Source organism: Arachis stenosperma, unplaced genomic scaffold (assembly GCF_014773155.1).
Source record: "Arachis stenosperma cultivar V10309 unplaced genomic scaffold, arast.V10309.gnm1.PFL2 arast.V10309.gnm1.Scaffold_100028, whole genome shotgun sequence".
Classification (NCBI taxonomy): domain Eukaryota; kingdom Viridiplantae; phylum Streptophyta; class Magnoliopsida; order Fabales; family Fabaceae; genus Arachis; species Arachis stenosperma.
In genome coordinates, this window is record NW_026651370.1 from 1,808,163 (window position 1) to 1,952,341 (window position 144,179).

At 39.8% G+C, this 144,179-nt stretch overlaps 1 non-coding gene across 1 annotated transcript; it reads right to left on the bottom strand.

The window, feature by feature from the left end:
- Positions 1-121,708: 121,708 nt before the first annotated feature.
- On the bottom strand, positions 121,709-121,816 carry LOC130959979 (small nucleolar RNA R71). The gene has a single exon (XR_009078951.1). It is a non-coding gene; the product is annotated as a small nucleolar RNA R71 (small nucleolar RNA).
- Positions 121,817-144,179: the final 22,363 nt, after the last annotated feature.

Consider the following 144,179-nt stretch of genomic DNA (forward strand, 5'->3'; position numbering starts at 1 on the left):
CAGAAAAACACACAAACTCATAGTAAAGTCCAGAAAAGTGAATTTTAATTAAAAACTAATAAAAATATACTAAAAACTAACTAAAAGATACTAAAAACATACTAAAAACAATGCCAAAAGCGTACAAATTATCCGCTCATCACAACACCAAACTTAAATTGTTGCTTGTCCCCAAGCAACTGAAAATCAAAATAGGATAAAAAGAAGAGAATATACTATAGATTCCAAAATATCAAAGAAACATAGCTCCAATCAGATGAGCGGGACTAGTAGCTTTTTGCCTCCGAACAGTTTTGGCATCTCACTCTATCCTTTGAAGTTCAGAATGATTGGCATCTATAAGAACTCAGAACTCAGATATTGTTATTAATTCTCCTAGTTAAGTATATTGATTCTTGAACATAGCTAGTGTATGAGTCTTGGCTGTGGCCCAAAGCACTCTGTCTTCCAGTATTACCACCGGATACATACATGCCACAGACACATAATTGGGTGAACCTTTTTAGATTGTGACTCAGCTTTGCTAAAGTCCCCAATTAGAGGTGTCCAGGGTTCTTAAGCACACTCTTTTTGCTTTGGATCACCACTTTATTTCTTTCCTTTTTTTTTTCGAAAAAAAATTTTTTTTTTTTGGATTCACTGCTTTTTCTTGCTTCAAGAATCATTTTGATGATTTTTCAGATCCTCAATAACAGTTCTCCTTTTCCATCATTCTTTCAAGAGCCAACAAATTTAACATTCTTAAAAACAACAAATTCAAAAGACATATGCACTGTTCAAACATTCATTCAGAAAACAAAAAGTATTGTCACCACATCAAACTAATTCAACTAGTTTCAGAGATAAATTTCGAAATCCTGTACTTCTTGTTCTTTTGTGATTAAAGCATTTTTCATTTAAGAGAGGTGATGGATTCATAGGACATTCATAACTTTAAGGCATAAATTTTATTAATTATGAACTAAGAACAAGACTCAAATATAGATATAAGATGAAACTAAAAATAAAAATAGAAAATAAGACAAGAAAACGAAAAAATAGGCTCCTAATGATAGAGGTTTTCACAGAGTTAGAACTCAACAACCTTGATTTTGAGAAGTGGATGCTCCCTCAGCTTGAGAGGAGAGCTTTTGGCGTTTCAACTCTTGGAGTTCACGCCCCTGCTTCTCTTGTTCCTTCAGCAATTTGCAGAGCATGCAGTTCTGATTCTGCTGTTCTTCCTTCAGTTGATCCATAGTCTCTTGCAACTTGGTGATAGATGCTTCTAGGCTGGACCAGTAGTCAATTCTTGGGAATTCAGGGAGGAATTCCTGCGCCCTCCTCTTGATGGAGTTGTCTTGCACTTGTCCTTCCATTGACTTCTTGGTGATTGGGTGTTCAATGGGTATGAACTCATCTACTCCCATCTTCACCCCAGCCTCTTTACAGAGCAAGGAAATCAAGCTTGGATAAGCCAATTTGGCTTCAGTGGAATTCTTATTTGCAATTGTGTAGATCTCACAAGCAATCACTTGATGGACCTCCACCTCTTTTCCAAGCATAATGCAATGAATCATCACTGCTCTCTTAATGGTGACCTTAGAACGGTTGCTAGTGGGCAATATGGAACGCCCAATAAAGTCTAGCCAACCTCTTGCAATTGGCTTGAGGTCTCCCCTCTTGAGTTGGTTTGGGACACCCTTTGAATTGGTTATCCACTTAGTCCCAGGGAGGCATATGTCCTCTAGAACTTGATCCAACCCTTTATCTACTCTCACCATCCTCCTATTGAAGGAGTCAGGATCATCTTGTAGTTGGGGCAACTTGAAGATTTCTCTTATTTTGTCCAGATGGAAGTACATAACTTTCCCTCTGACCATGGTTCTGTAGGTATGGTAAGCGGTTCCAGTCATTCTCTGTTTATCTGTTAGCCACAGATTTGAGTAGAATTCCTGAACCATGTTCCTTCCAACCTTTGTCTCAGGATTGGTTAGAACTTCCCATCCTCTGTTTCGAATTTGCTCTTGGATCCCCGGATATTCATCTTCTTTCAGATCAAATTTAACTTCCGGGATCACTGACCTCAGACCCATTATTTTGTGATAATGGTCTTCATGTTCTTTAGTTAAGAACTTCTCTTGATTCCAAAGATTCTTTGGATTATTCTCTTTCTTGCCTCTTAAATTGGTTTGTTTTCCCTTAGGAGCCATGATATTGATGAATCTTGGCTTAGTGATCACGGAAAAGCACACCAAACTTAGAGGTTTGCTTGTCCTCAAGCAAAAGAAAAGAAAGAAGAGAGAGAGAGAAAGAGGAAATTCGAATGGTGTGGGTAAAGGGGGTTCCAAACGTGAATTTATAAGGGAGGGGAGAAGAGATTTCGAAAAAAAAATAAAAATTTGAAAGGAGATTTGAGAAGATATGAAAAGAAATTGAGAAAAGGGTGAGTTTTGAAGAAGATTTGTGGTTAATTTGAAATAGATTTGAAGAATGGTTTTGATTTGTGAAGATTTGAAAGTGAATGATGAAAGTTTGAAGTGCATTTATGTAGAAGAGTATGGTTAAAAAGAGGAAAGTTTGAAAAAAAATTGAGTTGAAAACAAAAATGTGGTCCCCCCACCTTGCTGGCGTTAAACGCCCAGAATGGCACCCATTCTGGCGTTTAACGCCCATTTGCTACCCCTTTTGGGCGTTTAACGCCCAGCCAGGTGCCCTGGCTGGCGTTAAACGCCAGAAATCCTTTGTCACTGGGCGTTTTACAAAACGCCCAGGATGCTGCACACCTGGCGTTAAACGCCCAGAATGGTGCCCATTCTGGCGTTTAACGCCCAAAATGGTACCATTACTGGCGTTAAACGCCCAGAATGGTGCCCATTCTGGCGTTTAACGCCCAAAATGCCTCTTACTGGCGTTTTTTCGCCAGTAAGCTCATTTTCTCTGCTTCTTGAGCTGAATCCTTCTGTAACTCTGTGAATTCCTTCATTTTGATTCTTGCCTCTGTAAGAACTAATCATACAACTTCCTAATGACTGGGTTGCCTCCCAGCAAGCGCTTCTTTACTGTCTTTAGCTGGACTTCTGCTAGGAATCACTCAAGCCTCAGTTTTGAGCATTCCTGCTCAAAATTTCCTTCAAGATAGTGCTTGATTCTCTGTCCATTTACAATGAACTTTCTGTCAGAATCAGTATCCTGAAGCTCAACATATCCATATGGTGAGACTCCTGTAATCACATACGGACCCCTCCACCGGGATTTGAGTTTTCCTGGGAACAATTTGAGCCTGAAGTTGAAGAGCAGAACTTTTTGTCCTGGCTCAAAGACTCTGGTTGACAATCTCTTGTCATGCCACTTCTTTGCCTTTTCCTTATAAATTTTTGCATTTTCAAAGGCATTGAGTCTGAACTCCTCTAGCTCATTTAGCTGGAGCAGTCTTTTCTCACCAGCTAACTGTGCATCCATGTTTAGGAATCTGGTTGCCCAGTAGGCTTTATGTTCCAGTTCCACAGGCAAATGACAGGTCTTCCCATACACCAGTTGGTATGGAGAGGTTCCTATAGGAGTCTTGAATGCTGTTCTGTATGCCCACAGAGCATCATCCAAGCTCTTTGCCCAATCCTTTCTCCGGGCTATCACAGTCCGTTCTAGGATTCTTTTTAGCTCTCTGTTAGAGACTTCAGCTTGCCCATTTGTCTGTGGATGATATGCAGTTGCCACTTTATGGCTAATTCCATATCTAACCATAGCAGAGTATAGCTGTTTGTTGCAGAAATGAGTGCCCCCATCACTGATTAGCACTCTGGGGACGCCAAACCTGCTGAAAATGTTTTTCTGGAGGAACTTCAGTACGGTTTTGGTATCATTAGTGGGTGTAGCAATTGCTTCTACCCACTTAGATACATAGTCCACTGCCACCAGAATATAAGTGTTTGAGTATGATGGTGGGAATGGTCCCATGAAATCAATTCCCCATACATCAAACAATTCTATCTCTAATATCCCTTGTTGAGGCATGGCATATCCGTGAGGCAGGTTACCAGCTCTTTGGCAACTGTCACAGTTACGCACAAACTCTCGGGAATCTTTATAGAGAGTAGGCCAGTAGAATCCACACTGGAGGACTTTAGTGGCTGTTCGCTCACTTCCAAAATGTCCTCCATACTGCGATCCATGGCAGTGCCATAGGATCCTTTGTGCTTCTTCTCTGGGTACACATCTGCGGATCACTCCGTCAGCACATCTCTTAAAGAGATATGGTTCATCCCAAAGGTAATACTTGGCATCTGAAATTAATTTCTTTCTTTGCACACTACTATACTCCTTGGGTATGAACCTTACAGCTTTATAATTTGCAATGTCTGCAAACCATGGAGCTTCCTGGATGGCAAAGAGTTGCTCATCTGGGAAAGTCTCAGAGATCTCAGTAGAAGGGAGGGACGCCCCAGCTACTGGTTCTATTCTGGACAGATGATCAGCTACTTGATTCTCTGTCCCTTTTCTGTCTCTTATTTCTATATCAAACTCTTGCAGAAGCAACACCCATCTTATAAGCCTGGGTTTTGAATCCTGCTTTGTGAGTAAGTATTTAAGAGCAGCATGGTCAGTGTACACAATCACCTTTGATCCCACTAAGTAGGATCTAAACTTGTCAATGGCATAGACCACTGCAAGTAATTCTTTTTCTGTGGTTGTGTAATTCTTCTGTGCATCATTTAGAACACGGCTAGCATAATAAATGACATGCAGAAGTTTGTTATGCCTCTGTCCCAACACTGCACCAATGGCATGATCACTGGCATCACACATTAATTCAAATGGTAATGCCCAATCTGGTGCAGAGATGACTGGTGCTGTGACCAGTTTAGCTTTCAGGGTCTCAAATGCCTGCAAACACTGTGTGTCAAACACAAATGGCGTGTCAGCAGCTAGCAGGTTACTTAAAGGTTTTGCAATTTTCGAAAAATCCTTGATAAACCTTCTATAGAATCCTGCATGCCCCAGAAAGCTTCTGATTGCCTTAACATTGGTAGGTGGTGGTAATTTTTCAATTACCTCTACCTTTGCCTTATCCACCTCTATTCCCCTGCTTGAAATTTTGTGCCCAAGGACAATTCCTTCAGTCACCATAAAGTGACATTTCTCCCAGTTTAAAACCAGGTTAGTCTCTTGGCATCTTTTCAGGACAAGTGATAGGTGGTTAAGACAGGAGCTAAATGAGTCTCCATATACTGAAAAGTCGTCCATGAAGACTTCCAGAAATTTCTCTACCATATCTGAGAAGATAGAGAGCATGCACCTCTGAAAGGTTGCAGGTGCATTGCACAGACCAAAAGGCATCCTTCTGTAGGCAAACACGCCAGAAGGGCAAGTAAATGCTGTCTTCTCTTGGTCCTGAGGATCTACTGCAATTTGGTTGTAGCCTGAATAGCCATCCAAAAAGCAGTAATAATCATGACCAGCTAGTCTTTCTAGCATTTGGTCTATGAATGGTAAAGGAAAATGATCCTTTCTGGTGGCTGTATTGAGCCTTCTGTAGTCAATACATATGCGCCACCCTGTGACTGTTCTTGTAGGAACCAGTTCATTTTTTTCATTATGAACCACTGTCATGCCTCCCTTTTTGGGGACAACTTGGACAGGGCTCACCCAGGGGCTATCAGAAATAGGATAAATAATCCCAGCCTCCAGTAGTTTAGTGACCTCTTTCTGCACCACCTCCTTCATGGCAGGATTTAGCCTCCTCTGTGGTTGAACCACTGGTTTGGCATTATCCTCCAACAGGATTTTATGCATGCATCTAGCTGGGCTAATGCCCTTAAGATCACTTATGGACCACCCAAGAGCTGTCTTGTGTGTCCTTAGCACTTTAATCAGTGCTTCCTCTTCCTGTGAGTTTAAAGTAGAGCTTATGATCACTGGAAAAGTGTCACCCTCTCCCAGAAATGCATATTTCAGGGATGATGGTAGTGGTTTGAGTTCAGGCTTAGGAGGCTTATCCTCTTCCTGAGGAATTTTCGAAATTCCTTTGCCTCCTCTAGTTCTTCTTGATCAGGTTGAGCATCTTTGAAGATGTTCTCAAGCTCTGATTCTAGGCTTTCAGCCATATTGATCTCTTCTACTAGAGAATCAATAATGTCAACGCCTATGCAGTCATCTGGTGTGTCTGGATGTTGCATAGCTTTCACAGCATTCAACTTGAACTCCTCCTCATTGACTCTCAAGGTTACTTCCCCCTTTTGTACATCAATGAGAGTTCGTCCAGTTGCTAGGAAAGGTCTTCCTAGAATGAGAGTTGCACTTTTGTGCTCCTCCATTTCCTGCACCACAAAGTCAGTTGGAAAGGCAAATGGCCCAACCTTGACAATCATGTCCTCTATTATGCCTGATGGGTGTTTAATGGAGCCATCAGCAAGTTGGAGGCATATCCTGGTTGGTTTGACTTCTCCAATCAACCCAAGCTTTCTGATAGTGGATGCAGGTATTAGATTGATGCTTGCTCCAAGATCACATAAAGCTGTCTTGGTGCAAGTGCCTTCCAATGTGCATGGTATCAGAAAGCTTCCAGGATCTTGAAGCTTTTCTGGTAAGCTTTTTAGAATGACTGCACTGCATTCTTCAGTGAGAAACACTTTTTCAGTTTCTCTCCAATCCTTCTTATGACTTAAGATTTCCTTCATGAACTTAGCATAAGAAGGTATTTGCTCAAGTGCCTCTGCAAACGGAATCTTTATTTCAAGAGTCCTTAAATAGTCTGCAAAGCGGGCAAATTGCTTATCCTGTTCCGCTTTGCGGAGTTTCTGAGGATAAGGCATCTTGGCTTGATATTCTTCAACCTTAGATGCTGCAGGTTTATTCCTTACAGAAGTGGTTGAAGAAGCCTTTTTAGAGGGATTACTGTCAGCACTCTCAGGTGTCTGATCCTCCCTTGGCGTTTGGACGCCAGAATTGGGTGGAAAATGGGCGTTTAATGCCAACTTTTCCCCCTTTTCTGGCGTTTGAACGCCAGAACTGGGCAAGGAATGGGCGTTTAACGCCAGTTTTCCTTCCCTTTCTGGCGTTTGAACGCCAATATTCCTCTCTGGGCTCTTACTGTCCTCAGAGGGATTTTGAACAGAGGTTTGGTTGTCCTCTGTCACTTGTTCCTTGTTTGGCTTTTTACTCTTTTGAACAGTGTTATTCAAAGTCTTTCCACTCCTCAATTGAACTGCTTGACACTCCTCTGTTATTTGTTTAGATATTTGCTGTTTTGCTTGATTCAACTGTAGTTCTATGCTCTTATTGGCAACTTTAGTTTCATGGAGCATCTCTTTAAATTCTGCTAACTGTTCTGTCATCAGGAGCAATTGTTGATTAAGCTCATTCATCTGTTCTTGAGGATTAGGATCAGTGACTAATGCCATGACTTCCTCCTTTGGAACAAACTCATTGCTAGAATACAAGTATTGGTTTCTAGCAACAGTGTCTATAAGCTCTTGAGCTTCTTCAATTGTCTTCCTCATGTGTATAGATCCACCAGCTGAGTGGTCTAAAGACATCTGAGCTTTTTCTGTAAGCCCATAGTAGAAAATGTCTAACTGGACCCACTCTGAAAACATTTCAGAGGGACATTTCCTTAGCATACCTCTATACCTCTCCCAGGCATTATAAAGGGATTCATTATCCTCTTGTTTAAAGCCTTGGATGTCCAGCCTTAGCTGTGTCATCCTCTTTGGAGGGTAAAAATGATTCAGGAATTTGTCTGACAACTGTTTCCATGTCTTTATGCTTGCTGTAGGTTGGTTATTTAACCACCTTTTAGCTTGATCTTTTACAGCAAATGGAAACAGTAACAGTCTGTAGACATCCTGATCTACCTCTTTATCATGTACTGTGTCAGCAATTTGTAAGAACTGTGCCAGAAACTCAGTAGGTTCTTCCTGTGGAAGACCAGAATACTGGCAATTTTGCTGCACTATGATAATGAGTTGAGGGTTTAGCTCAAAGCTGCTTGCTTTGATGGGAGGTATACAGATGCTACTCCCATATGCAGCTGTAATGGGGTTAGCATAAGACCCCAGAGTCCTCTTGGACTGAGTAATTCCACTTGAGTCCATAATGGACAAAAGGGAAATGAGAATGATTGCAAAGAGATAAATTTTACTTATTATTATTTTTTTTTGAATAACCGAAAAAAAATTAAAATAAAAGGAAATTAAGAAAAATTTCGAAAATAGAAAAGAAAATAAGATCAAAGCAAATTGAGAACTGAATCAATTAAGTAATTAAAAAGGTTTTCAAAATAGCAATAAAAAAGATATGATTGAAAAATTTTTATGAAAGAGATTTGATTTTTTTTTAAAAGGAGGAAAGAGAAAAACACAAAAAGACACCAAACTTAAAATTTTTAGAAATCAAACACTAATTTTTCGAAAATTTTTAAGGGCAAAACACAAAGAGGACACCAAACTTAGAATTTTTTTGAATCAAAAAGGGACTAAGAACATGCAAATTCGAAAATTAAAAGAAGAAAAACAAAAAGCATGCAATTGACACCAAACTTAAAATATGAAACTAGACTCAACTAAAAGACTCTAAACCAACAAAAATAAAACAGTCCTAATCTAAGCAACAAGATAAGCCGTCAGTTGTCCAAACTCGAACAATCCCCGGCAACGGCGCCAAAAACTTGGTGCACGAAATTGCAATAACACTTTTGCAATCCCGCACAACTAACCAGCAAGTGCACTGGGTCGTCCAAGTAATACCTTGCGTGAGCAAGGGTCGATCCCACGGAGATTGTCGGCTTGAAGCAAGCTATGGTTATCTTGTAACTCTTAGTCAGGATATCAGAAATTATCAGGATTGATTGTAAAAAGCAAAAGAACATGAAATGGTTACTTGTATTGCAGTAATGGAGAACAGGTTGGGGTTTGGAGATGCTCCATCTTCTGAATCTCTGCTTTCCTACTGTCTTCTTCATCAAACACGCAAGGCTCCTTCCATGGCAAGCTGTACGTAGGGTTTCACCATTGTCAGTGGCTACCTCCCATCCTCTCAGTGAAAATACGTCCCTGATGCTCTGTCACAGCATAGGCTAATCATCTGTCGGTTCTCAATCAGGCCGGAATAGAATCCAGTGATTCTTTTGCGTCTGTCACTAACGCCCCGCTCTCAGGAGTTTGAAGCACGTCACAGTCATCCAGTCATTGAATCCTACTCAGAATACCACAGACAAGGTTTAGACCTTCCGGATTCTCTGAATTCCGCCATCAGTTCTAGCTTATACCACGAAGATTCCGATTAAAGAACCCAAGAGATAACTACTCAATCTAAGATAGAACAGAGGTGGTTGTCAGGCACATGTTCATAGTTGAGAATGATGATGATTGTCACGGATCATCACATTCATCCGGATTAAGAACAAGTGTTATCTTAGAATCGAAGCAAGCATGATTGAATAAGAAACAGTAGTAATTGCATTAATCCATCAAGACACAGCAGAGCTCCTCACCCCCAACCATGGGGTTTAGAGGCTCATACTGTGGAAAGAAACGTGTAAAAATGTTATGAGGTCATAAGGTACGGATACAATGTCAAAAGATCCTATAAGTAGTAAACTAGTGTCCTAAGGTTTACAGAAATGAGTAAATGACAGAAAAATCCACTTCCGGGCCCACTTGGTGTGTGTTTGGGCTGAGCAATGAAGGAATTTCGTGTAGAGACCTTTTCTGGAGTTAAACGCCAGCTTTCATGCCAGTTTGGGCGTTTAACTCCAATTTTTATGCCAGTTCCGGCGTTTAACGCTGGAATTTCTGTAGGTGACTTTGAGCGCCGGTTTGGGCCATCAAATCTTGGGCAAAGTATGGACTATTATATTGCTGGAAAGCCCAGGATGTCTACTTTCTAATGCCGTTGAGAGCGCGCCAATTGGGCTTCTGTAGCTCCCGAAAATCCACTTCGAGTGCAGGGAGGTCAGAATCCAACAGCATCTGCAGTCCTTTTCAGTCTCTGGATCAGATTTTTGCTCAGAACCCTCAATTTCAGTCAGAAAATACCTGAAATCACAGAAAAACACACAAACTCATAGTAAAGTCCAGAAAAATGAATTTTAATTAAAAACTAATAAAAATATACTAAAAACTAACTAAAAGATACTAAAAACATACTAAAAACAATGCCAAAAAGCGTACAAATTATCCGCTCATCACTAGGCACACAAATTCTGTTCTTGTATCTCCAGAGACTACTACGATCTAGTCTTACAGCTTCTGGTTCTTCTACTTTCATCCGTCTCAGCGTCGTCATCATTTCTGAGTCCTGTGCTTGTGCTTGCTGAATCCTAATCTTAAAATCTGGTGTTATATGCAATTGGGCCAAACAGACTCCACTTAACGTCTCAGTCATAGCCAACTTAAGGTCCTCAAATTCCGCAAGTAACTTCTCTTCCTTTATCATCATCCAAGAGATACTCAAATTCTTCCTGCTCAAGGCGTCTGCCACCACGTTTGCTTTTCCTGGGTGATAACTTAACTTAAAATCATAATCCTTCAGGAACTCCATCCACCTCCGCTGTCGCATATTAAGATCCTTCTGGTCAAAGATATAGTTTAAACTTTTGTGGTCAGAGAAAACTTCTAGTTGAGCACCATACAAATAGTGCCTCCAAATCTTCAGAGCAAACACCACTGCAGCCAACTCCCAGTATGCCATGGTCATACAAGAAGCTAAGTGTTACCAACTTGCTTTTCCTAATTATTAACTATTACTTAATATATGAGCCTGTTCCTTGTTAGAAAGTTGCCAATTTTTACGAGTAACTTTTTTTTTAATCACTGCGGATGTTAATGTAAAATAAGCAAGCATACATTGAGAGCAATAAAAGCAAGCATAGAGAAATATAGAAATATAACAGATAATATACATCATGTACACTATAACAAAACATGTAGCGTTTACACAAAATCAAGTCAGTTTACATCCTCGTCATCCTACGTAGCTAATATTTACACGACACTCCCAGGGCCTGACCCATACAAAAAGCCGCTAAACTGGCACCCAGGCTAGCCTAACCACTATATAGCTCCTAGCTCTCGGGTGTACTAACACAAGTGAGAGACTTTCTATCCGATAATGTTAGACTAGAGTGTCATCAAAAGAATGCCCCTTCCGCAGTCAAACTATATCTACTCGTGGCCGTTCGGAGAATCGCCGTGAGGCTCGTCCATCTCCTCATCCTGCTCTATCTCTATCTCAGGATCCTCCTCCTCCACCTCATCATCCGCAGCTACAACTATACCCTCAGATCCACCAGAAACACTGCTGTCACTATGTACAAAACCATTCGCGAGCACAGGTCCGTTCGCGTATATAGGAGCTACCCCATCATCCGGTAGTGCCGGCTCATCAGGCTGTGGAAAGTCAGGGATCGGCTCAGGGGGAAAGTCCCACTCTGGTGGTATCACAGGTACGTAGTCACCAACTAACTCGGGCTCATCAGAAATGATAGGCTCAGGTTCCACCTCATTCAAAGGTTGAGCTGGTATAGGGTGCTCGGGGTCATCAGGAAAAGGATGTACAGGTGCGTCAGGATGTAACCAGGATAAGGGAAAGTCGTAAGGAGCATCAGGGTCAAAATGCGGGCTAGACAGAGGATGTTGAAAGGCTCGATCAGGTAACGCGTATCGTCTAATACGAGGCTCCAATCCCATGATGAAATAACTGTGATGTACCGGATCCTCGTAGACGTAAGGGTCCTCGAACTCATAGAAGATCACGCCCGTCTCCATCTGGGGGAGGAAGGGAGAGAGAAGGGGTAAGAACTGGGGAGTTCTTAGTAGGGTCGGGGTTATTAGTTACGTTCATTTATTTGGGGTCGATTAACAGACGAATAACATAAGATAGCGAAGCAGTAAACAAAAGATAAAGACAGAAAGAGAAGGTAGAGACAAAAGAAAGCAGAACACAAACAAAAGAATACAGGAAAATAAAACATAGAAATAGCATACAAGCTGACAAACACAAAGAAATAGATCACACAAAGAAAGGAATGCAACAGAGAATGATGCGCAGACAAGAATGATGCATGTCTAGTCCTAGCACAGGCCATGAGCTCATGTGTCGGTTGGCTGCCCGCAATCCCGACATTTATCCGGTCACGAGTAATCCCGATTTCCCGGATACGATTTTCCGTTCCTAAATAAATGCGCATATAATAATAGCCGCTCATTCGAGACAGCCTCTGCTTACTGCAGAAAAATATATATACTCTGCTCTGCTCTGGGGAAGCGGAAAATAGCTGTAGGTAACTTAGTTTCCCTACAGAAGCTCTGGGTTGCATTAAGCAACTATATATATTAAATATAGCTCTGGGTTGCATTAAGCAACTAATATATTAAATATAGCTCTGGGTTGCATCAATCAACTATATATAGATATATATATATATATATATATATATATATATATATATATATTATATATATAATATCTCCTGGGTTGCATTACGCAACATATAGATATATAATATCTCTTTACTCTGTTCTGGTTGCCCTTTTCTCTGTATCTCTTTACTCTGTTTCAATTACTCTATTCTCTGTATCTCTTTTCTCTTCTCTGATTACTCTTTTCATATATATATCTATTACTCCTTTTCTCTTTATCTCTTTACTTTACTCTGGTTACTCTGTTTTCTGTGTTTCTCTACTCTGCTCTGATTACTCTGTTCTCTGTGTTTCTCTGCTTAACATATGTATTTAAAGCTTATGTAAACTTCGGTATGAATAGTTAGCCTGTCCCAAGTATAGGTTCATTAAGTCTATACTGAAACATTTTAACTTTTCATATAATACCTAATCCTAGTCGGAATTCAAGGTCTAACTATGTTGCCCTAATTCGTTCACTAGTCTCTGTCTGTTTTTCTGTCGTTAAAACTTTACAGACTTTTTCTCCGATTTTTATCTTTTCTTTAACTTTTATCTTTTCTTTATCTTTTCCTCTCTAACATGTTATTACTACTCCCTAAGTGTTTTATGAAGGTAATTATGAGATTCTGCACTTAAAGTTGTCTTTCTAAAGCTTTTACAGAAAACTGCCTTTTCTGCATTATTTTATTATTTTTATTAAAATATTATTTTTAATTAAATATTATTATTTAATATTTTATTATTATTTATTATTTATTATTAAATTTTCGAAAATTAACTTTACTTTAACCTTTAACCTTTAAAATTCACTTTTTACCCCGGTAACTTTTAATATTTCTACTTTAACCACCCTAACTTTCAGAAATTACCAAATAACCCCTTAAACACCAAAATAATTACTTCCTTGCCCTTTCTAAGATCTAAAGCCTGTTCTTCATTGTTCTTCATCACACTCAAAGTGTTCTTCATGTTCTTCATAAATTCTTCAAATTCTTTCTCTGTTTTACCCGTTTTTCAATCTTTTCAACAACCGATTTTTACTACAATTCATAATAAATTAGCAGCCACTAAAACCCCATCTTTCTACATGATTTCATCACTAATTGAACCTCAATTTAAGCCTAGGGTTTCGTTTTTCCAGCTGCTCCAAGAACATGAACATAAAGCTTGAATTTCATCAAATTTCATCAAAATTTCACCAAATTTTCACCCAGAATCAATCATATATGCAACCAATTTTTAGCACAGCCAAATAATACAACATTCACACATCTCAAACACAAACAATCAAGATTAATTTCGTGACACCCTACCTGGTTTTGCTGCTCCTAATTCAATCAAACTTTCAGGTGGTCCTTAAGCACTTTTTCCTCCTAAATCACACCAAGAAACACATATTTAACCATGTTTCCTTGAAACCGAATCAAAAGAGAGATGGTGCAGCCAACTCACCTTGATCCCAGCCTTGATAAATCATATGATCATGTAGAGAAAGAAGAGAGGATCATTTTGGTCGGATTGGAATTTTGATTTGAGTTTTAGTTCAGCAGAAATCAAGCTTTGAAGATTTGGAACTAAGAACTTTTCTCTCTTTTTCTCTCTACCTATTTTCGGCCACAAAGTGAAAATGAGCCAGCCTTGGGGGGTTTGGAGGGTGTAGGGTGAGTTGTGATTGGTTGGCTTGGAGGTAGATTAAAATAATATTAAAATATCTCAGGTGTATAACTACTAAAACTAGGTGTATCGGAACACTTGCAAAAACATCTCTAAAAATTATTTTCTGAGCTACTAGCATAAATGACACTAGTAACATATTTATTATAAGAATAAAACATGAATAATGAGGCCTTAGCATTGCTAAAGTCATCAGAGAGTGCTGGTGCTAAGCTGCACCAGTAAACTGTGAACCCGGTTAAACCGATTTTCTGTTTTTAACTAAAACTGACCAGGTAACCTTATAATATCATTCAAGAAGCTTCTAATACTCATATAATGATGATATTACCCTATTATCTCTCTTCTCTCATGAATCGAGTCCGGTTCGTCAAACTGAGACTATTTACGAAAAACCGGATCAAAACTCCTAACCGATACGGTTCAAAAACTATGTTCTTCGTAACTGCATTATCAAGCTTGCCTCATAAAAGGTTCTAGCTTAAAGATGACATAATGACAATTAGAATTGAGATGCTTGATAATATCAGAGCTTCTCCCCTTACTGACCCTCCGGAGTTCTCCGTACTTTCAGAAAAGATCTCGCGTACTCGAAAACCGGGGTTGTTACATTCTACCCTCCTAAAAGAAAATTTGCCCTCAAAATTTCAGTTACCTGAGAATAGATGCGGGTAATCAGCTTTCATCTTATCCTCCAGTTCCCAAGTGTGTTCTTCTTCTCCTCTTTGTCCCCAAGCTACTTTGACTAAGCGAACAGTCTTGCCTCTCAGCTGCTTATCACTTCTTTCTACGATCTGAATTGGTGATGCTTGATATGTCAAATCGTTTCGTAACTGTACTGTCTCTGGTTTTAAAATGTGACTCTCGTCGGGAATATATTTCTTAAGTTGTGAGACATGGAAAACATCATGAAGGTTTGACAGATGAATAACAGAATATAGATGAGCAGTAAACAAAAGATAGATAAATTAAAAAAATAGAAAGACAATTTTAAGTGCAGAATCTCATAATTACCTTCATAAAACACTTAGGGAGTGGTAAGAACATATTAGTTTCGCTTCAAAATTCAATTCAGAACATTCACAGCAGAACCAACAAGTTACTGCTGTTCCAAAATTCTGCAGTAAAAATCAGAACCCGCAACCATTACTCAAAAATTCACCATAAATCTTATATTTAATGAAAAGGTCTCAAACTCTCCAATTCAGTCCCAATTATTCCCAAATTTAACCAGGACTTGGTTCCACGCAATTCCGTTCATCACAGAATTAGTTACAGTCTTTCAAAGTTACAGTCTTCACTTAAAGGTAATGCAGAAATTCAGATTTTAAAGCTTAACTTTGAAAAATCATAACTAAATCTTCAGTTAATACGAAACCTTCAAATTTAAATCCTAACAACTACACTTATTGAAGTTTACTCAGATTTTACTCTCATACCACTTCGATCACTAGCAAATTACTAGGCCGTCATCAAAGTAACCTTTCTATTTGAAAACCAGATTCTTAATAATAGTTCAGTCTTTTAGGCCCTAATTCTTCAACAATTCTCAATCCAGTATCAAATATATCAAATGATTATCTTAGTCTCAACCATTTATACATAATCAGTCAAAACCACAATCCTCTACTAATCTCAAGTCACTTTCACAGCCATAGCAATATACCAAACAACCAAACAATTCACTTTACTCTTTTCAACCTTTCCAGCATCACATCAACTCAGAATCAAGCAAAATTCCACATTGAATCAGCCATATAGCACTAAGGTTCATCGTTAGTTTTATAAACTCATAACTGTCACTAGGACATCCTCAACACTCTTCTTTTCTGTTGTTAATATAGCAAATAAACTCGGAATTACGCAAACTTTATGTCCAGGCGTTCGTCTTGAAATAAGCTTTCTAACAAACCAAAGATCATAATTTTCTGGTTTCTCTAGCCTTAGGAATAAAGGAAAAACCGAGACTGCTCTGCAGTGCGTAAAACCAGAAAAACAGCAGTAGCATGTGACATTCAAAATTCAATACAAAAACCAAGTTAAATCCAATGACTTTGAAAATTAATACAGTTCAACTACACTCATCCAAGTTTCTTTTCCAATTGGTTTCAGGTCAATATCATTTTTGATGAAGAAGTTATATAACCTAGAAGTTGACTAACATTTTAAAACCAGAGACAGTACAGTTACGAAACGATTTGACATATAAAGCATCACCAGTTCGGATTGTAGAAAGAAGCGATAAGTAGCTAAGAGACAAAACTCTTCGCTTGGTCAAAATAGCTTGGGGACAAAGAGGAGAAGAAGAGCACACTTGGGAACTGGAGGATAAGATGAAAGTTGATTACCCGCATCTAGTCTCAGGTAACTGAAATTTTGAGGGCAAAATTTTCTTTTAGGAGGGTAGAATGTAACAACCCTAATTTTCGAGTACGCGAAATCTTTTCTAAAGGCACGGAATTCTCCGGAAGATCAGTAAAGGGAACACCTCTGTTATATCATCAAGCATCTCAATCCTCATTATCATTATGTCATCCTTAAGCTAGAACCTCCTTTGGGGCAAGCTTGATAATGCAATCGCGAAGAACCTAGTTTTTGAACCGTATCGGTTGGCAGTTTTGATTCTGATTTTCGTAAATAGTCTCTATTTGACGAACCGGACTCGATTCATGAGAGGAGAGAGATAATAGTATAATATTATCATTATATTAGTATTAGAAGATGATTGAATGATATTATAAGGTTACCTGGTCTGTTTTAGTTAAAAACAGAAAATCGGTTTAACCGGGTTTACGGTTTACTGGTGCAGCTTAGCACCAGCACTCTCTGATGACTTTAGCAATGCTAAGGCCTCATTATATATGTTCTATTATCATAATAAATATGTTACTAGTGTCATTTATGCTAGTAGCTCAGAAAATAATTTTTAGAGATATTTTTACGAGTGTTCCGATACACCTTGTTTTAGTAGTTGTACACCAGAGATATTTTAATATTATTTTAATCCACCTCCAAGCCAACCAATCACAGCTCACCCTACACCCCCAAAACCCCCAAGGCTGCCTCATTTGCTCATTGTGGCCGAAAATCACCAAGAAAAAGGAGAGAAAGTTCTTGGTTCATAAATCTTCAAAGCTTGATTTCTTCTGAACTAAAACTCAAATCAAAACTCCGATTTCACCAAAATGATCCTCTCTTCTTCCTCTACATAACCATATAACATATCAAGGCTGGAAATAAGGTGAGATGGCTGTCTCCCTCCCTTTTCAATTCGGTTTTCAAGGAAAACCATGTAAACATGTGTTTTCTTGATGTTTTTCCTTAGGAATCATGCTTAACTTGACTTGAGGGCCAAGAAACGTGAATTTCCAGCAACTCTAAGGTGATATATCTCTTCCTAACATGCTGAGTGAGATTTTGTCAGTTGAGAGTTTTTGAATTTAAAGTTGTTCTTGATGTGATTTAGGAGGAAAAAGTGCTAAAGGACCACCTGAAAGTCTAACTGAATTAGGAGCAGCAAAACCAGGTAGGGTTTGACGAATTTAATCTTGATTGATTGTGTTTGAGTTGTGTGATTATGATATGGTTTGGCTGTGCTTGAAATTGATTGTTTGTATGAGTAATTCTTGTTGAAATTTTGGTGAAAAATTGATGAAATTTGATGAAATTCAAGCTATGAATGTGTGTTCTTATGGCTGCTGGAAAACGAAACCCTAGAGCTTAAATTGGGGTTCAATTTGTGTTGTAATCATGTAGAAAGATGGGGTTTTAGTGGCTGCAATTTTATTTTGAATTATGGTAAAAATCGGTTGCTGAAAAGACTGAAAAACGGGTAAAAACAGAGAAAGAATCTGAAGAATTTATGAAGAACACGAAGAACACTTTGAGTGTGGTGAAGAACAATGAAGAACACCTTTTAGATCTTAGAAAGGGCAAGGAAGTAAATTTTTGGTGTTTGAGGGGTTATTTGGTAATTTTTAAAAGTTAGGGTGGTAAAAGTAGAAATATTAAAAGTTACCGGGGTAAAAAGTTAATTTTGAAAGTGAAAAGGTAAAGGCAAGGTAAATTTCGAAAATTTAATGATAAAATAATAAATAATAATAAATATTAAATAATAATATTTAATTAAAAATAATATTTTAATAAAATAATAAAATAATGCAGAAAAGGCAGTTTTTGTAAAAGCTTTAGAAAGACAACTTTAAGTGCAGAATCTCATAATTACCTTCATAAAACACTTAGGGAGTGGTAATAACATGTTAGAGAGGAAAAGATAAAGAAAAGATAAAAGTTAAAGAAAAGATAAAAATCGGAGAAAAAGTCTGTAACGTTTTAACGACAGAAAAACAGACAGAGACTAGAGAACGAACTAGGGCAACATAGTTAGACCTTGAGTTCCGACTAGGATTAGGTATTATATGAAAAGTTAAAATGTTTCAGTATAGACTTAATGAACCTATACTTGGGACAGGCTAACTATTCATACCGAAGTTTACATAAGCTTTAAATACATATGTTAAGCAGAGAAACACAGAGAACAGAGTAATCAGAGCAGAGTAGAGAAACACAGAAAGCAGAGTAACCAGAGTAAAGTAAAGAGATAAGAGAAAAGGAGTAATATAGATACATATGAAAAGAGTAATCAGAGAAGAGAAAAGAGATACAGAGAACAGAGTAATTAAAATAGAGTAAAGAGATACAGAGAAAAGGGCAACCAGAACAGAGTAAAGAGATTTAATATATATTAGTTGCTTGATGCAACCCAGAGCTATATTTAATATATTAGTTGCTTGATGCAACCCAGAGCTATATTTAATATATTAGTTGCTTGATGCAACCCAGAGCTATACTTGATATATATTAGTTGCTTGATGCAACCCAGAGCTATATTTAATATATATTAGTTGCTTAATGCAACCCAGAGCTTCTGTAGGGAAACTAAGTTACCTACAGCTATTTTCCGCTTCCCCAGAGCAGAGCAGAGTATATATATTTTCCTGCAGTAAGCAGAGGCTGTCTCAAATGAGCGGCTATTATTATATGCGCATTTATTTAGGAACGGAAAATCGTATCCGGGAAATCGAGATTACTCGTGACCGGATAAATGTCGGGATTGCGGGCAGCCAACCGACACATGAGCTCATGGCCTGTACTAGGGCTAGACATGCATCATTCCTGTTTGCGCATCACTCTCTGTTGCTTTTCTTCTTGTGTGTGACTATTTCTTTATGTTTGTCTGCTTGAGTGCTAGGTGTGTGCTTTATTTCCTTGTGTTCTTCTGTTTGTGTTCTGTTGTCTCTACTTTTTATTTCTATCTTTATCTTCTGTTTACTGCTTCGCTATATTATGTTATTCGTCTGCTAATCGACCCCAAATAAATGAACGTAACTAATAACCCCGACCCTACTAAGAACTCCCCAGTTCTTACCCCTTCTCTCTCCCTTCCCCCTTCAGATGGAAGCAAGAGTTTCTTTCCGTAGTTCGCTGACGACCGTTTGCAAAAAGGATTCCGCTCTAGGTAGTCTTCTGAGTCTAGGGTGAATCCCACTCTCTGTTTATATGTATATACTGTGAGACCAGCCAATGTCCGCACCCTGTTTGTACGTGAACTTTAACCTAAATCCTGTGTACGAGACTCCTATTGTGTGGCTACTTGATGAGGTACCAGAGGGACATCCTATGGCAATGTCTGATCGTGTAGAGGAATAGCAGATGATGTCCTACCTTTGGTGATGTTCCACCTGACTTGAGTTTTGAAGACCTAGAACGTACTTTCCCTCGCTTTAGTAGTTTAGAGGGACTAGGTGAGTATAGAGTCTAGGCTAGCCTGGGTGCCAGCTTAGGGACCTCTTGAACAGGTCAGGACCTGGGATGTTGTATGTATATATATGTATATAGTTATTATCTAGCTATATCTAGGGGTGTTCTAACTAACAGTCTATATTCTAATAAAGGCTGAATCACCGAATGTTGTCAACTACTTGTGATGTGTTTATGTGTGGTTGTTTGTAACTGTTTTATATTATTAGTTGTGAATTGATTATGAATGATACTGTTTGTTAATCCAAATGTTTTAAAAAAAAAGTACCTCGTAAAATAACTACGTTTTTAACAACGAATCAGGCTCATATGATAAATAATAGATAATAATTAGGAAGACAAGTTGGTAGCGCTCAGTTTCTAGTATGATCATGACGTACAAGAAATTGGGTCGTTACAATTTGGTATCAGAGCAGTTCGTTCCCAGTAGAGCCTGGGGAGTGGACTGACTATGCTTCATTGCATACTCTGTTGTGTGTCTCATGCGTATAGGATATCCCAGTGATATATGTTGCATGATTGTCTCTGTGTTTTCATTTTGGGAATGTTTACACTTGACTTGAAGTGTTAAGACTGATCACCTTAACAATGATTGTTTGGTGTGAACAAGACTATAATGGGTTCACGGAGACAAGGCGTACGGGAAGGAATTCCTAATGTTAACTACGAGAGGGAACATGAAACGTTTATGGCTACCATGAACGACGTGGCTGAAGTAGTGCGTGAAGCTGCTGTAGGAGCGGCTAGGGCTGTTGAACGTCTTGGAGTGAGAAATGGGGACGAGAATGGATACGGAGAAGATAATGGAAATGATGAGAATAACTTAGGGCATCTCGAAAGACCTATGACCCTTGCGACTTTTCTGAAAGTTAAACCGCCTAAGTTTAAAGGTACACTTGTTGCGACTGACGCTGATAACTGGTTTCGAGGTATTGAACGATCACTGAGGGCACATCATGTTCCGGAAGGATAACATGTGGAGTTTGCTACTTATATGCTCGAGGGAGAAGCTGAGTACTGGTGGCAGGGGATACAGCGACTGCTATAACAGAATGAAAATAACATTCCTTGGGATATCTTTAAGGACGAATTTTATAAGAAGTATTTTCCGAGGGCAGCTCATGATGCTAAGGAGATGGAACTTATGCAGTTGAAACGGGGTAATACAACTATTGTAGAATATGCCCGTAAATTTGGTGACTTGTGCTGTTTCTCCAAGATTTGTCAAGGGGATCCTGCTGACCTTGAAGAATGGAAGTGCTTGAAGTTTGAAGGAGGCTTTTGTGTTGATCTGATGAGTTCAATAGTTTCGCTGGAGATACGTAATTTTTCCGAATTAGTCAACAAGAGCAAGTTAGTGGAAGAATGTATTAAGAAAGTGACTGTGGCTAAAGTGAGTCGCCAAGGATTTCCACCAAGGCGTCTTAGCAATCATTAGACAGCTGGGAGAAGGGTGCATTTTAAAGCACGTGGCATACGACAGTGTAAGAACCTACAAGTTGGTAACATTACTGATCGCCGTATGGGTAAGAATGGAGGTAAAGTAAGGCAAGGTAATGGTAAACGAGCCCATCAGGCTTACATAAACACTGCATGTAAGTAATGCGGAAAAGAGCATGATAACAGGTCTTGCCAGTTTGGATCACCTAACTGCTATGCTTGTAGAGAACTTGGACATATTGCCAAGGATTGTCCAAAGGGATTTACTCGAAATCCAGTTAGCACTCAACAACAAGGACGAGTGTTTGCTATCACTATTGACAATGTTGTGCAATCGAACACCCTCATTCAAGGTCAGGTTATGTCAAGAATTGATTTCTAACTGTACTGTATGATTCGGGTGCATCGCATTCCTTATTTCTCTAATTATTGCTCACGAGTTAGGATTATATTTCTTTAAATTGAATTTTTACTTGATTTTCCATACACCTGCATCCCAAAATGCTTTGACCAGTTTAGTGTGCCTGCAAGTACCATTTGCTATTAGGAACAGGACTTTTATACACGATCTAATCTGTTTATCTCCATCTGGTTTAGAAGTTATTTTAGGATTAGATTGGTTATCTAAGTATCATGTTTTCTTTGATTATTTTAAAAGAACTGCTGTTATTCCATCTAATAGTCTATGTACTAAACCATTTTTGTTCCACACCTTATATCTGAATTCTATAAGAGTTACCTTAGGCGGGAGTGATTGTGAGGGGTACGTTCTGTTAGCGGCTAGCTCGAATGATAGTGAATTAAGCTTGGAACGAATCCAAATAGGTGAAAGAATTTCCTGATGTTTTCTTGGACGACATACCTGAGTTTCTTCCTCAGCAAGAGATAAAATTCAGCATTGATCTAGTACCTGGAACCGGACCGATTTTCATAGCACTGTACCGGATGTCACCATTGCTTGCAGAGCTGAAGAAGCTATGAGATAGGATCGTAGTGGCCTATGGAGGTACAAGAACAGAATTTGTGTGCCTAACTCTGGAGAATTGCAACAAAAGATTCTTACAGAAGCTCATCAAAGCAGACTTTCTATGCATCTTGGAGTGATGAAGATGTATTGAGATTTGAAACAAATATTCTGGTCGCTGGACTTAAAGAAAGAAGTAGCTGATTATGTCTCAAGATGTTTAACCTGCCAGAAGGTGAAGGTGGAACATCAGGAGCCGTCAGGAACCCTGCAACCCTTAGAAATACCACAATGGGAATGGAAGCAGATTACTATGGATTTTATCATGAGATTTCCAAGAACCTCAACAGGACGTAGTGCCATTTGGGTGATTGTGGACAGGCTGCCAAAGTCGGCGTGCTTCTTTTCGATTCGAATTGACTATACTTCAGAAAGGCTGGCACGGATATATATTCAAGAAATCGTACGATTGCACGGAATACCTTCATCAATTGTTTCAGACCGAGATCTGAGGTTTACTTCCAGATTTTGGGGAGCTTTCCAGAAAGCTTTAGGAACAGAATTGCATATGAGTACAGCATACCATCCTCAGACAGACGGACAATCAGAGTAGACAATTCAGACATTGGAAGACATGCTAAGATCTTGTGTGATGGATAACCAAGGTAGTTGGGATAAATATTGCCGTTGGTCGAGTTCGTCTACAACAACAGTTACCAACAAAGCATCGGGACGGCACCATATGAAGCTCTCTATGGAAGGAGATGTCAGACACCATTGTGTTGGAATGATGATGGAGAAGCTAGTGTCTTGGGTCCAGACTTAGTGCAAGAAACTACTGAGAAGATAAAGGGGATTCGCCAGAAGATCCAGACAGCACAGAGTCGTCAAAAGAGCTATGCCGATAATAGACGTAGACCCTTAGAGTTTAGTGAGGGAGACCATGTCTTTCTTAAAGTAACCCCGACTACTGGAATAGGTAGAGCCCTTAAGACTAAAAAGCTTAACCCTCGATACATAGGACCTTTCCAAATACTTAAAAGAGTCGGTCTAGTAGCTTATCAAGTAGCCCTCCCTCCATATCTGTCAAACCTTCATGATGTTTTCCATGTCTCACAACTTAAGAAATATATTCCCGACGAGAGTCACATTTTAAAACCAGAGACAGTACAGTTACGAAACGATTTGACATATAAAGCATCACCAGTTCGGATTGTAGAAAGAAGCGATAAGTAGCTAAGAGACAAAACTCTTCGCTTGGTCAAAATAGCTTGGGGACAAAGAGGAGAAGAAGAGCACACTTGGGAACTGGAGGATAAGATGAAAGTTGATTACCCGCATCTAGTCTCAGGTAACTGAAATTTTGAGGGCAAAATTTTCTTTTAGGAGGGTAGAATGTAACAACCCTAATTTTCGAGTACGCGAAATCTTTTCTAAAGGCACGGAATTCTCCGAAAGATCAGTAAAGGAAACACCTCTGTTATATCATCAAGCATCTCAATCCTCATTATCATTATGTCATCCTTAAGCTAGAACCTCCTTTGGGGCAAGCTTGATAATGCAATCGCGAAGAACCTAGTTTTTGAACCGTATCGGTTGGCAGTTTTGATTCTGATTTTCGTAAATAGTCTCTATTTGACGAACCGGACTCAATTCATGAGAGGAGAGAGATAATAGTATAATATTATTATATTAGTATTAGAAGATGATTGAATGATATTATAAGGTTACCTGGTCTGTTTTAGTTAAAAACAGAAAATCGGTTTAACCGGGTTTACGGTTTACTGGTGCAGCTTAGCACCAGCACTCTCTGATGACTTTAGCAATGCTAAGGCCTCATTATATATGTTCTATTATCATAATAAATATGTTACTAGTGTCATTTATGCTAGTAGCTCATAAAATAATTTTTAGAGATATTTTTACGAGTGTTCCGATACACCTTGTTTTAGTAGTTGTACACCAGAGATATTTTAATATTATTTTAATCCACCTCCAAGCCAACCAATCACAGCTCACCCTACACCCCCAAAACCCCCAAGGCTGCCTCATTTGCTCATTGTGGCCGAAAATCACCAAGAGAAAAAGGAGAGAAAGTTCTTGGTTCATAAATCTTCAAAGCTTGATTTCTTCTGAACTAAAACTCAAATCAAAACTCCGATTTCACCAAAATGATCCTCTCTTCTTCCTCTACATAACCATATAACATATCAAGGCTGGAAATAAGGTGAGATGGCTGTCTCCCTCCCTTTTCAATTCGGTTTTCAAGGAAAACTATGTAAACATGTGTTTTCTTGATATTTTTCCTTAGGAATCATGCTTAACTTGACTTGAGGGCCAAGAAACGTGAATTTACAGCAACTCTAAGGTGATATATCTCTTCCTAACATGCTGAGTGATATTTGGTCAGTTGAGAGTTTTTGAATTTAAAGTTGTTCTTGATGTGATTTAGGAGGAAAAAGTGCTAAAGGACCACCTGAAAGTCTAACTGAATTAGGAGCAGCAAAACCAGGTAGGGTTTGACGAATTTAATCTTGATTGATTGTGTTTGAGTTGTGTGATTATGATATGGTTTGGCTGTGCTTGAAATTGATTGTTTGTATGAGTAATTCTTGTTGAAATTTTGGTGAAAAATTGATGAAATTTGATGAAATTCAAGCTATGAATGTGTGTTCTTATGGCTGCTGGAAAACGAAACCCTAGAGCTTAAATTGGGGTTCAATTTGTGTTGAAATCATGTAGAAAAGATGGGGTTTTAGTGGCTGCAATTTTATTTTGAATTATGGTAAAAATCGGTTGCTGAAAAGACTGAAAAACGGGTAAAAACAGAGAAAGAATCTGAAGAATTTATAAAGAACACGAAGAACACTTTGAGTGTGGTGAAGAACAATGAAGAACACCTTTTAGATCTTAGAAAGGGCAAGGAAGTAAATATTTGGTGTTTGAGGGGTTATTTGGTAATTTTTGAAAGTTAGGGTGGTAAAAGTAGAAATATTAAAAGTTACCGGGGTAAAAAGTTAATTTTGAAAGTGAAAAGGTAAAGGCAAGGTAAATTTCGAAAATTTAATGATAAAATAATAAATAATAAAATATTAAATAATAATATTTAATTAAAAATAATATTTTAATAAAAATAATAAAATAATGCAGAAAAGGCAGTTTTCTGTAAAAGCTTTAGAAAGACAACTTTAAGTGCAGAATCTCATAATTACCTTCATAAAACACTTAGGGAGTGGTAATAACATGTTAGAGAGGAAAAGATAAAGAAAAGATAAAAGTTAAAGAAAAGATAAAAATCGGAGAAAAAGTCTGTAACGTTTTAACGACAGAAAAACAGACAGAGACTAGAGAACGAACTAGGGCAACATAGTTAGACCTTGAGTTCCGACTAGGATTAGGTATTATATGAAAAGTTAAAATGTTTCAGTATAGACTTAATGAACCTATACTTGGGACAGGCTAACTATTCATACCGAAGTTTACATAAGCTTTAAATACATATGTTAAGCAGAGAAACACAGAGAACAGAGTAATCAGAGCAGAGTAGAGAAACACAGAAAGCAGAGTAACCAGAGTAAAGTAAAGAGATAAAGAGAAAAGGAGTAATATAGATACATATGAAAAGAGTAATCAGAGAAGAGAAAAGAGATACAGAGAACAGAGTAATTAAAATAGAGTAAAGAGATACAGAGAAAAGGGCAACCAGAACAGAGTAAAGAGATATTTAATATATATTTTGCTTGATGCAACCCAGAGCTATATTTAATATATATTAGTTGCTTGATGCAACCCAGAGCTATACTTAATATATTAGTTGCTTGATGCAACCCAGAGCTATATTTAATATATATTAGTTGCTTAATGCAACCCAGAGCTTCTGTAGGGAAACTAAGTTACCTACAGCTATTTTCCGCTTCCCCAGAGCAGAGCAGAGTATATATATATTTTCCTGCAGTAAGCAGAGGCTGTCTCAAATGAGCGGCTATTATTATATGCGCATTTATTTAGGAACGGAAAATCGTATCCAGGAAATCGAGATTACTCGTGACCGGATAAATGTCGGGATTGCGGGCAGCCAACCGACACATGAGCTCATGGCCTGTACTAGGGCTAGACATGCATCATTCCTGTTTGCGCATCACTCTCTGTTGCTTTTCTTCTTGTGTGTGACTATTTCTTTATGTTTGTCTGCTTGAGTGCTAGGTGTGTGCTTTATTTCCTTGTGTTCTTCTGTTTGTGTTCTGTTGTCTCTACTTTTTATTTCTATCTTTATCTTCTGTTTACTGCTTCGCTATATTATGTTATTCGTCTGCTAATCGACCCCAAATAAATGAACGTAACTAATAACCCCGACCCTACTAAGAACTCCCCAGTTCTTACCCCTTCTCTCTCCCTTCCCCCTTCAGATGGAAGCAAGAGTTTCTTTCCGTAGTTCGCTGACGACCGTTTGCAAAAAGGATTCCGCTCTAGGTAGTCTTCTGAGTCTAGGGTGAATCCCACTCTCTGTTTATATGTATATACTGTGAGACCAGCCAATGTCCGCACCCTGTTTGTACGTGAACTTTAACCTAAATCCTGTGTACGAGACTCCTATTGTGTGGCTACTTGATGAGGTACCAGAGGGACATCCTATGGCAATGTCTGATCATGTAGAGGAATAGCAGATGATGTCCTACCTTTGGTGATGTTCCACCTGACTTGAGTTTTGAAGACCTAGAACGTACTTTCCCTCGCTTTAGTAGTTTAGAGGGACTAGGTGAGTATAGAGTCTAGGCTAGCCTGGGTGCCAGCTTAGGGACCTCTTGAACAGGTCAGGACCTGGGATGTTGTATGTATATATATGTATATAGTTATTATCTAGCTATATCTAGGGGTGTTCTAACTAACAGTCTATATTCTAATAAAGGCTGAATCACCGAATGTTGTCAACTACTTGTGATGTGTTTATGTGTGGTTGTTTGTAACTGTTTTATATATTATTAGTTGTGATTATACCTTAGAAAGGCTGGCACGGATATATATTCAAGAAATCGTACGATTGCACGGAATACCTTCATCAATTGTTTCAGACCGAGATCCGAGGTTTACTTCCAGATTTTGGGGAGCTTTCCAGAAAGCTTTAGGAACAGAATTGCATATGAGTACAGCATACCATCCTCAGACAGACGGACAATCAGAGCGGACAATCCAGACATTGGAAGATATGCTAAGATCTTGTGTGATGGATAACCAAGGTAGTTGGGATAAATATTTGCCGTTAGTCGAGTTCGTCTACAACAACAGTTACCAACAAAGTATTGGGATGGCACCATATGAAGCTCTCTATGGAAGGAGATGTCAGACACCATTGTGTTGGAATGATGATGGAGAAGCTAGTGTCTTGGGTCCAGACTTAGTGCAAGAAACTACTGAGAAGATAAAGGGGATTCGCCAGAAGATCCAGACATCACATAGTCCTCAAAAGAGCTATGCCGATAATAGACGTAGACCCTTAGAGTTTAGTGAGGGAGACCATGTCTTTCTTAAAGTAACCCCAACTACTGGAATAGGTAGAGCCCTTAAGACTAAAAAGCTTAACCCTCGATACATAGGACCTTTCCAAATACTTAAAAGAGTCGGTCTAGTAGCTTATCAAGTAGCCCTTCCTCCATATCTGTCAAACCTTCATGATGTTTTCCATGTCTCTCTTTATCATTGTTCTTCACCACACTCAAAGTGTTCTTCGTGTTCTTCGTATATTCTTCAAATTCTTTCTCTGTTTTTACCCGTTTTTCAATCTTTTCAGCAACCGATTTTTACCAAAATTCATAATAAATAATAAAATATTAAATAATAATATTTAATTAAAAATAATATTTATCAAACCTTCATGATGTTTTTTTTTATGTCTCGCAACTTAAGAAATATATTCCCGATAAGAGTCACGTTTTACAACCAGAGACAGTACAGTTACGAAATGATTTGACATATCAAGCATCACCAGTTCAGATCGTAGAAAGAAGTGATAAGCAGCTAAGAGGCAAGACTGTTCGCTTAGTCAAAGTAACATGAAAACCAAGGGGAGAAGAAGAGCACACTTGGGAACTGGAGGATAAGATGAAAGTTGATTACCCGCATCTAGTCTCAGGTAACTGAAATTTTGAGGGCAAAATTTTCTTTTAGGAGGGTAGAATGTAACAACCCTAATTTTCGAGTACGCGAAATCTTTTCTAAAGGCACGGAATTCTCCGAAAGATCAGTAAAGGAAACACCTCTGTTATATCATCAAGCATCTCAATCCTCATTATCATTATGTCATCCTTAAGCTAGAACCTCCTTTGGGGCAAGCTTGATAATGCAATCGCGAAGAACCTAGTTTTTGAACCGTATCGGTTGGCAGTTTTGATTCTGATTTTCGTAAATAGTCTCTATTTGACGAACCGGACTCAATTCATGAGAGGAGAGAGATAATAGTATAATATTATTATTATATTAGTATTAGAAGATGATTGAATGATATTATAAGGTTACCTGGTCTGTTTTAGTTAAAAACAGAAAATCGGTTTAACCGGGTTTACGGTTTACTGGTGCAGCTTAGCACCAGCACTCTCTGATGACTTTAGCAATGCTAAGGCCTCATTATATATGTTCTATTATCATAATAAATATGTTACTAGTGTCATTTATGCTAGTAGCTCATAAAATAATTTTTAGAGATATTTTTACGAGTGTTCCGATACACCTTGTTTTAGTAGTTGTACACCAGAGATATTTTAATATTATTTTAATCCACCTCCAAGCCAACCAATCACAGCTCACCCTACACCCCCAAAACCCCCAAGGCTGCCTCATTTGCTCATTGTGGCCGAAAATCACCAAGAGAAAAAGGAGAGAAAGTTCTTGGTTCATAAATCTTCAAAGCTTGATTTCTTCTGAACTAAAACTCAAATCAAAACTCCGATTTCACCAAAATGATCCTCTCTTCTTCCTCTACATAACCATATAACATATCAAGGCTGGAAATAAGGTGAGATGGCTGTCTCCCTCCCTTTTCAATTCGGTTTTCAAGGAAAACCATGTAAACATGTGTTTTCTTGATATTTTTCCTTAGGAATCATGCTTAACTTGACTTGAGGGCCAAGAAACGTGAATTTCCAGCAACTCTAAGGTGATATATCTCTTCCTAACATGCTGAGTGATATTTGGTCAGTTGAGAGTTTTTGAATTTAAAGTTGTTCTTGATGTGATTTAGGAGGAAAAAGTGCTAAAGGACCACCTGAAAGTCTAACTGAATTAGGAGCAGCAAAACCAGGTAGGGTTTGACGAATTTAATCTTGATTGATTGTGTTTGAGTTGTGTGATTATGATATGGTTTGGCTGTGCTTGAAATTGATTGTTTGTATGAGTAATTCTTGTTGAAATTTTGGTGAAAAATTGATGAAATTTGATGAAATTCAAGCTATGAATGTGTGTTCTTATGGCTGCTGGAAAACGAAACCCTAGAGCTTAAATTGGGGTTCAATTTGTGTTGAAATCATGTAGAAAAGATGGGGTTTTAGTGGCTGCAATTTTATTTTGAATTATGGTAAAAATCGGTTGCTGAAAAGACTGAAAAACGGGTAAAAACAGAGAAAGAATCTGAAGAATTTATAAAGAACACGAAGAACACTTTGAGTGTGGTGAAGAACAATGAAGAACACCTTTTAGATCTTAGAAAGGGCAAGGAAGTAAATATTTTGGTGTTTGAGGGTTATTTGGTAATTTTTGAAAGTTAGGGTGGTAAAAGTAGAAATATTAAAAGTTACCGGGGTAAAAAGTTAATTTTGAAAGTGAAAAGGTAAAGGCAAGGTAAATTTCGAAAATTTAATGATAAAATAATAAATAATAATAAAATATTAAATAATAATATTTAATTAAAAATAATATTTTAATAAAAATAATAAAATAATGCAGAAAAGGCAGTTTTCTGTAAAAGCTTTAGAAAGACAACTTTAAGTGCAGAATCTCATAATTACCTTCATAAAACACTTAGGGAGTGGTAATAACATGTTAGAGAGGAAAAGATAAAGAAAAGATAAAAGTTAAAGAAAAGATAAAATCGGAGAAAAAGTCTGTAACGTTTTAACGACAGAAAACAGACAGAGACTAGAGAACGAACTAGGGCAACATAGTTAGACCTTGAGTTCCGACTAGGATTAGGTATTATATGAAAAGTTAAAATGTTTCAGTATAGACTTAATGAACCTATACTTGGGACAGGCTAACTATTCATACCGAAGTTTACATAAGCTTTAAATACATATGTTAAGCAGAGAAACACAGAGAATAGAGTAATCAGAGCAGAGTAGAGAAATACAGAAAGCAGAGTAACCAGAGTAAAGTAAAGAGATAAAGAGAAAAGGAGTAATATAGATACATATGAAAAGAGTAATCAGAGAAGAGAAAAGAGATACAGAGAACAGAGTAATTAAAATAGAGTAAAGAGATACAGAGAAAAGGGCAACCAGAACAGAGTAAAGAGATATTTAATATATATTAGTTGCTTGATGCAACCCAGAGCTATATTTAATATATATTAGTTGCTTGATGCAACCCAGAGCTATATTTATATATATTAGTTGCTTGATGCAACCCAGAGCTATACTTAATATATATTAGTTGCTTGATGCAACCCAGAGCTATATTTAATATATTAGTTGCTTAATGCAACCCAGAGCTTCTGTAGGGAAACTAAGTTACCTACAGCTATTTTCCGCTTCCCCAGAGCAGAGCAGAGTATATATATATTTTCCTGCAGTAAGCAGAGGCTGTCTCAAATGAGCGGCTATTATTATATGCACATTTATTTAGGAACGGAAAATCGTATCCGGGAAATCGAGATTACTCGTGACCGGATAAATGTCGGGATTGCGGGCAGCCAACCGACACATGAGCTCATGGCCTGTACTAGGGCTAGACATGCATCATTCCTGTTTGCGCATCACTCTCTGTTGCTTTTCTTCTTGTGTGTGACTATTTCTTTATGTTTGTCTGCTTGAGTGCTAGGTGTGTGCTTTATTTCCTTGTGTTCTTCTGTTTGTGTTCTGTTGTCTCTACTTTTTATTTCTATCTTTATCTTCTGTTTACTGCTTCGCTATATTATTATTCGTCTGCTAATCGACCCCAAATAAATGAACGTAACTAATAACCCCGACCCTACTAAGAACTCCCCAGTTCTTACCCCTTCTCTCTCCCTTCCCCCTTCAGATGGAAGCAAGAGTTTCTTTCCGTAGTTCGCTGACGACCGTTTGCAAAAAGGATTCCGCTCTAGGTAGTCTTCTGAGTCTAGGGTGAATCCCACTCTCTGTTTATATGTATATACTGTGAGACCAGCCAATGTCCGCACCCTGTTTGTACGTGAACTTTAACCTAAATCCTGTGTACGAGACTCCTATTGTGTGGCTACTTGATGAGGTACCAGAGGGACATCCTATGGCAATGTCTGATCGTGTAGAGGAATAGCAGATGATGTCCTACCTTTGGTGATGTTCCACCTGACTTGAGTTTTGAAGACCTAGAACGTACTTTCCCTCGCTTTAGTAGTTTAGAGGGACTAGGTGAGTATAGAGTCTAGGCTAGCCTGGGTGCCAGCTTAGGGACCTTTTGAACAGGTCAGTACCTGGGATGTTGTATGTATATATATGTATATAGTTATTATCTAGCTATATCTAGGGGTGTTCTAACTAACAGTCTATATTCTAATAAAGGCTGAATCACCGAATGTTGTCAACTACTTGTGATGTGTTTATGTGTGGTTGTTTGTAACTGTTTTATATATTATTAGTTGTGATTATACCTTAGAAAGGCTGGCACGGATATATATTCAAGAAATCGTACGATTGCACGGAATACCTTCATCAATTGTTTCAGACCGAGATCCGAGGTTTACTTCCAGATTTTGGGGAGCTTTCCAGAAAGCTTTAGGAACAGAATTGCATATGAGTACAGCATACCATCCTCAGACAGACGGACAATCAGAGCGGACAATCCAGACATTGGAAGATATGCTAAGATCTTGTGTGATGGATAACCAAGGTAGTTGGGATAAATATTTGCCGTTAGTCGAGTTCGTCTACAACAACAGTTACCAACAAAGTATTGGGATGGCACCATATGAAGCTCTCTATGGAAGGAGATGTCAGACACCATTGTGTTGGAATGATGATGGAGAAGCTAGTGTCTTGGGTCCAGACTTAGTGCAAGAAACTACTGAGAAGATAAAGGGGATTCGCCAGAAGATCCAGACAGCACATAGTCCTCAAAAGAGCTATGCCGATAATAGACGTAGACCCTTAGAGTTTAGTGAGGGAGACCATGTCTTTCTTAAAGTAACCCCAACTACTGGAATAGGTAGAGCCCTTAAGACTAAAAAGCTTAACCCTCGATACATAGGACCTTTCCAAATACTTAAAGAGTCGGTCTAGTAGCTTATCAAGTAGCCCTTCCTCCATATCTGTCAAACCTTCATGATGTTTTCCATGTCTCTCTTTATCATTGTTCTTCACCACACTCAAAGTATTCTTCGTGTTCTTCGTATATTCTTCAAATTCTTTCTCTGTTTTTACCCGTTTTTCAATCTTTTCAGCAACCGATTTTTACCAAAATTCATAATAAATAATAAAATATTAAATAATAATATTTAATTAAAAATAATATTTATCAAACCTTCATGATGTTTTTTTTTATGTCTCGCAACTTAAGAAATATATTCCCGATAAGAGTCACGTTTTACAACCAGAGACAGTACAGTTACGAAATGATTTGACATATCAAGCATCACCAGTTCAGATCGTAGAAAGAAGTGATAAGCAGCTAAGAGGCAAGACTGTTCGCTTAGTCAAAGTAACATGAAAACCAAGGGGAGAAGAAGAGCACACTTGGGAACCGAAAGATAAGATGAAAGCTAATTACCCGCATCTATTCCTAGGTAACTGAAATTTTGAGGGCAAAATTTTCTTTTAGGAGGGTAGAATGTAACAACCCTGATTTTCGACTACGCGAGATCTTTTCTAAAGACACGAATTTTTTCGGAAGATCAGTAAAGGGAACAACTCTGGTATATCGTCAAGCATCTCAATCCTCATTATCATTATGTCATCCTTAAGCTAGAACCTCTTCTGAGGCAAGCTCAATAACGCAATCGCGAAGAACTTAGTTTTTGAACCGTATCGGTTAGGAGTTTTGATTCTAGTTTCGTAAATAGGCTCAGTTTGACGAACCGGACTCGATTCATGAGAGAAGAAAGATAATAGTATAATATTATCATTATATTAGTATTAGAAAATGCTTTAATGATATTATAAGGTTACCTGGTCTGTTTTAGTTAAAAACAGAAAATCGGTTTAACCGGGTTTACGGTTTACTGGTGCAGCTTAGCACCAGCACTCTCTGATGACTTTAGCAATGCTAAAACCTCATTATACATGTTCTATTATCATAATAAATATGTTACTAGTGTCATTTATGCTAGTAGCTCAGAAAATAATTTTTAGAGATGTTTTACGAGTGTTCCGATACACCTAGTTTTAGTAGTTGTACACCAGAGATATTTTAATATTATTTTAATCCACCTCCAAGCCAACCAATCACAACTCACCCTACACCCCCAAAACCCCCAAGGCTGCCTCATTTGCTCATTGTGGCCGAAAATCACCAAAAGAAAAAGGAGAGAAAGTTCTTGGTTCATAAATCTTCAAAGCTTGATTTCTTCTGAACTAAAACTCAAATCAAAACTCCGATTTCACCAAGATGACCCTCTCTTCTTCCTCTACATAACCATGTGACTTATCAAGGCTGGAAATAAGGTGAGATGGCTGTCTCCCTCCCTCTTCAATTCGGTTTTCAAGGAAAACCATGTAAACATGTGTTTTCTTGATGTTTTTCCTTAGGAATCATGCTTAACTTGACTTGAGGGCCAAGAAACGTGAATTTCCAGCAACTCTAAGGTGATATATCTCTTCCTAACATGCTGAGTGAGATTTGGTCAGTTGAGAGTTTTTAGATTTAAAGTTGTTCTTGATGTGATTTAGGAGGAAAAAGTGCTTAAGGACCACCTGAAAGAGTAACCGAATTAGGAGCAGCAAATCAAGGTAGGGTGTCACGAAATTAATCTTGATTATTTGTGTTTGAGATGTGTGAATGTTGTATGATTTGGCTGTGCTAAAAAGTGGTTGCATATATGATTGATTCTTGGTGAAAATTTGGTGAAATTTTGATGAAATTTGATGAAATTCAAGCTATGAATGTGTGTTCTTGTGGCTGCTGGAAAAACGAACCCTAGGCCCTAAATTGAGGTTCAATTTGTGTTAAAATCATGTGGAAAAGATGGGGTTTTAGTGGCTGGGAATTTATTATGAATTTTGGTAAAAATCGGTTGCTGAAAAGATTGAAAAACGGGTAAAAACAGAGAAAGAATTTGAAGAATATACGAAGAACACGAAGAACACTTTGAGTGTGGTGAAGAACAATGAAGAACACCTTTTGATTCATAAAAGGGCAAGGAAGAAATTATTTTGGTGTTTGAGGGGTTATTTTGTAATTTCTGAAAGTTAGGGTGGTAAAAGTAGAAATATTAAAAGTTACGGGTGGTAAAAAGTGAATTTTAAAGGTTAAAGGTTAAAGTAAAGTTAATTTTCGAAAATATATTAATAAAATAATAAATAATAATAAAATAATAATAATAATATTTAATTAAAAATAATATTTTAATAAAATAATAAAATAATGCGAAAAAGGCAGTTTTCTGTAAAAGCTTTAGAAAGACAATTTTAAGCGCAGAATCTCATAATTACCTTCATAAAACACTTAGGGAGTGGTAAGAACATATTAGTGAGGCAAAGATAAATAAAAGATAAAAAGTTGAAGAAAGATAAAAATCGAAGAAAAAGTCTGTAAAGTTTTAATGACAGAAAAGCAGACAGACATTAGTGAACGAACTAGGGCAACATAGTTAGTCCTTGAGTTGCGACTAGGGTTAGGTATTGTATGAAAAGTTAAACTGTTTCAGTATAGACTTAATGAACCTATACTTGGGATAGGCAAACTATTCATACCGAGATTTACATAAACTTTAAATACGTACGTTAAGCAGAGAAAAGAGTAACCAGAGCAGAGTAAAGAGATACAGAGAACAGAGTAACCAGAATAGAGAAAAGAGATCAAGAGAAAAGAGTAATTTGATAAAGATGGTTTGAATTAAGATGTTGTAAAAGTGAAAGATGTAAAGTTTGTACAGAATGATTGAACAGAGAAAGAAAGAGGTACTGCATAAGAATGTGAAAATGATGATGATTAATGAGAATGATGATGAATGATGATAATGAGAATGATTATGTGATGATCTGTTGCTTGAGGCAACCCAAGAGCTTCTGTAGGGAAACTAGGATACCTACAGCAATTTTCCGTTCACAAGAGCTTCTGTAGGGAAACTAGGATACCTACAGCAAGTTTCCGTTCCCAAGAGAATATTTCCTGCGAGTAGAACGCAGAGGCTGTCTCAATAGAGCTGCTAATAATTACATGCGCATTTATTTGAACGGAAAATCGTATCTGGGAAATCGAGAACTCGTGACCGGATAAATGTCGGGAATGCAGGTGCTAACCGACACATGAGCTCATGGCCTGTACTAGGACTAGACATGCATCATTCTTGTCTGCGCATCATTCTCTGTTGCATTCCTTTCTGTGTGTGATCTATTTCTTTGTGTTTGTCTGCTTGTATGCTATTTCCATGTTTTATTTTCTTGTATTCTTTTGTTTGTGTTCTGCTTTCTATTGCCTCTACTTTCTCTTTCTATCTTTACCTTTTGGTTACTGCTTCACTATATTCTATTATTTGCCTGCTAATCGACCCCAAATAAATGAATATAACTAATAACCCCGACCCTACTAAGAACTCCCCAGTTCTTACCCCTTCTCTCTCCCTTCCCCTTCAGATGGAAGTAAGAGTTCCTTACCGTAGTTCGTTGATGATGGTTCTGCGAAGAGGATCCTGCTCTAGATAGTCTTCTGAGTCTAGGGTGAATATCGTTCTCTGATTATACATATATACTGTGAGACCAGCCAACGTCTGCACCCCGTTCGTATGCGCACTTTAACCTAAATCCTGTGTACGAGACTCCCGTTGTGTGGCTACTTGATGAGGTACCAGAGGGACGTCCTATGGCAATGTCTGATCATGCAGAGGAATAGCAGATGATGTCCTACCTTTGGTGACGTTCACTTGACTTGAATTTGAAGACTTAGAACGTATTTTCCCTCGCTTTAGTAGTTTAGAGGGACTAGGCAAGTATAGAGTCTAGGCTAGCCTGGGTGCCAGCTTAGGGACTTCTTGAACAGGTCAGGACTTGGGATGTTGTATATATATATGTATATAGATATTATTTAGCTATATCTAGGGGTGTTCTAACTAAAGGTCTATACTCTAACAAAGGCTGGATAAATGAATGTTTCTAGCTACTCGTGATGTATTTATGTGTGGTTGTTTATAATTTACTTATCTGTTATTACTTGTGAATTGATTATGACTGATTCCGTCTATTAACCCAAATGTTTTCAAACAAAAAAAATATACCTCGCAAATTAACCACGCTTTTAACAACGAATCAGGCTCATATGATAAATAATAGATAATAGTTAGGAAGACAAATTGGTAGCGCTCAGTTTCCGGTATGATCTAGACATATTGAAAATTGGGTCGTTACAATTTGGTATCCACTTGTAACGACCCAACTCCCAGTATGCCATGGTCATACAAGAAGCTAAGTGTTACCAACTTGTTCTTCCTAATTATTAACTATCACTTAATATATGAGCCTGTTCCTTGTTAGAACGTTGTCAATTTTACGAGTAACTTTTTTTTTGTTGCAGATGTTCAAGTAAAATAAGCAAGCATACACTGAGAGCAATTAAAGCAAGCATAGAGAAATATAGAAATATAGTAGATAATATACATCATGTACACTATAACAAAACATGTAGCGTTTACACAAGATCAAGTCAGTTTCCATCCTCGTCATCCTACGTAGCTAATGTTTACACGACACTCCCAGGGCCTGGCCCATACAAAAGCCGCTAGACTGGCACCCAGGCTAGCCTAACCACTATATAGCTCCTAGCTCTCGGGTGTACTAACACAAGTGAGAGACTATCTATCCGATAATGTTAGACTAGAGTGTCATCAAAAGAATGCCCCTTCCGCGGTCCAACTATATCTACTCGTGGCCGTTCGGAGAATCGCCGTGTGGCTCGTCCATCTCCTCATCCTGCTCGATTTCTATCTCAGGATCCTCCTCTTCCTCATCATCCGCAGCAACAACTATACCCTCAGATCCACCAGAAAACACTGCTGTCACTATGTACAAAACCATTCGCGAGCACAGGTCCGTTCGCGTATATAGGAGCTACCCCACCGTTCGGTAGTGCCGGCTCATCAGGCTGTGGAAAATCAGGGATCGGCTCAGGAGGAAAGTCCCACTCTGGTGGTATCACAGGTACGTAGTCACCAGCTAACTCGGGCTCATCAGGAACGATAGGCTCAGGTTCCACCTCATTCAAAGGTTGAGCTGGTATAGGGTGCTCGGGGTCATCAGGAAAAGGATGTACCGGTGCGTCGGGATGTAGCCAGGATAAGGGAAAGTCGTAAGGAGCATCAGGGTCAAAATGCGGGCTAGACAGAGGATGTTGAAAGGCTCGATTAGGTAACGCATATCGTCTAATACGAGGCTCCAATCCCATGATGAAATAACTGTGATGTACCGGATCCTCGTAGACGTAAGGGTCCTCGAACTCATAGAAGATCACGCCCGTCTCCATCTGAGGGGGAGGAAGGGAGAGAAGGGGGTAAGAACTGGGGAGTTCTTAGTAGGGTCGGGGTTATTAGTTACGTTCATTTATTTGGGGTCGATTAACAGACAAATAACATAATATAGCGAAGCAGTAAACAAAAGATAAAAACAGAAAGAGAAAGTAGAGACAATAGAAAGCAGAACACAAACAAAGAATACAAGAAAATAAAACATAGAAATAGCATACAAGCAGACAAACACAAAGAAATAGATCACACACAAAAAGGAATGCAACAGAGAATGATGCGCAGACAAGAATGATGCATGTCTAGTCCTAGTACAGGCCATGAGCTCATGTGTCGGTTAGCACCTGCATTCCCGACATTTATCCGGTCACGAATTCCCGATTTCCCGGATACGATTTTCCGTTCAAATAAATGCGCATGTAATTATTAGCAGCTCTATTGAGACAGCCTCTGCGTTCTACTCGCAGGAAATATTCTCTTGGGAACGGAAACTTACTGTAGGTATCCTAGTTTCCCTACAGAAGCTCTTGTGAACGGAAAATTGCTGTAGGTATCCTAGTTTCCCTACAGAAGCTCTTGGGTTGCCTCAAGCAACAGATCATAACATAATCATTCTCATTATCATCATTCATCATCATTCTCATTAATCATCATCATTTTCATATTCTTATGCAGTACCTCTTTCTTTCTCTGTTCAATCATTCTGTACAAACTTTACATCTTTCACTTTTACAACATCTTAATTCAAACCATCTTTATCAAATTACTCTTTTCTCTTGATCTCTTTTCTCTATTCTGGTTACTCTGTTCTCTGTATCTCTTTACTCTGCTCTGGTTACTCTTTTCTCTGCTTAACGTACGTATTTGAAGTTTATGTAAATCTCGGTATGAATAGTTTGCCTGTCCCAAGTATAGGTTCATTAAGTCTATACTGAAACAGTTTAACTTTTCATACAATACCTAACCCTAGTTGCAACTCAAGGACTAACTATGTTGCCCTAGTTCGTTCACTAATGTCTGTCTGCTTTTCTGTCATTAAAACTTTACAGACTTTTTCTTCGATTTTTATCTTTTCTTCAACTTTTTATCTTTTATTTATCTTTGCCTCACTAATATGTTCTTACCACTCCCTAAGTGTTTTATGAAGGTAATTATGAGATTCTGCACTTAAAATTGTCTTTCTAAAGCTTTTACAGAAAACTGCCTTTTCTGCATTATTTTATTATTTTTATTAAAATATTATTTTTAATTAAATATTATTATTTAATATTTTATTATTTATTATTTTATTATTAAATTTTCGAAAATTAACTCACTTTTACTTTTAACCTTTAAAATTTACTTTTTACCCCGGTAACTTTTAATATTTCTACTTTAACCACCCTAACTTTCAGAAATTACCAAATAACCCCTTAAACACCAAAATAATTACTTCCTTGCCCTTTCTAAGATCTAAAAGGTGTTCTTCAATGTTCTTCACCACACTCAAAGTGTTCTTCATGTTCTTCATATATTCTTCAAATTCTTTCTCTGTTTTTACCCGTTTTTCAGTCTTTTCAGCAACCGATTTTTACTATAATTCATAATAAATTAGCAGCCACTAAAACCCCATCTTTTCTACATGATTTCATCACAAATTGAACCTCAATTTAAGCCTATGGTTTCGTTTTTCCAGCTGCTCCAAGAACATGAACATAAAGCTTGCATTTCATCAAATTTCATCAAAATTTCACCAAATTTTCACCAAGAATCAATCATATATGCAACCAATTTTTAGCACAGCCAAATAATACTACATTCACACATCTCAAACACAAATAATCAAGATTAATTTCGTGACACCCTACCTGGTTTTGCTGCTCTTAATTCAATCAAACTTTCAGGTGGTCCTTAAGCACTTTTTCCTCCTAAATCACACCAAGAAACACATATTTAACCATGTTTCCTTGAAACCGAATCAAAAGAGAGATGGTGCAGCCAACTCACCTTGATCCCAGCCTTGATAAGTCATATGATCATGTAGAGAAAGAAGAGAGGATCATTTTGGTCGGATTGGAATTTTGATTTGAGTTTTAGTTCAGCAGAAATCAAGCTTTGAAGATTTGGAACTAAGAACTTTTCTCTCTTTTTCTCTCTACCTATTTTCGGCCAAAAAGTGAAAATGAGCCAGCCTCGGGGGTTTTGGGGGTGTAGGGTGAGTTGTGATTGGTTGGCTTGGAGGTGGATTAAAATAATATTAAAATATCTCAGGTGTATAACTACTAAAACTAGGTGTATCGGAACACTTGCAAAAACATCTCTAAAAATTATTTTCTGAGCTACTAGCATAAATGACACTAGTAACATTTTTAGTATAAGAATAAGACATGAATAATGATGCCTTGGCATTGCTAAAGTCATCAGAGAGTGCTGGTGCTAAGCTGCACCAGTAAACTGTGAACCCGGTTAAACCGATTTTCTGTTTTTAACTAAAACTAACCAGGTAACCTTATAATATCATTCAAGAAACATTTATTACTAATATAATGATAATATTACCCTATTATCTCTCTTCTCTCATGAATCGAGTCTGGTTCGTCAAACTGAGACTATTTACGAAAAACCGGATCAAAACTCCTAATCGATACGGTTCAAAAACTATGTTCTTCGTAACTGCATTATCGAGCTTGCCCCATAAAAAGTTCTAGCTTAAAGATGACATAATGACAATTAGGATTGAGATACTTGATAATATATCAAAGCTTCTCCCCTTACTGATCCTCCGGAGTTCTCCGTACTTTCAGAAAAGATCTCGCGTACTCGAAAACCGGGGTTGTTACATTCTACCCTCCTAAAAGAAAATTTTGCCCTCAAAATTTCAGTTACCTGAGAATAGATACGGGTAATCAGCTTTCATCTTATCCTCCAGTTCCCAAGTGTGTTCTTCTTCTCCTCTTTGTCCCCAAGCTACTTTGACTAAGCGAACAGTCTTGCCTCTCAGCTGCTTATCACTTCTTTCTACGATCTGAACTGGTGATGCTTGATATGTCAAATCGTTTCGTAACTGTACTGTCTCTGGTGTTAAAATGTGACTCTCGTCGGGAATATATTTCTTAAGTTGCGAGACATGAAAAACATCATGAAGGTTTGATAGATATGGAGGAAGGGCTACTTGATAAGCTACTAGACCGACTCTTTTAAGTATTTGGAAAGGTCCTATGTATCGAGGGTTAAGCTTTTTAGTCTTAAGGGCTCTACCTATTCCAGTAGTCGGGGTTACTTTAAGAAATACATGGTCTCCCTCACTAAACTCTAAGGGTCTACGTTTATTATCGGCATAGCTCTTTTGACGACTCTGTGCTGTCTGGATCTTCTGGCGAATCCCCTTTATCTTCTCAGTAGTTTCTTGCACTAAGTCTGGACCCAAGACACTAGCTTCTCCATCATCATTCCAACACAATGGTGTCTGACATCTCCTTCCATAGAGAGCTTCATATGGTGCCATCCCGATACTTTGTTGGTAACTGTTATTGTAGACGAACTCGACCAACGGCAAATATTTATCCCAACTACCTTGGTTATCCATCACACAAGATCTTATCATATCTTCCAATGTCTGGATTGTCCGCTCTGATTGTCCGTCTGTCTGAGGATGGTATGCTGTACTCATATGCAATTCTGTTCCTAAAGCTTTCTGGAAAGCTCCCCAGAATCTGGAAGTAAACCTCGGATCTCGGTCTGAAACAATTGATGAAGGTATTCCGTGCAATCGTACGATTTCTTGAATATATATCCGTGCCAGCCTTTCTAAGGTATAATCAACTCGAATTGGAAGGAAGTGCGCTGATTTTGTCAACCTGTCCACAATTACCCAAATGGCATCGTGTCCTGTTGAAGTCCTTGGCAATCCCATAACAAAATCCATAGTGATCTGCTCCCATTTCCATTGTGGTATTTCTAAGGGTTGCAGGGTTCCTGACGGTTTCTGGTGTTCCACCTTCACCTTCTGGCAAGTTAAACATTTTGAGACATAATCAGCTACCTCTTTGTTTAAACCCGGCCACCAGAACATTTGTTTCAAATCCTGATACATCTTTGTTACTCCAGGATGCATAGAAAATCTACTTTGATGAGCTTCTACAAGAATCCTTTGCCGTAAATCTCCAGAGCTAGGCACACAAATTCTGTTCTTGTATCTCCAGAGACTGCTACGATCTAGTCTTACAGCTTCTGGTTCTTCTACTTTCATCCGTCTCAGCGTCGTCATCATTTGTGAGTCCTGTGCTTGTGCTTGCTGAATCCTAATCTTAAAATCTGGTGTTATATGCAATTGGGCCAAACAGACTCCACTTAACGTCTCAGTCATAGCCAACTTAAGGTCCTCAAATTCCGCAAGTAACTTCTCTTCCTTTATCATCATCCAAGAGATACTCAAATTCTTCCTGCTCAAGGCGTCTGCCACCACGTTTGCTTTTCCTGGGTGATAACTTAACTTAAAATCATAATCCTTCAGGAACTCCATCCACCTCCGCTGTCGCATATTAAGATCCTTCTGGTCAAAGATATACTTTAAACTTTTGTGGTCAGAGAAAACTTCTAGTTGAGCGCCATACAAATAGTGCCTCCAAATCTTCAGAGCAAACACCACTGCAGCCAACTCTAAGTCATGCGTCGGATAATTTCGTTCATGAGGTCTCAGCTGCCGGGAAGCATAAGCCACCACATTTTTGTCTTGCATCAGCACACAGCCAAGTCCTTTATGAGAGGCGTCACAGTATACTTCAAAAGGTTTCTGTGGGTCGGGTAGTACTAATACAGGTGCAGTTGTTAACTTCTCCTTAAGCATCTTGAAACTTCTATCACACTCAGCCGTCCAAACGAACGGAACTTCCTTTCGTGTAAGGTAAGTCAAAGGTAAGGCTATCTGTGAAAATCCTTTGATGAACCTCCGGTAATATCTAGCAAGTCCGAGAAAACTCCGAACTTCTGTAACGGTCGTAGGTGGTTCCCATTGCACTACTGCTTCAATTTTTGAAGGATCCACTGCAATTCCTCCCTGTGATATAACATGTCCCAAAAATGCCACCTTCTCTGTCCAGAACTCGCACTTTGATAGTTTAGCATATAACTTTCGAGTCCTCAGTATCTGCAATACAGCCCTTAGATGCTCTTCATGCTCTCCTTCTGTCTTCGAATAAATGAGAATATCGTCTATGAAAACTACTACGAACTGATCAGGGTACGGACGGAAAATACGATTCATGTAATCCATGAAAATCGCGGGAGCATTAGTTAGTCCAAACGACATAACCGTATACTCATAGTGACCATATCGAGTTCTAAATGCAGTCTTCGGTATATCTGATTCTTTCACTCGAATCTGGTGATAGCCTGATCGCAAATCAATCTTCGAAAACACAGTTGCACCTTTTAACTGATCCATCAAGTCATCTATTCGTGGAAGTGGGTACTTGTTCTTGATAGTGACTTTATTTAACTGTCGGTAATCTACACAAAGTCTCATTCCACCATCCTTCTTCTTTACTAGCAATACCGGAGCTCCCCAAGGTGATGCACTAGGACGAATAAATTTCTTGCCAAGTAGCTCATCCAACTGCTTCTTCAATTCTGCAAGTTCCAGTGGTGACATCCGGTACGGTGCTATGGAAATCGGTCCGGTTCCAGGTACAAGTTCAATGCTGAATTCTATCTCTCGCTGAGGAGGAAACTCAGGTATGTCGTCCGGGAAAACATCAGGAAATTCCTTCACCACTCGGATTTGTTCTAAGCTTACTTCACTGTCATTTGAGCTAGCCGTTAACAGAACGTACCCCTCACAATCACTCCCGTTTAAGGTAACTCTTACAGAATTCAGATATAAGGTATATGACAAAAATGGTTTAATATCTAAACTATCAGACGGAATAATAGCAGTTCTTTCATAGTAATCAAGGAAAATATGATACTTAGATAACCAATCTAGCCCTAGAATAACTTCTAGACCACATGGAGGCAAACAGATTAAATCATGTATGGAAGTCCTATTCCTAATAGTAAATGGTACTTGCAGGCACACTAGACTGGTCAAAGCATTTTGGGATGCAGGTGTATGAACAATTAGATCAAAGTTCAACTCAGAGAAATCTAGTCCCAACTCACGAGCAACAGTTAAAGAAACAAAGGAATGCGATGCACCCGAATCATATAGTACAGTTAGAGATCGATTCTTGACGTAACACTGACCTTGGATCAGGGCGTCTGATTGCTAAGCATCATCAGCAGTCATGGCAGACACTCGACCTTATTGCTGGGTTCGCACTGGATTCTGAACAAACTTTCTTGGGTAGATCCTAGCTGTGTGTCTAGATTCTTTATAAGTAAAACAAGCGTTCATTCCTTACAGCATCCAAATCTAACATGGCCATAGCCATGGAAATCATAACAGCTATGAGGATAGCTGTACCTCGCATCGATTTGTCGTTTAGAGCTCGATAAAACTATGCCTATTCGCAGTCATTAAGGTCCTATCCGCACCAAACAATCAACATTAAGGTGATCAGTCTTAATATTTCAAGTAAGGCACGAACACTCCCAAAATGAGCACTCATAGACATTCATGCCAAATGTATCTTGAAGATACCCTAACAGCATGAGACACACAAACAGAGCATGCAATGAAGCATAGTCAGTCCACTCCCCAGGCTCTACTGGGAACGAACTGCTCTGATACCAACTTGTAACGACCCAACTCCCAGTAAGCCATGGTCATACAAGAAGCTAAGTGTTACCAACTTGTTCTTCCTAATTATTAACTATCACTTAATATATGAGCCTGTTCCTTGTTAGAACGTTGTCAATTTTACGAGTAACTTTTTTTTTGTTGCAGATGTTCAAGTAAAATAAGCAAGCATACACTGAGAGCAATTAAAGCAAGCATAGAGAAATATAGAAATATAGTAGATAATATACATCATGTACACTATAACAAAACATGTAGCGTTTACACAAGATCAAGTCAGTTTCCATCCTTGTCATCCTACGTAGCTAATGTTTACACGACACTCCCAGGGCCTGGCCCATACAAAAAGCCGCTAGATTGGCACCCAGGCTAGCCTAACCACTATATAGCTCCTAGCTCTCGGGTGTACTAACACAAGTGAGAGACTATCTATCCGATAATGTTAGACTAGAGTGTCACCAAAAGAATGCCCCTTCCGCGGTCCAACTATATCTACTCGTGGCCGTTCGGAGAATCGCCGTGTGGCTCGTCCATCTCCTCATCCTGCTCGATTTCTATCTCAGGATCCTCCTCCTCCTCATCATCCGCAGCAACAACTATACCCTCAGATCCACCAGAAAACACTGCTGTCACTATGTACAAAACCATTCGCGAGCACAGGTCCGTTCGCGTATATAGGAGCTACCCCACCGTCCGGTAGTGCCGGCTCATCAGGCTGTGGAAAATCAGGGATCGGCTCAGGAGGAAAGTCCCACTCTGGTGGTATCACAGGTACGTAGTCACCAGCTAACTCGGGCTCATCAGGAACGATAGGCTCAGGTTCCACCTCATTCAAAGGTTAAGCTGGTATAGGGTGCTCGGGGTCATCAGGAAAAGGATGTACCGGTGCGTCGGGATGTAGCCAGGATAAGGGAAAGTCGTAAGGAGCATCAGGGTCAAAATGCGGGCTAGACAGAGGATGTTGAAAGGCTCGATTAGGTAACGCATATCGTCTAATACGAGGCTCCAATCCCATGATGAAATAACTGTGATGTACCGGATCCTCGTAGACGTAAGGGTCCTCGAACTCATAGAAGATCACGCCCGTCTCCATCTGACGGGGAGGAAGGGAGAGAAGGGGGTAAGAACTGGGGAGTTCTTAGTAGGGTCGGGGTTATTAGTTACGTTCATTTCTTTGGGGTCGATTAACAGACAAATAACATAATATAGCGAAGCAGTAAACAAAAGATAAAAACAGAAAGAGAAAGTAGAGACAATAGAAAGCAGAACACAAACAAAAGAATACAAGAAATAAAACATAGAAATAGCATACAAGCAGACAAACACAAAGAAATAGATCACACACAGAAAGGAATGCAACAGAGAATGATGCGCAGACAAGAATGATGCATGTCTAGTCCTAGTACAGGCCATGAGCTCATGTGTCGGTTAGCACCTGCATTCCCGACATTTATCCGGTCACGAATTCCCGATTTCCCGGATACGATTTTCCGTTCAAATAAATGCGCATGTAATTATTAGCAGCTCTATTGAGACAGCCTCTGCGTTCTACTCGCAGGAAATATTCTCTTGGGAACGGAAACTTACTGTAGGTATCCTAGTTTCCCTACAGAAGCTCTTGTGAACGGAAAATTGCTGTAGGTATCCTAGTTTCCCTACAGAAGCTCTTGGGTTGCCTCAAGCAACAGATCATCACATAATCATTCTCATTATCATCATTCATCATCATTCTCATTAATCATCATCATTTTCATATTCTTATGCAGTACCTCTTTCTTTCTCTGTTCAATCATTCTGTACAAACTTTACATCTTTCACTTTTACAACATCTTAATTCAAACCATCTTTATCAAATTACTCTTTTCTCTTGATCTCTTTTCTCTATTCTGGTTACTCTGTTCTCTGTATCTCTTTACTCTGCTCTGGTTACTCTTTTCTCTGCTTAACGTACGTATTTAAAGTTTATGTAAATCTCGGTATGAATAGTTTGCCTGTCCCAAGTATAGGTTCATTAAGTCTATACTGAAACAGTTTAACTTTTCATACAATACCTAACCCTAGTCGCAACTCAAGGACTAACTATGTTGCCCTAGTTCGTTCACTAATGTCTGTCTGCTTTTCTGTCATTAAAACTTTACAAACTTTTTCTTCGATTTTTATCTTTTCTTCAACTTTTATCTTTTATTTATCTTTGCCTCAATAATATGTTCTTACCACTCCCTAAGTGTTTTATGAAGGTAATTATGAGATTCTGCACTTAAAATTGTCTTTCTAAAGCTTTTACAGAAAACTGCCTTTTCTGCATTATTTTATTATTTTTATTAAAATATTATTTTTAATTAAATATTATTATTTAATATTTTATTATTATTTATTATTTTATTATTAAATTTTCGAAAATTAACTCACTTTTACTTTTAACCTTTAAAATTTACTTTTTACCCCGGTAACTTTTAATATTTCTACTTTAACCACCCTAACTTTCAGAAATTACCAAATAACCCCTTAAACACCAAAATAATTACTTCCTTGCCCTTTCTAAGATCTAAAAGGTGTTCTTCAATGTTCTTCACCACACTCAAAGTGTTCTTCATGTTCTTCATATATTCTTCAAATTCTTTCTCTGTTTTTACCCGTTTTTCAGTCTTTTCAGCAACCGATTTTTACTATAATTCATAATAAATTAGCAGCCACTAAAACCCCATCTTTTCTACATGATTTCATCACAAATTGAACCTCAATTTAAGCCTAGGGTTTCGTTTTTCCAGCTGCTCCAAGAACATGAACATAAAGCTTGCATTTCATCAAATTTCATCAAAATTTCACCAAATTTTCACCAAGAATCAATCATATATGCAACCAATTTTTAGCACAGCCAAATAATACTACATTCACACATCTCAAACACAAATAATCAAGATTAATTTCGTGACACCCTACCTGGTTTTGCTGCTCTTAATTCAATCAAACTTTCAGGTGGTCCTTAAGCACTTTTTCCTCCTAAATCACACCAAGAAACACATATTTAACCATGTTTCCTTGAAACCGAATCAAAAGAGAGATGGTGCAGCCAACTCACCTTGATCCCAGCCTTGATAAGTCATATGATCATGTAGAGAAAGAAGAGAGGATCATTTTGGTCGGATTGGAATTTTGATTTGAGTTTTAGTTCAGCAGAAATCAAGCTTTGAAGATTTGGAACTAAGAACTTTTCTCTCTTTTTCTCTCTACCTATTTTCGGCCAAAAAGTGAAAATGAGCCAGCCTTGGGGGTTTTGGGGGTGTAGGGTGAGTTGTGATTGGTTGGCTTGGAGGTGGATTAAAATAATATTAAAATATCTCAGGTGTATAACTACTAAAACTAGGTGTATCGGAACACTTGCAAAAACATCTCTAAAAATTATTTTCTGAGCTACTAGCATAAATGACACTAGTAACATTTTAGTATAAGAATAAGACATGAATAATGATGCCTTGGCATTGCTAAAGTCATCAGAGAGTGCTGGTGCTAAGCTGCACCAGTAAACTGTGAACCCGGTTAAACCGATTTTCTGTTTTTAACTAAAACTAACCAGGTAACCTTATAATATCATTCAAGAAACATTTATTACTAATATAATGATAATATTACCCTATTATCTCTCTTCTCTCATGAATCGAGTCTGGTTCGTCAAACTGAGACTATTTACGAAAAACCGGATCAAAACTCCTAATCGATACGGTTCAAAAACTATGTTCTTCGTAACTGCATTATCGAGCTTGCCCCATAAAAAGTTCTAGCTTAAAGATGACATAATGACAATTAGGATTGAGATACTTGATAATATATCAAAGCTTCTCCCCTTACTGATCCTCCGGAGTTCTCCGTACTTTCAGAAAAGATCTCGCGTACTCGAAAACCGGGGTTGTTACATTCTACCCTCCTAAAAGAAAATTTTGCCCTCAAAATTTCAGTTACCTGAGAATAGATACGGGTAATCAGCTTTCATCTTATCCTCCAGTTCCCAAGTGTGTTCTTCTTCTCCTCTTTGTCCCCAAGCTACTTTGACTAAGCGAACAGTCTTGCCTCTCAGCTGCTTATCACTTCTTTCTACGATCTGAACTGGTGATGCTTGATATGTCAAATCGTTTCGTAACTGTACTGTCTCTGGTGTTAAAATGTGACTCTCGTCGGGAATATATTTCTTAAGTTGCGAGACATGAAAAACATCATGAAGGTTTGATAGATATGGAGGAAGGGCTACTTGATAAGCTACTAGACCGACTCTTTTAAGTATTTGGAAAGGTCCTATGTATCGAGGGTTAAGCTTTTTAGTCTTAAGGGCTCTACCTATTCCAGTAGTCGGGGTTACTTTAAGAAATACATGGTCTCCCTCACTAAACTCTAAGGGTCTACGTTTATTATCGGCATAGCTCTTTTGACGACTCTGTGCTGTCTGGATCTTCTGGCGAATCCCCTTTATCTTCTCAGTAGTTTCTTGCACTAAGTCTGGACCCAAGACACTAGCTTCTCCATCATCATTCCAACACAATGGTGTCTGACATCTCCTTCCATAGAGAGCTTCATATGGTGCCATCCCGATACTTTGTTGGTAACTGTTATTGTAGACGAACTCGACCAACGGCAAATATTTATCCCAACTACCTTGGTTATCCATCACACAAGATCTTATCATATCTTCCAATGTCTGGATTGTCCGCTCTGATTGTCCGTCTGTCTGAGGATGGTATGCTGTACTCATATGCAATTCTGTTCCTAAAGCTTTCTGGAAAGCTCCCCAGAATCTGGAAGTAAACCTCGGATCTCGGTCTGAAACAATTGATGAAGGTATTCCGTGCAATCGTACGATTTCTTGAATATATATCCGTGCCAGCCTTTCTAAGGTATAATCAACTCGAATTGGAAGGAAGTGCGCTGATTTTGTCAACCTGTCCACAATTACCCAAATGGCATCGTGTCCTGTTGAAGTCCTTGGCAATCCCATAACAAAATCCATAGTGATCTGCTCCCATTTCCATTGTGGTATTTCTAAGGGTTGCAGGGTTCCTGACGGTTTCTGGTGTTCCACCTTCACCTTCTGGCAAGTTAAACATTTTGAGACATAATCAGCTACCTCTTTGTTTAAACCCGGCCACCAGAACATTTGTTTCAAATCCTGATACATCTTTGTTACTCCAGGATGCATAGAAAATCTACTTTGATGAGCTTCTACAAGAATCCTTTGCCGTAAATCTCCAGAGCTAGGCACACAAATTCTGTTCTTGTATCTCCAGAGACTGCTACGATCTAGTCTTACAGCTTCTGGTTCTTCTACTTTCATCCGTCTCAGCGTCGTCATCATTTCTGAGTCCTGTGCTTGTGCTTGCTGAATCCTAATCTTAAAATCTGGTGTTATATGCAATTGGGCCAAACAGACTCCACTTAACGTCTCAGTCATAGCCAACTTAAGGTCCTCAAATTCCGCAAGTAACTTCTCTTCCTTTATCATCATCCAAGAGATACTCAAATTCTTCCTGCTCAAGGCGTCTGCCACCACGTTTGCTTTTCCTGGGTGATAACTTAACTTAAAATCATAATCCTTCAGGAACTCCATCCACCTCCGCTGTCGCATATTAAGATCCTTCTGGTCAAAGATATACTTTAAACTTTTGTGGTCAGAGAAAACTTCTAGTTGAGCTCCATACAAATAGTGCCTCCAAATCTTCAGAGCAAACACCACTGCAGCCAACTCTAAGTCATGCGTCGGATAATTTCGTTCATGAGGTCTCAGCTGCCGGGAAGCATAAGCCACCACATTTTTGTCTTGCATCAGCACACAGCCAAGTCCTTTATGAGAGGCGTCACAGTATACTTCAAAAGGTTTCTGTGGGTCGGGTAGTACTAATACAGGTGCAGTTGTTAACTTCTCCTTAAGCATCTTGAAACTTCTATCACACTCAGCCGTCCAAACGAACGGAACTTCCTTTCGTGTAAGGTAAGTCAAAGGTAAGGCTATCTGTGAAAATCCTTTGATGAACCTCCGGTAATATCTAGCAAGTCCGAGAAAACTCCGAACTTCTGTAACGGTCGTAGGTGGTTCCCATTGCACTACTGCTTCAATTTTTGAAGGATCCACTGCAATTCCTCCCTGTGATATAACATGTCCCAAAAATGCTACCTTCTCTGTCCAGAACTCGCACTTTGATAGTTTAGCATATAACTTTCGAGTCCTCAGTATCTGCAATACAGCCCTTAGATGCTCTTCATGCTCTCCTTCTGTCTTCGAATAAATGAGAATATCGTCTATGAAAACTACTACGAACTGATCAGGGTACGGACGGAAAATACGATTCATGTAATCCATGAAAATCGCGGGAGCATTAGTTAGTCCAAACGACATAACCGTATACTCATAGTGACCATATCGAGTTCTAAATGCAGTCTTCGGTATATCTGATTCTTTCACTCGAATCTGGTGATAGCCTGATCGCAAATCAATCTTCGAAAACACAGTTGCACCTTTTAACTGATCCATCAAGTCATCTATTCGTGGAAGTGGGTACTTGTTCTTGATAGTGACTTTATTTAACTGTCGGTAATCTACACAAAGTCTCATTCCACCATCCTTCTTCTTTACTAGCAATACCGGAGCTCCCCAAGGTGATGCACTGGGACGAATAAATTTCTTGCCAAGTAGCTCATCCAACTGCTTCTTCAATTCTGCAAGTTCCAGTGGTGACATCCGGTACGGTGCTATGGAAATCGGTCTGGTTCCAGGTACAAGTTCAATGCTGAATTCTATCTCTCGCTGAGGAGGAAACTCAGGTATGTCGTCCGGGAAAACATCAGGAAATTCCTTCACCACTCGGATTTGTTCTAAGCTTACTTCACTGTCATTTGAGCTAGCCGTTAACAGAACATACCCCTCACAATCACTCCCGTTTAAGGTAACTCTTACAGAATTCAGATATAAGGTATATGACAAAAATGGTTTAATATCTAAACTATCAGACGGAATAATAGCAGTTCTTTCATAGTAATCAAGGAAAATATGATACTTAGATAACCAATCTAGCCCTAGAATAACTTCTAGACCACATGGAGGCAAACAGATTAAATCATGTATGGAAGTCCTATTCCTAATAGTAAATGGTACTTGCAGGCACACTAGACTGGTCAAAGCATTTTGGGATGCAGGTGTATGAACAATTAGATCAAAGTTCAACTCAGAGAAATCTAGTCCCAACTCACGAGCAACAGTTAAAGAAACAAAGGAATGCGATGCACCCGAATCATATAGTACAGTTAGAGATCGATTCTTGACGTAACACTGACCTTGGATCAGGGCGTCTGATTGCTAAGCATCATCAGCAGTCATGGCAGACACTCGACCTTATTGCTGGGTTCGCACTGGATTCTGAACAAACTTTCTTGGGTAGATCCTAGCTGTGTGTCTAGATTCTTTATAAGTAAAACAAGCGTTCATTCCTTACAGCATCCAAATCTAACATGGCCATAGCCATGGAAATCATAACAGCTATGAGGATAGCTGTACCTCGCATCGATTTGTCGTTTAGAGCTCGATAAAACTATGCCTATTCGCAGTCATTAAGGTCCTATCCGCACCAAACAATCAACATTAAGGTGATCAGTCTTAATATTTCAAGTAAGGCACGAACACTCCCAAAATGAGCACTCATAGACATTCATGCCAAATGTATCTTGAAGATACCCTAACAGCATGAGACACACAAACAGAGCATGCAATGAAGCATAGTCAGTCCACTCCCCAGGCTCTACTGGGAACGAACTGCTCTGATACCAACTTGTAACGACCCAACTCCCAGTATGCCATGGTCATACAAGAAGCTAAGTGTTACCAACTTGTTCTTCCTAATTATTAACTATCACTTAATATATGAGCCTGTTCCTTGTTAGAACGTTGTCAATTTTACGAGTAACTTTTTTTTTGTTGCAGATGTTCAAGTAAAATAAGCAAGCATACACTGAGAGCAATTAAAGCAAGCATAGAGAAATATAGAAATATAGTAGATAATATACATCATGTACACTATAACAAAACATGTAGCGTTTACACAAGATCAAGTCAGTTTCCATCCTCGTCATCCTACGTAGCTAATGTTTACACGACACTCCCAGGGCCTGGCCCATACAAAAAGCCGCTAGACTGGCACCCAGGCTAGCCTAACCACTATATAGCTCCTAGCTCTCGGGTGTACTAACACAAGTGAGAGACTATCTATCCGATAATGTTAGACTAGAGTGTCATCAAAAGAATGCCCCTTCCGCGGTCCAACTATATCTACTCGTGGCCGTTCGGAGAATCGCCGTGTGGCTCGTCCATCTCCTCATCCTGCTCAATTTCTATCTCAGGATCCTCCTCCTCCTCATCATCCGCAGCAACAACTATACCCTCAGATCCACCAGAAAACACTGCTGTCACTATGTACAAAACCATTCGCGAGCACAGGTCCGTTCGCGTATATAGGAGCTACCCCACCGTCCGGTAGTGCCGGCTCATCAGGCTGTGGAAAATCAGGGATCGGCTCAGGAGGAAAGTCCCACTCTGGTGGTATCACAGGTACGTAGTCACCAGCTAACTCGGGCTCATCAGGAACGATAGGCTCAGGTTCCACCTCATTCAAAGGTTGAGCTGGTATAGGGTGCTCGGGGTCATCAGGAAAAGGATGTACCGGTGCGTCGGGATGTAGCCAGGATAAGGGAAAGTCGTAAGGAGCATCAGGGTCAAAATGCGGGCTAGACAGAGGATGTTGAAAGGCTCGATTAGGTAACGCATATCGTCTAATACGAGGCTCCAATCCCATGATGAAATAACTGTGATATACCGAATCCTCGTAGACGTAAGGGTCCTCGAACTCATAGAAGATCACGCCCGTCTCCATCTGAGGGGGAGGAAGGGAGAGAAGGGGGTAAGAACTAGGGAGTTCTTAGTAGGGTCGGGGTTATTAGTTACGTTCATTTATTTGGGGTCGATTAACAGACAAATAACATAATATAGCGAAAGAATACAAGAAAATAAAACATAGAAATAGCATACAAGCAGACAAACACAAAGAAATAGATCACACACAGAAAGGAATGCAACAGAGAATGATGCGCAGACAAGAATGATGCATGTCTAGTCCTAGTACAGGCCATGAGCTCATGTGTCGGTTAGCACCTGCATTCCCGACATTTATCCGGTCACGAATTCCCGATATCCCGGATACGATTTTCCGTTCAAATAAATGTGCATGTAATTATTAGCAGCTCTATTGAGACAGCCTCTGCATTCTACTCGCAGGAAATATTCTCTTGGGAACGAAAACTTACTGTAGGTATCCTAGTTTCCCTACAGAAGCTCTTGTGAACGGAAAATTGCTGTAGGTATCCTAGTTTCCCTACAGAAGCTCTTGGGTTGCCTCAAGCAACAGATCATCACATAATCATTCTCATTATCATCATTCATCATCATTCTCATTAATCATCATCATTTTCATATTCTTATGCAGTACCTCTTTCTTTCTCTGTTCAATCATTCTGTACAAACTTTACATCTTTCACTTTTACAACATCTTAATTCAAACCATCTTTATCAAATTACTCTTTTCTCTTGATCTCTTTTCTCTATTCTGGTTACTCTGTTCTCTGTATCTCTTTACTCTGCTCTGGTTACTCTTTTCTCTGCTTAACGTACGTATTTAAAGTTTATGTAAATCTCGGTATGAATAGTTTGCCTGTCCCAAGTATAGGTTCATTAAGTCTATACTGAAACAGTTTAACTTTTCATACAATACCTAACCCTAGTCGCAACTCAAGGACTAACTATGTTGCCCTAGTTCGTTCACTAATGTCTGTCTGCTTTTCTGTCATTAAAACTTTACAGACTTTTTCTTCGATTTTTATCTTTTCTTCAACTTTTATCTTTTATTTATCTTTGCCTCACTAATATGTTCATACCACTCCCTAAGTGTTTTATGAAGGTAATTATGAGATTCTGCACTTAAAATTGTCTTTCTAAAGCTTTTACAGAAAACTGCCTTTTCTGCATTATTTTATTATTTTTATTAAAATATTATTTTTAATTAAATATTATTATTTAATATTTTATTATTATTTATTATTTTATTATTAAATTTTCGAAAATTAACTCACTTTTACTTTTAACCTTTAAAATTTACTTTTTACCCCGGTAACTTTTAATATTTCTACTTTAACCACCCTAACTTTCAGAAATTACCAAATAACCCCTTAAACACCAAAATAATTACTTCCTTGCCCTTTCTAAGATCTAAAAGGTGTTCTTCAATGTTCTTCACCACACTCAAATGTTCTTCATGTTCTTCATATATTCTTCAAATTCTTTCTCTGTTTTTACCCGTTTTTCAGTCTTTTCAGCAACCGATTTTTACTATAATTCATAATAAATTAGCAGCCACTAAAACCCCATCTTTTCTACATGATTTCATCACAAATTGAACCTCAATTTAAGCCTAGGGTTTCGTTTTTCCAGCTGCTCCAAGAACATGAACATAAAGCTTGCATTTCATCAAATTTCATCAAAATTTCACCAAATTTTCACCAAGAATCAATCATATATGCAACCAATTTTTAGCACAGCCAAATAATACTACATTCACACATCTCAAACACAAATAATCAAGATTAATTTCGTGACACCCTACCTGGTTTTGCTGCTCTTAATTCAATCAAACTTTCAGGTGGTCCTTAAGCACTTTTTCCTCCTAAATCACACCAAGAAACACATATTTAACCATGTTTCCTTGAAACCGAATCAAAAGAGAGATGGTGCAGCCAACTCACCTTGATCCCAGCCTTGATAAGTCATATGATCATGTAGAGAAAGAAGAGAGGATCATTTTGGTCGGATTGGAATTTTGATTTGAGTTTTAGTTCAGCAGAAATCAAGCTTTGAAGATTTGGAACTAAGAACTTTTCTCTCTTTTTCTCTCTACCTATTTTCGGCCAAAAAGTGAAAATGAGCCAGCCTTGGGGGTTTTGGGGGTGTAGGGTGAGTTGTGATTGGTTGGCTTGGAGGTGGATTAAAATAATATTAAAATATCTCAGGTGTATAACTACTAAAACTAGGTGTATCGGAACACTTGCAAAAACATCTCTAAAAATTATTTTCTGAGCTACTAGCATAAATGACACTAGTAACATTTTTAGTATAAGAATAAGACATGAATAATGATGCCTTGGCATTGCTAAAGTCATCAGAGAGTGCTGGTGCTAAGCTGCACCAGTAAACTGTGAACCCGGTTAAACCGATTTTCTGTTTTTAACTAAAACTAACCAGGTAACCTTATAATATCATTCAAGAAACATTTATTACTAATATAATGATAATATTACCCTATTATCTCTCTTCTCTCATGAATCGAGTCTGGTTCGTCAAACTGAGACTATTTACGAAAAACCGGATCAAAACTCCTAATCGATACGGTTCAAAAACTATGTTCTTCGTAACTGCATTATCGAGCTTGCCCCATAAAAAGTTCTAGCTTAAAGATGACATAATGACAATTAGGATTGAGATACTTGATAATATATCAAAGCTTCTCCCCTTACTGATCCTCCGGAGTTCTCCGTACTTTCAGAAAAGATCTCGCGTACTCGAAAACCGGGGTTGTTACATTCTACCCTCCTAAAAGAAAATTTTGCCCTCAAAATTTCAGTTACCTGAGAATAGATACGGGTAATCAGCTTTCATCTTATCCTCCAGTTCCCAAGTGTGTTCTTCTTCTCCTCTTTGTCCCCAAGCTACTTTGACTAAGCGAACAGTCTTGCCTCTCAGCTGCTTATCACTTCTTTCTACGATCTGAACTGGTGATGCTTGATATGTCAAATCGTTTCGTAACTGTACTGTCTCTGGTGTTAAAATGTGACTCTCGTCGGGAATATATTTCTTAAGTTGCGAGACATGAAAAACATCATGAAGGTTTGATAGATATGGAGGAAGGGCTACTTGATAAGCTACTAGACCGACTCTTTTAAGTATTTGGAAAGGTCCTATGTATCGAGGGTTAAGCTTTTTAGTCTTAAGGGCTCTACCTATTCCAGTAGTCGGGGTTACTTTAAGAAATACATGGTCTCCCTCACTAAACTCTAAGGGTCTACGTTTATTATCGGCATAGCTCTTTTGACGACTCTGTGCTGTCTGGATCTTCTGGCGAATCCCCTTTATCTTCTCAGTAGTTTCTTGCACTAAGTCTGGACCCAAGACACTAGCTTCTCCATCATCATTCCAACACAATGGTGTCTGACATCTCCTTCCATAGAGAGCTTCATATGGTGCCATCCCGATACTTTGTTGGTAACTGTTATTGTAGACGAACTCGACCAACGGCAAATATTTATCCCAACTACCTTGGTTATCCATCACACAAGATCTTATCATATCTTCCAATGTCTGGATTGTCCGCTCTGATTGTCCGTCTGTCTGAGGATGGTATGCTGTACTCATATGCAATTCTGTTCCTAAAGCTTTCTGGAAAGCTCCCCAGAATCTGGAAGTAAACCTCGGATCTCGGTCTGAAACAATTGATGAAGGTATTCCGTGCAATCGTACGATTTCTTGAATATATATCCGTGCCAGCCTTTCTAAGGTATAATCAACTCGAATTGGAAGGAAGTGCGCTGATTTTGTCAACCTGTCCACAATTACCCAAATGGCATCGTGTCCTGTTGAAGTCCTTGGCAATCCCATAACAAAATCCATAGTGATCTGCTCCCATTTCCATTGTGGTATTTCTAAGGGTTGCAGGGTTCCTGACGGTTTCTGGTGTTCCACCTTCACCTTCTGGCAAGTTAAACATTTTGAGACATAATCAGCTACCTCTTTGTTTAAACCCGGCCACCAGAACATTTGTTTCAAATCCTGATACATCTTTGTTACTCCAGGATGCATAGAAAATCTACTTTGATGAGCTTCTACAAGAATCCTTTGCCGTAAATCTCCAGAGCTAGGCACACAAATTCTGTTCTTGTATCTCCAGAGACTGCTACGATCTAGTCTTACAGCTTCTGGTTCTTCTACTTTCATCCGTCTCAGCGTCGTCATCATTTCTGAGTCCTGTGCTTGTGCTTGCTGAATCCTAATCTTAAAATCTGGTGTTATATGCAATTGGGCCAAACAGACTCCACTTAACGTCTCAGTCATAGCCAACTTAAGGTCCTCAAATTCCGCAAGTAACTTCTCTTCCTTTATCATCATCCAAGAGATACTCAAATTCTTCCTGCTCAAGGCGTCTGCCACCACGTTTGCTTTTCCTGGGTGATAACTTAACTTAAAATCATAATCCTTCAGGAACTCCATCCACCTCCGCTGTCGCATATTAAGATCCTTCTGGTCAAAGATATACTTTAAACTTTTGTGGTCAGAGAAAACTTCTAGTTGAGCTCCATACAAATAGTGCCTCCAAATCTTCAGAGCAAACACCACTGCAGCCAACTCTAAGTCATGCGTCGGATAATTTCGTTCATGAGGTCTCAGTTGCCGGGAAGCATAAGCCACCACATTTTTGTCTTGCATCAGCACACAGCCAAGTCCTTTATGAGAGGCGTCACAGTATACTTCAAAAGGTTTCTGTGGGTCGGGTAGTACTAATACAGGTGCAGTTGTTAACTTCTCCTTAAGCATCTTGAAACTTCTATCACACTCAGCCGTCCAAACGAACGGAACTTCCTTTCGTGTAAGGTAAGTCAAAGGTAAGGCTATCTGTGAAAATCCTTTGATGAACCTCCGGTAATATCTAGCAAGTCCGAGAAAACTCCGAACTTCTGTAACGGTCGTAGGTGGTTCCCATTGCACTACTGCTTCAATTTTTGAAGGATCCACTGCAATTCCTCCCTGTGATATAACATGTCCCAAAAATGCCACCTTCTCTGTCCAGAACTCGCACTTTGATAGTTTAGCATATAACTTTCGAGTCCTCAGTATCTGCAATACAGCCCTTAGATGCTCTTCATGCTCTCCTTCTGTCTTCAAATAAATGAGAATATCGTCTATGAAAACTACTACGAACTGATCAGGGTACGGACGGAAAATACGATTCATGTAATCCATGAAAATCGCGGGAGCATTAGTTAGTCCAAACGACATAACCGTATACTCATAGTGACCATATCGAGTTCTAAATGCAGTCTTCGGTATATCTGATTCTTTCACTCGAATCTGGTGATAGCCTGATCGCAAATCAATCTTCGAAAACACAGTTGCACCTTTTAACTGATCCATCAAGTCATCTATTCGTGGAAGTGGGTACTTGTTCTTGATAGTGACTTTATTTAACTGTCGGTAATCTACACAAAGTCTCATTCCACCATCCTTCTTCTTTACTAGCAATACCGGAGCTCCCCAAGGTGATGCACTGGGACGAATAAATTTCTTGCCAAGTAGCTCATCCAACTGCTTCTTCAATTCTGCAAGTTCCAGTGGTGACATCCGGTACGGTGCTATGGAAATCGGTCCGGTTCCAGGTACAAGTTCAATGCTGAATTCTATCTCTCGCTGAGGAGGAAACTCAGGTATGTCGTCCGGGAAAACATCAGGAAATTCCTTCACCACTCGGATTTGTTCTAAGCTTACTTCACTGTCATTTGAGCTAGCCGTTAACAGAACGTACCCCTCACAATCACTCCCGTTTAAGGTAACTCTTACAGAATTCAGATATAAGGTATATGACAAAAATGGTTTAATATCTAAACTATCAGACGGAATAATAGCAGTTCTTTCATAGTAATCAAGGAAAATATGATACTTAGATAACCAATCTAGCCCTAGAATAACTTCTAGACCACATGGAGGCAAACAGATTAAATCATGTATGGAAGTCCTATTCCTAATAGTAAATGGTACTTGCAGGCACACTAGACTGGTCAAAGCATTTTGGGATGCAGGTGTATGAACAATTAGATCAAAGTTCAACTCAGAGAAATCTAGTCCCAACTCACGAGCAACAGTTAAAGAAACAAAGGAATGCGATGCACCCGAATCATATAGTACAGTTAGAGATCGATTCTTGACGTAACACTGACCTTGGATCAGGGCGTCTGATTGCTAAGCATCATCAGCAGTCATGGCAGACACTCGACCTTATTGCTGGGTTCGCACTGGATTCTGAACAAACTTTCTTGGGTAGATCCTAGCTGTGTGTCTAGATTCTTTATAAGTAAAACAAGCGTTCATTCCTTACAGCATCCAAATCTAACATGGCCATAGCCATGGAAATCATAACAGCTATGAGGATAGCTGTACCTCGCATCGATTTGTCGTTTAGAGCTCGATAAAACTATGCCTATTCGCAGTCATTAAGGTCCTATCCGCACCAAACAATCAACATTAAGGTGATCAGTCTTAATATTTCAAGTAAGGCACGAACACTCCCAAAATGAGCACTCATAGACATTCATGCCAAATGTATCTTGAAGATACCCTAACAGCATGAGACACACAAACAGAGCATGCAATGAAGCATAGTCAGTCCACTCCCCAGGCTCTACTGGGAACGAACTGCTCTGATACCAACTTGTAACGACCCAACTCCCAGTATGCCATGGTCATACAAGAAGCTAAGTGTTACCAACTTGTTCTTCCTAATTATTAACTATCACTTAATATATGAGCCTGTTCCTTGTTAGAACGTTGTCAATTTTACGAGTAACTTTTTTTTGTTGCAGATGTTCAAGTAAAATAAGCAAGCATACACTGAGAGCAATTAAAGCAAGCATAGAGAAATATAGAAATATAGTAGATAATATACATCATGTACACTATAACAAAACATGTAGCGTTTACACAAGATCAAGTCAGTTTCCATCCTCGTCATCCTACGTAGCTAATGTTTACACGACACTCCCAGGGCCTGGCCCATACAAAAAGCCGCTAGACTGGCACCCAGGCTAGCCTAACCACTATATAGCTCCTAGCTCTCGGGTGTACTAACACAAGTGAGAGACTATCTATCCGATAATGTTAGACTAGAGTGTCATCAAAAGAATGCCCCTTCCGCGGTCCAACTATATCTACTCGTGGCCGTTCGGAGAATCGCCGTGTGGCTCGTCCATCTCCTCATCCTGCTCAATTTCTATCTCAGGATCCTCCTCCTCCTCATCATCCGCAGCAACAACTATACCCTCAGATCCACCAGAAAACACTGCTGTCACTATGTACAAAACCATTCGCGAGCACAGGTCCGTTCGCGTATATAGGAGCTACCCCACCGTCCGGTAGTGCCGGCTCATCAGGCTGTGGAAAATCAGGGATCGGCTCAGGAGGAAAGTCCCACTCTGGTGGTATCACAGGTACGTAGTCACCAGCTAACTCGGGCTCATCAGGAACGATAGGCTCAGGTTCCACCTCATTCAAAGGTTGAGCTGGTATAGGGTGCTCGGGGTCATCAGGAAAAGGATGTACCGGTGCGTCGGGATGTAGCCAGGATAAGGGAAAGTCGTAAGGAGCATCAGGGTCAAAATGCGGGCTAGACAGAGGATGTTGAAAGGCTCGATTAGGTAACGCATATCGTCTAATACGAGGCTCCAATCCCATGATGAAATAACTGTGATATACCGGATCCTCGTAGACGTAAGGGTCCTCGAACTCATAGAAGATCACGCCCGTCTCCATCTGAGGGGGAGGAAGGGAGAGAAGGGGGTAAGAACTGGGGAGTTCTTAGTAGGGTCGGGGTTATTAGTTACGTTCATTTATTTGGGGTCGATTAACAGACAAATAACATAATATAGCGAAAGAATACAAGAAAATAAAACATAGAAATAGCATACAAGCAGACAAACACAAAGAAATAGATCACACACAGAAAGGAATGCAACAGAGAATGATGCGCAGACAAGAATGATGCATGTCTAGTCCTAGTACAGGCCATGAGCTCATGTGTCGGTTAGCACCTGCATTCCCGACATTTATCCGGTCACGAATTCCCGATATCCCGGATACGATTTTCCGTTCAAATAAATGTGCATGTAATTATTAGCAGCTCTATTGAGACAGCCTCTGCATTCTACTCGCAGGAAATATTCTCTTGGGAACGAAAACTTACTGTAGGTATCCTAGTTTCCCTACAGAAGCTCTTGTGAACGGAAAATTGCTGTAGGTATCCTAGTTTCCCTACAGAAGCTCTTGGGTTGCCTCAAGCAACAGATCATCACATAATCATTCTCATTATCATCATTCATCATCATTCTCATTAATCATCATCATTTTCATATTCTTATGCAGTACCTCTTTCTTTCTCTGTTCAATCATTCTGTACAAACTTTACATCTTTCACTTTTACAACATCTTAATTCAAACCATCTTTATCAAATTACTCTTTTCTCTTGATCTCTTTTCTCTATTCTGGTTACTCTATTCTCTGTATCTCTTTACTCTGCTCTGGTTACTCTTTTCTCTGCTTAACGTACGTATTTAAAGTTTATGTAAATCTCGGTATGAATAGTTTGCCTGTCCCAAGTATAGGTTCATTAAGTCTATACTGAAACAGTTTAACTTTTCATACAATACCTAACCCTAGTCGCAACTCAAGGACTAACTATGTTGCCCTAGTTCGTTCACTAATGTCTGTCTGCTTTTCTGTCATTAAAACTTTACAGACTTTTTCTTCGATTTTTATCTTTTCTTCAACTTTTTATCTTTTATTTATCTTTGCCTCACTAATATGTTCATACCACTCCCTAAGTGTTTTATGAAGGTAATTATGAGATTCTGCACTTAAAATTGTCTTTCTAAAGCTTTTACAGAAAACTGCCTTTTCTGCATTATTTTATTATTTTTATTAAAATATTATTTTTAATTAAATATTATTATTTAATATTTTATTATTATTTATTATTTTATTATTAAATTTTCGAAAATTAACTCACTTTTACTTTTAACCTTTAAAATTTACTTTTTACCCCGGTAACTTTTAATATTTCTACTTTAACCACCCTAACTTTCAGAAATTACCAAATAACCCCTTAAACACCAAAATAATTACTTCCTTGCCCTTTCTAAGATCTAAAAGGTGTTCTTCAATGTTCTTCACCACACTCAAAGTGTTCTTCATGTTCTTCATATATTCTTCAAATTCTTTCTCTGTTTTTACCCGTTTTTCAGTCTTTTCAGCAACCGATTTTTACTATAATTCATAATAAATTAGCAGCCACTAAAACCCCATCTTTTCTACATGATTTCATCACAAATTGAACCTCAATTTAAGCCTAGGGTTTCGTTTTTCCAGCTGCTCCAAGAACATGAACATAAAGCTTGCATTTCATCAAATTTCATCAAAATTTCACCAAATTTTCACCAAGAATCAATCATATATGCAACCAATTTTTAGCACAGCCAAATAATACTACATTCACACATCTCAAACACAAATAATCAAGATTAATTTCGTGACACCCTACCTGGTTTTGCTGCTCTTAATTCAATCAAACTTTCAGGTGGTCCTTAAGCACTTTTTCCTCCTAAATCACACCAAGAAACACATATTTAACCATGTTTCCTTGAAACCGAATCAAAAGAGAGATGGTGCAGCCAACTCACCTTGATCCCAGCCTTGATAAGTCATATGATCATGTAGAGAAAGAAGAGAGGATCATTTTGGTCGGATTGGAATTTTGATTTGAGTTTTAGTTCAGCAGAAATCAAGCTTTGAAGATTTGGAACTAAGAACTTTTCTCTCTTTTTCTCTCTACCTATTTTCGGCCAAAAAGTGAAAATGAGCCAGCCTTGGGGGTTTTGGGGGTGTAGGGTGAGTTGTGATTGGTTGGCTTGGAGGTGGATTAAAATAATATTAAAATATCTCAGGTGTATAACTACTAAAACTAGGTGTATCGGAACACTTGCAAAAACATCTCTAAAAATTATTTTCTGAGCTACTAGCATAAATGACACTAGTAACATTTTTAGTATAAGAATAAGACATGAATAATGATGCCTTGGCATTGCTAAAGTCATCAGAGAGTGCTGGTGCTAAGCTGCACCAGTAAACTGTGAACCCGGTTAAACCGATTTTCTGTTTTTAACTAAAACTAACCAGGTAACCTTATAATATCATTCAAGAAACATTTATTACTAATATAATGATAATATTACCCTATTATCTCTCTTCTCTCATGAATCGAGTCTGGTTCGTCAAACTGAGACTATTTACGAAAAACCGGATCAAAACTCCTAATCGATACGGTTCAAAAACTATGTTCTTCGTAACTGCATTATCGAGCTTGCCCCATAAAAAGTTCTAGCTTAAAGATGACATAATGACAATTAGGATTGAGATACTTGATAATATATCAAAGCTTCTCCCCTTACTGATCCTCCGGAGTTCTCCGTACTTTCAGAAAAGATCTCGCGTACTCGAAAACCGGGGTTGTTACATTCTACCCTCCTAAAAGAAAATTTTGCCATAATAGCCTCATCTTCGGAAGGCCCCTCCGATTTTTTTTTACGTTGTGCTTATCGGTTTTTTTTCCAGTTTTTTTCCTGTTTTTTTTTACGTTGTGTTGACCGTTTTTTTTTACATTGTGCTGACCGAATTTTTTCCATTTTTTTACATTGTGCTGACCGGTTTTTTTTTTTTTTTGCGTTGTGCTGACCCTTGTTCATTAAATGACGCTATCCAGAGGAGGACACCTAAAGGCGAGCCGTAATGGCCTCATCTTCGGCAGGCTCCTCCGATTTTTTTTTAATGTTGTGCTGACACTTGTTCTTTAAATGATGCTATCCCGAGGAGGACACCTAAAGGGGAGCCGTAATGACCTCATATTCGCAGGATCCTCCGATTTTTTTCCCTTTTTTTTTACGTTGTGCTGACCCTTGTTCTTTAAATGACATCCAGAGGAGGACACCTAAAGGCGAGCCGTAATGGCCTCATCTTCAGTAGGCTCCTCCGATTTTTGTTTTTTTTTTTTTACGTTGTGCTGATTGGTTTTTTTTTTCATTTTTTTTACGTTGGGCTGAAAGTTTTTTTTTACGTTGTGCTGACCGATTTTTTTCCAATTTTTTTTTTTACGTTGTGCTGGCCGTTTTTTTCGGTTGTGCTGACCAATTTTTTTTGCGTTGTGCTGACTCTTGTTCTTTAAATGACGCTATCCAGAGGAGGACACCAAAAGGCGAGCCGTAATGGCCTCATCTTCGGCAGGCTCCTTCGATTTTTTTTCGTTGTGCTGACCGGTTTTTTTCCAATTTTTTTTTACGTTGTGCTGACCCTTGTTCTTTAAATGACGCTATCCAGAGGAGGACCCCTAAAGGCGAGCCGTAATGGCCTCATCTTCGGCAGGCTCTTCCGATTTTTTTTACGTTGTGCTTATCGGTTTTTTTCCATTTTTTTAGGATGTGCTGACCGGTTTTTTTTTTTTTACATTGTGCTGACCCTTGTTCTTTAAATGACGCTATCCAGAGGAGGACACCTAAAGGCGAGCCGTAATGGCCTCATCTTCGGCAGGCTCCTCCGAATTTTTTTTACGTTGTGCTGACCCTTGTTCCTTAAATGACGCAACCCAGAGGAGGACACCTAAAGGCAATCCGTAATGGCCTCATCTTAGGCAGGCTCCTCCGATTTTTTTTTATGTTGTGCTGACCCTTGTTCTTTAAATGACATCCAGAGGAGGACACCTAAAGGCGAGCCATAATAGCCTCATCTTCGGAAGGCTCCTCCGATTTTTTTTTACGTTGTGCTGACCGATTTTTTTCCATTTTTTTTACATTGTGCTGACATATTTTTATCCATTTTTTTAGGTTGTGCTGACCGGTTTTTTTTTTTTTGCGTTGTGCTGACCCTTGTTCATTAAATGACGCTATCCAGAGGAGGACACCTAAAGGTGAGCCGTAATGGCCTCATCTTTCGCAGGCTCCTCCGATTTTTTTCTGTTTTTTTTACGTTGTGCTGACCCTTATTCTTTAAATGACATCCAGAGGAGGCCACCTAAAGGCGAGCCATAATGGCCTCATCTTTGGTAGGCTCCTCTGATTTTTTTTTTACGTTGTGCTGATCGGTTTTTTTTCCATTTTTTTTACGTTGAGCTGACAGGTTTTTTTTTTTTACGTTGTGCTGACCGGTTTTTTTTCTTTTTTTTGGGCTGTGCTGACCGGTTTTTTTCCAATTTTTTTTTACGTTGTGCTGACCGTTTTTTTCGGTTGTGCTGACCGGTTTTTTTTCCAGTTTTTTTTTACGTTGTGCTGAGCCTTGTTTTTTAAATGACGCTATCCAGAGGAGGACACCAAAAGGCGAGCCGTAATGACCTCATCTTCGGCAGGCTCCTCCGATTTTTTTTCGTTGTGCTGACCGGTTTTTTTCCAGTTTTTTTTACGTTGTGATGACCCTTGTTCTTTAAATGACGCTATCCAGAGGAGGACACCTAAAGGTGAGCCGTAATGGCCTCATCTTCGGCAGGCTCCTCCGATTTTTTTTACGTTGTGCTGACCGGTTTTTTCCCTTTTTTTAGGTTGTGCTGACCGTTTTTTTTTTCATTGTGCTGACCCTTGTTCTTTAAATGATGCTATCTAGAGGAGGACACCTAAAGGCGAGCCGTAATGGCCTCATATTTGGCAGGCTCCTCTGATTTTTTTTTGTTTTCGTTGTGCTAACCGGTTTTTTTCCAGTTTTTTTTTACGTTGTGCTGACCAGTTTTTTTTTTTTTTTTACGTTGAGTTGACCCTTGTTCTTTAAATGGCGCTATCTAGAGGAGGATACCTAAAGGCGAGCCGTAATGGCCTCATCTTCGGCATGCTCTTCCATTTTTTTTTTACGTTGTGCTGACTGATTTTTTTTCCAGTTTTTTTTTACGTTGTGCTGACCCTTGTTCTTTAAATGACGCTATCCAGAGGAGGACACCTAAAGGCGAGCCGTAATGGCCTCATCTTCGGCAGGCTCCACCGATTTCGTTTTTTACGTTGTGCTCACCGATTTTTTTCCATTTTTTTGACGTTGTGCTGACCAGTTTTTTCCATTTTTTTAGGTTGTGCTTACTGGTTTTTTTTTTTTTTTTACGTTGTGCTGACCCTTATTCTTTAATGACGCTATTAGAGGAGGACACCTAAAGGCGAGCCGTAATGGCCTCATCTTCGGCAGGCTCCTCCGATTTTTTTATGTTGTGCTGACCAGTTTTTTTCCAATTTTTTTTTCGTTGTGATGACTGGTTTTTTTCCATTTTATTAGGTTGTGCTGACCGTTTTTTTTTTTACGTTGTGCTGACCCTTGTTCTTTAAATGACGATATCTAGAGGAGGACACCTAAAGGCGAGCCGTAATGGCCTCATCTTTGGCAGGCCCCTCCGATTGTTTTTTTACGTTGTGCTGACCCTTGTTCCTTAAATGACGCTATCCAGAGGAGGACACCTAAAGGCAAGCCGTAATGGCCTCATCTTCGGCAGGCTCCTCCGATTTTTTTTTTACGTTGTGCTGACCCTTGTTCTTTAAATGACATCCAGAGGAGGACACCTAAAGGTGAGCCATAATAGCCTCATCTTCGGTAGGCTCCTCTGATTTTTTTTACGTTGTGCTTAACGGTTTTTTTTCCAGTATTTTTTTACGTTGTGCTGACCGGATTTTTTTTTTACGTTGTGCTGACCAGTTTTTTTCCTTTTTTTTTACATTGTGCTGACCAGTTTTTTCCATTTTTTTAGGTTGCGCTGACCGGTTTTTTTTATGTGTTGTGCTGACCCTTGTTCATTAATTGACGCGATCCAGAGGAGGACACCTAAAGGCAAGCTGTAATGGCCTCATCTTCGGCAGGCTGCTCCGATTTTTTTTAACGTTGTGATGACCCTTGTTCTTTAAATGACGCTATCCCGAGGAGGACACCTAAAGGGGAGCCGTAATGGCCTCATCTTCGCAGGCTCCTCCGATTTTTTCCCTTTTTTTTACGTTGTTCTGACCCTTGTTCTTTAAATGACATCCAGAGGAGGACACCTAAAGGCAAGCCGTAATGGCCTCATCTTCGTTAGGCTCCCTCGATTTTTGTTTTTTTTTATACGTTGTGCTGATCGGTTTTTTTCCATTTTTTACGTTGTGATGACCGGTTTTTTTTCTTTTTTTGGGCTATGCTGACCGGTTTTTTTCCAGTTTTTTTTTACGTTGTGCTGATCGTTTTTTTCGGTTGTGCTGACCGGTTATTTTTCCAGTTTTTTTCTGTTGTGCTGACTTTTGTTTCTTTAAATGACGCTATCTAGAGGAGGACACCAAAAGGCGAGCCGTAATGGCCTCATCTTTGGCAGGCTCGTCCGATTATTTTTCGTTGTGCTGACCGGTTTTTTTCCAATTTTTTTTTACATTGTGCTGACCCTTGTTCTTTAAATGACGCTATCCAGATGAGGACACCTAAAGGCGAGCCGTAATGGCCTCATCTTCGGCAGGCTCCTCCGATTTTTTTACGTTGTGCTGACCGATTTTTTTCCAGTTTTTTTTACGTTGTGCTGACCGATTTTTTTCCATTTTTTTAGGATGTGCTGCCTGGTTTTTTTTTACATTGTGCTGACCCTTGTTCTTTAAATGATGCTATCCAGAGGAGGACACCTAAAGGCGAGCCGTAATGACCTCATCTTTGGCAGGCTCCTCCGATTTTTTTTCGTTTTGCTGACCGGTTTTTTTTCCAGTTTTATTTTACGTTGTGCTGACCGGTTTTTTTTTTTTTTTTTTTTTTTTACGTTGAGTTGAGCCTTGTTCTTTAAATGGCGCTATCCAGAGGAGGATACCTAAAGGCGAGCCGTAATGGCCTCATCTTCGGCAGGCCCCTCCGATTGTTTTTTTACGTTGTGCTGACCCTTGTTCCTTAAATGACGCTATCCAGAGGAGGACACCTAAAGGCAAGCCGTAATGGCCTCATCTTCGGCAGGCTCCTCCAATTTTTTTTTTTTACGTTGTGCTGACCCTTGTTCTTTAAATGACATCCAGAGGAGGACACCTAAAGGTGAGCCAAAATAGCCTCATCTTCGGTAGGCTCCTCTGATTTTTTTTACGTTGTGCTTAACGGTTTTTTTTCCAGTTTTTTTTCCAGTATTTTTTTACGTTGTGCTGACCGGTTTTTTTTTTTTACGTTGTGCTGACCAGTTTTTTTCCTTTTTTTTACATTGTGCTGACCAGTTTTTTTCCATTTTTTTAGGTTGCGCTGACCGATTTTTTTTATGTGTTGTGCTGACCCTTGTTCATTAAATGATGCGATCCAGAGGAGGACACCTAAAGGCAAGCCGTAATGGCCTCATCTTCGGCAGGCTGCTCCGATTTTTTTTAACGTTGTGATGACCCTTGTTCTTTAAATGACGCTATCCCGAGGAGGACACCTAAAGGGGAGCCGTAATGGCCTCATCTTCGCAGGCTCCTCCGATTTTTTCCCTTTTTTTACGTTGTTCTGACCCTTGTTCTTTAAATGACATCCAGAGGAGGTCACCTAAAGGCAAGCCGTAATGGCCTCATCTTTGTTAGGCTCCCTCGATTTTTTGTTTTTTTTATACGTTGTGCTGATCGGTTTTTTTCCATTTTTTTTACGTTGTGCTGACCGGTTTTTTTTCTTTTTTTTTGGGCTGTGCTGACCGGTTTTTTTCCAGTTTTTTTACGTTGTGCTGATCATTTTTTTCGGTTGTGCTGACCGGTTATTTTTCCAGTTTTTTTTTGTTGTGCTGACTTTTGTTTCTTTAAATGACGCTATCTAGAGGAGGACACCAAAAGGCGAGCCGTAATGGCCTCATCTTTGGCAGGCTCGTCCGATTATTTTTCGTTGTGCTGACCGGTTTTTTTCCAGTTTTTTTTTTACATTGTGCTGACCCTTGTTCTTTAAATGACGCTATCCAGAGGAGGACACCTAAAGGCGAGCCGTAATGGCCTCATCTTCAGCAGGCTCCTCCGATTTTTTTTACGTTGTGCTGACCGATTTTTTTCCAGTTTTTTTACGTTGTGCTGACCGATTTTTTTCCATTTTTTTAGGATGTGCTGACTGGTTTTTTTTTTTACATTGTGCTGACCCTTGTTCTTTAAATGATGCTATCCAGAGGAGGACACCTTAAGGCGAGCCGTAATGACCTCATCTTTGGCAGGCTCCTCCGATTTTTTTCGTTTTGCTGACCGGTTTTTTTTTCCAGTTTTTATTTACGTTGTGCTGACCGGTTTTTTTTTTTTTTTATGTTGAGTTGAGCCTTGTTCTTTAAATGGCGCTATCCAAAGGAGGATACCTAAAGGCGAGCCGTAATGGCCTCATCTTCGGCATGCTCTTCCGATTCTTTTTTACGTTGTGCTGACTGATTTTTTTCCAGTTTTTTTTACGTTGTGCTGACCCTTGTTATTTAAATGATGCTATCCAGAGGAGGATACCTAAAGGCGAGCCGTAATGGCCTCATCTTCGGCATGCTCTTCCGATTTTTTTACGTTGGGCTGACTGATTTTTTCCAATTTTTTTTTACGTTGTGCTGACCCTTGTTCTTTAAATGACGCTATCCAGAGGAGGACACCTAAAGGCGAGCTGTAATGGCCTCATCTTCGGCAGGCTCCACCGATTTCTTTTTTACGTTGTGGTCACCAGTTTTTCTCCATTTTTTGATGTTGTGCTGACCAGTTTTTTCCATTTTTTTAGGTTGTGCTTACCGGTTTTTTTTTTTTTACGTTGTGCTGACCCTTGTTCTTTAATGACGCTATCCAGAGGAGGACACCTAAAGGCGAGCCGTAATGGCCTCATCTTTGGCAGGCTCCTCCGATTTTTTTTTTACGTTGTGCTGACCCTTGTTCCTTAAATAACTCTATCCAGAGGAGGACACCTAAAGGCGAACCGTAATGGCCTCATCTTCGGCAGGCTCCTCCGATTTTTTTACGTTGTGCTGACCATTGTTCTTTAAATGACATCCAGAGGAAGATACCTAAAGGCGAGCCATAATAGCCTCATCTTCGTTAGGCTCCTCCATTTTTTTTACGTTGTGCTTATCGGTTTTTTTTCCAGTTTTTTTTTACGTTGTGCTGACAGGTTTTTTTTTTACGTTTTGCTGACCGGTTTTTTCGATTTATTTTATATTGTGCTGATCGGTTTTTTCCATTTTTTTTAGGTTGTGCTGACCGTTTTTTTTTTTACGTTGTGCTGACCCTTGTTCATTAAATGACGCTATCCAGAGGAAGGCACCTAAAGGCGAGCCGTAATGGCCTCAACTTCGGCAGGCTCCTCCGATTTTTTTTAACGTTGTGCTGGCCCTTGTTCTTTAAATGACGCTATCCCGAGGAGGACACCTAAAGGGGAGCCGTAATGGCCTCATCTTCGGCAGGCTCCTCCGATTTTTTTTCGTTTTTTTTACGTTGTGCTGACCCTTGTTCTTTAAATGACATCCAGAGGAGGACACCTAAAGGCGAGCCGTTATGGCCTCATCTTCGGTAAGCTCCTCCGATTTTTGTTTTTTTTGTTTTACGTTGTGCTGATCGGTTTTTTTCCTTTTTTATGTTGGGCTGACCGTTTTTTTACGTTGTGCTGACCGGTTTTTTTTTTTTTTTTTGGGCTGTGCTGACCGGTTTTTTTCTAGTTTTTTTTACGTTGTGCTGACCGTTTTTTTAGGTTGTGCTGACCGGTTTTTTTTCCAGTTTTTTTTACGTTGTGCTGACCCTTGTTCTTTAAATGACGCTATCCAGAGGAGGACACCTAAAGGCGAGCTGTAATGGCCTCATCTTCGGCAGGCTCCACCGATTTCTTTTTTACGTTGTGGTCACCGGTTTTTCTCCATTTTTTTGATGTTGTGCTGACCAGTTTTTTCCATTTTTTAGGTTGTGCTTACCGGTTTTTTTTTTTTACGTTGTGCTGACCCTTGTTCTTTAATGACGCTATCCAGAGGAGGACACCTAAAGGCGAGCCATAATGGCCTCATCTTTGGCAGGCTCCTCCGATTTTTTTTTTTACGTTGTGCTGACCCTTGTTCCTTAAATAACTCTATCCAGAGGAGGACACCTAAAGGCGAGCCGTAATGGCCTCATCTTCGGCAGGCTCCTCCGATTTTTTTACGTTGTGCTGACCATTGTTCTTTAAATGACATCCAGAGGAAGATAGCTAAAGGCGAGCCATAATAGCCTCATCTTCGTTAGGCTCCTCCATTTTTTTTTACGTTGTGCTTATCGGTTTTTTTTCCAGTTTTTTTACGTTGTGCTGACAGGTTTTTTTTTTACGTTTTGCTGACCGGTTTTTTTCGATTTATTTTATATTGTGCTGATCGGTTTTTTTCCATTTTTTTAGGTTGTGCTGACCGGTTTTTTTTTACGTTGTGCTGACCCTTGTTCATTAAATGATGCTATCCAGAGGAAGGCACCTAAAGGCGAGCCGTAATGGCCTCAACTTCGGCAGGCTCCTCCGATTTTTTTTAACGTTGTGCTGGCCCTTGTTCTTTAAATGACGCTATCCCGAGGAGGACACCTAAAGGGGAGCCGTAATGGCCTCATCTTCGGCAGGCTCCTCCGATTTTTTTTCGTTTTTTTTACGTTGTGCTGACCCTTGTTCTTTAAATGACATCCAGAGGAGGACACCTAAAGGCGAGCCGTTATGGCCTCATCTTCGGTAAGCTCCTCCGATTTTTTGTTTTTTTTTTTGTTTTACGTTGTGCTGATCGGTTTTTTTCCTTTTTTTATGTTGGGCTGACCGTTTTTTTTTACGTTGTGCTGACCGGTTTTTTTCTTCTTTTTTGGGATGTGCTGACCGGTTTTTTTCTAGTTTTTTTTTACGTTGTGCTGGCCGTTTTTTTAGGTTGTGCTGACCGGTTTTTTTTCCAGTTTTTTTACGTTGTGCTGACCCTTGTTCTTTAAATGACGCTATCCAGAGGAAGACACCTAAAGGCGAGCCGTAATGGCCTCAGCTTCGGCAGGCTCCTCCGATTTTTTTTCGTTGTGCTGACCGATTTTTTTCCTATTTTTTTTACGTCGTTCTGACCCTTGTTCTTTAAATGACGCTATCCAGAGGAGGACACCTAAAGCCGAGCCGTAATGGCCTCATCTTTGGCAGGCTTCTCCAATTTTTTTCGTTGTGCTGACCGGTTTTTTTTCGTTGTGCTGTCCGGTTTTTTTTCGAGTTTTTTTTTTTGTGTTGACCCTTGTTCTTTAAATGACGCTATCCAGAGCAGGACACCTAAAGGCGAGCCGTAATGGCCTCATCTTCGGCAGGCTCCTCCGATTTTTTTTACGTTGTGCTCACCGGTTTTTTTTTCATTTTTTACGTTGTGCTGACATGTTTTTTTCCATTTTTTTTAGGTTGTGCTTACTGGTTTTTTTTTATGTTGTGCTGACCCTTGTTCTTTAAATGACGCTATCTAGAGGAGGACACCTAAAGGCGAGCCGTAATGGCCTCATCTTCGGCATGCTCCCCCGATTTTTTTTTACGTTATGCTGACCGATTTTTTTTCCAGTTTTTTTTTATGTTGTGCTGACTAGTTTTTTTTCGTCGTGATGACCAGTTTTTTTCCATTTTTTTAGGTTGTGCTGACCGGTTTTTTTTTTTTTACGTTGTGCTGACCCTTTTTCTTTAAATGACGATATCCAGAGGAGGACACCTAAAGGCGAGCCATAATGGCCTCATCTTCGGCAAGCTCCTCCGATTTTTTTTTACGTTGTGCTGACCCTTGTACCTTAAATGACGTAATCCAGAGGAGGACACCTAAATGCGAGCCGTAATGGCCTAATCTTCGGCAGGCTCCTCCGATTTTTTTTTACGTTGGTTGACCCTAGTTCTTTAAATGACATCCAGAGGAGGACACCTAAAGGCGAGCCATATTAGCCTCATCTTCGGTAGGCTCCTCCGATTTTTTTTTACGTTGTGCTGATCGGTTTTTTCAGGTTTTTTTTAGTTTTTTTTTTTTACGTTTTGCTGACCATTTTTTTTTACGTTGTGCTGATCGGTTTTCTTCCAATTTTTTTACATTGTGCTGACCGGTTCATTTCCATTTTTTTAGGTTGTGCTGACCGGTTTTTTTTTTTTACGTTGTGCTGACCCTTGTTCTTTAAATGACGATATCCAGAGGAGGACACCTAAAGGCGAGCCGTAATGGCCTCATCTTCGGTAGGCTCCTCCGATTTTTTTTTACGAAGTGCTGACCCTTGTTCCTTAAATAACTCTATCCAGAGGAAGGCACCTAAAGGCGAGCCGTAATGGCCTCAACTTCGGCAGGCTCCTCCGATTTTTTTAACGTTGTGCTGGCCCTTGTTCTTTAAATGACGCTATCCCGAGGAGGACACCTAAAGGGGAGCCGTAATGGCCTCATCTTCGGCAGGCTCCTCCGATTTTTTTCCGTTTTTTTACGTTGTGCTGACCCTTGTTCTTTAAATGACATCCAGAGGAGGACACCTAAAGGCGAGCCGTTATGGCCTCATCTTCGGTAAGCTCCTCCGATTTTTGTTTTTTTTTTTGTTTTACGTTGTGCTGATCGGCTTTTTTCCTTTTTTTATGTTAGGCTAACCAGTTTTTTTTACGTTGTGCTGACCGATTTTTTTTCTTTTTTTGGGCTGTGCTGACCGGTTTTTTTCTAGTTTTTTTTTACGTTGTGTTGACCGTTTTTTTTAAGTTGTGCTGACCGATTTTTTTTCCAGTTTTTTTACGTTGTGCTGACCCTTGTTCTTTAAATGACGCTATCCAGAGGAGGATACCTAAAGGCGAGCCGTAATGGCCTCATCTTCGGCAGGCTCCTCCGATTTTTTTTTCATTGTGCTGACCGGTTTTTTTCCTGTTTTTTTTTACGTTGTTCTGACCCTTGTTCTTTAAATGACGCTATCTAGAGGAGGACACCTAAAGCCGAGCCGTAATGGCCTCATCTTTGGCAGGCTTCTCCAATTTTTTTCGTTGTGCTGTCCGATTTTTTTCGAGTTTTTTTTTGTGCTGACCCTTGTTCTTTAAATGACGCTATCCAGAGCAGGACACCTAAAGGCGAGCCGTAATGGCCTCATCTTCGGCATGCTCCCTCGATTTTTTTTTACATTATGCTGACTGATTTTTTTCCAGTTTTTTTACGTTGTGCTGACTAGTTTTTTTCGTCGTAATGACCGGTTTTTTCCATTTTTTAGGTTGTGCTGGCCGGTTTTTTTTTTTTTTTTACGTTGTGCTGACCCTTTTTCTTTAAATGACGATATCCAGAGGAGGACACCTAAAGGCGAGCCGTAATGGCCTCATCTTCGGCAGGCTCCTCCGATTTTTTTTTACGTTGTGCTGACCCTTGTACCTTAAATGACGTAATCCAGAGGAGGACACCTAAATGCGAGCCGTAATGGCCTAATCTTCGGCAGGCTCCTCCGATTTTTTTTACGTTGGTTGACCCTAGTTCTTTAAATGACATCCAGAGGAGGACACCTAAAGGCGAGCCATATTAGCCTCATCTTCGGTAGGCTACTCCGATTTTTTTTTTTACGTTGTGCTGATCGGTTTTTTTCAGATTTTTTTTAGTTTTTTTTTTACATTTTGCTGACCGTTTTTTTTACGTTGTGCTGATCGGTTTTCTTCCAATTTTTTTACATTGTGCTGACCGGTTCATTTCCATTTTTTATGTTGTGCTGACCAGTTTTTTTTTTTACGTTGTGCTGACCCTTGTTCTTTAAATGACGATATCCAGAGGAGGACACCAAAAGGCGAACCGTAATGGCCTCATCTTCGGCAGGCTCCTCCGATTTTTTTTTTACGTTGTGCTGACCCTTGTTCCTTAAATAACTCTATCCAGAGGAGGACACCTAAAGGCGAGCCGTAATGGCCTCATCTTCGGCAGGCTCCTCCGATTTTTTTTTACGTTGTGCTGACCCTTGTTCTTTAAATGACACCCAGAGGAAGATACCTAAAGGCGAGCCATAATAACCTCATCTTCGTTAGGCTACTCCGTTTTTTGTACGTTGTGCATATCGGTTTTTTTTCCAGTTTTTTTTTACGTTGTGCTGACAGTTTTTTTTTACGTTGTGCTGACCAGTTTTTTTTCCATTTATTTTATATTGTGCTGACCGGTTTTTTTCCATTTTTTTAGGTTGTGCTGACCGGTTTTTTTTTACGTTGTGCTGACCCTTGTTCATTAAATGACGCTATCCAAAGGAAGGCACCTAAAGGCGAGTCGTAATGGCCTCAACTTCGGCAGGCTCCTCCGATTTTTTTTAACGTTGTGCTGGCCCTTGTTCTTTAAATGACGCTATCCCGAGGAGGACACCTAAAAGGGAGCCGTAATGGCCTCATCTTCGCCAGGCTCCTCCGATTTTTTTCCGTTTTTTTTACGTTGTGCTGACCGTTGTTCTTTAAATGACATCCAGAGGAGGACACCTAAAGGCGAGCCGTTATGGCCTCATCTTCGGTAGGTTCCTCTGATTTTTTGTTTTTTTTTTACGTTGTGCTAATCGGTTTTTTTCCTTTTTTTATGTTGGGCTGACCGGTTTTTTTTTTACGTTGTGCTGACCGGTTTTTTTTTCTTTTTTTGGGTTGTGCTGACCGATTTTTTCTAGTTTTTTTTACGTTGTGCTGACCGTTTTTTTAGGTTGTGCTGACCGGTTTTTTTTCCAGTTTTTTTTTACGTTGTGCTGACCCTTGTTATTTAAATGACACTATCCAGAGGAGGACACCTAAAGGCGAGCCGTAATGGCCTCATCTTCGGCAGGCTCCTCCGATTTTTTTTTCGTTGTGCTGACCGATTTTTTTCCTGTTTTTTTTTACGTTGTTCTGACCCTTGTTCTTTAAATGACGCTATCCAGAGGAGGACACCTAAAGCCGAGCCGTAATGGCCTCATCTTTGGCAGGCTTCTCCAATTTTTTTTTCGTTGTGCTGACCGATTTTTTTCGTTGTGCTGTCCAATTTTTTTTCGAGTTTTTTTTTGTGCTGACTCTTGTTCTTTAAATGACGCTATCCCGAGGAGGACACCTAAAGGGGAGCCGTAATGGCCTCATCTTCGGCAGGCTCCTCCGATTTTTTTTCCATTTTTTTACGTTGTTCTGACCCTTGTTCTTTAAATGACATCCAGAGGAGGACACCTAAAGGCGAGCCGTTATGGCCTCATCTTCGGTAGGCTCCTCCGATTTTTTGTTTTTTTTTTTTTTACGTTGTGCTTATCGGTTTTTTTCCTTTTTTTATGTTGGGCTGACCGTTTTTTTTACGTTGTGCTGACCGGTTTTTTTCTTTTTTTTGGGCTGTGCTGACCGGTTTTTTTCTAGTTTTTTTTACGTTGTGCTGACCGGTTTTTTTCCAGTTTTTTTACGTTGTGCTGACCCTTGTTCTTTAAATGACGCTATCCAGAGGAGGACACCTAAAGGCGAGCCGTAATGGCCTCATCTTCGGCAGGCTCCTCCGATTTTTTTTTCGTTGTGCTGACCGATTTTTTTCCTATTTTTTTTACGTTGTTCGGACCCTTGTTCTTTAAATGACGCTATCCAGAGGAGGACACCTAAAGCCGAGCCGCAATGGCCTCATCTTTGGCAAGCTTCTCCAATTTTTTTTTCGTTGTGCTGACCGATTTTTTTCGTTGTGCTGTCCGGTTTTTTTCGAGTTGTTTTTTTGTGCTGACTCTTGTTCTTTAAATGACGCTATCTAGAGCAGGACACCTAAAGGCGAGCCGTAATGGCCTCATCTTCGGTAGGCTCCTCCAATTTTTTTTTACGTTGTGCTCACCGATTTTTTTTATTTTTTACGTTGTGCTGACCGGTTTTTCCATTTTTTTTAGGTTGTGCTTACCGGTTTTTTTTTATGTTGTGCTGACCCTTGTTCTTTAAATGACGCTATCTAGAGGAGGACACCTAAAGGCGAGCCGTAATGGCCTCATCTTCGGCATGCTCCCCCGATTTTTTTTACGTTGTGCTGACCGATTTTTTTCCAGTTTTTTTTACGTTGTGCTGACCAGTTTTTTTTCGTCGTGATGACCGGTTTTTTTCCATTTTTTTAGGTTGTGCTGACCGGTTTTTTTTTTTTACGTTGTGCTGACCCTTGTTCTTTAAATGACGATATCTAGAGGAGGACACCTAAAGGCGAGCCGTAATGGCCTCATCTTCGGCAGGCTCCTCCGATTTTTTTTTACGTTGTGCTGACCCTTGTACCTTAAATGACGTAATCCAGAGGAGGACACCTAAAGGCGAGCCGTAAGGGCCTCATCTTCGGCAGGCTCCTCCGATTTTTTTTTACGTTGTGCTGACCCTTGTACCTTAAATGACGTAATCCAGAGGAGGACACCTAAATGCGAGCCGTAATGGCCTAATCTTTGGCAGGCTCCTCCGATTTTTTTTTACGTTGTTGACCCTAGTTCTTTAAATGACATCCAGAGGAGGACACCTAAAGGCGAGCCATATTAGCCTCATCTTCGGTAGGCTCCTCCGATTTTTTTTTTACCTTGTGCTGATCGGTTTTTTTCAGATTTTTTTTAGTTTTTTTTTTACGTTTTGCTGACCGTTTTTTTTTTACGTTGTGCTGATCGGTTTTCTTCCAATTTTTTACATTGTGCTGACCGGTTCATTTCCATTTTTTTAGGTTGTGCTGACCGATTTTTTTTTACGTTGTGCTGACCCTTGTTCTTTAAATGACGATATCCAGAGGAGGACACCTAAAGGTGAGCCGTAATGGCCTCATCTTCGGCAGGCTCCTCCGATTTTTTTTTTACGTTGTGCTGACCCTTGTTCCTTAAATAACTCTATCCAGAGGAGGACACCTAAAGGCGAGCCGTAATGGCCTCATCTTCGGCAGGCTCCTCCGATTTTTTTTACGTTGTGCTGACCCTTGTTCTTTAAATGACACCCAGAGGAAGATATCTAAAGGCGAGCCATAATAACCTCATCTTCGTTAGGCTACTCCGTTTTTTTTATGTTGTGCATATCGGTTTTTTTCCAGTTTTTTTTTTACGTTGTGCTGACAGTTTTTTTTTTACGTTGTGCTGATCGGTTTTTTCCATTTATTTTATATTGTGCTGACCGGTTTTTTTCCATTTTTTTAGGTTGTGCTGACCGGTTTTTTTTACGTTGTGCTGACCCTTGTTCATTAAATGACGCTATCCAAAGGAGGACACCTAAAGGCGAGCCGTTATGGCCTCATCTTCGGTAGGCTCCTCCGATTTTTTGTTTTTTTTTTACGTTGTGCTTATCGGTTTTTTCCTTTTTTATGTTGGGCTGACCGGTTTTTCTTTTACGTTGTGCTGACCGGTTTTTCTCTTTTTTTGGGCTGTGCTGACCGATTTTTTTCTAGTTTTTTTTTACATTGTGCTGACCGTTTTTTTAGGTTGTGCTGACCGATTTTTTTTCCAGTTTTTTACGTTGTGCTGACCTTGTTCTTTAAATGACGCTATCCAGAGGAGGACACCTAAAGGCGAGCCGTAATGGCCTCATCTTCGGCAGGCTCCTCCGATTTTTTTTCGTTGTGTTGACCGATTTTTTTCCTATTTTTTTTTACGTTGTTCGGACCCTTGTTCTTTAAATGACGCTATCCAGAGGAGGACACCTAAAGCCGAGCCGTAATGGCCTCATCTTTGGCAAGCTTCTCCAATTTTTTTTTCGTTGTGCTGACGGTTTTTTTCGTTGTGCTGTCCGGTTTTTTTTCGAGTTATTTTTTTGTGCTGACTCTTGTTCTTTAAATGACGCTATCTAGAGCAGGACACCTAAAGGCGAGCCGTAATGGCCTCATCTTCGGCAGGCTCCTCCGATTTTTTTTACGTTGTGCTCACCGGTTTTTTTTTATTTTTTACGTTGTGCTGACCGGCTTTTTTCCATTTTTTTAGGTTGTGCTTAACGGTTTTTTTTTATGTTGTGCTGACCGTTGTTCTTTAAATGACGCTATCTAGAGGAGGACACCTAAAGGCGAGCCGTAATGGCCTCATCGTCGGCATGCTCCCCCGATTTTTTACGTTGTGCTGACCGATTTTTTTCCAGTTTTTTTTACGTTGTGCTGACCAGTTTTTTTTCGTCGTGATGACCGGTTTTTTTCCATTTTTTTAGGTTGTGCTGACCGGTTTTTTTTTTTTACGTTGTGCTGACCCTTGTTCTTTAAATGACGATATCTAGAGGAGGACACCTAAAGGCGAGCCGTAATGGCCTTATCTTCGGCAGGCTCCTCCGATTTTTTTTACGTTGTGCTCCCTTATACCTTAAATGACGTAATCCAGAGGAGGACACCTAAATGCGAGTCGTAATGGCCTAATCTTCGGCAGGCTCCTCCGATTTTTTTTTTACGTTGGTTGACCCTAGTTCTTTAAATGACATCCAAAGGAGGACACCTAAAGGCGAGCCATATTAGCCTCATCTTCGGTAGGCTCCTCCGATTTTTTTTTTCACGTTGTACTGATCGGTTTTTTTTCAGTTTTTTTAGTTTTTTTTTTACGTTTTGCTGACCGTTTTTTTTTACGTTGTGCTGATCGGTTTTTTTCCAATTTTTTTCCATTGTGCTGACCGGTTCATTTCCATTTTTTTAGGTTGTGCTGACCGGTTTTTTTTTAACATTGTGCTGACCCTTGTTCATTAAATAACGCTATCCCGAGGAGGACACCTAAAGGGGAGCCGTAATGGTCTCATCTTCGGCAGGCTCCTCCGATTTTTTTTCGTTTTTTTTTACGTTGTCCTGACCCTTTTTCTATAAGTGACATCCAGAGGAGGACACCTAAAGGCGAGCCGTAATGGCCTCATTTTCGGTAGGCTCCTCCGATTTTTTGTTTTCTTTTTACGTTGTGCTGACCGGTTTTTTTTTACGTTGTGCTGACCGGTTTTTTCATTTTTTTTGGGCTGTGCTGACTGGTTTTTTTCCAGTTTTTTTTTACGTTGTGCTGACCATTTTTTAGGTTGTGCCTTCCTGTTTTTTTTCCAGTTTTTTTTTACGTTGTGCTGACCCTTGTTCTTTAAATGACGCTATCCAGAAGAGGACACCTAAAGGAGCCATAATGGCCTCATCTTCGGCAGGCTCCTCCGATTTTTTTTCGTTGTGCTGACCGTTTTTTTTCCAGTTTTTTTTCGTTGTGCTGATCGGTTTTTTTTCCAGTTTTTTTTGTGCTGATCCTTGTTCTTTAAATAACGCTATCCAGAGCAGGACAACTAAAGGCGAGCCGTAATGGCCTCATCTTCGATAGACTCTGATTTTTTTCGTTGTGGTGACGGTTTTTTTCCAGCTTTTTTTTACGTTGTGCTGACCTTGTTCTTTAAATGACGATATCCAGAGGAGGACACCTAAAGGCAAGATGTAATGGCCTCATCTTCGCAGGCTCCTCCGATTTTTTTTTTACGTTGTGCTGACCCTTGTACCTTAAATGACGCAATCCAGAGGAGGACACCTAAATGCGAGCCGTAATGGCCTCATCTTCTGCAGGCTCCTCCGATTTTTTTTCGTTGTGCTGACCAGTTTTTTTCCAGTTTTCTTTTTCGTTCTGCTGACGTGTTTTTTTCCAGTTTTTTTGTGCTGACCCTTGTTCTTTATATGACGCTATGCAGAGCAGGACAACTAAAGGCGAGCCGTAATGGCCTCATCTTCGACAGGCTCCTCTGATTTTTTTTTCGTTGTGGTGACCGATTTCTTTCCAGTTTTTTTTTAAGTTGTGCTGACTATTGTTTTTTAAATGACGCTATCCAGAGGAGGACACCTAAAGGCGAGCCATAATGGCCTCATCTTCGGCAGGCTCCTCCGATTTTTTTTATGTTGTGCTGACCGGTTTTTTTCCAGTTTTTTTTACGTTGTGCTTACCGGATTTTTCCATTTTTTAGGTTGTGTTGACTGGTTTTTTTTTACATTGTGCTGACCCTTATTCTTTAAATGACGCTATCCAGAGGAGGACACCTAAAGGCAAGCCGTAATGGCCTCATCTTCGGCATGCTCCTCCGATTTTTTTTTACGTTGTGTTGACCAATTTTTTCCAAGTTTTTTTTCCATTTTTTTACATTGTTCTGACCAGTTTTTTTTTACGTTGTGCTGACCGGTTTTTTTCCAATTTTTAGGTTGTGCTGACCGGTTTTTTTTATACGTTGTGCTGACCCTTGTTCTTTAAATGACGCTATCCAGAGGAGGACACCTAAAGGCGAGCTGTAATGGCCTCATCTTCGGTAGGCTCCTCCGATTTTTTTTTACGTTGTGCTGATCGGTTTTTTTCCATTTTTTTATACGTTGTGCTGACTGGTTTTTTTTACCGTTGTGCTGACCAGTTTTTTTTTACATTGTGCTGACGGTTTTTTTTCCATTTTTTAGGTTGTGCTGACTGGTTTTTTTTTTTATGTTGTGTTGACCCTTGTTCTTTAAAAGACGTTATCCAGAGGAGGACACCTAAAGGCGAGCCACAATGGCCTCATCTTCGGCAGGCTCCTCCGATTTTTTTTTTAACGTTGTGCTGACCGGTTTTTTTCCATTTTTTTACGTCGTGCTGACCGGTTTTTTTCCATTTTTTAGATTGTGCTGACCGGTTTTTTATTTTTTTATTTTTTTACGTTGTGCTGACCCTTGTTCTTTAAATGACGCTATCCAGAGGAGGACACCTAAAGCCGAGCTGTAATGGCCTCATCTTCGGCAGGATCCTCAATTTTTTTATTTTTTTCGTTGTGCTGACCGATTTTTTTTCCAGTTTTTTTTTTTGTGCTGACCCTTGTTCTTTAAATGATGCTATCCAGAGGAGGACACCTAAAGGCGAGCCGTAATGGCCTCATCTTCGGCAGGCTCCTCTGATTTTTTTTATGTTGTGCTGTCTGCTTTTTTTCTTTTTTTTTGGGTTGTGCTGACCGGTTTTTTTCCTTTTTTTTTACGTTGTGCTGACCAGTTTTTTTCCATTTTATTTAGGTTGTGCTGACCGTTTTTTTTTATGTTCTGCTGACCCTTATTCTTTAAAAGACGCAATCCAGAGGAGGACACCTAAAGGCGAGCCGTAATGGCCTCATCTTCTGCAGGCTCCTCCGATTTTTTTAGGTTGTGCTGATCCTTGTTATTTAAATGACATCCAGAGGAGGAAACCTAAAGGCGAGCCGTAATGGCCTCATCTTCGGTAGGCTCCTCCGATTTTTTTTTAAGTTGTGCTGATCGGTTTTTTTTTCATTTTTTTTATACATTGTGCTGACCGTTTTTTTTATGTTGTGCTGAAAGATTTTTTCCATTTTTTTAGGTTATGCTAACCAGTTTTTTTTTACGTTATGCTGGCTCTTGTTCTTTAAATGACGCTATCCAGAAGAGGACACCTAAAGGCGAGCCGTAATGGCCTCAACTTCGGCAGGCTCCTCCGATTTTTTTTACGTTGTGCTGACCATTTTTTTTCCTTTTTTTACGTTGTGCTGACTGGTTTTTTTCCATTTTTTTAGGTTGTGCTGATCGTTTTTTTTTTTACGTTGTACTAAGCCTTGTTCTTTTAATGACGCTATCGAGAGGAGGACACCTAAAGGTGAGCCGTAATGGCCTCATCTTCGGCAGGCTCCTCCGATTTTTTTTATGTTGTGCTGACCGATTTTTTTACATTGTGCTGACCGGTTTTTTTCCATCTTTTAGGTTTTGCTGACGGGTTTTTTTTTATGTTGTGCTGACCCTTGTTCTTTTTATGACGCTATCCAAAGGAAAACACCTAAAGGCGACCCATAATGGTCTCATCTTCGGCAGGCTCCTCCGATTTTTTTTACGTTGTGCTGACCGATTTTTCCATTTTTTTACCTTGTGCTGACCAGTTTTTTCTATTTTTTTAGGTTGTGCTGACCGTTTTTTTTTTACGTTGTGCTGACCCTTGTTCTTTAAATGACGCTATCCCAAGGAGGACACCTAAAGGCGAGCCGTAATGGCCTCATCTTCGGCAGGCTCCTCTGATATTTTTTTCGTTGTGCTGACCGGTTTTTTTTCAGTTTTTTTTAAGTTGTGCTGACCCTTGTTCTTTAAATGACATCCAGAGGAGGACACCTAAAGGCGAGCCATAATGGACTTATCTTCGGTAGGCTCCTCCGACTTTTTTTTACGTGTGCTGATTGGTATTTTTCCATTTTTTTATACGTTGTGCCGATCAGTTTTTTTTTGCGTTGTGCTGACCGATTTTTTCCTTTTTTTAGGTTGTGCTGACCCTTGTTCTTTAAATGACGCTATCCAGAGGAGGACACCAAAAGGCGAGCCGTAATGGCCTCATCTTCGGCAGGCTCCTCCAATTTTTTTTACGTTGTGCTGACCGGTTTTTTTTCATTTTTTTAACGTTGTGCTGACTGGTTTTTTCCATTTTTTTAGGTTGTGTTGACCAGCTTTTTTTTCGTTGTGCTGACCCTTGTTCTTTAAATGACGCTATCCAGAGGAGGACACCGAAAGGCGAGCCGTAATGGCCTCATCTTCGGCAGGCTCCTCCAATTTTTTTACGTTGTGCTGACCGGTTTTTTTCATTTTTTTTACGTTGTGCTGACTGGTTTTTTTTCCATTTTTTTAGGTTGTGTTGACCAGTTTTTTTTTTACGTTGTGCTGACCCTTGTTCTTTAAATGACGCTATCCAGAGGAGGACACCTAAAGGCGAGCCGTAATGGCCTCATCTTTCGCAGGCTACTCCGATTTTTTCTACGTTGGGCTGACTGGTTTTTTTCCATTTTTTTAGGTTTTTTTTTACGTTTTGCTGACCGTTTTTTTTTTACGTTGTGCTGATCGGTTTTCTTCCAATTTTTTACATTGTGCTGACCGGTTCATTTCCATTTTTTAGGTTGTGCTGACCGGTTTTTTTTTTTACGTTGTGCTGACCCTTGTTCTTTAAATGACGATATCCAGAGGAGGACACCTAAAGGTGAGCCGTAATGGCCTCATCTTCGGCAGGCTCCTCCGATTTTTTTTTACGTTGTGCTGACCCTTGTTCCTTAAATAACTCTATCCAGAGGAGGACACCTAAAGGCGAGCCGTAATGGCCTCATCTTCGGCAGGCTCCTCCGATTTTTTTACGTTGTGCTGACCCTTGTTCTTTAAATGACACCCAGAGGAAAATATCTAAAGGCGAGCCATAATAACCTCATCTTCGTTAGGCTACTCCGTTTTTTTTTTATGTTGTGCATATCGGTTTTTTTTCCAGTTTTTTTTTACGTTGTGCTGACAGTTTTTTTTTTACGTTGTGCTGACCGGTTTTTTTCCATTTATTTTATATTGTGCTGACCGGTTTTTTTCCATTTTTTTAGGTTGTGCTGACCGGTTTTTTTTACGTTGTGCTGACCCTTGTTCATTAAATGACGCTATCCAAAGGAGGACACCTAAAGGCGAGCCGTTATGGCCTCATCTTCGGTAGGCTCCTCCGATTTTTTGTTTTTTTTTTACGTTGTGCTTATCGGTTTTTTCCTTTTTTATGTTGGGCTGACCGGTTTTTTTTTTACGTTGTGCTGACCGGTTTTTTCTTTTTTTTTTGGGCTGTGCTGACCGATTTTTTCTAGTTTTTGTTTACATTGTGCTGACCATTTTTTTTGGTTGTGCTGACCGATTTTTTTTCCAGTTTTTTACGTTGTGCTGACCCTTGTTCTTTAAATGACGCTATCCAGAGGAGGACACCTAAAGGCGAGCCGTAATGGCCTCATCTTCGGCAGGCTCCTCCGATTTTTTTTTCGTTGTGTTGACCGATTTTTTTCCTATTTTTTTTACGTTGTTCGGACCCTTGTTCTTTAAATGACGCTATCCAGAGGAGGACACCTAAAGCCGAGCCGTAATGGCCTCATCTTTGGCAAGCTTCTCCAATTTTTTTTTTCGTTGTGCTGACCGGTTTTTTTCGTTGTGCTGTCCGGTTTTTTTCGAGTTATTTTTTTGTGCTGACTCTTGTTCTTTAAATGACGCTATCTAGAGCAGGACACCTAAAGGCGAGCCGTAATGGCCTCATCTTTGGCAGGCTCCTCCGATTTTTTTACGTTGTGCTCACCGGTTTTTTTTATTTTTTTACGTTGTGCTGACCGGCTTTTTCCATTTTTTTTAGGTTGTGCTTAACGGTTTTTTTTATGTTGTGCTGACCGTTGTTCTTTAAATGACGCTATCTAGAGGAGGACACCTAAAGGCGAGCCGTAATGGCCTCATCTTCGGCATGCTCCCCCGATTTTTTTTACGTTGTGCTGACCGATTTTTTTCCAGTTTTTTTTACGTTGTGCTGACCAGTTTTTTTTTGTCGTGATGACCGGTTTTTTTCCATTTTTTTAGGTTGTGCTGACCGGTTTTTTTTTTTTTTTTACGTTGTGCTGACCCTTGTTCTTTAAATGACGATATCTAGAGGAGGACACCTAAAGGCGAGCCGTAATGGCCTTATCTTCGGCAGGCTCCTCCGATTTTTTTTTACGTTGTGCTCCCTTATACCTTAAATGACGTAATCCAGAGGAGGACACCTAAATGCGAGCCGTAATGGCCTAATCTTCGGCAGGCTCCTCCAATTTTTTTTTTACGTTGGTTGACCCTAGTTCTTTAAATGACATCCAAAGGAGGACACCTAAAGGCGAGCCATATTAGCCTCATCTTCGGTAGGCTCCTCCGATTTTTTTTTTCACGTTGTACTGATCGGTTTTTTTCAGTTTTTTTAGTTTTTTTTTACGTTTTGCTGACCGTTTTTTTTTACGTTGTGCTGATCGGTTTTTTTCCAATTTTTTTCCATTGTGCTGACCGGTTCATTTCCATTTTTTTAGGTTGTGCTGACCGGTTTTTTTTTTACATTGTGCTGACCCTTGTTCATTAAATAACGCTATCCCGAGGAGGACACCTAAAGGGGAGCCGTAATGGCCTCATCTTCGGCAGGCTCCTCCGATTTTTTTTCGTTTTTTTTTACGTTGTCCTGACCCTTTTTCTATAAGTGACATCCAGAGGAGGACACTGGTGCACGAAATTGCAATAACACTTTTGCAATCCTGCACAACTAACCAGCAAGTGCACTGGGTCGTCCAAGTAATACCTTGCGTGAGCAAGGGTCGATCCCACGGAGATTGTCGGCTTGAAGCAAGCTATGGTTATCTTGTAAATCTTAGTCAGGATATCAGAAATTATCAATATTGATTGTAAAAAGTAAAAGAACATGAAATGGTTACTTGTTTTGCAGTAATGGAGAATAGGTTAGGGTTTTGGAGATGCTCCATCTTCTGAATCTCTACTTTCCTACTGTCTTCTTCATCAAACACGCAAGTCTCCTTCCATGGCAAGCTCATGTAGGGTTTCACCGTTGTCAATGGCTACCTCCCATCCGCGCAGTGAAAGCTAATGCACGCACTCTGTCACAGTACTGTCAATCACCGGTTTGGTTCCCTCCCCTACCGGAATAGAATCCCTCTTTTGCGTCTGTCACTAACGCCCAGTAGGTTACAGGTTTGAAGCACATCACAGTCATTCAATCATTGAATCCTACTCAGAATACCACAGACAAGGTTTAGACCTTCCGGATTCTCTTGAATGCTGCCATCAGGTCCTGCCTATACCACGAAGATTCCGATTAAAGAACCCAAGAGATAACTACTCAATCTAAGATAGAACAGAGATGGTTGTCAGGCACGTGTTCATAGTTGAGAATGATGATGATTGTCACGGATCATCACATTCATCCGGATTAAGAACAAGTGTTATCTTAGAATGGAAGCAAGCATGATTGAATAAGAAACAGTAGTAATTGCATTAATCCATCAAGACACAGCAGAGCTCCTCACCCCCAACCATGGGTTTAGAGACTCATACTGTGGAAAGAAACGTGTAAAAAATGTTATGAGGTCATAAGGTCTGGATACAATGTCAAAAGATCCTATAAGTAGTAAACTAGTGTCCTAAGGTTTACAGAAATGAGTAAATGACAGAAAAATCCACTTCCGGGCCCACTTGGTGTGTGCTTGGGCTGAGCATTGAAGCTTTTATGTGTAGAGACGTTTTCTGGAGTTAAACGCCAGCTTTCATGTCAGTTTGGGCGTTTAACTCCAAATTTTATGCCAGTTCCGGCGTTTAACGCTGGAATTTCTGTAGGTGACTTTGAGCGCCGGTTTGGGCCATCAAATCTTGGGCAAAGTATGGACTATTATATATTGCTGGAAAGCCCAGGATGTCTACTTTCCAATGCCGTTGAGAGCGCGCCAATTGGGCTTCTGTAGCTCCAGAAAATCCACTTCGAGTGCAGGGAGGTCAGAATCCAACAGCATCTGCAGTCCATTTTGGTCTCTGGATCAGATTTTTGCTCAGGACCCTCAATTTCAGCCAGAAAATACCTGAAATCACAGAAAAACACACAAACTCATAGTAAAGTCCAGAAAAGTGAATTTTAATTAAAAACTAATAAAATATACTAAAAACTAACTAAAAGATACTAAAAACATACTAAAAACAATGCCAAAAAGCATACAAATTATCCGCTCATCACAACACCAAACTTAAATTGTTGCTTGTCCCCAAGCAACTGAAAATCAAATAGGATAAAAAGAAGAGAATATACTATAGACTCCAAAATATCAAAGAAACATAGCTCCAATTAGATGAGCGGGACTAGTAGCTTTTTGCCTCCGAATAGTTTTGGCATCTCACTCTATCCTTTGAAGTTCAGAATGATTGGCATCTATAAGAACTCAGAACTCAGATAATGTTATTGATTCTCTTAGTTAAGTATATTGATTCTTGAACATAGCCAGTGTATGAGTCTTGGCTGTGGCCCAAAGCACTCTGTCTTCCAGTATTACCACCGGATACATACATGCCACAGACACATAATTGGGTGAACCTTTTTAGATTGTGACTCAGCTTTGCTAAAGTCCCCAATTAGAGGTGTCCAGGGTTCTTAAGCACACTCTTTTGCCTTGGATCACAACTTTATTTCTTTTCTTTTTCTTTTCTTTTTTTTTCACTGCTTTTCTTGCTTCAAGAATCAATTTGATGATTTTTCAGATCCTCAATAACAGTTCTCTTTCTCATCATTCTTTCAAGAGCCAACAATTTTAACATTCTTAAAACAACAAATTCAAAAGACATATGCACTGTTCAAGCATTCATTCAGAAAACAAAAAGTATTGTCACCACATCAAGCTAATTCAACTAGTTTCAGAGATAAATTTCAAAATCCTGTACTTCTTGTTCTTTTGTGATTAAAGCATTTTTCTTTTAAGAGAGGTGATGGATTCATAGGACATTCATAGCTTTAAGGCATAAACTTAAATTTTATTAATTATGAACTAAGAACAAGACTCAATATAGATATAAGAAAATAGAAATAGGAATGGAAAACAAAACAAGAAAAACGAAAAAAAAAATAGGCTCCTAATGATAGAGGTTTCACAGAGTTAGGACTCAACAACCTTGATTTTGAGAAGTGGATGCTCCCTCAGCTTGAGAGGAGAGCTTTTGGCGTTTCATCTCTTGAATTTCACGCCCCTGCTTCTCTTGTTCCTTCAGCAATTTGCAGAGCATGCAGTTCTGATTCTGCTGTTCTTCCTTCAGTTGCTCCATAGTCTCTTGCAACTTGTTAATAGATGCTTCTAGGTTGGACCAGTAGTCAATTCTTGGGAATTCAGGGAGGAATTCCTGCGCCCTCCTCTTGATGGAGTTGTCTTGCACTTGTCCTTCCATTGACTTCTTGGTGATTGGATGTTCAATGGGTATGAACTCATCTACTCCCATCTTCACCCCAGCCTCTTTACAGAGCAAGGAAATCAAGCTTGGATAAGCCAATTTGGCTTCAGTGGAATTCTTATTTGCAATTGTGTAGATCTCACAAGCAATCACATGATGAACCTCCACTTCTTTTCCAAGCATAATGCAATGAATCATCACTGCCCTCTTGATGGTGACCTCAGAACGGTTGCTAGTGGGCAATATGGAACGCCCAATAAAGTCTAGCCAACCTCTTGCAATTGGCTTGAGGTCTCCCCTCTTGAGTTGGTTTGGGACACCCTTAGAATTGGTTATCCACTTAGTTCCAGGGAGGCATATGTCCTCTAGAACCTGATCCAACCCCTTATCTACTCTCACCATCCTCCTATTGAAGGAATCAGGATCATCTTGTAGTTGAGGTAGTTTGAAGATTCTCTTATTTTGTCCAGATGGAAGTATATAACTTTCCCTCTGACCATGGTTCTATGAGTATGGTAAGCAGTTCCAGTCATTCTCTGCTTATCTGTTAGCCACAGATTTGAGTAGAATTCCTGAACCATGTTCCTTCCAACCTTTGTCTCAGGATTGGTTAGAACTTCCCATCCTCTGTTTCGAATTTGCTCTTGAATCCCGGGTATTCATCTTCTTTCAGATCAAATTTAACTTCCGGGATCACTGACCTCAGACCATTATTTTATGATAATGGTCTTCATGTTCTTTGGTTAAGAACTTCTCCTCATTCCAAAGATTCTTTGGATTATTCTCTTTCTTGCCTCTTAAATTGGTTTGTTTTCCCTTAGGAGCCATGATATTGATGAATCTTGGCTTAGTGATCACGGAAAAGCACACCAAACTTAGAGGTTTGCTTGTCCTCAAGCAAAAGGAAAGAGAGAAGAGAGGGGGAGGAAGAGAAAATTCGAATGGTGTGGGCAAAAGGGTGTTCTAAACGTGAATTTATAAGGGAGGGGACAAGAGATTTCGAAAAAAATAAAAATTTGAAAGGAGATTTGAGAAGATATGAAAAGAAATTGAGAAAAGGGTGAGTTTTTGAAGAAGATTTGGGATTAATTTGAAATAGATTTGAAGAATGGTTTTGATTTGTGAAAATTTGAAAGTGAATAATGAAAGGTTGAAGTGCATTTATGTAGAAGAGTATGGTTAAAAAGAGGAAAGTTTGAAAAAAAATTGAGTTGAAAACAAAAATGTGGTCCCCCCACCTTTCTGGCGTTAAACGCCCAGAATGGCACCCATTCTGGCGTTTAACGCCCATTTGCTACCCCTTTTGGGCGTTTAACGCCCAGCCAGGTGCCCTGGCTGGCGTTAAACGCCAGAAATCCTTTATCACTGGGCGTTTTTCCAAAACGCCCAGGATGCTGCACACCTGGCGTTAAACGCCCAGAATGGTGCCCATTCTGGCGTTTAACGCCCAAAATGGTACCATTACTGGCGTTAAACGCCCAGAATGGTGCCCATTCTGGCGTTTAACGCCCAAAATGCCCCTTACTGGCGTTTTTTCGCCAGTAAGCTCATTTTCTCTGCTTTTTGAGCTGAATCCTTCTGTAACTCTGTGAATTCCTTCATTTTTGATACTTGCCTCTGTAAGAACTAATCATACAACTTTCTAATGACTGGGTTGCCTCCCAGCAGCGCTTCTTTACTGTCTTTAGCTGGACTTTCACTGAGAATCACTCAAGTCTCAGTTTTGAGCACTCCTGCTCAAAATTTCCTTCAAGATAGTGCTTGATTCTCTGTCCATTAACAATGAAATTCTTATCAGAATCAATATCCTGAAGCTCAACATATCCATATGGTGACACTCCTGTAATCACATACGGACCCCTCCATCGGGACTTGAGTTTTCCTGGAAACAGTTTGAGCCTGGAGTTGAAGAGCAGGACTTTTTGTCCTGGCTCAAAGACTCTGGTTGACAATCTCTTGTCATGCCACTTCTTTGCCTTCTCCTTATAAATTTTTGCATTTTCAAAGGCATTGAGTCTGAACTCCTCTAGCTCATTTAGCTGGAGCAGTCTTTTCTCACCAGCTAACTGTGCATCCATGTTTAGGAATCTGGTTGCCCAGTAGGCTTTATGTTCCAGTTCCACAGGCAAATGACAGGCCTTCCCATACACCAATTGGTATGGAGAGGTGCCTATAGGAGTCTTGAATGCTGTTCTGTATGCCCACAGAGCATCATCCAAGCTCTTTGCCCAATCCTTTCTTCGGGCCATTACAGTCCGTTCTAGGATTCTTTTTAGTTCTCTGTTAGAGACCTCTGCTTGCCCATTAGTCTGTGGATGATACGGAGTTGCCACTTTGTGGCTAATTCCATATCTGACCATAGCAGAGTATAGTTGTTTATTGCAGAAATGAGTGCCCCCATCACTGATTAGCACTCTGGGAACGCCAAATCTGCTGAAAATGTTCTTCTGGAGGAATTTCAGTACGGTCTTGGTATCATTAGTGGGTGTAGCAATTGCTTCTACCCACTTAGATACATAGTCCACTGCCACCAGAATGTAAGTGTTTGAGTATGATGGTGGGAATGGCCCCATGAAGTCAATTCCCCATACATCAAACAACTCTATCTCTAATATCCCTTGTTGAGGCATGGCATATCCATGAGGCAGGTTACCAGCTCTTTGGCAACTGTCACAGTTACGCACAAACTCTCGGGAATCTTTATAGAGAGTAGGCCAGTAGAAGCCACATTGGAGGACTTTAGTGGCTGTTCGCTCACTTCCAAAATGTCCTCCATACTGTGATCCATGGCAGTGCCATAGGATCCTCTGTGCTTCTTCTCTGGGTACACACCTGCGGATCACTCCGTCAGCACATCTCTTAAAGAGATATGGTTCATCCCAAAGGTAGTACTTGGCATCTGAAATTAATTTCTTTCTCTGCATGTAACTGTACTCTTTGGGTATGAATCTCACAGCTTTATAGTTGCAATGTCTGCAAACCATGGAGCTTCCTGAATGGCAAATAATTGCTCATCTGGGAAAGTCTCAGAAATCTCAGTAGAAGGGAGGGACGCCCCAACTACTGGCTCTATTCTGGACAGATGATCAGCTACCTGATTCTCTGTCCCTTTTCTGTCTCTTATTTCTATATCAAACTCTTGCAGAAGCAACACCCATCTGATAAGCCTGGGTTTTGAATCCTGCTTTGTGAGCAAGTATTTAAGAGCAGCATGGTCAGTGTACACAATCACTTTGGATCCTACTAGGTAGGATCTAAACTTGTCAATGGCATAAACCACTGCAAGTAATTCTTTTTCTGTGGTTGTGTAATTCTTCTGTGCATCATTTAGAACACGGCTGGCATAGTAAATGACATGCAGATGTTTATTATGCCTCTGTCCCAACACTGCACCAATGGCATGATCACTGGCATCACACATTAATTCAAATGGTAATGCCCAATCTGGTGCAGAGATGACTGGTGCTGTGACCAGCTTAGCTTTCAGGGTCTCAAATGCCTGCAGACACTCATTATCAAAGATAAATGGAGTGTCAGCAGCTAGCAGATTACTCAGAGGTTTGGCAATTTTCGAAAAATCCTTGATAAACCTTCTGTAAAATCCTGCATGTCCCAGAAAGCTTCTGATTGCCTTAACATTGGCAGGTGGTGGTAATTTTTCAATTACCTCTACCTTTGCCTTATCCACCTCTATTCCCTTGCTTGAAATTTTGTGCCCAAGGACAATTCCTTCAGTCACCATAAAGTGACATTTCTCCCAGTTTAAAACCAGGTTAGTCTCTTGGCATCTTTTCAGGACAAGTGATAGGTGGTTAAGACAGGAGCTGAATGAGTCTCCATATACTGAGAAGTCATCCATGAAGACTTCCAGAAATTTCTCTACCATATCTGAAAAGATAGAGAGCATGCACCTCTGAAAGGTTGCAGGTGCATTGCATAGACCAAAAGGCATCTCCTATAGGCAAACACGCCAGAAGGGCATGTGAATGCTGTTTTCTCTTGGTCCTGAGGGTCTACTGCAATTTGGTTGTAGCCTGAATAGCCATCCAAAAAGCAGTAGTAATCATGACCAGCTAGTCTTTCTAGCATTTGGTCTATGAATGGTAAAGGAAAATGATCCTTTCTGGTGGCTGTATTGAGTCTTCTGTAGTCAATACACATGCGCCACCCTGTGACTGTTCTTGTAGGAACCAGTTCATTTTTTTCATTATGAACCACTGTCATGCTCCTTTTTTGGGAACAACTTGGACAGGGCTCACCCAGGGGCTATCAGAAATAGGATAAATAATCCCAGCCTCTAGTAATTTAGTGACCTCTTTCTGCACCACCTCCTTCATGGCAGGATTTAGCCTCCTCTGTGGTTGAACCACTGGTTTGGCATATCCTCCAATAGGATCTTGTGCATGCATCTAGCTGGGCTAATGCCCTTGAGATCACTGATGGACCACCCAAGAGCTGTCTTGTGTGTCCTTAGCACTTTAATCAGTGCTTCCTCTTCCTGTGAATTTAAGGCAGAGCTTATAATCACTGGAAAAGTTTCACCTCTCCCAGAAATGCATATTTCAAGGATGATGGTAATGGTTTGAGTTCAGGCTTGGAGGCTTATCCTCCTCTTGGGGAATTTTCGAAAATTCCTTTGCCTCCTCTGGCTCTTCCTGATCAGTTTGAGCATCTTTGAAGATGTCCTCAAGCTCTGATTCCAGGCTTTCAGCCATATTGATCTCTTCTACCAGAGAGTCAATAATGTCAGCGTCCATGCAGTCCTCTGGTGTGTCTGGATGCTGCATAGCTTTTACAGCATTCAACTTGAACTCATCCTCATTGACTCTCAAGGTTACTTCCCCTTTTGCACATCAATGAGAGTTCGTCCAGTTGCTAGGAAAGGTCTTCCTAGAATGAGAGTTGCACTTTTGTGCTCCTCCATTTCCAGCACCACAAAGTCAGTTGGAAAGGCAAATGGCCCAACCTTGACATCATCTATTATGCCTGATGGGTGTTTAATGGAACCATCAGCAAGTTGGAGGCATATCCTGGTTGGTTTGACTTCTCCAGTCAACCCAAGCTTTCTGATAGTGGATGCAGGTATTAGATTGATGCTTGCTCCAAGATCACATAAGGCTATCTTGGTGCAGGCACCTTCTAATGTGCAGGGTATCATAAAGCTTCCAGGATCTTGAAGCTTTTCTGGTAAGCTTTTCAAAATGACTGCACTGCATTCTTCAGTGAGAAACACTTTTTCAGTTTCTCTCCAATCCTTCTTATGGCTTAAAATTTCTTTCATGAATTTAGCATAAGAAGGTATTGCTCAAGTGCCTCTGCAAACGGAATCTTTATTTCAAGAGTCCTTAAATAGTCTGCAAAGCGGGCAAATTGCTTATCCTGTTCCGCTTTGCGGAGTTTCTGAGGATAAGGCATCTTGGCTTGATATTCTTCAACCTTAGATGCTGCAGGTTTATTCCTTATAGAAGTGGTTGAAGAAGCCTTGTTAGAGGGATTACTGTCAGCACTCTCAGGTGTCTGATCTCCCTTTGGCGTTTGAACGCCAGGAATGGGTGAAGTTTGGGCGTTAAACGCCAACTTCTCTCCCTTTTCTGGCGTTTGAACGCTAGAACTGGGCAAGGAATGGGCGTTTAACGCCAGCTTTCCTTCCCTTTCTGGCGTTTGAACGCCAATATTCCTCTCTGGGCTCTTACTGTCCTCAGAGGGATTTTGATCAGAAGCTTGGTTGTCCTCTGTCAATTGTTCCTTGTTTGGCTTTTTGCTCTTTTGAACAGTGTTATTCAAGGTCTTCCCACTCCTCAATTGAACTGCTTGACACTCCTCTGTTATTTGTTTAGATATTTGCTGTTTTGCTTGATTCAACTGTAGTTCTATGCTCTTATTAGCAACTTTAGTTTCATGGAGCATAACTTTAAATTCTGCTAACTGTTCTGTCATCAGGAGCAGTTGTTGATTAAGCTCATTCATCTGTTCCTGAGGATTAGGATCAGTGACTAATGCCATGACCTCCTCCTTTGGAACGAACTCATTGCTAGAGTACAAATATTGGTTTCTAGCAACAGTGTCTATAAGCTCTTGAGCTTCTTCAATTGTCTTCCTCATGTGTATAGATCCACAGCTGAGTGGTCTAAAGACATCTGAGCTTTTTCTGTAAGCCCATAGTAGAAAATGTCTAACTGTACCCATTCTGAAAACATTTCAGAGGGACATTTTCTTAGCATACCTCTATACCTCTCCCAGGCATTATAAAGGGATTCATTATCCTCTTGTTTAAAGCCTTGGATGTCCAGCCTTAGCTGTGTCATCCTTTTTGGAGGGTAAAAATGATTCAGGAATTTGTCTGATAACTGTTTCCATGTCTTTATGCTTGCTGTAGGTTGGTTATTTAACCACCTTTAGCTTGATCTTTTACAGCAAATGGAAACAGTAATAGTCTGTAGACATCCTGATCTACCTCTTTATCATGTACTGTGTCAGCAATTTGTAAGAACTGTGCCAGAAACTCAGTAGGTTCTTCCTGTGGAAGACCGGAATACTGGCAATTTTGCTGCACTATGATAATGAGTTGAGGATTTAGCTCAAAGCTGCTTGCTTTGATGGGAGGTATACAGATGCTACTCCCATATGCAGCTGTAATGGGGTTAGCATAAGACCCCAGAGTCCTCTTGGACTGATTAATTCCACTTAAGTCCATGATGGACAAAAGGGAAATGAGAATAATTGCAAAGAGATAAATTTTGTTTATTTTTATATTTTTTTTGAAATAACCGAAAAAAAAGAGAAATTTAAAATAAAATAAAATAAGATAAAAGAAAAATAAATAAAATTCGAAAATTTAAAAATAAAATAAGATCAAAGCAAATTGAGAACTGAATCAATTAGTGAAAAAAAAGATTTTGAAAACAACAATTAAGAAGATATGATTGAAAAATTTTTATGAAAAAGATTTGATTCTTAAAAAGAGGAAAGAGAAAAACACAAAAAGACACCAAACTTAAAATTTTAGAAAATCAAACACTAATTTTTTTCGAAAATTTTAAAGGAAAAACACAAAGAGGACACCGAACTTAGAACTTTTATGAATCAAAAAGGGACTAAGAACATGCAAAAACGAAAATTTTAAAAGAAAAATAAAAGCATGCAATTGACACCAAACTTAGAATATGAAACTAGACTCAACTAAAAGACTCTAAACCAACAAAAATAGTCCTAATCTAAGCACAAGATAAGCCGTCAGTTGTCCAAACTCGAACAATCCCCGGCAACGGCGCCAAAAACTTGGTGCACGAAATTGCAATAACACTTTTGCAATCCCGCACAACTAACCAGCAAGTGCACTGGGTCGTCCAAGTAATACCTTGCGTGAGCAAGGGTCGATCCCACGGAGATTTTCGGCTTGAAGCAAGCTATGGTTATCTTGTAAATCTTAGTCAGGATATCAGAAATTATCAATATTGATTGTAAAAAGTAAAAGAACATGAAATGGTTACTTGTTTTGCAGTAATGGAGAATAGGTTAGGGTTTTGGAGATGCTCCATCTTCTGAATCTCTACTTTCCTACTGTCTTCTTCATCAAACACGCAAGTCTCCTTCCATGGCAAGCTCATGTAGGGTTTCACCGTTGTCAATGGCTACCTCCCATCCGCGCAGTGAAAGCTAATGCACGCACTCTGTCACAGTACTGTCAATCACCGGTTTGGTTCCCTCCCCTACCGGAATAGAATCCCTCTTTTGCGTCTGTCACTAACGCCCAGTAGGTTACAGGTTTGAAGCACATCACAGTCATTCAATCATTGAATCCTACTCAGAATACCACAGACAAGGTTTAGACCTTCCGGATTCTCTTGAATGCTGCCATCAGGTCCTGCCTATACCACGAAGATTCCGATTAAAGAACCCAAGAGATAACTACTCAATCTAAGATAGAACAGAGATGGTTGTCAGGCACGTGTCATAGTTGAGAATGATGATGATTGTCACGGATCATCACATTCATCCGGATTAAGAACAAGTGTTATCTTAGAATGGAAGCAAGCATGATTGAATAAGAAACAGTAGTAATTGCATTAATCCATCAAGACACAGCAGGGCTCCTCACCCCAACCATGGGTTTAGAGACTCATACTGTGGAAAGAAACGTGTAAAAAATGTTATGAGGTCATAAGGTCCGGATACAATGTCAAAAGATCCTATAAGTAGTAAACTAGTGTCCTAAGGTTTACAGAAATGAGTAAATGACAGAAAAATCCACTTCCGGGCCCACTTGGTGTGTGCTTGGGCTGAGCATTGAAGCTTTTATGTGTAGAGACGTTTTCTGGAGTTAAACGCCAGCTTTCATGCCAGTTTGGGCGTTTAACTCCAAATTTTATGCCAGTTCCGGCGTTTAACGCTGGAATTTCTGTAGGTGACTTTGAGCGCCGGTTTGGGCCATCAAATCTTGGGCAAACTATGGACTATTTATATTGCTGGAAAGCCCAGGATGTCTACTTTCCAATGCCGTTGAGAGCACGCCAATTGGGCTTCTGTAGCTCCAGAAATCTACTTCGAGTGCAGGGAGGTCAGAATCCAACAGCATCTGCAGTCCATTTTGGTCTCTGGATCAGATTTTTGCTCAGGACCCTCAATTTCAGCCAGAAAATACCTGAAATCACAGAAAAACACACAAACTCATAGTAAAGTCCAGAAAAGTGAATTTTAATTAAAAACTAATAAAAATATACTAAAAACTAACTAAAAGATACTAAAAACATACTAAAAACAATGCCAAAAAGCATACAAATTATCCGCTCATCAGACACTAAAGGCGAGCCGTAATGGCCTCATCTTCGGTAGGCTCCTCCGATTTTTGTTTTCTTTTTACGTTGTGCTGACCGGTTTTTTTTTACGTTGTGCTGACCGGTTTTTTTCATTTTTTTTTGGGCTGTGCTGACTGGTTTTTTTCCAGTTTTTTTTTTACGTTGTGCTGACCATTTTTAGGTTGTGCCTTCCTGTTTTTTTCCAGTTTTTTTTTTACGTTGTGCTGACCCTTGTTCTTTAAATGACGCTATCCAGAAGAGGACCCCTAAAGGAGCCATAATGGCCTCATCTTCGGCAGGCTCCTCCGATTTTTTTTCGTTGTGCTGACCGTTTTTTTTCCAGTTTTTTTTTTCGTTGTGCTGATCGGTTTTTTTTCCAGTTTTTTTGTGCTGATCCTTGTTCTTTAAATAACGCTATCCAGAGCAGGACAACTAAAGGCGAGCCGTAATGGCCTCATCTTCGATAGACTCTGATTTTTTTCGTTGTGGTGACCGGTTTTTTTCCAGCTTTTTTTCACGTTGTGCTGACCCTTGTTCTTTAAATGACGATATCCAGAGGAGGACACCTAAAGGCAAGATGTAATGGCCTCATCTTCGGCAGGCTCCTCCGATTTTTTTTTACGTTGTGCTGACCCTTGTACCTTAAATGACGCAATCCAGAGGAGGACACCTAAATGCGAGCCGTAATGGCCTCATCTTCTGCAGGCTCCTCCGATTTTTTTTCGTTGTGCTGACCAGTTTTTTCCAGTTTTCTTTTTCGTTCTGCTGACGTGTTTTTTTTCCAGTTTTTTTGTGCTGACCCTTGTTCTTTATATGACGCTATGCAGAGCAGGACAACTAAAGGCGAGCCGTAATGGCCTCATCTTCGACAGGCTCCTCTGATTTTTTTTTCGTTGTGGTGACCGATTTCTTTCCAGTTTTTTTTTAAGTTGTGCTGACTATTGTTTTTAAATGACGCTATCCAGAGGAGGACACCTAAAGGCGAGCCATAATGGCCTCATCTTCGGCAGGCTCCTCCGATTTTTTTTATGTTGTGCTGACCGGTTTTTTTCCAGTTTTTTTTACGTTGTGCTTACCGGATTTTTTCCATTTTTTTAGGTTGTGTTGACTGGTTTTTTTTTTTACATTGTGCTGACCCTTATTCTTTAAATGACGCTATCCAGAGGAGGACACCTAAAGGCAAGCCGTAATGGCCTCATCTTCGGCATGCTCCTCCGATTTTTTTTTTTACGTTGTGTTGACCAATTTTTTCCAAGTTTTTTTTCCATTTTTTACATTGTTCTGACCAGTTTTTTTTTACGTTGTGCTGACCGGTTTTTTTCCAATTTTTAGGTTGTGCTGACCGGTTTTTTTTATACGTTGTGCTGACCCTTGTTCTTTAAATGACGCTATCCAGAGGAGGACACCTAAAGGCGAGCTGTAATGGCCTCATCTTCGGTAGGCTCCTCCGATTTTTTTTTTACGTTGTGCTGATCGGTTTTTTTCCATTTTTTTATACGTTGTGCTGACTGGTTTTTTTTTACCGTTGTGCTGACCAGTTTTTTTTTTACATTGTGCTGACCGGTTTTTTTCCATTTTTTTAGGTTGTGCTGACTGGTTTCTTTTTTTTATGTTGTGTTGACCCTTGTTCTTTAAAAGACGTTATCCAGAGGAGGACACCTAAAGGCGAGCCACAATGGCCTCATCTTCGGCAGGCTCCTCCGATTTTTTTTTTACGTTGTGTGACCGGTTTTTTTCCATTTTTTACGTCGTGCTGACCGGTTTTTTTTTCCATTTTTTAGATTGTGCTGACCGGTTTTTTATTTTTTTTTTTTTTTACGTTGTGCTGACCCTTGTTCTTTAAATGACGCTATCCAGAGGAGGACACCTAAAGCCGAGCTGTAATGGCCTCATCTTCGGCAGGATCCTCAATTTTTTTTATTTTTTCGTTGTGCTGACCGATTTTTTTTCCAGTTTTTTTTTTGTGCTGACCCTTGTTCTTTAAATGATGCTATCCAGAGGAGGACACCTAAAGGCGAGCCGTAATGGCCTCATCTTCGGCAGGCTCCTCTGATTTTTTTTATGTTGTGCTGTCCGCTTTTTTTCTTTTTTTTGGGTTGTGCTGACCGGTTTTTTTCCTTTTTTTTTACGTTGTGCTGACCAGTTTTTTTCCATTTTATTTAGGTTGTGCTGACCGTTTTTTTTTTTATGTTCTGCTGACCCTTATTCTTTAAAAGACGCAATCCAGAGGAGGACACCTAAAGGCGAGCCGTAATGGCCTCATCTTCTGCAGGCTCCTCCGATTTTTTTTAGGTTGTGCTGATCCTTGTTATTTAAATGACATCCAGAGGAGGAAACCTAAAGGCGAGCCGTAATGGCCTCATCTTCGGTAGGCTCGTCCGATTTTTTTTTAAGTTGTGCTGATCGGTTTTTTTTCATTTTTTTATACATTGTGCGGACCGTTTTTTTTTTATGTTGTGCTGAAAGATTTTTTCCATTTTTTAGGTTATGCTAACCAGTTTTTTTTTACGTTATGCTGGCTCTTGTTCTTTAAATGACGCTATCCAGAAGAGGACACCTAAAGGCGAGCCGTAATGGCCTCAACTTCGGCAGGCTCCTCCAATTTTTTTTACGTTGTGCTGACCATTTTTTTCCTTTTTTTACGTTGTGCTGACTGGTTTTTTTCCATTTTTTTAGGTTGTGCTGATCGTTTTTTTTTTTACGTTGTGCTAAGCCTTGTTCTTTTAATGACGCTATCGAGAGGAGGACACCTAAAGGTGAGCCGTAATGGCCTCATCTTCGGCAGGCTCCTCCGATTTTTTTTATGTTGTGCTGACCGATTTTTTTTACATTGTGCTGACCGGTTTTTTTCCATCTTTTTAGGTTTTGCTGACGGGTTTTTTTTTATGTTGTGCTGACCCTTGTTCTTTTTATGACGCTATCCAAAGGAAAACACCTAAAGGCGACCCATAATGGTCTCATCTTCGGCAGGCTCCTCCGATTTTTTTTACGTTGTGCTGACCGATTTTTCCATTTTTTTACGTTGTGCTGACCAGTTTTTTCTATTTTTTTAGGTTGTGCTGACCGTATTTTTTTTACGTTGTGCTGACCCTTATTCTTTAAATGACGCTATCCCAAGGAGGACACCTAAAGGCGAGCCGTAATGGCCTCATCTTCGGCAGGCTCCTCTGATATTTTTTTTCGTTGTGCTGACCGGTTTTTTTCAGTTTTTTTTAAGTTGTGCTGACCCTTGTTCTTTAAATGACATCCAGAGGAGGACACCTAAAGGCGAGCCGTAATGGACTTATCTTCGGTAGGCTCCTCCGACTTTTTTTTACGTTGTGCTGATTGGTTTTTTTCCATTTTTTTATACGTTGTGCCGATCAGTTTTTTTTTTGCGTTGTGCTGACCGATTTTTTTCCTTTTTTTAGGTTGTGCTGACCCTTGTTCTTTAAATGACGCTATCCAGAGGAGGACACCAAAAGGCGAGCCGTAATGGCCTCATCTTCGGCAGGCTCCTCCAATTTTTTTTACGTTGTGCTGACCGGTTTTTTTTTCATTTTTTTAACGTTGTGCTGACTGGTTTTTTCCATTTTTTTTAGGTTGTGTTGACCAGCTTTTTTTTTACGTTGTGCTGACCCTTGTTCTTTAAATGACGCTATCCAGAGGAGGACACCGAAAGGCGAGCCGTAATGGCCTCATCTTCGGCAGGCTCCTCCAATTTTTTTTACGTTGTGCTGCCCGTTTTTTTCATTTTTTTTACGTTGTGCTGACTGGTTTTTTTTCCATTTTTTTAGGTTGTGTTGACCAGTTTTTTTTTTACGTTGTGCTGACCCTTGTTCTTTAAATGACGCTATCCAGAGGAGGACACCTAAAGGCGAGCCGTAATGGCCTCATCTTTCGCAGGCTACTCCGATTTTTTCTACGTTGGGCTGACTGGTTTTTTTTCCAGTTTTTTTTTTTACGTTGTGTTGACCAGTTTTTTTCCATTTTTTTATGTTTTGCTGACCCTTGTTCTTTAAATGACAATATCTATAGGTGGACACCTAAAGGCGAGCCGTAATGGCCTAATCTTTAGCAGGCTCCTCCGATTTTTTTTTACGGTGTGCTGATCGGTTTTTTTTCCATTTTTTTTAGGTTGTGCTGACCGGTTTTTTTTTACGTTGTGCTGACCCTTGTTCTTTAAATGACGCTATCCAGAGGAGGACCCCTAAAGGCGAGCCGTAATGGCCTCATCTTCGGCAGGCTCCTCCGATTTTTTTTACGTTGTGCTGACCATTTTTTTTCCATTTTTTTTACGTTGTGCTGACCGGTTTTTTTTTCCATTTTTTTAGGTTGTTCTGACCGTTTTTTTGTTTACGTTGTGCTGACCCTTGATCTTTAATGACGCTATCCAGAAGAGGACACCTAAAGGTGAGCCGTAATGGCCTCATCTTCGGCAGGTTCCTCCGATTTTTTTATGTTGTGCTGACCGGTTTTTTTTTACATTGTGCTGACCGATTCTTTTACGATTTTTTTAGGTTTTGCTGACGGGTTTTTTTTTTATGTTGTGCTGAGCCTTGTTCTTTTAATGACGCTATCCAAAGGAAGACACCTAAAGGCAAGCTGTAATGGTCTCATCTTCGGCAGGATCCTCTGATTTTTTTACGTTGTGCTGACCGGTTTTTTCCATTTTTTTTTACGTTGTGCTGACCAATTTTTTTCCATTTTTTTTAGGTTATGCTGACCGGTTTTTTTTTTTTTACGTTGTGCTGACCCTTGTTCTTTAAATGACACAATCCAGAGGAGGACACCTAAAGGCGAGCCGTAATTGGCACATCTTCGACAGGCTCCTCCAATTTTTTTTTTCGTTGTGCTGACCGGTTTTTTTTTCCAATTTTTTTTGTGCTGACCCTTGTTCTTTAAATGATGCTATCCAGAGAAGGACACCTAAAGGGGAGCCGTAATGGCCTCATCTTCGGCAGGCTCCTCCGATATTTTTTTTTTTCGTTGTGCTGACCGGTTTTTTTTTTCAGTTTTTTTTTAAGTTGTGCTGACCGAATTTTTTTTATGTTGTGTTGACCAATTTTTTTCCATTTTTTTAACGTTGTGTTGAATGTTTTTTTTTACGTTGTGCTGACCCGTTTTTTCCATTTTTTTAGGTTGTGCTTACCGATTTTTTTTTTACGTTGTGCTGACCGTTTTTTTTTTTTTACGTTGTGCTGACCCTTGTTCTTTAAATGACGCTATCCAGAGGAGGACACTAAAGGCGTGCCGTAATGGCCTCATCTTCGGTAGGCTCCTCCGATTTATTTTTTTACGTTGTGCTGACCCTTGTACTTTAAATGACGCTATCCAGAGGAGGACACCTAAACGCGAGCCGTAATGGCCTCATCTTCGGTAGGCTCCTCTGATTTATTTTTTACGTTGTTCTGAACGGTTTTTTTTTACGTTGTGCTGACCGGTTTTTTTCTAGTTTTTTCCATTTTTTTACGTTGTGTTGACCGGTTTTTTTCCATTTTTTACGTTGTGCTGACCAGTTTTTTTTCATTTTTTAGCTTGTGCTGACCGGTTTTTTTTATACATTGTGCTGACTCTTGTTCTTTAAATGATGCTATGCAGAGGAGGACACCTAAAGGCGAGCCATAATGGCCTCATCTTCGGCAGGCTCCTCCGATTTTTTTTTCGTTGTGCTGACCGGTTTTTTTTTCCAGATTTTTTTTACGATGTGCTGACCCTTGTTCTTTAAATGACGCTATCCAGAGGAGGACACCTAAAGGCGAGCCGTAATGGCCTCATCTTCGGCAGGCTCCTCCGATTTTTTTTCTTTTTCGTTGTGCTGACCGGTTTTTTTCCAATTTTTTTTACATTGTGCTGACCCTTGTTCTTTAAATGACATCCAGAGGAGGACACCTAAAGGCGAGCCGTAGTGGCCTCATCTTCGGTAGGCTCCTCCTATTTTTTTTTACGTTGTGCTGATCGGTTTTTTTCATTTTTTATACATTGTGCTGACCGGTTTTTTTTATGTTTTGCTGACCAGTTTTTTCCATTTTTTTACGTTGTGCTAATCCTTGTTCTTTAAATGATGCTATCCAGAGAAGGACACCTAGAGGCGAGCCGTAATGGTCTCATCTTCGGCAGGCTCCTCCGATTTTTTTTTTACGTTGTGCTAACCCGTTTTTTTTCCAATTTTTTTACCTTGTGCTGACCCTTGTTCTTTAAATGATGCTACCCAGAGGAGGACACCTAAAGGCGAGCCGTAATGGTCTCATCTTCGGCAGGCTCCTCCAATTTTTTTTATGTTGTGCTGACTGGTTTTTTTTTCCAGTTTTTTTTTACGTTGTGCTGACACTTGTTCTTTAAATGGCACTATCCAGAGGAGGACACCTAAAGGTGAGCCGTAATGGCCTCATCTTCGGCAGGCTCCTCCGATTTTTTTTTTACGTTAGGCTGACCGGTTTTTTTTTACATTGTGGTGACCGATTTTTTTTTCCGTTTTTTAGGTTTTGCTGACGGGTTTTTTTTTTATGTTGGGCTGACCCTTGTTCTTTAAATGACGTTATCCAGAGGAAGTCACCTAAAGGCGAGCCGTAATGGTCTCATATTCGGCAGGCTCCTCTGATTTTTTTTGCGTTGTGCTGACCAGTTTTTTCCATTTTTTTTACGTTGTGCTGACCAGTTTTTTTCCATCTTTTTTAGGTTGTGCTGACCGTTTTTTTTTACGTTGTGCTGACCCTTGTTCTTTAAATGACACTATCCAGAGGAGGACACCTAAAGGGGAGCCGTAATGGCCTCATCTTCGGCATGCTCCTCCAATTTTTTTTTTCGTTGTGCTGACCGATTTTTTTCCAGTTTTTTTGTGCTGACCCTTGTTCTTTAAATGATGCTATCGAGAGGAGGACACTTAAAGGCGAGCCGTAATGGCCTCCGATATTTTTTTTTCGTTGTGCTGACCGGTTTTTTTTGAATTTTTTTTAAGTTGTGCTGACCATTGTTCTTTAAATGACATCCAGAGGAGGACACCTAAAGGCGAGCCGTAACGGCCTCATATTCGGTAGGCTCCTCCGACTTTTTTTTTACGTTGTGCTGATTGGTTTTTTTCCATTTTTTTATACGTTGTGTCGACCGGTTTTTTTTTTTACGTTGTGCTGACCGGTTTTATTCCTATTTTTAGGTTGTGCTTACCCCGTTTTTTTTACGTTGTGTTGACCCTTGTTCTTTAAATGACGATATCCAGAGGAGGACACCTAAAGGCGAGCCGTAATGGCCTCATCTTCAGCATGCACCTCCGATTTTTTTACGTTGTGCTGATGTTCTTTAAATGACGCTATCCAGAGGAGGACACCTAAAGACGAGCCGTAATGGCCTCATCTTCGACAGGCTCCTCCGATTTTTTTTTGGTTGTGCTGACCAGTTTTTTTCCGATTTTTTTAAGTTGTGTTGACCGATTTTTTTTTTTACGTTGTGCTGACCCTTGTTCTTTAAATGACGCTATCTAGAGGAGGACACCTAAAGGCGAGCTGTAATGGCCTCATCTTCGGCATGCTCATCCAATTTTTTACGTTGTGCTGACCGGTTTTTTTTCTAGTTTTTTTTCACTTTGTGCTGACCCTTGTTCTTTAAATGACGCTATCTAGAGGAGGACTCCTAAAGGCGAGCCGCAACAGCCTCATCTTCGGTAGGCTCCTCCGATTTTTTTTTACGTTATGCTTACCGATTTTTTGACCAGTTTTTTTTTACGTTGTGTTGACCAATTTTTTTCTATTTTTTTTACGTTGTGCTGACAAGTTTTTTCCATTTTTTTAGGTTGTGCTTACCCGTTTTTTTTTTACATTGTGCTGACCATTTTCTTTATTTTTTTTTACATTGTGCTGACCCTTGTTCTTTAAATGACGCTATCCAGAGGAGGACACCTAAACGCGAGCCGTAATGGCCTCATCTTCGGTAGGCTCCTCTGATTTATTTTTTTACGTTGTTCTGAATGTTTTTTTTTTACGTTGTGCTGACCGGTTTTTTTCCATTTTTTTTACGTTGTGTTGACCGATTTTTTTCCAGTTTTTTTCCATTTTTTTACGTTGTGCTGACCAGTTTTTTTTTACGTTGTGCTGACCGTTTTTTTCCATTTTTTAGGTTATGCTGACCGGTTTTTTTTTATACGTTGTGCTGACCCTTGTTCTTTAAATGACGCTATCCAGAGGAGGACACCTAAAGGTGACCCGTAATGGCCTCATCTTCGACAGGCTCCTCCTATTTTTTTTTAGTTTTGCTGACCGGTTTTTTTCCGATTTTTTTTTACGTTGTAATGACCAATTTTTTTTTTACGTTGTGCTGACCCTTGTTCTTTAAATGACGCTATCTAGAGGAGGACACCTAAAGGCGAGCTGTAATAGCCTCATCTTCGGCATGCTCCTCCGATTTTTTTTACGTTGTGCTGACCAGTTTTTTTCCAGTTTTTTTTTACTTTGTGCTGACCTTTGTTCTTTAAATGACGCTATCCAGAGGAGGACACCTAAAGGCGAGCCGTAATGGCCTTATCTTCGGTAGGCTCCTCCGATTTTTTTGTACGTTGTGCTTACCGATTTTTTGTTCAGTTTTTTTTTTACATTGTGTTGACCAGTTTTTTTTCCAGTTTTTTCCATTTTTTTTACGTTGTGCTGACTGGTTTTTTTTTTTTTTACGTTGTGCTGACCAGTTTTTTTCCATTGTTTTAGGTTGTGCTTACCGGTTTTTTTTTTTTTACGTTTTGCTGACTGGTTTTTTTATTTTTTTACGTTGTGCTAACCCTTGTTCTTTAAATGACGCTATCCAGAGGAGGACACCTAAAGGCGAGCCGTAATGGCCTCATCTTCGGTAGGCTCCTCCGATTTTTTTTTACGTTGTGCTTACCGGTTTTTTGTTCAATTTTTTTTTTTACGTTGTGTTGACAAGTTTTTTTCCAGTTTTTCCATTTTTTTTACGTTGTGCTGACAGGTTTTTTTTACGTTGTGCTGACCAGTTTTTTTCCATTGTTTTAGGTTGTGCTTACCGGTTTTTTTTTTTTTTTACGTTTTGCTGACCAGTTTTTTTTTTTTTTTTACGTTGTGCTGACCCTTGTTCTTTAAATGACGCTATCCAGAGGAGGACACCTAAAGGCGAGCCGTAATGGCCTCATCTTCGGTAGGCTCCTCTGATTTATTATTTTATGTTGTACTGAACGGTTTTTTTTTTACGTTGTGCTGACCAGTTTTTTTTTCCAGTTTTTTTTACGTTGTGTTGACCAGTTTTTTTCCAGTTTTTTCATTTTTTACGTTGTGCTGACCAGTTTTTTTTCCATTTTTTAGGTTGTGCTGACCGATTTTTTTTATACGTTATGCTGACCCTTGTTCTTTAAATGATGCTTTCCAGAGGAGGATACCTAAAGGCGAGACGTAATGGCCTCATCTTCGGCAGGTTCCTCCGATTTTTTTCTTTTTCATTGTGCTGACCGGTTTTTTTCCAATTTTTTTTTACGTTGTGCTGACCCTTGTTCTTTAAATGACATCCAGAGGACACCTAAAGGCGAGCCGTAATGGCCTCATCTTCGGTAGGCTCCTCCAATTTTTTTTTACGTTGTGCTGATCGGGTTTTTTCATTTTTTTATAGATTGTGCTGACCAATTTTTTTTATGTTTTGCTGACCAGTTTTTTCCATTTTTTAGGTTGTGCTGACCAGTTTTTTTTTTACGTTGTGTTGACCCTTGTTCTTTAAATGATGCTATCTAGAGGAGGACCCCTAAAAGCGAGCCGTAATTGCCTCATCTTCGGCAGGCTCGTCCGATTTTTTTTTTTACGTTGTGCTAACCGGTTTTTTTTCCAGTTTTTTTTACGTTGTGCTGACCCCTGTTCTTTAAATGATGCTACCCAGAGGAGGACAGCTAAAGGCGAGCCGTATTGTTCTCATCTTCAGCAGGCTCCTCCGATTTTTTTTTATGTGGTGCTGACTGATTTTTTTTCCAGTTTTTTTACGTTATGCTGACCCTTGTTCTTTAATGACGCTATTCAGAGGAGGACACCTAAAGGTGAGCCGTAATGGCCTCATCTTCGGCAGGCTCCTCCGATTTTTTTTACGTTGTGCTGACCGGTTTTTTTTTAAATTGTGGTGACCGATTTTTTTTTCCTTTTTTTAGGTTTTGCTGACGGGTTTTTTTTTATGTTGTGCTAACCCTTGTTCTTTAAATGACGCTATCCAGAGGAAGACACCTAAAGGCGAGCCGTAATGGTCTCATCTTCGGCAGGCTCCTCCGATTTTTTTTATGTTGTGCTGACCGGTTTTTTTCATTTTTTTTTACGTTGTGCTGACCAGTTTTTTTCCATCTTTTTTAGGTTGTGCTGACTGGTTTTTTTTTTTTACGTTGTGCTGACCCTTGTTCTTTAAATGACGCTATCTAGAAGAGGACACCTAAAGGCGAGCCGTAATGGCCTCATCTTCGGCAAGCTCCTCCAATTTTTTTTCGTTGTGCTGACCGTTTTTTTATGTTGTGCGGATCGGGTTTTTTTTTGTGCTGACCCTTTTCTTTAAATGACGCTATCCAGAGGAGGATACCTAAAGGCGAGCCGTAATGGCCTCATCTTCGGCAGGCTCCTCCAATTTTTTTTTTCGTTATGCTAACTGGTTTTTTTTTCCAATTTTTTTTACGTTGTGCTGACCCTTGTTCTTTAAAGTACATCCAGAGGAGGACACCTAAAGGCGAGCCATAATGGCCTCATCTTCGGTAGGCTCCTCCGATTTTTTTTTTTGACGTTGTACTGATCGGTTTTTTTTCATTTTTATTATACGTTGTGCTGACTGGTTTTTTTTACCGTTGTGCTGACTGGTTTTTTTTTACGTTGTGCTGACCGGTTTTTTTCCATTTTTTTAGGTTGTGCTGACCGGTTTTTTTTTTCACGTTTTGTTGACCCTTGTTCTTTAAATGACGCTATCCAAACGAGGACACCTAAAGGAGAGCCGTAATGGCCTCATCTTCGGCAGGCTCCTCCGATTTTTTTTACGTTGTGCTGACCGGTTTTTTTCCATTTTTTTTACGTTGTGTTGATTGGTCTTTTTCCATTTTGTGATGTTGTGCTCACTCTTTTTCTTTAAATGACGATATCCAGAGGTGGACACCTAAAGGCGAGCCGTAATGGCCTAATCTTCGGCAGGATCCTCCGATTTTTTTTACGTTGTGCTGACCGGTTTTTTTTCCATTTTTTTAGGTTGTGCTGACCGGTTTTTTTTTTACGTTGTGCTGACCCTTGTTCTTTAAATGACGCTATCCAGAGGAGGACACCTAAAGGCGAGCCGTAATGGGCTCATCTTTGTCATGCACCTCCGATTTTTTTTACGTTGTGCTGACCCTTGTTCTTTAAATGACGATATCCAGAGGAGGACACCTAAAAGCGAGCCATAATGGCCTCATCTTCGGCATGCACCTCCGATTTTTTTTTACGCTGTGCTGAAGTTCTTTAAATGACGCTATCCAGAGGAGGACACCTAAAGGCGAGCCGTAATGGCCTCATCTTTGGCAGGCTCCTCCGATTTTTTTGTTGTGCTGACCGGTTTTTTTCCAGTTTTTCTTACGTTATGCTGACCGGTTTTTTTTTTACGTTGTGCAGACCCTTGTTCTTTAAATGACGCTATCTAGAGGAGGACACCTAAAAGCGAGGTGTAATGGCCTCATCTTCGACATGCTCCTCCAATTTTTTTACGTTGTGTTGACTGGTTTTTTTTCCAGTTTTTTTTACTTTGTGTCGACCCTTGTTCTTTAAATGACGCTATCCAGAGGAGGACACCTAGAGGCGAGCCGTAATGGCCTCATCTTCGGTAGGCTCCTCCCACTTTTTTAATGTTGTGTTGACCGGTTTTTTCCATTTTTTTTACGTTGTGCTGACCAGTTTTTTCCATCTTTTTTAGGTTGTGCTGACCGGTTTTTTTTTACGTTGTGCTGACCCTTGTTCTTTAAATGACGCTATCTAGAAGAGGACACCTAAAGGCGAGCCGTAATGGCCTCATCTTCGGCAGGGTTCCTCCAATTTTTTTTTCGTTGTGCTGACCGTTTTTTTATTCAATTTTTTTATGTTGTGCGGATCGGGTTTTTTTTTTGTGCTGGCCCTTTTTCTTTAAAAGACGCTATCCAGAGGAGGATACCTAAAGGCGAGCCGTAATGGCCTCATCTTCGACAGGCTCCTCCAATTTTTTTCGTTATGCTAACTGTTTTTTTTTCCAGTTTTTTTTTTACGTTGTGCTGACCCTTGTTCTTTAAAGTACAACCAGAGGAGAACACCTAAAGGCGAGCCATAATGGCCTCATCTTCGGTAGGCTCCTCCGAATTTTTTTTACGTTGTACTGATCGGTTTTTTTTCATTTTTATTATATGTTGTGCTGACTGGTTTTTTTTTTACCGTTGTGCTGACTGGTTTTTTTTTACGTTGTGCTGGCCAGTTTTTTTCCCTTTTTTTAGGTTGTGCTGACCGGTTTTTTTTTCACGTTTTGTTGACCCTTGTTCTTTAAATGACGCTATCCAAACGAGGACACCTAAAGGAGAGCCGTAATGGCCTCATCTTCGGCAGGCTCCTCCGATTTTTTTTACGTTGTGCTGACCGGTTTTTTTCCATTATTTTTACGTTGTGCTGACTGGTCTTTTTCCATTTTGTTATGTTGTGCTGACTCTTGTTCTTTAAAAGACGATATCCAGAGGTGGACACCTAAAGGCGAGCCGTAATGGCCTAATCTTCGGCAGGCTCCTCCGATTTTTTTTTTACGTTGTGCTGACCGGTTTTTTTTTCCATTTTTTTAGGTTGTGCTGACCGGTTTTTTTTTTTTACGTTGTGCTGACCCTTGTTCTTTAAATGACGCTATCCAGAGGAGGACACCTAAAGGCGAGCCGTAATGGCCTCATCTTCGTCATGCACCTCCGATTTTTTTTACGTTGTGCTGAAGTTTTTTAAATGACGCTATCCAGAGGAGGACACCTAAAGGCGAGCCGTAATGGCCTCATCTTTGGCAGGCTCCTCCGATTTTTTTTGTTGTGCTGACCGATTTTTTTCCAGTTTTTTTTACGTTGTGCTGACCGGTTTTTTTTTTTTACGTTGTGCTGACCCTTGTTCTTTAAATGACGCTATCCAGAGGAGGACACCTAAAGGCGAGGTGTAATGGCCTCATCTTCGACATGCTCCTCCGATTTTTTTTACGTTGTGCTGACTGGTTTTTTTCCAATTTTTTTACTTTGTGTCGACCCTTGTTCTTTAAATGACGCTATCCAGAGGAGGACACCTAAATGCGAGCCGTAATGGCCTCATCTTCGGCATGCTACTGCAATTTTTTTTTTACATTGTGCTGACTGGTTTTTTTTCCAGTTTTTTTTTACGTTGTGCTGACCGGTTTTTTTTCCAGTTTTTTTCCACTTTTTACGTTGTGTTGACCGATTTTTTCCACTTTTTTTCCATTTTTTTACGTTGTGCTGAGCAATTTTTTTTACGTTGTACTGACTGGTTTTTTTTCCAGTTTTTTTTTCATTTTTTTTACGTTGTGTTGACCGGTTTTTCCATTTTTTACGTTGTGTTGACCGGTTTTTTTTTTTTACGTTGTGCTGACCCTTGTTCTTTAAATGACGCTATCCAGAGGAGGACACCTAAAGGCGAGCCATAATAGCCTCATCTTCGGTAGGCTCCTCCGATTTTTTTTTACGTTGTGCTGACCGGTTTTTTTCCAGTTTTTTTTTTGTTTTTTTTTATTTATGTTGTGCTTACCGATTTTTTTCCACTTTTTTAGGTTGTGCTGACCGGTTACTTTTTTTATTTTTTTTACCTTGTGCTGACCCTTGTTCTTTAAATGACGCTATCCAGAGGAGGACACCTAAAGGTGAGCCATAATATCCTCATCTTCGGCAGGCTCCTCCGATTTTTTTTTTACGTTGTGTTGACCGGTTTTTTTTTTTTTTTTTTTATGTTGTGCTGACCGGTTTTTTTTTGTGCTGACCCTTTTTCTTTAAATGACGCTATCCAGAGGAGAACACCAAAAAGCGAGCCGTAATGGCCTCATCTTCGGCAGGCTCCTCCAATTTTTTTCGTTATGCTGTCTGGTTTTTTTTCCAGTTTTTTTTTTACGTTGTGCTGACCCTTGTTCTTTAAAGTACATCCAGAGGCGGACACCTAAAGGCGAGCCGTAATGGCCTCATCTTCGGCAGGCTCCTCCGATTTTTTTTTACGTTGTGCTGACCGGTTTTTTTTCCATTTTTTTTACGTTGTGCTGACTGGTCTTTTTCCATTTTCTTATATTGTGCTGACTCTTGTTCTTTAAATGACGATATCCAGAGGTGGACACCTAAAGGCGAGCTGTAATGGCCTAATCTTCGGCAGGCTCCTCCGATTTTTTTTTACGTTGTGCTGACCGATTTTTTTCCATTTTTTTAGGTTGTGCTGACCGGTTTTTTTTTACGTTGTGCTGACCCTTTTTCTTTAAATGACGCTATCCAGAGGAGGACACCTAAAGGCGAGCCGTAATGGGCTCATCTTCGTCATGCACCTCCGATTTTTTTTACGTTGTGCTGAAGTTCTTTAAATAACGCTATCCAAAGGAGGACACCTAAAGGCGAGCCGTAGTGTCCTCATCTTTGGTTGGCTACTCTAATATTTTTATTTTTTTTTACGTTGTGCTAACCGGTTTTTTTCCATTTTTTTAGGTTGTGCTGACCGGTTTTTTCTTTTACGTTGTGCTAACCCTTGTTCTTTAAATGAAGCTATCCAGAGGAGGACACCTAATGGCGAGCCGTAATGGCCTCATCTTCGGCATGCTACTGCAATTTTTTTACATTGTGCTGACCGGTTTTTTTTCCAGTTTTTTTTACGTTGTGCTGACCGGTTTTTTCTAGTTTTTTTCTATTTTTTAACGTTGTGTTGACCGGTTTTTTTCCACTTTTTTTTCCTTTTTTTACGTTGTGCTGACCAGTTTTTTTTTTACGTTGTGCTGACCGGTTTTTTTTTACGTTGTGCTCACCAGTTTTTTTCCATTTTTTAGGTTGTGATGACAGGTTTTTTTTTATACGTTGTGCTGACCCTTGTTCTTTAAATGACGCTATCCAGAGGAGGACACCTACAGGCGAGCCGTAATGGCCTCATCTTCGGTAGGCTCCTCTGATTTTTTTTTTACGTTGTGCTGACCGATTTTTTTTCCAGTTTTTTTTTAGGTTGTGCTGATCGATTTTTTTTCAGTTTTTTTATTTTTTGTTTTTTTTTTATTTTACGTTGTCCTTACCGATTTTTTTCCACTTTTTTAGGTTTTGCTCACCGGTTTATTTTTTTTTATTTTTTTTTACGTTGTGCTGACCCTTGTTCTTTAAATGATGCTATCCAGAGGAGGGCACCTAAAGGTGAGCCGCGTAAAAGCCTCATCGTCGGCAGACACCTCCGATTTTTTTTTTACGTTGTGTTGACCGGTTTCTTTCTATTTTTTTATGTTGTGCTGACCGGTTTTTTTTTTGTGCTGACCCTTTTTCTTTAAATGACGCTATCCAGAGGAGGACACCTAAAGGCGAGCCGTAATGGCCTTATCTTCGGCAGGCTCCTCCGATTTTTTTTTTCGTTATGCTGAATGGTTTTTTTTCCAGTTTTTTTTAACGTTGTGCTGACTGGTTTTGTTTTTTACGTTATGCTGACCAGTTTTTTCCCATTTTTTTAGGTTGTGCAGACCGGTTTTTTTTTCACGTTTTTTTGACCCTTGTTCTTTAAATGACACTATCCAAACGAGGACACCTAACGGAGAGCCGTAATGGCCTCATCTTCGGCAGGCTCCTCCTATTTTTTTTTACGTTGTGCTGACCGGTTTTTTTCCACCTTTTTTACGTTGTGCTGACTGGTCTTCTTCCATTTTTTTATGTTGTGCTGACTCTTGTTCTTTAAATGATAATATCCAGAGGTGGACACCTAAAGGCGAGCCGTAATGGCCTAATCTTCGGCAGGCTCCTTCGATTTTTTTTACGTTGTGCTGACCGATGTTTTTCCATTTTTTTAGGTTGTGCTGACCAGTTTTTTTTTTTTTTACGTTGTGCTGACCCTTGTTCATTAAATGACGCTATCCAGAGGAGGACACCTAAAGGTGAGCCGTAATGGCCTCATCTTCGTCATGCACCTCCGATTTTTTCTTTTACGTTGTGCTTACCCTTGTTCTTTAAATGACGATATCCAGAGGAGGACACCTAAAGGCGAGCCGTAATGGCCTCATCTTCGGCATGCACCTCCGATTTTTTTACGTTGTGCTGAAGTTCTTTAAATGACGTATCCAGAGGAGGACACCTAAAGACGAGCCGTAATGGCCTCATCTTTGGCAGGCTCCTCTGATTTTTTTTTGTTGTGCTGACCGGTTTTTTTCTGATTTTTTTTACGTTGTGCTGACCGGTTTTTTTTTTTTTTTACGTTGTGCTGACCCTTGTTCTTTAAATGACGCTATCTAGAGGAGGATACCTAAAGGCGAGCTGTAATGGCCTCATCTTCGGCATGCTCCTCCGATTTTTTTTACGTTGTGCTGACTGGTTTTTTTCCAGTTTTTTTTTTACTTTGTGCTGACCCTTGTTCTTTAAATGACGCTATCCAGAGGAGGACACCTAAAGGCGAGCCGTAATGGCCTCATCTTCGGTAGGCTCCTCCGACTTTTTTTTTACGTTGTGCTGATTGGTTTTTTCCAATTTTTTATACGTTATTCCGACCGGTTTTTATTTTTTTAGGTTGTGCTGACCGGTTTTTTTTTACGTTGTGCTAACCCTTTTTTTTAAATAACGCTATTCAGAGGAGGACACCTAAAGGCGAGCCGTAATGGCCTCATCTTCGGTAGGCTCTTCCGATTTTTTTTTACGTTGTGCTGACTGGTTTTTTTTCCATTTTTTTTACGTTGTGCTTAGCGTTTTTTTCCATTTTTTTAGGTTGTGTTGACCGGGTTTTTTTTTTTACGTTGTGCTGACCCTTGTTCATTAAATGACGCTATCCAGAGGAGGACACCTAAAGGAGAGCCGAAATGGCCTCATCTTTGGCAGGCTCCTCTGATTTTTTTTACGTTGTGTTGATCGGTTTTTTTTTCAATTTTTCTTTTTACGTTGTTCTGACCGGTTTTTTTCCATTTTTTTACGTTGTGCTGACCCTTGTTCTTTAAATGACGATATCCTGAGGTGGACACCTAAAGGCGAGCCGTAATGGCCTAATCTTCGGCAGGCTCCTCCGATTTTTTTTTTACGTTGTGCTGACCGGTTTTTTTCCATTTTTTTAGGTTATGCTGACCGGTTTTTTTTTACATTGTGCTGACCCTTGTTCTTTAAATGACGCTATCCAGAGGAAGACACCTAAAGGCGAGCCGTAATGGCCTCATCTTCGGTAGGCTCCTCTGATTTTTTTTACGTTGTGCTGACCGATTTTTTTCCAGTTTTTCTTTTACGTTGTGCTGACCGTTTTTTTTTTTCAGTTTTTTGTTTTTTGTTTTTTTTTTTATTTTACGTTGTGCTTACCGATTTTTTTCCACTTTTTTAGGTTTTGCTGACCTGTTTATTTTTTTTATTTTTTTTACGTTGTGCTGACCCTTGTTCTTTAAATGGCGCTATCCAGAGGAGGGCACCTAAAGGTGAGCCGTAATATCCTCATCTTCGGCAGACTCCTCCGATTTTTTATACGTTGTGTTGACCGGTTTTTTTTCCATTTTTTTATGTTGTGCTGACCGGTTATTTTTTTGTGCTGACCCTTTTTCTTTAAATGACGGTATCCAGAGCAGGACACCTAAAGGCGAGCCGTAATGGCCTCATCTTTGGCAGGCTCCTTCGATTTTTTTTTCGTTATGCTGACTGGTTTTTTTCCAGTTTTTTTGTTACGTTGTGCTGACCCTTGTTCTTTAAAGTACATCCAGAGGAGGACACCTAAAGGCGAGCCTAATGGCCTCATCTTCGGTAGGCTCCTCCGATTTTTTTCTTTACGTTGTGCTGATCGGTTTTTTTCCATTTTTTTATACGTTGTGCTGACTGGTTTTGTTTTTTACGTTATGCTGACCGGTTTTTTTCCATTTTTTTAGGTTGTGCTGACCGGTTTCTTTTTTTTTTACGTTGTGTTGACCCTTGTTCTTTAAATGACGCTATCCAAACGAGGACACCTAAAGGAGAGCCGTAATGGCCACATATTCGGCAGGCTCCTCCAATTTTTTTTACGTTGTGCTGACCGTTTTTTTTTTTCATTTTTTTTACGTTGTGCTGATCATTGTTCTTTAAATGACATCCACAGGAGGACACCTAAAGGCGAGCCGTAATGGACTCATCTTCGGTAGGCTCCACCGATTTTTTTTACGTTGTGCTGATCGGTTTTTTTTTCCATTTTTTTATACGTAGTGCTGACCGGTTTTTTTTACCGTTGTGCTGACATGTTTTTTTTTTTGCCGTTGTGCTGACCGATTTTTTTCCATTTTTTTTAGGTTGTAGTGACCGGTTTTTTTTTTACGTTGTGCTGAGCCTTATTCTTTAAATGACGCTATACAGAGGAGGACACCTAAAGGCGAGCCGTAAGGGCCTCATCTTCGGCAGGCTTCTCCGATTTTTATTTTACGTTGTGCTGACCAGTTTTTTTTTTACATTGTGCTGACCGGTTTTTTTCCCTTTTTTTAGGTTGTGCTGACCCTTGTTCTTTAAATGACGCTATCCAAAGGAGGACACCTAAAGGCGAACCGTAATGGCCTCATCTTCGGCAGGCTCCTTCGATTTTTTTTTTATGTTGTGCTGACGTTTTTTTTTCCATTTTTTTACGTTGTGATGACCCATTTTTTCCATTTTTTTAGGTAGTGCTAACCGTTTTTTTTTTTTTTTACGTTGTGCTGACCGTTGTTCTTTAAATGGGGCAATCTAGAGGAGGTACCTAAAGGCGAGCCGTAATGGCCTCATCTTCGGTAGGCTCCTCCGATTTTTTTTACGTTGTGTTGACCGGTTTTTTTCCATTTTTTTTACGTTGTGCAGACCGGTTTTTTTTTACGTTGTGCTGACCGGTTTTTTTTTCCATTTTTTTAGGTTGTGCTGACCGTTTTTTTTTTTACGTTGTGCTGACCCTTGTTCTTTAAATGACGCCATCCAGAGGAGGACATCTAAAGGCGAGCAGTAATGGCCTCATCTTCGGCAGGCTCCTCCGATTTTTTTTACGTAGTGTTGACCGGTTATTTTTTTTACCGTTGTGCTGACTGGTTTTGTTTTTTTACATTGTGCTGACCGATTTTTTTTCCATTTTTTAGTTTGTGCTGACCGGTTTTTTTTTTTTTTACGTTGTGCTGACCCTTGTTCTTTAAATGACGCTATCCAGAGGAGGACACCTAAAGGCGAGCCGTAATGGCCTCATCTTTGGCAGGCTCCTCCAATTTTTTTTTCGTTATGCAGACCAGTTTTTTTCCAATTTTTTTTAGGTGGTGCTGACCGATTTTTTTTTACGTTGTGTTGACCCTTGTTCTTTAAATGACGCTATCTAGAGGAGGACACCTAAAGGCGAGCCGTAATGGCCTCATCTTCGGCATGCTCCTTCGATTTTTTTTACGTTGTGCTGACCAGTTTTTTTCAAGTTTTTTTTTTACGTTGTGCTGACCCTTGTTCTTTAAATGACGCAATCCAGAGGAGGACACATAAAGGCGAGCCGTAATGGACTTATCTTCGGTAGGCTCCTCCAATTTTTTTTTACGTTGTGCTGACCCGTTTTTTTCCAGTTTTTTTTTTTTGTTGTGCTGACACTTGTTCTTTAAATGACGCTATCCAGAGGAGGACACCTAAAGGCGAGCCGTAATGGCCTCATCTTCGGTAGGCTCCTCCAATTTTTTTTTACGTTGTGCTGACTAGTTTTTTCCTTTTTTTACGTTGTCCTGACCGATTTTTTTTATACGTTGTGTGATGAGCGGATAATATGTACGCTTTTTGGCATTGTTTTTAGTATGTTTTTAGTATCTTTTAGTTAGTTTTTAGTATATTTTTATTAGTTTTTAATTAAAATTCACTTTTCTGGACTTTACTATGAGTTTGTGTGTTTTTCTGTGATTTCAGGTATTTTCTGGCTGAAATTGAGGGATCTGAGCAAAATCTGATCCAGAGACTCAAAAGGACTGCAGATGCTGTTGGATTCTGACCTCCCTGCACTCGAAGTGGATTTTCTGGAGCTACAGAAGCCCAATTGGCGCGCTCTCAACGGCGTTGGAAAGTAGACATCCTGGGCTTTCCAGCAATATATGATAGTCCATACTTTGCCCAAGATTTGATGGCCCAAACCGGCGTTCAAAGTCACCTCAAGAAATTCCAGCGTTAAACGCCGGAACTGGCACCTAAATGGGAGTTAAACGCCCAAACTGGCATAAAAGCTGGCGTTTAACTCCAAGGAGAGTCTCTACACGAAAATGCTTCATTGCTCAGCCCAAGCACACACCAAGTGGGCCCGGAAGTGGATTTTATGTCATTTACTCATCTTTGTACACCTTAGGCTACTAGTTATCTATAAGTAGGACCTTTTACTATTGTATCTGCAGACTTGGGTAGCTATCTTTGTTTTATGCTATCTTAGATCATTGGGAGGCTGGCCATTCGGCCATGCCTAGACCTTATGCTTATGTATTTTCAACGGTGGAGTTTCTACACACCATAGATTAAGGTGTGGAGCTCTGCTGTACCTCGAGTATTAATGCAATTACTATTGTTCTTCCATTCAATTCCGCTTATTCTTGTTCTAAGATATCACTTGTTCTTCAACTTGATGAATGTGATGATCCGTGACACTCATCATCATTCTCACTCATGAACAAGGTGACTGACAACCACTTTTGTTCTACAAGCAACCAAGGCTTTAGTGAATGTCTCTTGGATTCCTGATTGCACGATGCATGGTTGATCGCCTGACAACCGAGTGCTCGCCTGACAAACGAGCCAACCATTTCGTGAGATCAGAGTCTTCGTGGTATAGGCGAGAACTGATGGCGGCATTCAAGAGAATCCGGAAGGTCTAACCTTGTCTGTGGTATTCTGAGTAGAATTCAATGATTGAATGACTGTGACGTGCTTCAAACTCCTGAGGGCGGGGCGTTAGTGACAGACGCAAAAGAATCACTGGATTCTATTCCGGCCTGATTGAGAACCGACAGATGGATAGCCGTGCCGTGACAGGGTGCGTTGAACATTTCCAATGAGAGGATGGGAGGTAGCCACTGACAACGGTGAAACCCTTGCATAAGCTTGCATGGAAAGGAGTAAGAAGGATTGGATGAAGACAGTAGGAAAGCAGAGAGACGGAAGGGAAGGCATCTTCATGCGCTTATCTGAAGTTCCTACCAATGAATTACATAAGTATCTCTATCTTTACCTTTTATGTTATTTTCGTTCATCACTATCATACATTTGTTGAGTCTGCCTGACTAAGATTTACAAGATGACCATAGCTTGCTTCATAGCAACAATCTCCGTGGGATCGACCCTTACTCACGTAAGGTATTACTTGGACGACCCAGTGCACTTGCTGGTTAGTTGTGTGAAGTTGTAGTGATCACAATTTCGCGCACCAAGTTTTTGGCGCCGTTGCCGGGGATTGTTCAAGTTTTGAGCAAGCTTTTGGTAACAATGCCTGGGATTGTTTGTGTATGGACAACTGACGGTTCATCTTGTTGCTTAGATTAGGTATTTTTTTTCGAAATTCTTGAAGATGAATTCTAGAGTTTCATGATGATTTGTTGAAATCAGGCTGGCTGAGAAGCCATGTCTAATTCCATTGGACCGAGGTTTCAACTTATCATCACAAGAGCTTGATGATCTTATCAATCTTGCTTTTGGAGCAGTGATTTGCTAAGGCTTGGCTGGCCTTTGGCCATGTCTAGTGTTTTGGACCGAAGCTTTCTTTGAAAGCTTGGCTGGCTGTGAAGCCATGTCTAATTCCTGGACCGGAGTCTTACACTAGCATTGCACTGATTCCTGGAATTCTCATTAAGAATTTTGATACCTTTTTCCACTTAATTTTCGAAAAACACAAAAAAAATTACAAAATCATAAAAACCAAAAATATTTGATGTTTCTTGCTTAAGTCTAGTGTCTCATCTTAAGTTTGGTGTCAATTGCATGCATTCATTCATGTGTCTTAAGGATCTTCAAGTAATTCTTGATGATTTTCGTGTTTTAATTCAATTGACTTGAGTGTTTGTGTGTCTCATATGCATTCTCATTAGTGTCAGTAGTATACAAACTGCTAAGTTTGGTGTCTTGCATGCATTGTTATTTCATTCTTGTTGCATTTTGATTATTAAAAACCCAAAAATATTTTTAATTTGTGTCTTTTCAAGTCAATGATACAGAGAATTGAAGATTCAGAACATACTGCAGAGGAATTATACAGAAAAAGCTGGGCATTCAAAATGCCCAGTGAAGAAGACAGACTGGCGTTTAAACGCCAACCAGGGTACCTGGTTGGGCGTTTAACGCCCAAAAAGGGTGCATTTTGGGCGTTAAACGCCAGAATGTATACCATTCTGGGCGTTTAACGCCAGGATGGTGCTATGGGGAAGATTTTGTTTTCAAATCAATTTTTTTTCAAGTTTTCAAAGTTTTTCAAAATCAAATCATTTTCAAATCATATCTTTTCAATCAAATGTTTTCAAAATCAATTTCTTTCCTTTTTCAAAGATACTTACTAACAATTAATGATTTGATTGAACATCTCAAATTTGTTGCCTTTTCTGTTGAGAAAGGTTTAATGTTTGAATCATATCTTTTCTTGTTAGGCAAGTCACTAATTTTCAAAATCAAATCTTTTTTTTTTCAAATTTGTTTTCAAATCATATCTTCTCAATCACATCTCTTTAAAACTAATCATATCTTCTTAACCTCATCTTTTTCAAAATAGTTTTCAATCAAATCTTTTTGATTTCTAATCCCAATTTCTTTTTCAAAATCACTTGATTTCTTTCTTACTTTTATTTTCGAAAATCAATTAAGTGTTTTTCAAAATGTTTTCAAAATCTTTTTAATTGAATTTTCGAAAATCTTCTTCCTCTCCTCCCACATCCTTCTATTTATGGAGTACTACTCCTTCTTAATGCACAATTCGAACTCTATCTAATCAAGTTCGAATTCTTCTACCTTCTTTTCTTCTATTTTTCTTTTCCTCTGACACCTCAAGGAATCTCTATACTGTGACATAGAGGATTCCACATTTCTTTTTCTCTTCTCTTTCATATGAGCAGAGCAGAGACAAAGGCATTCTTGTTGAAGCTGACCCTGAACCTGAGAGAACCTTGAAGCGAAAGCTAAGAGAAGCCAAGGCACAACTCTCTTTAGAGGACCTGACCGAATTCTTCAAAGAAGAAGAACACATGGCAGCCAAAAACAACACCAATGCCAACAATGCAAGGAAGGTGCTGGGTGACTTTACTGCACCTACTCCCAACTTCTATGGGAGAAGCATCTCTATCCCTGCCATTGGAGCAAACAACTTTGAGCTTAAGCCTCAATTAGTTTCTCTAATGCAACAGAATTGCAAATTCCATGGACTTCCAATGGAAGATCCTCATCAGTTTTTAGCTGAGTTCTTGCAAATCTGTGACACAGTCAAGACTAATGGGGTTGACCCTGAGGTCTACAGACTGATGCTATTCCCTTTTGCTGTACGAGACAGAGCTAGAATATGGTTGGACTCACAACCTAAAGATAGCCTGGACTCTTGGGAAAAGCTAGTCAATGCCTTCTTGGCAAAGTTCTTTCCACCTCAAAAATGGAGTAAGCTTAGAGTGGAAGTCCAAACCTTCAGACAGAAGGATGGAGAATCCCTCTATGAAGCTTGGGAAAGATACAAACAATTAATCAGAAGATGTCCCTCAGACATGCTTTCTGAATGGAGCATCATAGGTATCTTCTATGATGGTCTCTCTGAACTATCCAAGATGTCTTTGGATAGCTCTGCTGGAGGATCTCTTCATTTGAAGAAGACGCCTACAGAGGCTCAAGAGCTAATTGAAATGGTTGCAAATAACCAATTCATGTACACTTCTGAAAGAAATCCTGTGAACAATGGGACTAGTCAGAAGAAAGGAGTTCTTGAGATTGACACTCTGAATGCCATACTGGCTCAGAACAAGATATTGACTCAACAAGTCAATTCGATTTCTCAAAGTCTGTCTGGAATGCAAAATGCACCTGGCAGTACTAAGGAAGCTTCATCTGAGGAAGAAGCTTATGATCCTGAGAACCCTTCAATGGAAGAGGTGAATTACCTAGGAGAACCCTATGGAAACACCTATAATTCTTCATGGAGAAATCACCCAAATTTCTCATGGAAGAATCAAGAGAGACCTCAACAAGGTTTCAATAACAATAATGGTGGAAGAAACAGGCTTGGCAATAACAAGCCTTTTCCATCATCTTCTCAGCAACAGACAGAGAGTTCTAAGCAGAATACCTCTGACTTAGCAACAATGGTCTCTGATCTAATCAAAACCACTCAAAGTTTCATGAATGAAACAAGGTCCTCCATCAGAAATTTGGAAGGACAAGTGGGACAGCTGAGCAAGAAAATTACTGAACCCCCTCCTAGTACTCTCCCAAGTAATACAGAAGAAAATCCAAAAGGAGAGTGCAAAGCCATAACCATGGCCGAATATGGAGAGGAAAGAGAGGAGGTGGACGCCACTGAGGAAGACCTCAATGGGCGTGCACCAACCTCATCTGAGTTCCCCAATGAGGAACCATGGGAATCTGAGGCTCAAAATGAGACCATAGAGATTCCATTGGACTTACTTCTGCCTTTCATGAGCTCTGATGAGTATTCTTCCTCTGAAGAGGATGAGTATGTCACTGAAGAGCAAGTTGCTAAATATCTTGGAGCAATCATGAAGCTAAATAACAAGTTATTTGGGAATGAGACTTGGGAAGATGAACCTCCCTTGCTCACCAAAGAACTGGATGACTTGTCTAGGCAGAAATTACCTCAAAAGAGACAAGATCCTGGGAAGTTTTCAATACCTTGTACCATAGGCACCATGACCTTCAAGAAGGCCCTGTGTGACTTAGGGTCAAGTGTGAACCTCATGCCTCTCTCTGTAATGGAGAAGCTAGGGATCTTTGAGGTACAAGCTGCAAGAATCTCATTGGAGATGGCAGACAACTCAAGAAAACAAGCTCATGGACTTGTAGAGAATGTTTTGGTAAAGTTGAAGACCATTACATCCCTACTGATTTCATAGTCCTAGAGACTGGGAAGTGCATGGATGAATCCATCATCCTTGGCAGACCCTTCCTAGCCACAGCAAAGGCTGTGATTGATGTTGATAGAGGTGAACTAATCATTCAAGTGAATGAAGAATCCTTTGTGTTTAAGGGTCAAGGATATCCCTCTGTCACCATGGAGATGAAGCTTGAAGAGCTTCCCTCAAATCAGAGACAAATAGAGCCCCCAAAGTCAAACTCTAAGTTTGGTGTTGGGAGGCCACAACCAAACTCTAAGTTTGGTGTTGAACCCCCACATTCAAACTCTAAGTTTGGTGTTGGGAGGTTCCCACATTGCTCTGATCATTTGTAAGGCTCAATGAGAGCCATCTGTCAAGCTACTGACATTAAAGAAGCGCTTGTTGGGAGGCAACCCAATGATTATTTTATATATTTTCTTTTGTTATTTTATGTTTTTTTGTAGGTTGATGATCATAAGAAGTTACAAAATCAATGAAAAAAGCAAAAACAAAACGAAAAATAGGAAGAAAAACAACACACCCTGGAGGAAGATGTTGCTGGCGTTCAAACGCCAGTAAGCCTAGCAGTTGGGCGTTTAACGCCCAGTCTGGCACCATTCTGGGCGTTTAACGCCAGAAAGGGGCACCAGACTGGCGTTAAACGCCAGAAAAGGGCAAGAACCTGGCGTTAAACGCCAGGAATGGGCACCAGCCCGGCGTTTAACGCCAGAAATAGCTCAAAACGTGATTTTGAGCAACTTTTGGTGCAGGGATGACTTTTCCTTGACACCACAGGATCTGTGGACCCCACAGGACCCCCCCACCTACCCACCACCACCCTCTCTCTTCTTCCCCCATTCACCAATCATCTCATACCTCTTCCCCAAAAACCCCTCACCTTCAAATCCCATCTTTCTCTTCACCACTCACTCCATCCTTCATAAATCCCCACCAACCTCACCCTTCAAATTCAAACCACTTTCCCTCCCACCCACCCGAACTACCTCCCTCCTCTCTCCTATAAAATACCCTTCTTCACTTCTTCATTTTCACACAACCAAACCCCACTCCCCCTTCTTGGCCGAATACACTAAGCCATCCCTTCTCCCTCATTCTTCTTCTTCTACTCTTCTTTCTTCTTTTGCTCGAGGACGAGCAAACCTTTAAGTTTGGTGTGGTAAAAGCGTTGCTTTTTTTCGTTTTCCATAACCATTTATGGCATCCAAGGCCGGAGAAACCTCTAGAAAGAGAAAGGGAAGGCAAAAGCTTCCACCTCCGAGTCATGGGAGATGGATAGATTCATCTCAAGGGTGCATCAAGACCACTTCTATGAAGTTGTGACCTTGAAGAAGGTGATCCCCGAGGTCCCCTTTTCACTCAAAAAGGGTGAATATCCGAGATCCGCCATGAGATCCGAAGAAGAGGTTGGGAAGTACTTACCAACCCCATTCAACAAGTCGGAATCTTGATGGTTCAAGAGTTTATGCCAATGCATGGATCACAAAGAACCATGATCAAAGTATGAACCCGGATCCAAAGAATTATCTTACTATGGTTCGGGGGAAATACTTGGATTTTAGTCCGGAAAGTGTAAGGTTGGCGTTCAACTTGCCTATGATGCAAGGAGATGAACATCCTTACACAAGAAGGGTCAACTTTGATCAAAGGTTGGACCAAGTCCTCACAGTTATATGTGAAGAGGGCGCACAATGGAAGAGAGATTCAGAGGCAAGCCGGTTCAATTGAGAAGGCATGACCTCAAGCCCATGGCTAGAGGATGGTTAGAGTTCATTCAACGCTCAATCATTCCCACTAGCAACCGGTCCGAAGTTACTCTAGACCGAGCCATCATGATTCATAGCATCATGATTGGAGAAGAAGTGGAAGTTCATGAGGTTATAGCCCAAGAACTCTATAAAGTGGCGGACAAGCCTTCCACCTTGGCAAGGCTAGCCTTTCCTCATCTCATTTGTCACCTCTGTTATTCAGTTGGAGTTGACATAGAAGGAGATACCCCTATTGATGAGGACAAGCCCATCACCAAGAAAAGGATGGAGTACACAAGAGACCCCTCTCATCAAGAGATCCCTGAGATGCCTCAAGGGATGCACTTTCCTCCACAAGACTATTGGGAGCAAGTAAACACCTCCCTAGGAGAACTAAGTTCCAACATGGGACAACTAAGGGTGGAGCACCAAGAACACTCCATTCTCCTCCATGAAATTAGAGAAGATCAAAGAATCATGAGAGGAGCAACAAAGACAAGGAAGAGACATTGAGGAGCTCAAGCACTCCATAGGATCTTCAGAGGAAGAAAGAGCCGCCATCACTAAGGTGGACCCGTTCTTTAATTTCCTTGTTCTTTATTCTTCTGTTTTTCGAATTTTAGTGCTTATGTTTGTCTATGTTTGTGTCTTATGATCATTAGTGTCTTAGTGTCTATGCCTTAAAGTTATGAATGTCCTATGAATCCATCACCTTTCTTGAATAAAAACGTGCTTAATTGAAAAGGAAAGAATTGCATGAATTCTGAATTTTATAATAAGTTTAATTAATTTGATGTGGTGGCAATACTCTTGTTCTCTGAATGTATGCTTAAACAGTGCATATGTATCTTGAATTTGTGGTTCATGAAGGTTGGCTCTTGAAAGAATGATGAAAAAGGAGACATGTTACTGAGGATCTGAAAAATCATAAAAATGATTCTTGAAGCAAGAAAAGCAGTGAATACAAAAAAAAAGAAAGCAAGCGAAAAAAAAGAGAAGAAGAAAACGAAAAAAAATAGAAAGAAAAAAAGAAAGAATAAAGTTGTGATCCAAGGCAATAAGAGTGTGCTTAAGAACCCTGGACACCTCTAATTGGAGACTTTAGCAAAGCTGAGTCACAATCTGAAAGGTTCACCCAATTATGTGTCTGTGGCATGTATGTATCCGGTGGTAATACTGGAAGACAGAGTGCTTTGGGCCACGGCCAAGACTCATAAAGTAGCAGTGTTCAAGAATCATCATACTTAACTAGGAGAAATCAATAACACTATCTGGATTCTGAGTTCCTAAAGAAGCCAATCATTCTGAATTTCAAAGGATAGAGTGAGATGCCAAAACTATTCAGAGGCAAAAAGCTAAAAGCCCCGCTCATCTAATTAATACTGATCTTCATAGATGTTTTTGGAGTTCATTGCATATTCTCTTCTTTTTATCTTATTTGATTTTCAGTTGCTTGGGGACAAGCAACAATTTAAGTTTGGTGTTGTGATGAGCGGATAATTTGTACGCTTTTTGGCATTGTTTTTAGTATGTTTTTAGTATCTTTTAGTTAGTTTTTAGTATATTTTTATTAGTTTTTAATTAAAATTCACTTTTCTGGACTTTACTATGAGTTTGTATGTTTTTCTGTGATTTCAGGTATTTTCTGGCTGAAATTGAGGGATCTGAGCAAAATCTGATCCAGAGACTCAAAAGGACTGCAGATGCTGTTGGATTCTGACCTCCCTGCACTCGAAGTGGATTTTCTGGAGCTACAGAAGCCCAATTGGCGCGCTCTCAACGGCGTTGGAAAGTAGACATCCTGGGCTTTCCAGCAATATAATAGTCCATACTTTGCCCAGGATTTGATGGCCCAAACCGGCGTTCAAAGTCACCTCAAGAAATTCCAGCGTTAAACGCCGGAACTGGCACCTAAATGGGAGTTAAACGCCCAAACTGGCATAAAAGCTGGCGTTTAACTCCAAGGAGAGTCTCTACACGAAAATGCTTCATTGCTCAGCCCAAGCACACACCAAGTGGGCCCGGAAGTGGATTTTTATGTCATTTACTCATCTTTGTACACCTTAGGCTACTAGTTATCTATAAGTAGGACCTTTTACTATTGTATCTGCAGACTTGGGTAGCTATCTTCGTTTTAATGCTATCTTAGATCATTGGGAGGCTGGCCATTCGGCCATGCCTAGACCTTATGCTTATGTATTTTCAACGGTGGAGTTTCTACACACCATAGATTAAGGTGTGGAGCTCTGCTGTACCTCGAGTATTAATGCAATTACTATTGTTCTTCCATTCAATTCCGCTTGTTCTTGTTCTAAGATATCACTTGTTCTTCAACTTGATGAATGTGATGATCCGTGACACTCATCATCATTCTCACTCATGAACAAGGTGACTGACAACCACTTTTGTTCTACAAGCAACCAAGGCTTTAGTGAATGTCTCTTGGATTCCTGATTGCACGATGCATGTTGATCGCCTGACAACCGAGTGCTCGCCTGACAAACGAGCCAACCATTCCGTGAGATCAGAGTCTTCGTGGTATAGGCGAGAACTGATGGCGGCATTCAAGAGAATCCGGAAGGTCTAACCTTGTCTGTGGTATTCTGAGTAGGATTCAATGATTGAATGACTGTGACGTGCTTCAAACTCCTGAGGGCGGGCCGTTAGTGACAGACGCAAAAGAATCACTGGATTCTATTCCGGCCTGATTGAGAACCGACAGATGGATAGCCGTGCCGTGACAGGGTGCGTTGAACATTTCCAATGAGAGGATGGGAGGTAGCCACTGACAACGGTGAAACCCTTGCATAAGCTTGCCATGGAAAGGAGTAAGAAGGATTGGATGAAGACAGTAGGAAAGCAGAGAGACGGAAGGGAAGGCATCTTCATGCGCTTATCTGAAGTTCCTACCAATGAATTACATAAGTATCTCTATCTTTACCTTTTATGTTATTTTCGTTCATCACTATCATACATTTGAGTCTGCCTGACTAAGATTTACAAGATGACCATAGCTTGCTTCATAGCAACAATCTCCGTGGGATCGACCCTTACTCACGTAAGGTATTACTTGGACGACCCAGTGCACTTGCTGGTTAGTTGTGTGAAGTTGTAGTGATCACAATTTCGCGCACCATTGTGCTGACCGGTTTTTTTTCCAGTTTTTTTTTGTTACGTTGGGTTGACCGGTTTTTTTTCCAATTTTTTTTCCATTGTTTTTACGTTGTGTTGACCTGTTTTTTTTACGTCGGGCTGACCGGTTTTTTCTCCATTTTTAGGTTGTGCTGACTGGTTTTTCTTATACGTTGTGCTGACCCTTGTTTTTAAATGACGCTATCCAGAGGAGGACACCTAAAGGCGAGCCGTAATGGCCTCATCTTCGGCAGGCTCCTTCGATTTTTTTTACGTTGTACTGACCGGTTTTTTTTTCCAGTTTTTTGATTTTTGGTTTTATTTTTATTTTATGTTGTGCTTACCGGTTTTTTTCCATTTTTTTAGGTTGTGCTGACCGGTTTATTTTTTTATTTTTTTTATGTTGTGCTGACCCTTCTTCTTTAAATGACGCTATCCAGAGGAGAACACCTAAAGGCAAGCTGTAATGACCTCCGATTTTTTTTTACGTTGTGCTGACCAGTTTTTTCCAGTTTTTTTTGTTGTGCTGACCGGTTTTTTTCATTTTTTTAGGTTGTGCTGACCGGTTTTTTTTTTGGGTTGTGCTGACGATTTTTTTCCAGTTTTTTTTTTTACGTTGTGCTGTCCGGTTTTTTTTTTTGGGGTTGTGCTGACCGTTTTTTTTTTAGGTTGTGCTGACCGATTTTTATTTTTTACGTTGTGCTGACCCCTGTTCTTTGAATGACACTATCCAGAGGAGGACACCTAAAGGCGAGTCGTAATGGCCTCATCTTCAGCAGGCTCCTCCGATTTTTTTTTCGTTGTGCTGACCGGTTTTTTTCTAGTTTTTTTTACGTTGTGTTGACCGTTTTTTTTTTTTTTACGTTGTGCTGACCCTTGTTCTTTAAATGATGCTATCTAGAGGAGACACCTAAAGGCGAGCCGTAATGGCCTCATCTTCGGCAGGCGCCTCCAATTTTTTTTTGTTGTGCTGACCGGTTCTTTTCCAGTTTTTTTTTTTACGTTGTGATGACCGATTTCTTTTTTTTTACGTTCTGACACTTGTTCTTTAAATGACGCTATCCAGAGAGGACACCTAAAGGCGAGCCGTAATGGCCTCATCTTCGGCATGCTCCTCCAATTTTTTTTACGTTGTGCTGCCCGGTTTTTTTCCAGTTTTTCTTATGTTGTGATGACCCTTGTTCTTTAAATGACGCTATCCAGAGGAGGACACCTAAAGGCGAGCCGTAATGGCTTCATCTTCGGTAGGCTCCTCCAATTTTTTTTTACGTTGTGCAGACCGGTTTTTTTTCTTTTTTTTTACGTTGTGCTGACCAATTTTTTTTACGTTGTGCTGACCGATTTTTTTTCCAGTTTTTTTTGTTACGCTGTGTTGACCAGGTTTTTTTCTAGTTGTTTTCCATTTTTTTTTACGTTGTGCTGACCTATTTTTTTTACGTTGTGCTGACCATTTTTTTCCATTTTTAGGTTGTGCTGATCGGTTTTTTTTTTATACTTTGTGCTGACCCTTGTTCTTTAAATGACACTATCCAGAGGAGGACACCTAAAGGCGAGCCGTAGTGGCCTCGTTTTCGGTAGGCTCCTCCGATTTTTTTTACGTTGTGCTGATTGGTTTTTTTCCTGTTTTATTTTACATTGTGCTGACCGGTTTTTTCCTGTTTTTCTTGTTTTTTTTTATTTATTTTACGTTGTGCTTACCAGTTTTTTCCATTTTTTTAGGTTGTGCTGACTGGTTTATTTTTTTTACGTTGTGCTGACCCTTGTTCTTTAAATGACGCTATCCAGAGGAGTACACCTAAAGGCGTGCTGTAATGGCCTCCGATTTTTTCTTTACGTTGTGCTAACCGGTTTTTTTCCAATTTTTTTCGTTGTGCTGACCGGTTTTTTTTCATTTTTTAGGTTGTGATGACCGCGCTTTTTTTGTGCTGACCGGTTTTTTTGGGTTGTGATGACCGGTTTTTTTGGGTTGTGCTGACCAGTTTTTTTTACATTGTGCTGTCCGGTTTTTTTTTCTTTTTTGGGTTGTGCTGACCATTTTTTTAAGTTGTGCTGACCGGTTTTTTTTTAGGTTGTGCTGACCGGATTTTTTTTTTACGTTATACTGACCCTTGTTCTTTAAATGACGCTATCTAGAGGAGGACACCTAAAGGCGAGCCGTAATGGCCTCATCTTCGACAGGCTCCTCCAATTTTTTTTTTTCGTTGTGCTGACCGGTTTTTTTTTGAATTTTTTTTTAAGTTGTGCTGACCCTTGTTCTTTAAATGACATCCAGAGGAGGACACCTAAAGGCGAGCCGTAACGGCCTCATATTCGGTAGGCTCCTCCGACTTTTTTTTTACGTTGTGCTGATTGGTTTTTTTCCATTTTTTTATACGTTGTGTCGACCGGTTTTTTTTTTTTTTTTACGTTGTGCTGATCGGTTTTATTCCTATTTTTAGGTTGTGCTTACCCCCGTTTTTTTTTTTTTTTACGTTGTGTTGACCCTTGTTCTTTAAATGACGATATCCAGGAGGACACCTAAAGGCGAGCCGTAATGGCCTCATCTTCAGCATGCACCTCCGATTTTTTTACGTTGTGCTGAAGTTCTTTAAATAACGCTATCCAGAGGAGGACACCTAAAGGCGAGCCGTAATGGCCTCATCTTCGACAGGCTCCTCCGATTTTTTTTTGGTTGTGCTGACCAGTTTTTTTTCCGATTTTTTTAAGTTGTGTTGACCGATTTTTTTTTTTACGTTGTGCTGACCCTTGTTCTTTAAATGACGCTATCTAGAGGAGGACACCTAAAGGCGAGCTGTAATGGCCTCATCTTCGGCATGCTCATCCAATTTTTTTTACGTTGTGCTGACCGGTTTTTTTCTAGTTTTTTTTTTACTTTGTGCTGACCCTTGTTCTTTAAATGACGCTATCTAGAGGAGGACTCCTAAAGGCGAGCCGCAACAGCCTCATCTTCGGTAGGCTCCTCCGATTTTTTTTTACGTTATGCTTACCGATTTTTTGACCAGTTTTTTTTACGTTGTGTTGACCAATTTTTTTTCCATTTTTTTGACGTTGTGCTGACAAGTTTTTTTCCATTTTTTTAGGTTGTGCTTACCGGTTTTTTTTTTTACGTTGTGCTGACCAATTTTTTTATTTTTTTTTACATTGTGCTGACCCTTGTTCTTTAAATGACGCTATCCAGAGGAGGACACCTAAAGGCGAGCCGTAATGGCCTCATCTTCGGTAGGCTACTCCAATTTATTTTTTTACGTCGTGCTGACCCTTGTTCTTTAAATGACGTTATCCAGAGAAGGACACCTAACGCGAGCCGTAATGGCCTCATCTTCGGTAGGCTCATCTGATTTATTTTTTTACGTTGTTCTGAACGTTTTTTTTTTACGTTGTGCTGACCGGTTTTTTTTTTCCATTTTTTTACGTTGTGTTGACCGATTTTTTTCCAGTTTTTTTCCATTTTTTACGTTGTACCGACCAGTTTTTTCTACGTTGTGCTGACCGTTTTTTTTTTTTTTTTCATTTTTTAGGTTGTGCTGACCGGTTTTTTTTTATACGTTGTGCTGACCCTGTTCTTTAAATGACGCTATCCAGAGGAGGACACCTAAAGGCGACCCGTAATGGCCTCATTTTTGACAGGCTCCTCCTATTTTTTTTTAGTTTTGCTGACCGGTTTTTTTCTGATTTTTTTTACGTTGTAATGAACAATTTTTTTTTACGTTGTGCTGACCCTTGTTCTTTAAATGACGCTATCTAGAGGAGGACACCTAAAGGCGAGCTGTAATAGCCTCATCTTCGGCATGCTCCTCCGATTTTTTTTACGTTGTGCTGACCATTTTTTTTTCCAGTTTTTTTTTACTTTGTGCTGACCCTTGTTCTTTAAATGACGCTATCCAGAGGAGGACACCTAAAGGCGAGCCGTAATGGCCTTATCTTCGGTAGGCTCCTCCGATTTTTTTTTACGTTGTGCTTACCGATTTTTTGTTCAGTTTTTTTTTTACATTGTGTTGACCAGTTTTTTTCCAGTTTTTTCCATTTTTTTACGTTGTGCTGACTGGTTTTTTTTTTTTTACGTTGTGCTGACCAGTTTTTTTCCATTATTTTAGGTTGTGCTTACCGGTTTTTTTTTTTTTACGTTTTGCTGACTGGTTTTTTTTTATTTTTTTTACGTTGTGCTAACCCTTGTTCTTTAAATGACGCTATCCAGAGGAGGACACCTAAAGGCGAGCCGTAATGGCCTCATCTTCGGTAGGCTCCTCCGATTTTTTTTTACGTTGTGCTTACTGGTTTTTTGTTCAGTTTTTTTTTTACGTGTGTTGACCAGTTTTTTTTTCCAGTTTTTTTCCATTTTTTTACGTTGTGCTGACAGGTTTTTTTTTACGTTGTACTGACCAGTTTTTTTCCATTGTTTTAGGTTGTGCTTACCGGTTTTTTTTTTTACGTTTTGCTGACCAGTTTTTTTTTTTTACGTTGTGCTGACCCTTGTTCTTTAAATGACCCTATCCAGAGGAGGACACCTAAAGGCGAGCCGTAATGGCCTCATCTTCGGTAGGCTCCTCTGATTTATTATTTTATGTTGTACTGAACGGTTTTTTTACGTTGTGCTGACCAGTTTTTTTTCCAGTTTTTTTTTACGTTGTGTTGACCAGTTTTTTTCCAGGTTTTCCATTTTTTACGTTGTGCTGACCAGATTTTTTTCATTTTTTAGGTTGTGCTGACCGATTTTTTTTATACGTTATGCTGACCCTTGTTCTTTAAATGATGCTTTCCAGAGGAGGATACCTAAAGGCGAGACGTAATGGCCTCATCTTCGGCAGGTTCCTCCGATTTTTTTTCTTTTTCATTGTGATGACCGGTTTTTTTCCAATTTTTTTTTACGTGTGCTGACCCTTGTTCATTAAATGACATCCAGAGGAGGACACCTAAAGGCGAGCCGTAATGGCCTCATCTTCGGTAGGCTCCTCCAATTTTTTTTTACGTTGTGCTGATCGGTTTTTTTCATTTTTTTATAGATTGTGCTGACCGGTTTTTTTTATGTTTTGCTGACCGGTTTTTTTCCATTTTTTTAGGTTGCTGACCAGTTTTTTTTTTTTACGTTGTGCTGACCCTTGTTCTTTAAATGATGCTATCCAGAGGAGGACACCTAAAAGCGAGCCGTAATTGCCTCATCTTCGGCAGGCTCGTCCGATTTTTTTTTTACGTTGTGCTAACCAGTTTTTTTTCCATTTTTTTTTTACGTTGTGCTGACCCTTGTTCTTTAAATGATGCTACCCAGAGGAGGACAGCTAAAGGCGAGCCGTAATGGTCTCATCTTCGGCAGGCTCCTCCGATTTTTTTTTATGTGGTGCTGACCGATTTTTTTTTTCCAATTTTTTTACGTTGTGCTGACCCTTGTTCTTTAAATGACATCCAGAGGAGGACACCTAAAGGCGAGCCGTAATGGCCTCATCTTCGGTAGGCTCCTCCGATTTTTTTTACGTTGTGCTGATCGGGTTTTTTTCATTTTTTTATAGATTGTGCTGACCAATTTTTTTTTATGTTTGCTGACCAGTTTTTTTCATTTTTTAGGTTGTGCTGACCAGTTTTTTTTTTACGTTGTGTTGACCCTTGTTCTTTCAATGATGCTATCTAGAGGAGGACACCTAAAAGCGAGCCGTAATTGCCTCATCTTCGGCAGGCTCGTCCGATTTTTTTTTTACGTTGTGCTAACCGGTTTTTTTTCCAGTTTTTTTTACGTTGTGCTGACCCTTGTTCTTTAAATGATGCTACCCAGAGGAGGACAGCTAAAGGCGAGCCGTAATGTTCTCATCTTCAGCAGGCTCCTCCGATTTTTTTTTATGTGGTGCTGACTGATTTTTTTTTCCAGTTTTTTTACGTTATGCTGACCCTTGTTCTTTAAATGACGCTATTCAGAGGAGGACACCTAAAGGTGAGCCGTAATGGCCTCATCTTCGGCAGGCTCCTCCGATTTTTTTTACGTTGTGCTGACCGGTTTTTTTTTTAAATTGTGGTGACCGATTTTTTTTTTTTTTTTTTTAGGTTTTGCTGACGGGTTTTTTTTTATGTTGTGCTAACCCTTGTTCTTTAAATGACGCTATCCAGAGGAAGACACCTAAAGGCGAGCCGTAATGGTCTCATCTTCGGCAGGCTCCTCCGATTTTTTTTATGTTGTGCTGACCGGTTTTTTTCATTTTTTTACGTTGTGCTGACCAGTTTTTTTTTCCATCTTTTTTAGGTTGTGCTGACTGGTTTTTTTTTTTCTACGTTGTGCTGACCCTTGTTCTTTAAATGACGCTATCTAGAAGAGGACACCTAAAGGCGAGCCGTAATGGCTTCATCTTCGGCAAGCTCCTCCAATTTTTTTCGTTGTGCTGACCGTTTTTTTTCCAGTTTTTTTATGTTGTGCGGATCGGGTTTTTTTTTTGTGCTGACCCTTTTTCTTTAAATGACGCTATCCAGAGGAGGATACCTAAAGGCGAGCCGTAATGGCCTCATCTTCGGCAGGCTCCTCCAATTTTTTTTTCGTTATGCTAACTGGTTTTTTTTCCAGTTTTTTTTTACGTTGTGCTGACCCTTGTTCTTTAAAGTACATCTAGAGGAGGACACCTAAAGGCGAGCCATAATGGCCTCATCTTCGGTAGGCTCCTCCGATTTTTTTTTGACGTTGTACTGATCGGTTTTTTTTTTTCATTTTATTATACGTTGTGCTGACTGGTTTTTTTTACCGTTGTGCTGACTGGTTTTTTTTTTTACGTTGTGCTGACCGGTTTTTTTTCCATTTTTTTAGGTTGTGCTGACCGGTTTTTTTTTTCACGTTTTGTTGACCCTTGTTCTTTAAATGACGCTATCCAAACGGACACCTAAAGGAGCCGTAATGGCCTCATCTTCGGCAGGCTCCTCCGATTTTTTTTTACGTTGTGCTGACCGGTTTTTTTTCCATTTTTTTTACGTTGTGTTGATTGGTCTTTTTCCATTTTGTGATGTTGTGCTGACTCTTTTTTCTTTAAATGACGATATCCAGAGGTGGACACCTAAAGGCGAGCCGTAATGGCCTAATCTTCGGCAGGATCCTCCGATTTTTTTTTTACGTTGTGCTGACCGATTTTTTTCCATTTTTTTAGGTTGTGCTGACCGTTTTTTTTTTTTTTACGTTGTGCTGACCCTTGTTCTTTAAATGACGCTATCCAGAGGAGGACACCTAAAGGCGAGCCGTAATGGGCTCATCTTTGTCATGCACCTCCGATTTTTTTTTACGTTGTGCTGACCCTTGTTCTTTAAATGACGATATCCAGAGGAGGACACCTAAAAGCGAGCCATAATGGCCTCATCTTCGGCATGCACCTCCGATTTTTTTTTACGTTGTGCTGAAGTTCTTTAAATGACGCTATCCAGAGGAGGACACCTAAAGGCGAGCTGTAATGGCCTCATCTTTGGCAGGCTCCTCCGATTTTTTTGTTGTGCTGACCGGTTTTTTCCAATTTTTTTTACGTTATGCTGACCGTTTTTTTTTTTACGTTGTGCTGACCCTTGTTCTTTAAATGACGCTATCTAGAGGAGGACACCTAAAGGCGAGGTGTAATGGCCTCATCTTCGACATGCTCCTCCAATTTTTTTTTACGTTGTGCTAACTGGTTTTTTTTCCAGTTTTTTTTACTTTATGTCGACCCTTGTTCTTTAAATGACGCTATCCAGAGGAGGACACCTAGAGGCGAGCCGTAATGGCCTCATCTTCGGTAGGCTCCTCCCACTTTTTTAATGTTGTGTTGACCGGTTTTTTCCATTTTTTTTAGGTTGTGCTGGCCAGTTTTTTTCCATCTTTTTTAGGATGTGCTGACCGGTTTTTTTTTACGTTGTGCTGACCCTTGTTCTTTAAATGACGCTATCTAGAAGAGACACCTAAAGGCGAGCCGTAATGGCCTCATCTTCGGCAGGGCTCCTCCAATTTTTTTTCGTTGTGCTGACCGTTTTTTTTATTCAATTTTTTATGTTGTGCGGATCGGGTTTTTTTTTTGTGCTGGTCCTTTTTCTTTAAATGACGCTATCCAGAGGAGGATACCTAAAGGCGAGCCGTAATGGCCTCATCTTCGACAGGCTCCTCCAATTTTTTTTCGTTATGCTAACTGTTTTTTTTCCAGTTTTTTTTTTTACGTTGTGCTGACCCTTGTTCTTTAAAGTACATCCAGAGGAGACACCTAAAGGCGAGCCATAATGGCCTCATCTTTGGTAGGCTCCTCCGATTTTTTTTTTTACGTTGTACTGATCGGTTTTTTTTTTCATTTTTATTATATGTTGTGCTGACTGGTTTTTTTTACCGTTGTGCTGACTGGTTTTTTTTACGTTGTGCTGACCAGTTTTTTTTCCATTTTTTAGGTTTGCTGACCGGTTTTTTTTTTCACGTTTTGTTGACCCTTGTTCTTTAAATGACGCTATCCAAACGAGGACACCTAAAGGAGAGCCGTAATGGCCTCATCTTCGGCAGGCTCCTCCGATTTTTTTTTACGTTGTGCTGACCGGTTTTTTCCATTATTTTTACGTTGTGCTGACTGGTCTTTTTCCATTTTGTTATGTTGTGCTGACTCTTGTTCTTTAAAAGACGATATCCAGAGGTGGACACCTAAAGGCGAGCCGTAATGGCCTAATCTTCGGCAGGCTCCTCCGATTTTTTTTTTACGTTGTGCTGACCGGTTTTTTTTCCATTTTTTTAGGTTGTGCTGACCGGTTTTTTTTTCCATTTTTTTAGGTTGTGCTGACCGGTTTTTTTTTTTTTTACGTTGTGCTGACCCTTGTTCTTTAAATGACGCTATCCAGAGGAGGACACCTAAAGGCGAGCCGTAATGGCCTCATCTTCGTCATGCACCTCTGATTTTTTTTACGTTGTGCTGAAGTTTTTTAAATGACGCTATCCAGAGGAGGACACCTAAAGGCGAGCCGTAATGGCCTCATCTTTGGCAGGCTCCTCCGATTTTTTTGTTGTGCTGACCGATTTTTTTTCCAGTTTTTTTTACGTTGTGCTGACCGGTTTTTTTTTTTTACGTTGTGCTGACCCTTGTTCTTTAAATGACGCTATCCAGAGGAGGACACCTAAAGGCGAGGTGTAATGGCCTCATCTTCGACATGCTCCTCCGATTTTTTTTTACGTTGTGTTGACTGGTTTTTTTCCAGTTTTTTTTTACTTTGTGTCGACCCTTGTTCTTTAAATGACGCTATCCAGAGGAGGACACCTAAATGCGAGCCGTAATGGCCTCATCTTCGGCATGCTACTGCAATTTTTTTCTTACATTGTGCTGACTGGTTTTTTTTCCAGTTTTTTTTTTACGTTGTGCTGACCGGTTTTTTTTTTCCAGTTTTTTTTCCATTTTTTATGTTGTGTTGACCGTTTTTTCGACTTTTTTTCCATTTTTTTACGTTGTGCTGAGCAATTTTTTTTTACGTTGTGCTTACTGGTTTTTTTTCCAGTTTTTTTTTTCATTTTTTTTTACGTTGTGTTGACCGGTTTTTTTCCATTTTTTACGTTGTGTTGACCGGTTTTTTTTTTTTTTACGTTGTGCTGACCCTTGTTCTTTAAATGACGCTATCCAGAGGAGGACACCTAAAGGCGAGCCATAATGGCCTCATCTTCGGTAGGCTCCTCCGATTTTTTTTTTACGTTGTGCTGACCGGTTTTTTTTCCAGTTTTTTTTTTGTTTTTTTTTTATTTTATGTTGTGCTTACCGATTTTTTTCCTCTTTTTTAGGTTGTGCTGACCGGTTTACTTTTTTTATTTTTTTTACCTTGTGCTGACCCTTGTTCTTTAAATGACGCTATCCAGAGGAGGACACCTAAAGGTGAGCCATAATATCCTCATCTTCGGCAGGCTCCTCCGATTTTTTTTTACGTTGTGTTGACCGGTTTTTTTCTATTTTTTTATGTTGTGTTGACCGGTTTTTTTTTGTGCTGACCCTTTTTCTTTAAATGACGCTATCCAGAGGAGGACACCTAAAAGCGAGCCGTAATGGCCTCATCTTCGGCAGGCTCCTCCAATTTTTTTCGTTATGCTGTCTGGTTTTTTTTCCAGTTTTTTTTTTACGTTGTGCTGACCCTTGTTCTTTAAAGTACATCCAGAGGCGGACACCTAAAGGCGAGCCGTAATGGCCTCATCTTCGGTAGGCTCCTCCGATTTTTTTTTACGTTGTGCTGATCCGTTTTTTTCATTTTTTTATACGTTGTGCTGACTGGTTTTGTTTTTTTACCGTTGTGCTGACTGGTTTTTTTTACGTTGTGCTGACCGATTTTTTTTCATTTTTTTAGGTTGTGCTGGCCGGTTTTTTTTTTTTTTACGTTTTGTTGACCCTTGTTCTTTAAATGACGCTATCCAAACGAGGACACCTAAAGGAGAGCCGTAATGGCCTCATCTTCGCAGGCTCCTCCGATTTTTTTTACGTTGTGCTGACCGGTTTTTTTCCAATTTTTTAGGTTGTGCTGACCGGTTTTTTTTAATTTTTAATTTTTTTATTTTTTTTACGTTGTGCTGACCCTTGTTATTTAAATGACGCTATCCAGAGGAGGACACCTAAAGGCGAGCCGTAATGGCCTCATCTTTGGCAGGCTCCTCCGATTTTTTTTTTACGTTGTGCTGATCGGTTTTTTTCCAGTTTTTTTTTTTACGTTGTGCTGACCGTTTTTTTCCATTTTTTTTTAGGTGCTGACCGGTTTTTTTTTTTTTACGTTGTGCTGACCCTTACTCTTTAAATGACGCTATCAAGAGGAGGACACCTAACGCGAGCCGTATGGCCTCATCTTCGTTAGGCTCCTCCAATTTTTTTTACGTTGTGCTTATCGGTATTTTGTCCAGTTTTTTTTACGTTGTGTTGACCATTTTTTTTCCAGTTATTTTCCATCTTTTTACGTTGTGCTGACCGTTTTTTTTTACGTTGTGCTGAACAGTTTTTTTTCCATTTTTTAGGTTGTGCTTACAGGGTTTTTTTTACGTTGTGCTGACCGGTTTTTTTTCCATTTTTTAGGTTGTGCTGACCGGTTTTTTTTTTATTTTTTTTACTTTGTGCTGACCCTTGTTCTTTAAATTACGCTATGCAGAGGAGGACACCTAAAGGCGAGCCGTAGTGGCCTCATCTTCGGCAGGCTCTTCCGATTTTTTTTATTGTGCTGACCGTTTTTTTTTTTGTTTTTTTCCGATTTTTTTTGTTATGCTGACCGGTTTTTTTTTACATTGTGCTGACCAGTTTTTTCCATTTTTTTACGTTGTGCTTACAGGTTTTTTTTTACGTTGTGCTGACCGATTTTTTTAATTTTTTTTACCTTGTGCTGACCTTTGTTCTTTAATGACGCTATCTAGAGGAGGACACCAAAAGGCGAGCCGTAATGGCCTCATCTTCGGCAGGCTCCTCCGATTTTTTTTACATTGTGTTGACCCTTGTTCTTTAATGATATCTAGAGAGGACACCTAAAGGCGAGCCGTAGTGGCCTCATATTCGGTAGGCTACTCTAATATTTTATTTTTTTTACGTTGTGCTAACCGTTTTTTTTCCATTTTTTTAGGTTGTGCTGACCGGTTTTTTTCTTTTACGTTGTGCTGACCTTGTTCTTTAAATGAAGCTATCGAGAGAGGACACCTAAGGCGAGCCGTAATGGCCTCATCTTCGGAATGCTACCGTAATTTTTTTACATTGTGCTGACCGTTTTTTTTCCAATTTTTTTCCATTTTTTAACATTGTGTTGACCGATTTTTTTCCACTTTTTTTCCATTTTTTTACGTTGTGCTGACCATTTTTTTTACGTTGTGCTGACTGGTTTTTTTCCAGTTTTTTTTCCATTTTTTTTACGTTGTGTTGACCGATTTTTTCCATTTTTTTACGTTGTGCTGACCGGTTTTTTTTCCATTTTTTAGGTTGTGCTGACAGTTTTTTTTTTATACGTTGTGCTGACCCTTGTTCTTTAAATGACGCTATCCAGAGGAGACACCTAAAGGCGAGCCGTAATGGCCTCATCTTCGGTAGGCTCCTCTGATTTTTTTTACGTTGTGCTGACCGATTTTTTTTTCCAGTTTTTTTTTTTACGTTGTGCTGACCGTTTTTTTTTTCAGTTTTTCAGCTTTTTATTTTTTTTATTTTACGTTGTGCTTATCGATTTTTTTCCACTTTTTTAGGTTTTGCTTACCGGTTTATTTTTTTATTTTTTTTTACGTTGTGCTGACCCTTGTTCTTTAAATGACGCTATCCAGAGGAGGGCACCTAAAGGTGAGCCGTAATAGCCTCATCTTCGGCAGAATCCTCCGATTTTTTTTTACGTTGTGTTGACCGGTTTTTTTTTGCATTTTTTTTATGTTGTGCTGACCGGTTTTTTTTTTGTGCTGACCCTTTTTCTTTAAATGACGCTATCCAGAGGAGGACACCTAAAGGCGAGCCGTAATGGCCTCATCTTCGGCAGGCTCCTCCAATTTTTTTTTTACATTGTGTTGACCCTTGTTCTTTAAATGATATCTAGAGGAGGACACCTAAAGGCGAGCCGTAGTGTCCTCATCTTCGGTAGGCTACTCTAATATTTTTATTTTTTTTACATTGTGCTAACCGGTTTTTTTTCCATTTTTTTAGGTTGTGCTGACCGGTTTTTTCTTTTACGTTGTGCTGACCTTGTTCTTTAAATGAAGCTATCGAGAGGAGGACACCTAAAGCGAGCCGTAATGGCCTCATCTTCGGAATGCTACTGTAATTTTTTTTACATTGTGCTGACCGTTTTTTTTTCCAATTTTTTTCCATTTTTTAACGTTGTGTTGACCGGTTTTTTTTTTCCACTTTTTTTTCCATTTTTTTACGTTGTGCTGACCAGTTTTTTTTTTACGTTGTGCTGACTGGTTTTTTTCCAGTTTTTTTTTCATTTTTTTTACGTTGTGTTTACCGATTTTTTCCATTTTTTTTACGTTGTGCTGACCGGTTTTTTTTTCCATTTTTTAGGTTGTGCTGACAGGTTTTTTTTTATACGTTGTGCTGACCCTTGTTCTTTAAATGACGCTATCCAGAGGAGGACACCTAAAGGCGAGCCGTAATGGCCTCATCTTCGGTAGGCTCCTCTGATTTTTTTTTACGTTGTGCTGACCGATTTTTTTTCCAGTTTTTTTTTACGTTGTGCTGACCGGTTTTTTTTTCAGTTTTTCAGCTTTTTATTTTTTTATTTTACGTTGTGCTTACCGATTTTTTTCCACTTTTTTAGGTTTTGCTTACCGTTTATTTTTTTTATTTTTTTTTTACGTTGTGCTGACCCTTTTCTTTAAATGACGCTATCCAGAGGAGGGCACCTAAAGGTGAGCGTAATAGCCTCATCTTCGGCAGACTCCTCCGATTTTTTTTTACGTTGTATTGACCGGTTTTTTTTTTTTCCATTTTTTTTTATGTTGTGCTGACCCTTTTTTTTTTGTGCTGACCCTTTTTCTTTAAATGACGCTATCCAGAGGAGGACACCTAAAGGCGAGCCGTAATGGCCTCATCTTTGGCAGGCTCCTCCGATTTTTTATTTCGTTATGTTGACTGGTTTTTTTTTCCAGTTTTTTTTTTACGTTGTGCTGACCCTTGTTCTTTAAAGTACATCCAGAGGAGGACACCTAAAGGCGAGCCGTAATGGCCTCATCTTCGGTAGGCTCCTCCGATTTTTTTCTTTACGTTGTGCTGATCGGTTTTTTTTCATTTTTTTTATACGTTGTGCTGACTGGTTTTGTTTTTTTACGTTATGCTGACCGTTTTTTTTCCATTTTTTTAGGTTGTGCGGACCGGTTTTTTTTTCACGTTTGTTGACCCTTGTTCTTTAAATGACGCTATCCAAACGAGACACCCAAAGGAGAGCCGTAATGGCCTCATCTTCGGCAGGCTCCTCCGATTTTTTTACGTTGTGCTGACCGGTTTTTTTTTTTCCATTTTTTTTTACGTTGTGCTGACTGGTCTTTTTCCATTTTCTTAGTTGTGCTGACTCTTGTTCTTTAAATGACGATATCCAAGGTGGGACACCTAAAGGCGAGCCGTAATGGCCTAATCTTCGGCAGGCTCCTCCGATTTTTTTTTACGTTGTGCTGACCGATTTTTTTCCATTTTTTTAGGTTGTGCTGACCAGTTTTTTTTTTACGTTGTGCTGACCCTTTTCTTTAAATGACGCTATCCAGAAGAGACACCTAAAGGCGAGCCATAATGGCTCATCTTCGTCATGCACCTCCGATTTTTTTTTACGTTGTGCTGAAGTTCTTTAAATGACGCTATCCAAGGAGGACACCTAAAGGCAGCCGTAGTGGCCTCATCTTCGGTTGGCTACTCTAATATTTTTATTTTTTTTTTACGTTGTGCTAACCGGTTTTTTTCCATTTTTTTAGGTTGTGCTGACCGTTTTTTCTTTTACGTTATGCTAACCCTTGTTCTTTAAATGAAGCTATCCAGAGGAGGACACCTAATGGCGAGCCGTAATGGCCTCATCTTCGGCATGCTACTGCAATTTTTTTTACATTGTGCTGACCGGTTTTTTTTCCAGTTTTTTTACGTTGTGCTGACCGGTTTTTTCTAGTTTTTTTTCCATTTTTTAACGTTGTGTTGACCGGTTTTTTTCCACTTTTTTTCCATTTTTTTACGTTGTGCTGACCAGTTTTTTTTTTACGTTGTGCTGACCGGTTTTTTTTTTTACGTTGTGCTCACCAGTTTTTTTCCATTTTTTAGGTTGTGATGACAGGTTTTTTTTTTTATACGTTGTGCTGACCCTTGTTCTTTAATGACGCTATCCAGAGGAGGACACCTACAGGCGAGCCGTAATGGCCTCATCTTCGGTAGGCTCCTCTGATTTTTTTTACGTTGTGCTGACCGATTTTTTTTTCCAGTTTTTTTTTACGTTGTGCTGATCGATTTTTTTTCAGTTTTTTTGTTTTTTGTTTTTTTTATTTTACGTTGTCCTTACCGATTTTTTTCCACTTTTTTAGGTTTTGCTCACCGGTTTATTTTTTTTATTTTTTTTTTACGTTGTGCTGACCCTTGTTCTTTAAATGATGCTATCTAGAGGAAGGCACCTAAAGGTGAGCCGCGTAAAAGCCTCATCGTCGGCAGACCCCTCCGATTTTTTTTTACGTTGTGTTGACCGTTTCTTTCCATTTTTTTTATGTTGTGCTGACCGTTTTTTTTTTTGTGCTGACCCTTTTTCTTTAAATGACGCTATCCAGAGGAGGACACCTAAAGGCGAGCCGTAATGGCCTTATCTTCGGCAGGCTCCTCCGATTTTTTTTTCGTTATGCTGACTGGTTTTTTTTCCAGTTTTTTTTAACGTTGTGCTGACTGGTTTTGTTTTTTACGTTATGCTGACCAGTTTTTTCCCATTTTTTAGGTTGTGCAGATCGTTTTTTTTTTCACGTTTTTTTGACCCTTGTTCTTTAAATGACGCTATCCAAACGAGGACACCTACGGAGAGCCGTAATGGCCTCATCTTCGGCAGGCTCCTCCTATTTTTTTTTTACGTTGTGCTGACCGGTTTTTTCCACTTTTTTTACGTTGTGCTGACTGGTCTTTTTCCATTTTTTTATGTGTGCTGACTCTTGTTCTTTAAATGATGATCCAGAGGTGGACACCTAAAGGCGAGCCGTAATGGCCTAATCTTCGCAGGCTCCTCCGATTTTTTTTTACGTTGTGCTGACCGATGTTTTTCCATTTTTTTAGGTTGTGCTGACCAGTTTTTTTTTTTTACGTTGTGCTGACCCTTGTTCATTAAATGACGCTATCCAGAGGAGGACACCTAAAGGTGAGCCGTAATGGCCTCATCTTCGTCATGCACCTCCGATTTTTTCTTTTACGTTGTGCTTACCCTTGTTCTTTAAATGACGATATCCAGAGGAGGACACCTAAAGGCGAGCCGTAATGGCCTCATCTTCGGCATGCACCTCCGATTTTTTTTACGTTGTGCTGAAGTTCTTTAAATGACGTATCCAGAGGAGGACACCTAAAGACGAGCCGTAATGGCCTCATCTTTGGCAGGCTCCTCTGATTTTTTTTTGTTGTGCTGACCGGTTTTTTTCTGATTTTTTTACGTTGTGCTGACCGGCTTTTTTTTTTTTTACGTTGTGCTGACCCTTGTTCTTTAAATGACGCTATCCAGAGGAGGACACCTAAAGGCGAGCTGTAATGGCCTCATCT